General features: G+C 50.7%; 4 protein-coding genes, 1 long non-coding RNA gene and 1 other non-coding gene across 12 annotated transcripts; 2 read left to right on the top strand and 4 right to left on the bottom strand.

Moving 5' to 3' along the window:
* Nucleotides 1-19,623: 19,623 nt before the first annotated feature.
* On the bottom strand, nucleotides 19,624-58,956 carry LOC140256550 (uncharacterized). 3 transcript variants are annotated; one of them, XR_011904805.1, is made up of 5 exons: nucleotides 58,791-58,956; nucleotides 51,734-51,987; nucleotides 42,929-42,998; nucleotides 22,070-22,165; nucleotides 19,624-20,159 (listed from the first exon to the last, which is right to left on the bottom strand). It is a non-coding gene; the product is annotated as an uncharacterized lncRNA (long non-coding RNA). The 3 variants fall into 3 exon arrangements; XR_011904806.1 differs by lacking the exon at nucleotides 58,791-58,956 and adding an exon at nucleotides 56,212-56,500; XR_011904804.1 differs by lacking the exon at nucleotides 58,791-58,956 and having other exon boundaries at nucleotides 51,734-52,150.
* Nucleotides 58,957-60,528: 1,572 nt separating this feature from the next.
* Nucleotides 60,529-60,601, bottom strand: TRNAR-UCG (transfer RNA arginine (anticodon UCG)). The gene has a single exon. It is a non-coding gene; the product is annotated as a tRNA-Arg (tRNA).
* A 101-nt stretch (nucleotides 60,602-60,702) lies between these two features.
* On the top strand, nucleotides 60,703-69,384 carry POLG (DNA polymerase gamma, catalytic subunit). The gene is made up of 22 exons (XM_072345288.1): nucleotides 60,703-61,385; nucleotides 61,470-61,650; nucleotides 61,969-62,136; nucleotides 62,666-62,812; nucleotides 62,976-63,055; nucleotides 63,216-63,398; nucleotides 63,466-63,605; nucleotides 63,679-63,802; nucleotides 63,871-64,095; nucleotides 64,192-64,309; nucleotides 64,395-64,463; nucleotides 64,552-64,671; nucleotides 64,794-64,954; nucleotides 65,080-65,133; nucleotides 65,202-65,319; nucleotides 65,418-65,553; nucleotides 65,628-65,874; nucleotides 65,953-66,075; nucleotides 66,277-66,448; nucleotides 66,688-66,896; nucleotides 68,117-68,277; nucleotides 69,247-69,384. Exons 1-22 carry the CDS (start codon nucleotides 60,799-60,801, stop codon nucleotides 69,306-69,308), a joined length of 3,585 nt encoding a protein of 1,194 aa, XP_072201389.1. The 5' UTR covers nucleotides 60,703-60,798; the 3' UTR covers nucleotides 69,309-69,384.
* A 261-nt stretch (nucleotides 69,385-69,645) lies between these two features.
* FANCI (FA complementation group I) lies at nucleotides 69,646-92,105 on the bottom strand. Of its 2 annotated transcripts, none has more exons than XM_072345285.1 (37): nucleotides 91,961-92,105; nucleotides 91,773-91,845; nucleotides 91,227-91,357; nucleotides 90,702-90,858; nucleotides 90,564-90,621; nucleotides 89,978-90,019; nucleotides 89,224-89,347; nucleotides 88,240-88,325; nucleotides 87,880-88,012; nucleotides 87,554-87,646; nucleotides 86,929-87,065; nucleotides 85,946-86,126; nucleotides 85,508-85,595; nucleotides 84,861-84,991; nucleotides 84,129-84,199; nucleotides 83,098-83,212; nucleotides 82,615-82,737; nucleotides 81,532-81,600; nucleotides 80,209-80,310; nucleotides 79,210-79,392; nucleotides 78,992-79,113; nucleotides 78,576-78,740; nucleotides 77,804-77,983; nucleotides 76,882-77,045; nucleotides 76,452-76,528; nucleotides 75,872-75,988; nucleotides 75,027-75,078; nucleotides 74,343-74,470; nucleotides 74,139-74,207; nucleotides 73,937-74,024; nucleotides 73,450-73,634; nucleotides 72,806-72,862; nucleotides 72,670-72,729; nucleotides 72,239-72,325; nucleotides 71,487-71,582; nucleotides 70,463-70,588; nucleotides 69,646-69,770 (listed from the first exon to the last, which is right to left on the bottom strand). In XM_072345285.1, exons 1-37 carry the CDS (start codon nucleotides 92,042-92,044, stop codon nucleotides 69,705-69,707), a joined length of 4,020 nt encoding a protein of 1,339 aa, XP_072201386.1. In that variant the 5' UTR covers nucleotides 92,045-92,105; the 3' UTR covers nucleotides 69,646-69,704. The 2 variants fall into 2 exon arrangements, with proteins under 2 accessions (XP_072201386.1, XP_072201388.1); XM_072345287.1 differs by having other exon boundaries at nucleotides 73,450-73,631; nucleotides 91,961-92,095.
* A 49-nt stretch (nucleotides 92,106-92,154) lies between these two features.
* RLBP1 (retinaldehyde binding protein 1) lies at nucleotides 92,155-96,657 on the top strand. Of its 4 annotated transcripts, none has more exons than XM_072345292.1 (9): nucleotides 92,155-92,212; nucleotides 92,856-93,019; nucleotides 93,768-93,811; nucleotides 94,050-94,178; nucleotides 94,348-94,549; nucleotides 94,893-95,014; nucleotides 95,234-95,392; nucleotides 95,746-95,856; nucleotides 96,116-96,657. In XM_072345292.1, exons 3-9 carry the CDS (start codon nucleotides 93,800-93,802, stop codon nucleotides 96,272-96,274), a joined length of 894 nt encoding a protein of 297 aa, XP_072201393.1. In that variant the 5' UTR covers nucleotides 92,155-92,212; nucleotides 92,856-93,019; nucleotides 93,768-93,799; the 3' UTR covers nucleotides 96,275-96,657. The 4 variants fall into 4 exon arrangements, with proteins under 4 accessions (XP_072201393.1, XP_072201392.1, XP_072201391.1 ...); XM_072345291.1 differs by having other exon boundaries at nucleotides 94,893-95,071; XM_072345290.1 differs by lacking the exon at nucleotides 92,155-92,212 and having other exon boundaries at nucleotides 92,742-93,019; nucleotides 94,893-95,071.
* Nucleotides 96,658-97,882: 1,225 nt separating this feature from the next.
* Nucleotides 97,883-136,682, bottom strand: ABHD2 (abhydrolase domain containing 2, acylglycerol lipase). The gene is made up of 11 exons (XM_072345516.1): nucleotides 136,591-136,682; nucleotides 127,191-127,267; nucleotides 126,168-126,368; nucleotides 116,962-117,137; nucleotides 115,257-115,424; nucleotides 112,321-112,504; nucleotides 109,189-109,281; nucleotides 107,429-107,539; nucleotides 106,095-106,164; nucleotides 105,158-105,242; nucleotides 97,883-104,197 (listed from the first exon to the last, which is right to left on the bottom strand). Exons 3-11 carry the CDS (start codon nucleotides 126,359-126,361, stop codon nucleotides 104,001-104,003), a joined length of 1,278 nt encoding a protein of 425 aa, XP_072201617.1. The 5' UTR covers nucleotides 126,362-126,368; nucleotides 127,191-127,267; nucleotides 136,591-136,682; the 3' UTR covers nucleotides 97,883-104,000.
* Between the last annotated feature and the right edge of the window lie 3,381 nt (nucleotides 136,683-140,063).

Genomic DNA, 140,063 nt, shown 5'->3' with positions numbered 1-140,063 from the left:
AAACAACTGCCTGGTGCCCTGGGTTGAACCTGAAGCTGCTCCAGAAATGAGTTTTCTTTCCTATGTTGGCTTTTGCTTCAAAATTATAAGCTTCAGGCCTACATTCTGGGTGCTGGAACAATCCTGCATACTAAGAGCAGAAGGGGCCTATGGAGGTGGAGCATCCCTGCTCCAGGCTCTATCCCATAGCAGAAATTCCCAGTATCTCTTCTTCCACATCTCATCTTTGGGTGCATGGACCAAAAGCCTCGTGCTCAGCAGGTGCAGGGATCTTCTCACTCCATCTCACCTTCCCCAGCACTGGGGAAGCTGTGAGATGGTGGTTCAGGGGCCTTCAGCTCTCATGTGGGATTTGAGGTTCTTTTCCCTGTGGATGCCCCATACTCGTGCTCATTTCTCTCTCCAGCATGATGCCCAAAGTCCTGCAGATCCTCTCCTGGGATGCACGTGTCTGCTGCTGATATCTCCTACCCATCCTCTTCTGTCAACACCGCCTGAGAAAGGGAGAATTTCATTTTTAGCAGCGTGCCCTCTGTGTCAATAACCCTCCCCATCTCTGCTCAGCAGCACAGCCACATCCTTGCCCACCTCCCTCCCTACTTCTCCACTGTGGGGACTTTACCACGCTCTCCCCTTCGCAGAGGCGGCCCTTCCCCTGGAGCTGACCCTTCCCCAATCTCCTCTTTGTCACGGGGCTGCCGGGTGATGGATCTCTCCTGGCAGGGATGCCGGAGGCCGGGGCAGCCCCATTTAGATTCCACAGCAGCTCCTGCCCTGCGCGAGGTGGCTAGGAAGCGCCGGGAGCCGTGACAGGCAGACAAAGAGCCTCCCGTGGCCGCCCCCCCAGCTCCGAGAGGCAGTGCTGTCTCCCCCCCTCCTGGCTCCCGGTCCCAGCCGCTCCCGGTCCCGCTGCCCCGATGGTGGCACCGCGCGGGGTCATCTCCGTCCCCGTCCCCGCAGCCACTCCCCGACGGAGCGCTCCCCGGGTGGAACCGCACTCGCAGCGTCTCCCACCCCCGGCTCTGGCCCCCTGTCCCCTTGCCAAGGGCCCGGTGGCTGCAGTAATGCGTTTTGCCACAGGGTGCCACTATGGCAAAGCTGGAAGTGGCCCCGTTGTGTAAGCGGTACCTGGCGCTGGGCTTCGTGCCGCTGCCCCCGAATCCCACAGCCAGAGGGCACGCAGGACACCCCGGGGCTCGGCCCGAGGTAATGGCATAGGGAGGGTGATGCAGTCCCTCCGTGGTGTCCTGACATAGGGACAGTGAGACTCCATCTCATCCAGTCCCAGTGGATGCAGAAGTCCCAGCAGCTCTGGGCTGTGAATGAGGGGAGATGCTGCCTCAGCTACCTGGGTGCCCATCTGCATGGGTACAGTGTGCCCACTCTGCTCCCATCACTCCGATGAAGGGGCTCAGCTGAGGGATGGGGTGAGAGCGAAGGCCCGGCAGGGCTGTGCATGGAGCCTTGGGCTGGCACCAGCCCTTCCCTGAGCTTAAAGCCTTCCTGCTGGAAAGGGGATTCTGCAAACAGGGCTCCCCATCCCACTCCATCCTATTCCATCCCATCCCACCCCATCCCATCCTATACTTTCTCATCCCAAGACAATGACATTGCACCGTACTCAGAGCACTTCATCCCATACATCAGCCAAGCCACGGCCCTACAGAGCCCAACACCTCACCCATGTGTGTGCATGGCTGGGATGGTGAGAGGCCACAAAGATGGGATTTTCGAGGGTGAAAAGTGCTCTCTGCAAATGGCAGGAGGTGGGATCCTGCGCTGCATCCGCCGCAGGCAGAGAGAGAGAAGATTCTCTTCTTCCCTTGCTAATAAAGTCTGGCTGAAATGACACAGTATAATCAGTGTTTACCTGGGAGTTTACATACGGTTTGTTGTAATTATAGTTTCAATTCCTGCTTTTGCATTTTTTTTTTTTTTCAAACATCTATTTTTCAATCAGTAAAAGTAAATACTATTTTCAGCCCGATGTAATTCTTCCACTCCCGTGGCCACAAACACAGCGAGCGGAGCGATTCCATTTGCGCACTGTGCAATTGAGCAGAGAGAGGAGCCCGCCGGCAGCACGGCCCCACGAGCGGGGCTACAGGGCTGAGCCCTGCTGCCAGCCCCACTGCCAACACCAGTCAGACCAGCACCAGGCCCAGGCACTGCTTCTCATCATCTCTACATCTCATCCAGGCACTGGGGAAAGGCTGGGAGCCGTTAGACACAGCGTCATTTATTTCTGGCTGGCAAAGCTTTGTTCCAACCCAGGGACTGAGTTGGCACTAAAAGCATCACCATCTCCCCTTCCTTTATTTTTTTCCCCCTGTTTTTATGGGCATGATTTATACAAATAGGGGATGTCAGGTCCCTTCTTCACCCAACTATTGTGGCTGATGGGAACCGTGCGGCCCCATCTGGGTCCTCCTCACCCATCCATCAGCATCGGGAGCGAACGTGGACATCGCTGCACCTCCCCATAGCCAATACTGGGCACCTGTATAGAGGTGGATGTTTATAGGTGGCTTTGCCCCTTTGGTGCCCCTAAATCCTTTCAAAATATTAATAACAACAATAGTAATAGAATGATAGAATCACAGAGTTGCTGAGGTTGGAAAAGATGCTAAAGATCACCAAGTTCAACCGCAACCTGCCCATACTACCATACTAATAGCAGGGAGGTGAGGAGGGAGCAGGCATTGTTGGGATGAATGCCTGCAATGTCGCGTGGAGCATCTCTGCATTTGCCACTCTGCTTTAATATGAGCATTACAGCCCTGAATTAGGCACCATCTGGACACGCTGCCAAGCCACAGCGTGATGCAGGCAGGTAAGGGCAGCACAGTGCAGAAGGACACCCTCCCAGCCCAGGGCTGCCCAGGACCCCCTCCACAAACCTCATTTTGGGGTAAAAAAAGAGATGCAGACACCTCCTAGCAGCTGCATCCTTGGCCACTGCTCTTGGGGGAACGATCCTATCACTCCTCCAGCACCCAAAAGTGGTTGCGGGAAAACACATTATTCCTCCCACTATTTAAAAACTACCTTGCTTTCCTTTAGAAATAATTTCAGGGCCCGCACCCTTCGCCATCACGCTGCGTCCCCAGCCGTGTCCCTGGCAGCCACATCCCCATCCCCACACTGTGCTGCAGCAGCCGCACGGCAGCTGGCAGCCCTTTGAAGTTTGCAGTGCTGATAGACGTGGTTGATCCCGGGGTGTTCTGCCCCTCCGTGCCCGCGTTTGGCCACCACGTCCCCATGATTGTATTTGCCTGCTTGGCCGGCACGGAAGGACGCAGGGGAGTGTAATGAGTTGAGATCTTTCTCTCTCCCACCATTGCACTGCGATGAGCAGGAATTATTGAGAAATATTCATCTATTTTAATTAAAAAACATATATCCTTTTCCTTGCTGCTACAAAGCTAAAGCTTTTCTCCCCGCATCCCAAACCCGTGTGTATGCTGCCTATATTTTCTTAGTAAATCATTCTTAGTAAATTTCCTCCAAGCCTACCGCATTCAACCTTTCCCCCCCCCAAATTAAGAATTATCTGTTTTAAACCATCACCCAAAATATTTATCGCGCAGAACAAAGGGATCGGGATCTTCTCCGCGGTTTGATTTCAGTTCTCCCTTTCAGGCTTTTATCTTTTCAATCCAAATTTCAGTGACAATAATCAGGTTTTGATTGACGTAAAAATTATTTATTGTCACGTTGTGGCTGTTTAATAAATTGTGCCTGATTTTTTTCTTTTTCTTTTTCCTTTTTTTTTTTCCTGTCTACTAAATGCTGTATCTTTGCTACCTTGTTGCTTGATCCACGCGAAGGAGTCAGTGCTGAAGGCATCAATACGCCGAGCCCAGACAACTGCACAAACGCCTTCACACGCAATGGCCCCGAGAGCAGAGAAACAGCCCCACCTTGCCACTAATTCATACGTAATTTTAAATACCCCCATTCTACCAAATTTAGCTTGATTTTATAATGGCAAAATATGCTTCTGCTTGCAAAAGGGAAAGGGTTTTAATCTCCATTCAGACGCAGAACAATTCATTGGTCGGAAGCGTCTATTTTAAATCAATTCAGAACCGCTTCTGTGATCCAGATCCAGATCCGGGAGTGAGTTCATCCCAAACAGAAAGAAAGAAAGAAAATAAAACAAAGCCTCGAGACATTCATTTTGAGTGCTATTAAAATCTGGGTCGTGTAGCAAATTATATGTGTATATATTTATTAATTTCTATAAATTACTGAAAGTTAAAAGAAGCATCGGCCCATTTTACTGGGGGGAAAAAAAAAGGGAGGGGGGGGGGAAGAGATTTTTTTTAAGCCTTGAGAATTGTACCCTTTTTAGAATAAACCAAAAGCGGCAGAGCCGTGCTCTGCACCTTTGCAGGAATATTTTCCACAGCAGAAGTACGGCAGCAGAGCTTTGGGGCACGCAGGCTCCTTTTGTTGAAGAGTCCCCGTAGATTTGCCCCCATCTGAGATGGGGAGCCCCATCCTACCCCCCTCTCCCCCAGGACCATGGACAGGGGCTGCCCAGGGGGTGCCCATAGCAGGGATTTGGGGCACGGCCGTTCCCAGGGATCTGGAGCCGAGTGGGACAATGGAAATGGTGGTTCCCACTGCAGTCCCCTCCTCGAGCATCACCGCCGAGCATCAGGCGGCCGCAGCCGCGTTTGTTTACGGGCTGAATTTGTATTAAAACGGTTCATTATTTCCCTGACTGGCAGGTTTCCAGTGTCCGTGCTAGTTAATAATTGCAGCCAATTAAACGTTCACAAAATATGCATTGCGGGAGTGCAGGGGGTGGGGGGCACGAGGAGAATTTCTTGCCAGCCCACTCCTGGCGCAGTGACACCGTGGGGATGGGGTGGCTGCAGCACATGGCATGGGGATGGCACTGGGGTGGGATGGGGTAACATTTGCAGTGGGTGCTGCACCCAAAGCCCTACACCTTCTGGTTGGGATAGGGCAGGCATCGCCATGCTACGTGCACCCCAATCATTGCTTTGTTCCATTCCCCTTCATCCTCTCCCATCACTCTGATGCATTCAGGCCCTGCCTGGCAGCACATCCCCTCTGCATCCCATGCATCACCCACTGACAAAACATTTCTCACTGTACCCAGATGCCAAACCCCATCCAACCTGGGCTGAGGCTGCTCAGCTCATTCCATGTGTGACCTTGGGTCCCTTCAGCAAGCAGCGAGGCCGGGAGCCCCATTTATCTGTAAGGCAACTTGAAAAGCAGCCAGAGGGAAGGAAGAAAGGAGCGTTCTGGCATCCACATTTTGCACCGTTCTTTGAAGCTGCCGAAACGCAAGGTTTGGTGGGGGGTTCCAAAACCACCCCGAGAGCATGGGGAGGGCAGCCGGGGGGGGAAACACCGCCTTTCAGCAAGGCAAATAATCACAGCCTAGGTTAGGGCTTGTGTCGGGAGAATAATTGTGCTTCTAAAGGCCCTGATATGATGAGCAGCACCGCTTTGAAATAGAAATAAATACATAAATAAATCAGGGATCTTGGACTGATTAAGGCAATTGCTTCCCTTGCTTTTGCAACCCCTTTGGGTCCCGGTTCCCAGAGCCAATTACATATTTAAAAAGTTTCCCACTGAAAAAAAAATAAAAATAATTTTTAAAAATGGGCTGCAACTCTAAAATAAAGTTTCTTTGTGGTTGCCTAATGAATAGCGAGGGCTGGGGTGGTTTGAAGATTGTTAATTGGGTTTAAATGGCTCTGGCTCGGAGCACCTTTAGGATCTGGTTGCATTGTGCACATGGGCACCACGCTCCTCCTGCAGGGCCGTGGCACAGGGACAGAGCCAGCATGGACACGGTCTGCTTCCAGCACATGGATGATAAGGACGTGGATCTGTTCTGGTGTATGTTTGAAGTGTTGTAATTGGTCCAACAATTTGATAAAGAGTTTTAAGCAACCTGCCCCTGTGTTTCCCCATTACCTGTAATTCTGGTGTTTTTAACCCAGCAGTGCCAGCTGCAAATATCTGTGAGCAGGAGCATGGCAGCCTGATACCTTACTTAGCTAAAAATCCCTAAGTACGTGACCATGCACTTCTACACGTGGTATATAAGCATCCCATAAGTATCCCTGGCACATAAGCATTCCCTCAGAGGAATGGATGTAACTGGGGCAGAGGAGCTGCAGAAGCATGAGGATCATCAGCCACTGCTTTTGCAGAAACATTCCTCATTTCTCCAGCTACTTTTTCTCCTTATATCGCCAAGGGCTCCCTGGTAGGGAGATTTGCTTTGCCACCCTCTCTCCCTTCTGTCCCCTGCTATGGCACACTGCAAAAACAGACCCAAAACATACAGAAGTTGAGTTGGGAAACACATTGAGCATGGGGACCTTCCCCTGGAACCATCACAGATCAAACTGGGATCTCAGGAGTAGGCTATATGGAGAAACACATGTTTTCTCTTAGATTTGCTTCTTCCAGTGTCTTCTCTCCATAAATCGAGCTCAGGTGCACTGTGTGTGTTGTCAACAATGAGCATTTTGGAGCCTTAATTAAAAAAAAGAGAAGAATAGCATAGTGATGTACTACTATATAAGGTCTTACCCTGGATGTCCGTGCATGGTTGGATGTGTGCATGTGTGGGCCTGGTGTGTGCACAGTGATGAAATGAGATGAATGCCCAAATCTGGAGCTCCTGGGGAGAACAAGCTGCTTGCTTTGGGTTGTTCAGTTTTGTATTATGGGTGCATGGTCTGAACCGACACATCCCAGTTCCTAAAACTGTGTACAAGTCAACTGCAGCAGTGCTGTAGGTGCGGTGTGTGGCTGTACATGTCGGTCTGTGAGGGTGATGGATAAATCTGGGGTCTCTCTGATAGCACTTTGCTGGTGATTGCTGATGGTCTCTGCCCAGCTCTCCTGGTTTTATAAAAGGCTCTGGAATAACGCTGGGAATAGCAGTGTGTGGGAAGGAGGAGGAAGGTTCTAGCTGCATGGGGTCTTCCATCTCCAGCTCTGTTTCTATGGATATCTGAAGGGAGTTTATATTTATCCCTCCTGTTTGAGCCATTTGTGCAACTTTGGAGGAGGAGGAGGAGGAGGAGGAGGAGGCGGAGGAGGTAGAGAGGAGGCAGTGGCGGCCCCCCGCTGTCAGGTGCGGACAGAGCATCACCCCAGACACCACTCCTCCTCCCTGCTAAGGGCCGAATTTGTAGAGAAAAAGAGATCCCCCATCCGTCACCTCACGCTCTGCTGTCAGGAGAGGAGCTGGCACAGGCTTGCAGTGGGGCACCAGGGCAGTGGGAGCCTCAGCCCGGCCCTTATGCACCAGCTCCCAGAGCACTGCCGCCATGGCTCCATCATTAATTGATCAATCACGGGATGACAGTTAATTAAGTAGAAAATAAAGCTGCTCTGCCCAGCCTGGCATTAAGATTTCTGGATTACAAGGTGTGGGGGGGAGGTTGGGGAGGGGTGCATGGAAGAACAAACGCAGCTGGGAGAGCAGAGCCGTGGTGTTGGCTGGGGGTGGCACTGCCACCAGGAGCTGTCCCTGGTGCTATCCATGCCCACGGCGCGCAGGAAAGCTCTGCGAGGCGGTGGTGGTGGCTATGCCATGGGTGAGGAAAGACAGACAGACAGACAGAAAGCACGAGTCCCCGTCCCCATCGCTTCATGTGCCAGGGATTGTCTCGATATGAAAAATTATGGTTTTTGTTAAAAACTATTACTAATGAGGCGTCTTTCCTGCCCTTAATTGTTGCCAAGGCGATGACCCCAGCCAGCCATCTTTAATTAACTTAGACTAGATCTCCTGAAATGAGTTCCTCGGGTAAATTGCTCACCACAGCTTTCAGGCACGGAGCCGTGTTTGCCGAACCCACCACCCCAGCACACCCAACGTCCCTGACAGCACGGGACAACGTCCCTTGGCTGCTCCCTGCCACCCGGCCCCACACTGGGCAACCCAGAGCAATGGGAACTCAAAGCGATGGGGAAGGAGCGTCGAGTCCTATGACAGGGAATGGGATGGAGGAGGTTTTCTCTATCAGATGGGGACTTGCACTGGTTCTTGCTCCTCCCGGTGTGCTGGCACCTCTCCCAGCGAGCGGGGAGAAAATCACATTTCCTGCCTGACAGATAACGCCGGTCAAGAGAATGCCAGGACAATTCCTGAAAATGCCATAATTGTTTTAATCTGATCGCGGATAAAAGATAATGATGCTAACAATATTTAAACGTAATTATAGTTTCCTGCGGCTGTTGGTCTCTCTGAATACTCTCCACTCAAGTGGCTTTGTTTACGAGCGGTTTCAATACCACTGGGCCTATTGCTGTGGGTGCTATTTTCTCTTCTGACGCTTTTACACCTGCACCTCCATCCGGGGGGCGGGGGGGGAGGTGGATGCTGGCCAACAGCTCTGTGCACAGAGCTCAGCGTCTCCCCGTAGACTGAGATGCTGCCTTGAAATTGGGGCTGTGAACTCATGGCTTGTACCCTAGTGGGACCCACATCTGGGGGAGACATAGAGAGGGTAAATCCCCTCCAGATGCGTCCTTGGATGGGACATTGGGATGGGGGAGATGGCATCAAGGAAAGCAGTGGTAATTCCACTCAAATAGGCCCAAATATGTGGGGCACAGCTCTCACAAACCCCATCGACCCCCAAACCAGTCAGCACCTATCGGTACCCGTGGGGATGTGGATGAAAATCCAAAGGAGCATGAACAGATCACCTTCAACACGGGTGTAAACAAAGAGGTTTTTAAGAGCACTTTGCTAATGGCAAATGGAAGCCCCAGTGGTGGACGAGCAGGCAGAGCTGGGTGGCAGCAGAGGGAGGAAATCAGATGGATTCCCTATGCTGGCAATCATCACCAGTACCCCACTGAAATACCCCACCAAGGAGCTTTCTAATGGGAGCTGGGTGTGCTCACAGGCTGGATAGTGGTCAGAAAGGTTGTAAAACTGCTCACACCTAAATAAATAGTGACAAAAGATGAGATTTACACCAGAGTTTTAGAAGGGTTTAAATATGAAATGGGTATTTCAGGAGCTGGAGTGTACCTCCCGTGTGAATCGGTCTTTGTAACTGGGAATGGAGGATCGCCAACTGCCGAAAAAGGGCTCTATGGGGGGTCCGGAAAATCACAACGTCCCGAGTTTAATGGGGAAAACAGATAGAAATTGTAACAAAGAATGAGTCGAAACAGCAACAAACCTGATTGTTTGGTAAATAAGGCCAGTCCTGTCGCTGCAAACTGAGGTTTGAAAAGCAGCTCGGGAATGAATAACCGGGTAAAAGTTAGGAGACAAAGTGGTGTAACAAAACCTGGGGCTCCCGTGGCGGAGCTCTGCGGTGCTTGGGGGGCTCGGGAGGGGCTGGGAAAGGAACGAGCAGCCCAGTGACAGTATCCAGTGCTGGTACAATGTGGCACTGTGCAGAGGGGCGTAGGAAGGTCTTTCTGTGCCAGAAAAAGGATCTTTCTGTGCCAATGAACTCAGCCTTAAAATGAGAGGGGGATCCCATGTTGAGCATGGGCAGAGAAAACAGTCCCATTGCCTGTCCAGCAATGGAATAGCCAACAGTGATGCCATAAACTGGGACTTTTCAGCCTGCAAAAAAAAGAATGGCTGAGGAGGGTGAGAGTGTGGACGGTGCAAACATGAATGGAGAGAGAAGGTGAACGGGCACTTCTTATTCACTGCTTGGCTCAGCGGCAGAGGGCACTGGATGTGCCACTGCATGCCCAGCAAGGGAATCAGCATTCAGCCGGGGGTGTGGGGACAGAACGTTCAGGGAGGCCGGGAAAATATTCGAGAAATGAAGAGCAGAGAGGGGTCTGGCTGCTGGAAGGGAGATGGTGGGGGGCTCTACTCTGTGATGGCAGCAGGAGGGGACGTTACTCTCTGCTATCGTCCTGTGCCCTAGGATGCATGTGCGGAGAAAGTGGCTCATCCTTGAGCTGCCACGGGGTTGGGGTCCTCTGCTCATCCCCAAGCCGGGGCAGCACCTCGTGAAGGGATCTCATTCCTAAAGCACCAGGTGAGACCGACTCACTCCTCCCAAAATACGTATCCCAGAGGGATGCTTTGCAGAGGAACACACACACCTCTATTACAAAACCTGCAAAACGCAGCCTGTCCACCCTGCTCGCCCATGCAGGAGCGACCCGCGGGTGTGGGCTTTGCGAGGGAAGCCCTGTCCTGCCCAGCCCAGCAGTTCCCGGCCCCGACGATGGCCCCGCGGCCGCGGACACGCGTGGCAGGCACGGCGCGGCCCCGACGGGGCGTACTGACATCTGTAACCAACACATCGGCTTCGGCAAAGGCAAGGCTGCCCGGCCAGGCGGAAAATTAACACTGACATTGAGTTTAATTAAACAAAACAACCGGGCTGCGAGTTGGAAGAGAATTGGCAGCAGCTGGGGGAGCCGGGATGGGCGCGGTTCGGGAGCGACCCCCGCCGTAGCCCCATCGGACGGGCCCGGCCCCGGGCTGCCCCGATCACGCTGCCGCTGCCGGAGCGTCTCTTCAGGGACAGGGAAACGGCGTTCCTTCCCACGTTTTCTATGTATTTCTCACAAAAACACACGGAACGAGCCAAATAATGGCAGGCCGCGCGTGTCCGTGCCCCCGCATAGGGCTGCGCGGCGGGGCGGGATGCGGATGGGAGACGAGGGGTGCTGCGGGAAGCAGATTTCGTTGAAGGGTTCGAAAAGGCTCCGCGAACCTCAACGCCGAGAGAGACCGACGGCCATCGGCAGCCCCGAAAGGGACACGGGAAAAAGGCCGGGGCTGGGCAGAGAGAGCTCGGCAAGCGCCGCAGCCAGAGGGGAAGAGGCAGGGCATTTCCCGCAGAGCCTCACAGCCGCGCACCAGTGACACCAGTATCACCACTGGTGCTTGCGCTTCTCCTGCCTCGGAGGCGGGGAAGCGGGCAGTGGGAAACGACAGCCCGGCTGCTCCGCACGGGAAACGCTCGGCTCGGAAACTCTGAGAAGGAAAGTGAAGCAGAGCTGGAAATAGCGCGCACCGCGGGCTCAAGGCAAGGCGAGAGCAGCCCCATAGAGCCGGGCAGCTGCAGCGCAGGTGTCCCGTGTTTGGGTCCGGGAGGTTTTCCCTCTCCTTGTCGTTTCTGCCTCCCCCTCCTCCAAGCCCTCTGCTCTCTCAGCGGTTCCCTCCAGCCTCCAGCCCCCCGATTTTGCTCAGCGCGGGTCCTGTGCTCAGAATCCTCTTCCTCTCCTCTTCCGTGTACAGTCCGTATCTCGGGGGCTCTTCGTCTGGTCATTTTCTTTCCTTATTTCTCCCCCCCCCCCCCCCCCCTTTTTTTTTTTTCCTCCTTTTTTTTTTGGAGGGGGGCTGGGGGGGCGTGAAATGTCGGCTTTGAAGGATATTTGTAATAACATAACCAGCAAAATGAATGTCATATTTTTGCTCCAATGAATTGGATTTCCTGAAATATTGTCTCCGTAATGATGCCTTTAGGCTCCTCTGGATTAGATAACTCTCCAACCACATCAAGAAGGCTAATTATCCCAAAGCCACTTTCCCCGCATTTTCACATCTATTTTATATATGTATATATATATATATGCGATTTTTTTTTTTCCCCCTCGAAACCTCCAGAGCTGCGTGGGGACACAAAGCAGGTGGGGAAGGAAGGGCTGTGCCCATCATCGCGGCGTCCTCCCCGTCCCAGCAGGCAGAGCTGTGCGCGCCGTCGGGGCAGATATTCCCTCCCTTCCCCCACCGATTAGAGCCGGGACGGGGTAAATCGCTTTGGGAGCGAACCCCCCTCCACGTCCCGTCCCCCCCCCATCCCCCACCGCGGCGGGGAGCCCCGTCGAACAATCGTGATGCCACAGAGCAAAACCAATCGGGAGGGCCTGGGAGCGCGTCGTCAGTCCGAGGCGGCCAATGAGAGCCGAGCAGCGCTGGTGCGATCCCCTCGACGGCACGACGGGGCGGCCAGGGACCCGCGGGATGGGGAGGAGATGGCAACACGGAGCCGGGGGGAGATAGAGCTGGGGTGCCCGGTGTGTTTGGGCTGTGATGGCCGCGAGGTGCTGTAGGGAGAAAGCTCTGCGCCCGCTCCGAGGGTTCCACGGGAGCCCCGGAGGAGTGGACAATGGGACACGGGGACAGCACGGAGCAGGACGCGCCGGGCGCTGCTGCTTTCCCAGCTTCTCACTTGGGACGGGAGTTTGTCCTTCGGGATTATTCATCTCCTGCAAGTTTTTTGTTAGGCGGTCCTGAAAGGCCTCAAAGGCTGGGAATACCATTCTAATTACAGGGAAGCACAGCTTATTTAGAAGATAAAAAGAGACTTGTAGTCTCATAACAGCTTCTTATATCCGTCAAATAAGGATCTCTAATGACGGGGTGAGAGCCGGTGAATGCCTAAAACAAACTAAAAAAAGGAGCGAAAATAAAGCAGCCAGGGGCTTAAGATATATTAAATTACCCTGATTAGGAATTTAGGCCGTGGCTCGAGTCTGCTGGAGAGGCTGACGAGGGGGGGGGACGGAAAGTGCTGCTATTCATTTCTGGGGAGAGGGGTCAGTAGGTCGGAGGAGTTCACAGGGCCTGGCTCTATTCTTATGCTAACAGAGAATACAAGCGCTGGCCTGGAAAATAGAAATGAATTTGCAATAATCCGAGCCCCTCTGTTTGCAAGGCGAGCGGCTCTATAGCTAATTGCAGCCCGGCCTCCCCCGCCTCGCTGCGGACAGTTGTAACGATGCATGGGAGATTAGAGCCCGAGGGGGCTTATTTTTTTTTAAGCTGTCTCTCCCCCCTCCCGCTCCCCGACGGTGAAATATTCCGGGGCAGACACTGATGTTTGGGCTGGCTCACTCACAGGGAGTGGGGCCAACCAACTTCTTGAACTTCCCCGGAGCCGGCGGGGCTGCGGTGGTGCGCATGGAGCGAACCGCGGGGCAGCGCCTTGTGGCTGGGGGGGGGGAATGGGGGGGCGGTCGGGCCGGCTCCGCACGGCCCCGGGGCGGGGGGTGGCGGGGCAGGTCCCAAAGAGCGGGGAACGCATTGAGTCGCCGGTGACAAGCAGTAAATCGGGGAAGAATAGCTCATGGAAACGCGCCGTCGGGGCAGCGCTACAGCTGCAGCCCCGTCTTCCCTCCCGTAGAACCGGTGGTTCTCCCGGTGAACGCGGCGGAGAGGAGCCCGGCTCCGGCCCCGCGTCCCGAACGGGTACCGCCCGAGCCCGCCCCGTCGGAGCTGCTGTCCCGGTCGAGCGGCCGCTTTCAGGACCCTGGACAGGAGGGGGCGGGCGGGGCCGTCCGTCGGGGCGCGGCTCCGCGGGGCTCCGTGCTTCCCCGGGCGCGTCCCGCCGGATGCCCGCGGTGCTGCCGTGCTCCGCTCCTTTCCCTTTGCCCAACGGGATGCACCCGCCGAGCTGCGGGACGCGCCGCGGGCACAGGAGCCGAGCACAGAGCAGGATGAATTTGCCTGCGAGGGGGAAAGGTTTATAGGGGACGGAAAGGCAGCCGGGATCCCCCCCGCCCTCTCCGGCGCCGGGACGCGCGGCTGCCGGGAAGACAAGAGCATCCCCGGCCCTGCCCCGTGCCGAAGCCCCGCCGGGCCCCGATGGCGGAAGGGGACAGCAGAGCCTCGGGCTCGCCCTGCTCGGCCCCAGCCGTAGTGAACCGACACAGATACGGTCCCCGTTCGTTAACCGGCGCTGGCCACAAAGGCGGGGCAGGGGATGCGCTGCGTGCGGGCTGTGTCCAGCACCGCTGTGTGCGCGCCCAGAGCCAGCGCCGGACCCACACACGGGAACTGCTCCGTAGAGCCGGGACACATCCCGCACCCCCAGCCACGGCAGTAATAAACTTTGTTCTGCCCGAGCCCGGCACTGTCCGTGCGGCGCTTCTCCCGTCGTTCTCCCGGAAAAAAATCGGGCAAGAGAAGTAATTATTGGCGTAAAAATAAACAAAACCGGAGGGACGGAGAAGGGGTGACCGGGGCGGAGCAGCCCCGCACGTCCCCGGGAATCGCTCTTGTCGACCCCGCGTTGGTTACCGAATTTTCTCTCTCGGAACTGAAATGAAAAAGATGAATCCCGTTAAGTGGTGTCTGCCGGACACGTCCAGCCCCGCTCCGTATTGTCCTCCCACAGCGCTTCTCCCGCAGGCTTCACCTAATGTGTAGCTAACCAGAAATATATACACGTATATTTGTCGTTTTAAAAGAGAAATGCTGGCTGTTATTCGGGGTTATTCCGCAGGGCTGCCTAAGCTTAAGAAAATCACATTTCGGGTACATTAAATGTATATATATAGAGATAGAAAAATAATAATAAACCGACAAACAAAACGGTGTTTCTAAGTTCGGATCGTGCATCGAGTCGCTGAGAAAAGAGGCGGCATTATTTGTGACGATCATCTGTTAACTCTGTTTGGGAGGAATTTTCAGCAGGAACAATTCGCTCCGGCTCTGCTCCGTGCCCTCCCGAGGAAACACGGGGGGAAACGGGAGATGGATACACGTGAGACGTTACAAATTGGTTTGGAAAACCAATTGCTCGGCGCTTTCCACTGCCGTGCGGGCACGGAGGAGAGCACGGTGCGATCGTTCCACGCGAAGCGGTGTCAGCCCGGAGCCGCCCGGCGCCGCAGCTCCGCACCGCAGCGGAATCTGCGGGGTTCGTTCCCTCTCAGCGGCCGCAGCCGCGCTGTGACCACGGGGAGAGACTGCGGTGGGACGTACGAGGAGACTGAGGGAAAAGGGATCATCCCTATTGAAGTGAGCCCCGAATGGGGACGGTCCCGGGCTGCGGAGCGCTGCCCCGAGTCGGGCAAGGAACGGGTGCTGCCCGCTGCCCGCTGAGTTCCCCTATAGAGGCGCGGGATTTGGGGGAGAATTGCGGCGGGCACCTTTGGCATTCGCCCCTATCGGGCTGGATTCGCCCCCCGATGCTTTTTCCTCGCTCCGCGGCCCAACGCGGGCAGGAAGCTGCGAGCTGATCCCACCTCAACGAAAACCCGCGGGGCTGCGCACAGGGCACCGTGCAGCTGCTGGTCCCCGCACCGCAGCCGGCAGAGAATGGGGTGCGGGGCCGGGGGGGGCACTCCGAGCGTACGGCGAGCGGTACCCGCGGGGTGTGCGCTAACGGCCTCGTGTGCGGTGTTCCCGGTGCCCAAAGGGATGGATGCTCCGCACAGGGGGCACCGGAGGGCTGCGCCGCGGTGTGTGTAGCCCGGGGTGTGTGTACCCCGAGGTGGGTGTACCCCGAGGGCTGCACCCCGATGTCCCCCAGCCCCGGGGACTCCCAGAACCCTCTGCTTGACCCTGCGCACAGCCCGGGCCGCGCTCTGTCCGCATCACCGCGGGTTCTTATTTCCTTTCCCATCACGATTTGGGGCTGCAATGGGCGGCGGCCGAACGGAGCCCCCCCAGCTCCTCTTTTCCCGTGCACGATGGGGAAATAGGGAAATAGCCCCAGGATCGCGTTGCCTCAGCTCTGCCGTATCGCTGTTGCCTGTCCCTGCGCCACGCAGGGCCGCACCCGGCCGGGAAAGGGGTACCGAGCACAGGGTGCGGAGGGGCCCGGGGGGGCCCAGCTGTGCCCGCATCGGGGGCTAAGGGGGGATCACGGGGCGAATCGGGGCCCGCAGGTGCCGCTGCCAGGAGCCTTCGGCAATGGCTGTTTGGGTGTTGCATTGCCACACGCTGCAGTGCGCACATACAGGCAGCCCCTCCCCCCCCAATCTGCCTGTATGCTAATGACATGCAAATCGCTTCATTTGCATGTTTATCTCTGTCAATGGGCGAACGTGGCGGCCGAGGGAATACATTTCCCACCGTGGCACCGAACTACCCCCAACCCCGAGCCCCACCGAGGGCAAAGCGCTGCGCCGGGTCCCCCCCGGCCCTGGCACGACGGCAGAGCAATGCCACAAAATGGCTGCCGGGAGGGGGGGCCGGGGGGCGCCCACCTCTGCCCCCCGACATCCCCCGGGCCCCCTCCCCTCAAACCCAGCGCCGGATTTTGTGCTGAAGCAACCAATCAGGGGCGCGGCACCCTTCCCCCCTCCCGCCCTCCTCCATCCCTCCTTCCCCCTCCATCCCTCCATCCGTCCTTCCCCTCCTCCCCCCCGCCGGGGAAGGGCCGTTTCCATGAGCGGGGGATTTCTGATTTCCGACCGATCCTGTGGGGGGGGGGAAAAACCGCCTTCTATCCCCCCGAGGGGCCCCGACGCCGGTCCGGCCGCTGCCACCGGGGCACTGCGGGACAGCTGCGGGTGCCCCGAGGGCGCGGGTGGGGCCCCGGAGGTGGTTTTCCCCCCCCCCCCCCCGTTCGTCCGCTGAGACGGCAAAATAGCCGTGTGTGCGGACACGGTGGTGGGACCCTATTCCAGCAGCAAAGGGGGGAACGCAAGAATGGGATGAAATTTGGAGGCACCTTTGCTCTTTTTCTTCCTTTCTTTCATATTTTTAATAGCTACAGAAAGAAAAAAAAAATACTAATAAAGCCTCATCCCCCTCCCTTTCCTTCTCCCCCCCCCCTCCCTTCATAGCAGGCGTGTCCACACCCCGATGTGCCACAATGCTGCGATTTTCAAACGTGCGCCCTTTCGGAGTGCTGCGCTGTGATTTAGGGAGCGCCCAACGGGAAGCGATGAGGGTGGCTGCACCCCACGACCCCCCAGAGCCCCCCCCCTCCCCCTTCAACTCCCCCCGCAGCCCACCGGGCTACCGCGGCCGTGGGGAAAGGTGCGCGGGGTCCCCGCTGCCTGCGCGGAAACGCTGCGATCCCGATCCGGGCGTCAGCGGGGTGAAAATAGGGCACCCCGTCACGGGGCTGGGAGCAGCCCCCGGGGGGGCCGCGTTGGTGGGAGCTCAGCACAGAGCCGTGCGCCGAGAGCTACATCCCTATAACACGGCACACCGCTATTTACATGTTATGCTGTATTTTATGACACCGGATTGCTACGCGCTCTGATGCTGCGCTATGTGACATTCTACGGATGCGCGCAGGGCCGCCCCGCCCCGAAGCTCCGCAGAAAGGCACGGCGGTGCTGTGCCCGAAGTGGGGCAGTGTCCTGGCACCCGGGGACCCCTCTGCCTTCCCCACACCATAACCCGCAGCCTTTCAACACCCTTATTTTTTTCCTCCTCCCAAATCCCGTCCCCTCTCCCTAATTAAGGTATTTTCGTTCTTTCCTTCTCTTTTCTCTGTTTTAATCCCGGGAGGAAAGCTTCATTTCATCTCCTTCACCCAACTTTGCCTTCAAAAATAAAATTAAATTCAGCCGAAAACCAAATCTGGAAAAGGGCACAACCGCGGCCCCGTGCCCCCCAGCGGCGCACCCCGCATGGTGCCGTGCCCCCCACGGGCACCCCGACAGCACCGGACGGCCCGATGGGCTGCGCAGAGGGCTGTCAACCCCCCCCTCCCAGTCCCTCGGGCTGCAGGAACCCGGGGCTGGGGTTTGCCCCCGGAGCCCCGCCGGGAGCTCAGTACCCTCCCGCTCCGACAGCAACGGGCCCGGTGCCCCGACGGCTCCGGCTTGCAGGTGCGAGGCCGCCGGGGTTGCCTTCTCGCCGGGGTCCCCCTTGAGCCAAGCGGCCCGCTTCGAGGTGGGTGTTCCCCTCCCGAGGGGGCGGAGAGAGGCCGAGCACGGGAAGTTTGGGGAAGTCTCCGTGGCCTCCCGACCTTCCCCGCCAGGCAGCGCCAGGCAGCCCCGGGCCTGGGGGGGAGCACAACCTCCGTACCATGTTTTATTCTAGATGGTGGGGGGGGGGGGGAGGGTGGATGCAGAAAGCCCATAAACGTGCCCGTGCCAGCGCCCCAACACACCAGTGGGGTGGGGGTCCCTTACCTGAGCGCTGTCCCGGGGCAGCACAGCCTGGGGGCGGTTCCGGGGGGGCTGTGTGGATCCGGTTCGCTCCCGTGTGTCTGAGCAGGAAGTTCGCTCCGGCCGCGGCTGTACCCGACGGGCCGGGGCCGGTGCGTGGAGCCGGGGGGGCCGCACCCGGGGAGAGCTGCGTTTATACGGGGAAAGAGGGGGAATTGGAGTGTTTATACCAAGAACCGGGGTTGTTAAGTTTGCAGGCAGACAGCTAAACGGTGCCAAGTGCGGGAAGGCGGGGGGGTGGGGGGAGGCTGGGGGGTGTGTAAGAAATAAAGAGCAATTGTCAGAGGCGAACAAAAGGCGGAGGATGGGAAGGAGCCGGGAATCCCGGGGCAGAGCCCCTCGGCGTGGACTTGAACTTGGGCTTTGACACCGTCTGCGAAGCGGAGAGCGGCTCTGCCCCGGCCGGGCCCCGTCCGACAGCTTCGGGCGGGCATCGCCCCCTCCCAGACAACCCCCCGGAGGGGTCCCCCTCGATTCAGGCCGTGCCGGGGGCACTCGGAGGGCTGAGCGCTGCTCCCGGTGCGAGGGGGGCGGAGGGGGGGATCCCGTCGGGGCGCCGCGCCCGGGGAGGGGCTGCCAGACGGCCGTGGGGGGGGGGCCGCCCGGTTCTCACAGTCTGCGCCCGAGCCTGGATTCTCTGCACGTCCCGGCCGGTCCCCCCTTTGCCGCTATTCAGCACTTAATTGAACATTAATGGCAGCTGGGGATGAGGTCATTGGAGCCGGCTTTTCTCACACATTTTTCATGCAAATCCGCTAAACTCTAAACAAATTTGAATAAAACCCCCTTTGTGCGGGCCCTCCATGGTGTTTTTCCACGGGCCGCTCCGCCTGTCTCCACACACTTCATCCGGGCCGGGGGGAGCCGCGCCGCAACGGGGGAACCGGCGGGGAAAGGGGGGAGGATGCGGGGGGGTGGGAGGGGGCGGCTGCCGGGAGGGGCTGAGCCGTGCCCGCATCCTCCGCAGGCGGAGATGCCAAAAACAGCCCCATCCTGCAGGCACAGCGTGGGCAGTGGTGCACCGTGCCATCTCCTCCCCGTCTCTGTAGCACCGTTTTCCCCCCGCGGTATCCGTTCTCAACCCTCCAGTACCGGTATCCCCACCGATATCCACTACTCTAAGCGGCTCTCACCCACCCCAGCAAGCAACAGCACCCCCATTCATCCCAGCACCCCAAATCCCTCCCGGCAGCATCAGCACCCCTTGCTACAGCGGGCAATCAGGCAATCATCCCCACTGCTGCCCTGCAAGGTGCTTTTAGGATAATGGCACGCAGAGTCCCCGCTCCCCCCCGCTCAGCGCAGCCCCATTAGCATCCCCGCGCGCCCGGCCCCCTGCCCAGCCTTGAACTTGGCCATGCCGGGCTGCGCTCCTTCTGCCTGCCTGGGCGCGCACAATGCGGGCCTTGACCCATTGTTTGCTTTTTTCGGGTTTCAGCTGGGAAAGCAGCCACCTCGCGCGTTCTGCCGAGAGCACGCCGGGAGCCGGGCACAATGGGGAACCCCGCTCTGCAAGCAGAAGGAGCTCCAAATCATTGCGGAGACATATTCATTATGCCCTTTCACAGGGGCTGTTTGCATTGGGTTTAACGGCAACTTCCCAGACAGGGCTCAGACCAAATAGAGATCGTTCGCTGGGGCGCGGCGCAGCGCTCGGCTCTGGGCTGCTCCCATCCTCCCCGGGTCGTGTCTGCAGGCAGCTCCGTGCCCATCGCCTCCTCTGTCTCAGTACTGTACCACATCACACAGCTGGCTTTTGCAGAAAGGAGTGTTTATTTGTAACAGTGCATGGGGTGGGGTTGATTTCAACAGGGGAGAATTACAGTGCATTTTTCTTACAGTGCAATGGATCACTGCCTGCACCAGGCATGGTCAGCCCACGGTCAGTCCATCACGCACAGCACGGACAGCGTAGGCCAAGCCCTGCTCCATGAGCAGAGCCCCTAAGCGTGGCATCCATCCCGCTCAGACCTCCCTCCCGCTCCCAACAACATCCCCAGACCCAGCTGGGACAGTGCTCACACGTCTCTGCCCAGTGGTATTTGGGTCCTGGAGGTGATGAACAGGAGTTACATGGGATTTCTGCCAGGCTCCCCATCTCCTGGCTCCCTCCCCACAGGTGTGATGCAGAACTCCTCCACGTCCAGCAGCCGATGCTGCCTCTTGCTGGGGCCGTGGCAGGTTGGGTCCCTCCTGGAGAATCCCGGAGATATCAGGCAGAGCGTGGGCAGAGCACAGCCAGGAAGGAGCTGTTGGGCTGAGGACGTCCCTTCTCTCTCTGGGATCTGGGAAGGAAAGGAAAAGCACACGGGTTACTGTCTCTTCATCAGCACACAGAATCACAGAAGCTGAGAACAGAAATGGGAGCATGGATGGACCGACCCCATCCCCATTCACACCCCACCACCCGCTGCAGTCCCGCTGTGTGTCACCTCACCCCTTCCTGACCCACGCAGCGATGGCCCTGCGCTCCCCCTGCCCCACTGAGGGGCTGCAGCCTGTCCTTCCCTGTAGGCTTTGGGGCAAGGGATTACTCTGCATGTCAGAGCCACTAAAGGAGCAGCCCTCTGATGTTTTAATCTCCACGTTAACTTTCCCTGCCCTCAGCACCCTTGGCTGCCTGAGGAAAGTGATACCTATGAGGCACGGAGCTGCGGCCGAAGCTGTGACGCTGAGCCAAAGTGCCCTCATCCCCTCCAAGGCTCCCCATGCAGCATTCACCCCACACCCTATAGCAGGTTCTTCCCTCTTTTCCTAGAGTTTTCCTCCATTTTCTCCACATTAACCACAAGCACAGGCCTCTAGCATGGAGCCCAGCCCCATCCTTCACCATCCTCCCTTCGCTTTGCTTATAAACTGCTGTGCTGGGAAGAGCGAAGTCAAACACGCCTCTAATTCTACCACGCTCTCGGATCTAGGGCGCAGAAAGCACCGTCAGGCAGCTCGTTTATTCTTGTGAGTGCACCAAATCGTAATTTGATGAAATATTGCAAATTTTATAAAATATTTGCGAGCCCATTTTAAGAGATAAATCTTACGGCGTGGCTCTAATGAGGCGCCCTGGGAGCAACACCACGCGATCCGCTGTAGGTCGCAGCGCTGCGCTCGCGGGCTGCGGCTGCGTGAACCATCGGCACTCTTTGAACTGTGCAAATACTCCTCACTCTGGGGTCCAGGCTGCCATTTCCATGGGTGGTTTGTTATGTGTTATTTCTTTTCTTTTTTGCTCTTTCTTTCTCTCTTAAAAATAGTTATCTCCTATAACCTCTTTATTGCAATATTCATAGAGCGCTTGGTGGGAATCCAAGGAAAATCCCTTTTCTTTTGCACAACTTCGAAGCGAGCCTGCATGTTAGAAGGGCAGAAGGAAAAGGCAGCCCACGTGCATTGGTTTGGGATGGCTCACACTGATGTGTGTGTATGTGCAGGGAGCACAGAGCCAGGCTGCGAAGCAGGGGAGCAGACCGATGCCGCGTTGCCCTATATTACACAAAGTCACCCCAAATGTCCTCACATGATGGGACACAGAGGATAGTGAGCACATCTCCAAGCCCAGGAGAGGAGGCAGATGCTGAGCCATCGTGTTCATCAGGAAAAACCCACTCTGGTGCTCTGGGCAGCGCCACATGAACGTGCTTCATACTGAGAAACTCAACCACTGTGCCAATGAAGAGGATGCTCACTGCAATGGGACACCATCCACTTGCCCGCAGGTCTGCACCTCCCAGCACAGGGTAACTGAGGCAGGAGGGGCTGGAGGAGATGGCTGGGTGGAACCCACTGCCAACAAAGACACCCCCAATAGTGACATCCCCAACATCAGCACCCCCAGTGATGACACCCCCAATAACAGCACCCTCGATAGTGGAACCCCCAGTGCCAGCCCACCAACACAGGCAGCTCTGCCTGACGGGACCACCGCTGTGTGCCAAAGCCCTGTTGTTGGGGCTGGGCAGGAAGGAGGGGCTCTGCTCCTCCCCCAGCTCATTCCTGCTCCGTCGGTGCGGAGAAACTTTCTGGACAATTTAATTGTGCCGAGGTGTTACTTTGAAAACCTTTATTCACTGATGATTTTTTTTGTCCCTCCCTTCTTTCTCCCCCTTTTTTCCCTCCCTTCCATCCCTGACTGCATTTTGCAAGCGGTATCTGTTGTTTTGCACACACGCACACTTTGATGCAAATAGAGCCTTCATACCTCATCCCTGACTCAAGATCTCCAACTCCAAAGTGACCAAATCTGCGCTCTCCCCTGCAGCTCCTCAGCATTACACCTCCATTCTGCTCTAGGGACCTGGAGAGAGAAAAATCATTTGAAATTAAGAAGATGTGCTGTTTGCTTTGGGTAATTACAAACAAGCTTTGGATTCTTCAAGCAATGAAACGCTGTGTGCAACGGGAGTGGGTTCTATCTGGGCTCAGTGGTGATGGGTTGGTGGTTGGATTGAATCATCTTAGTGGTCTTTCCAACCTTTACGATCTCCAGCATTGCTCCCTCCATCCCACACCCACCCTGTGCACCCGGGCACGTGGTTGCATTTCCTATGGAGGAACTTCATGGTGCTTTGGGCTCAGTGAGAGGAGAATGCTGCTGACATTTTCTTATCTCAAGTTACAATTTCCTGTGAGCATCACAATGATAAAACATGGGTGATGTGCAGCTTGCATGGGGTGAGTGCATCGTGCACGGCGCCGGGGGGCAGAGGATGCCCGCGGGATGAGGCTCTCGGTGCCGTCATTGTTGTCCCCCTGCCTGTCTGCAGGGAATTTTATGGGGAGGGCTTTTGGCGGGGCAAGGAGGAGGAGGAGGAGGGGAGCTTTCCTCCAAAGCACCCAGGAATCTGTCAAAAGAGGGACAGAAAAGAGAAGAAGAAGAAGAAGGGAGACAGAGAGTGGGAACGTCAAGGACCCCTGACTAATGAATAGCAAGTTTGCCCTTGAACCTCCCTGGGCTTTGCCATTCCCAGGCTCCAAACAAGGGCTGATGCATGCTTGGGCCCAGCTGCAGGGGGACCGGGCTATGGTTCATCTCAGACACTTTGACAGCCCGGGCCTTTTCCCCGCATAGCTCAGACTCGCCTAACTACTCCCCTGGCAACAGCTCAGTGCAGGAACCTGCGCGGAGGCCCTGCCTGCTGCATACAGAAGCGCGAGGAGGAGGGGAGCGCTGGGAGAAATTAGCTGGAGACCGGCTTAACCCGTCAAATGCTGGGCTGGCACCCTCTGCCCGGCAGCACGGCACTGGTGGGACCCCCGCGGGTGGCAGTGGGATGGCAGTGGGGTCTGTATGTAGACACTGCCACGGGGCTGCTGGGGATGGAGCTCCAAAGGGTGGTGGGAAAGCCCAGGCTGGGATGGAGGAGATGATGAATAGTGAATGAATGTTGAATGCTGCTTGGTCACAGAGCTTGTGCCAGCCGTGTCACTTGTGCCACTTGTGCCACCGGTGTCACTTGTTTCACTTGTTCCACTTTTGTTACCTGTGTCTCAGGTGGGGCAGCGGCAGCAGCAAAGGTGCAGCCCAACCCCGACGCAGCAGGCACAGAGTATCCCTCAGCAGCTGAAAGCAAAGCCTGGGACATGCAGGAGAGGCACCAACTTTCCCCACCACTCTTTTTGCATTGCAGATGAAAGACGCGGGGAGCGCCAGCCGTAGGGGTCTGCGCTGAATGGAGCAAACAGGCACTGCAGACGGCTGCAAACACCCGACGGCTCCAAAGCACGACCCAGGAACGTTCCCACATCTCGGCCCCTTATAAATCAAGGGGGAGAGGGGGAGGGCTCCTTGCCGGCCTCTGTTTTTACAGAACATCTTTCATGTGCAGCCCCTGAGAGAGAGGGCTTTGCCGAGCTTGTTAAGGAGGGCTCCTGCACCAGGCAGAGAGGGGGACGCACCATATGGAGAGGAGAAAAAGAAAAGGGGACACTGAAAATGGAAAATTATGCAAATCAGGAGGAGAGAGGCTCCAGTGAAAGGGGGGAGGGAGGAGGAGGGGGATGGGAGGGAGCCCTGACTTGGGGACACCAACAGGAGGGACGGCAGTTTCCCACGATCAGTGTCCGGGTGTTGGATGGCTCTGGATGGATGGCACGTGGGTGATGTCACCCCTACCAGGGTACGGCCATAGGGTACCCCACTGCAGGGTACCTCTCCAGCCCAGCCATGCTCACGCCATTGGGGATGCCCAGCGCTTGCCATGAGCGGCAGCAAACCGGGGTCTGCGGTGACCTACTTCATGGAGGTGTCCTCAGGACCTCTGTTACTATGGCAATGAGGTGGAGAGCAAAAAAAAAAAAAAAAAAGAAAAAGAAAAAGAAAAAAAATAGAAAAAAAATTATTTTCTTTTTTGGTCAAATCTTTTGTTTTGGGGCTTTGTAGCAAATGGCTCTGAGTAACAGCAACAAAGCAAAGCCTGGAACTGCCCCACTGAGTGACAAGGGACACTCAGGTGATGCAGCTGCATGTCACTCCTGTGTCAGCACCACCTCCAGCCCTGCAGCAGCTCTCCCATTCCTCCATGGCATGACCACACTCCTCCTCAGCTCCCCTTGCTCTCTGCCAAACCCTGCCCTGGCTGTTGGGCTCAGCTCACCTTTGGGAACTCTCTGCAGCCCCAGCTTGGTCCTATCCATCCTGTTCACACCTCTCAAATCTCTCAGTCACTTCCATTGAGACCCACCTGCCCTTTTGCTCTGTGCAGCACCACACTACCTCACACCACTCCATCCACCCTCAGCCCATAGGAAGCTCTCCATACAGGGCTGGTGTACCTGGGCTCTGCTGTCTGCCTGTCCCTGGCCATCCCATCCCACTGCCAGGGCAAGACAGAAACGTGCTGCGGTTGTGCAAAAAGGAAGCAAAGTCATTGCTGGGGAAGAGCTGGCCCTGGTGGGTTGCAGGACTGAGATGTTTCACAGTGCCAGGCTGGGGCAAGCTGGGGACGTGGCCCCTAGTTCTTTATGTCCTTCTTTGACACACCAGTGCTTGTCAGTTCCTTTCCACCTTGGCAATTCTGAGCCTGTGCATGCCCGGAAAGCTGGCAGAAACATCCAGCAGATAAATCAACCCTTGCAATCAATTCAACTCTTTCTCTTAGAGATCCAATTCCATTTAAAAGTCTCTTAAAAGGGATGCCTCCATTCTCCCCCTGTAACCCACAGATTCAGGTAGGTGAGGGGCATGGGGATGGCCTGCCATGCAGGCACACGTGTGACCATGATGGTGCAGATGGGCACGGCTGTCCCAGCACACGTGTGTTCCTGCCTGCACCCGTCAACACCTCCACGCTCCTGCCTACGTTCCCTCTGCTGCTCCCATGCTGCCAGGAGTGGGGGGAGCTTTGCTTCTCCCCCACCCAGGGCACGTGTGGGATCTGTGCAATGTGAGATTTGAACTGCTCAGCCCTGTAGCCACTGGGAAAACATGCTGTGTCCAGCTTGGAGCTTCTCAAAGAGCCGTGCCCTGGAGGAAGGCTACATATGTTGGCCAGATCCTCGGTAAAGCCACGGAATAAGCTGTAGGCACTGAAGAGGATTCATGTAAGCGGCAAGCAGAGAAAAATAACAAAAATCAAGTTCATGGGGGTACAAGGAAAACAGAGCTCCCACCCACAGAGCAGCTGTGTGGGGCTCCAGGGACAGCAGACCATGCAGGAGACAGTGCAGAGCTCACACTCAAGATGATGTATTTGCAACCAATTCCCTCCTGCAACTGCTGGAGGTGCAGTGAGCCGCCAGTCCCACAGGCACACATCTCCACCCCATATGTATCCTGCCCCGCTGCTCATCTGGGCGGCTTTAGGGCTGGACACCACCATGGCCAGATTATGCAAAGAGAAGGTGTGCCTTCGTGGAAGACAGAGAAGGACATCTGATCACTTTCTATATCATGAGACACAAGCAAGAAACTGCTCCCCTCAAATAAACCCAGGAGAAGGGGCTGCAGATTCACACTAACTCTAGCAATGAGTGGCTGCGAGCAGGAGGGAATTGCTCAGGTGTCCTTTGGATCAGGCTGGCCTGAAGCTGAACCCCTTCCAAGGAGGATACAGCAAGAACAGTGAGTGCTGCCCGAGTGACGGGCCGGAGCGCTGCTGGCACTCAGTCCTCATTCAGCATCGACCCAGATTCCAGCCCCTGGCTTAGATCCAGGTTTCTTTCTCCTTGACCCATCTCCATCAAAAGAGACGCAGTGATGAGTCTCTGCTCAGAGTTTTTATTCTACAAATAGAAGCAGAGAAGCGCCTGCTCTACGGCGGAACATTTCCACTAAACCCTATTTTGATGCTTGTCCTGGTGCAAGAAGCCTTTGGGGACTGTGCCCTTGGTGTGAGATGGCAAGACAAGGCATTAAACCACATGATTGCCACATCCCCACATCTCACCAAGACGCACCTCCAGCAAGCTTTGTTGTGAATGGGGTTCTGGGAACAGCCAGGCACAGCATCCCCAGCTGCCACAAGCATTTCATTTCCAAACAGGGCTCTGGGGACCTCTTGTGCAACGGGGATGGGGACTCAGAGCAAAGAGACACAACATGCCCGTGCTGCATGGCACTGAAAGCAGCAGAACCTCCTGGCCATCAAACTGCTCCCCGGATGTGAGGCCAGCGGGACCCCACTGCCCTTCTGGAAGCAGAGAATCGCTGTAATTCCACCACCAATCGGGAAATGGTGAATTGGGAATTTTTTTCCCCTCATTTCCCTCCCCCGGTTCCTTTTCCGCATCATAAGCAAAGTCCTAATAAAGCTCCCATCCCTGCTGCCAGCCCCGCGCCATGCTCCCAGCAGCAAAGAGATGCAAAGCCACGCTTGGAATCTGATTCCCCGGCTTTAAACGCTGCTCTGCCAGCAAAGTGCGACTTGAAAGCTCCCCTGTCACAGTTACAAAGCTCCGAACAGCCCTTCTTCGGATAATCACGCTTATCTCCAGATTAAGAAAGAGAGACCTGCAGCTGAGGCTGGTCACATGGGCTGGGATGTGGGCAAATCTCTTTTAAACAATCCCCATATAGCTGTGACCTCCACCGCAGCCCAAACGCACGGCCCCTCGCTCCCACTCGGAGCGTGCGGGAGGGGAACGTGCTGGATGGAGAGAGCGGGGCACGGGAGGGACCGGGGGAGGAGTGACAGTGTGATGGAGATGGGAGAAATGAGTGAAGGGAGGAGGTGGGAGAGGAAGAGGTGGGCTGCGGTGAGGGGGAGGTGAGGAAGGACAGGTCTGTGCCACCCATCCTGCTGGGATTAGTTGTCCCCACGCTGTCCCCATGTTAACTCTTCCTGTTCTGTCCCCGCTGGCAGCTGAGCATGATTACGTGACTGTAGCCGTGCCAAGAAGCCTTGGCAGGGCGAGCGCCTCACCTACTTTGCTGCCACGGATTCATTAAGAGGCTTTGCTTGTGTGGGAATAGTCATCCCAACAGGGGGAAAAAAAAAGGCCTTTCTGCAGATCAGGCTGGCACAGAGCTCTGACAAAGCGGTTTCCATTGCCCTGCACGGGGTTGGGAGCAGAATGAGGGAGAGGTGGGATGCATGGAGTAGGGTGAAGGGGTGGGAGATGGATTGGAGGGGTCTGCAGTAGGTCTGTGGGTCACTTCCCAGTTCTTCCTCATGATTAAAGGCCACGTTGCACCAGGGTCAGCTGTGGATAACGCGTGCACCCCACCAGCCAACAACAGGTCCAAGCACCTGCATGGTGACCTCGTCCAATGGCACATTCCCCTTTGGTTTACAGGGTACATACTAGTGCCTGGAAAACCTGCCCATGGCAGTGGCTTGGAACTGGATGATCTTTAAAGTCCCCTCCAACCCAAGCCATTCTGTGATTCCATGATTCCACGATCCTACGATTCTACGATGTGGAGTTAACACAAAGGCTTTGCAACAGAGGAGCCCAGCAGCTCTGAAAGGGGCACAGATGCAGAAGATGGGGCTGGCCCTCTCTGAGGACCCCCACCATGTGCTGGCACTGACTCGGGCTCTCCAGACACTGGCTGCAGCCTGTCAGGAGGACAGCAGAGCTGCCTCCCCCACCGCTCATTATTCACCCTGCGCAATTAGGCACCACTGATAAGCCACATGAAATTGCCTTTGTTCTCCAACCTGCATTTCTTGGGGGTCCTTTTTTCCCGCACGCTCCCCACGAATGCTTTGAGTTGCCCACTGTGCCTATTGCTCCAACAGCAGGGAGGATTCGATGATCCTTATGGGCCCCTTCCTACTCGGGCTATTCTATGATTCTTTGATTTAAGACATTTGCCCTATGCTCTGCTGCTCCAACCAAGCCATCTCCCAACCAGAACCAGCCCCACTGCTCTCCACACCCCCGGTGCCCATGCAGGGAACCCAGCATAGAAGAGAAAGCAAAGCCACCGAACCCTGCATACAGCAAAACTTCCCCAAATGACCTTCGCTTCAGAGCAGCCCTGTGGCAGTCGCTGCTCAGCCATGTAATTCCCTGCTCTTTCAGCACAGCAGCTGCTCAGCAGCAGAGGGGGGAATGGGGAGGGAAGGCATCCCTGGCCATTCTAGAGCTTCTCGCTCAATAAATGTATGTTGGCTCTTGAGCCTTGCTGGTTTAAGTGGAAAGATGCAAAAAATAATTAACGAAGTGGTGTTAACATCCCTACATCCTATCGATTCTTGTGTGAATCTGAAGAACGCAGTTGGGTGGATGGATGGACAGATGGATGGATGGATGGATGGATGGATGGATGGATGGATGGATGGATGGATGGATGCACTCTAGGAATGACACTATGTGCTGGTCCATATGCTGGGGAAGTGGAAAGACTTTTATCTTTGTAATTAATAACTCTGTTCTGAACAAATGTTGATAAATCCTTGGTAGCACTGCTCCCTTTGTCTCTCCAGCTCTTGTTCCCACTGCTCCATGCCCTGCACACCCCAGCTCCGCTCCTTCCCATGCTTTGTAGCTGGCAGTGGATCCAGCTGCCTCACTGGAGAAGCAGGCTGAGGTTTTGTTGTTGGGGCTTTGTGTGAGTGATTGCATGTGTATGTGTACATACAAAGATGGATACAAACCCATTGGAAATAAACACCTTTTAAGGGACTTGAGAGAGAGACACAGGGCAAAGGAGAAGAAAGAGCCCACAGACCCTCAGCCAGACAATCAGTAAAGACGAACAGAAAGACCCAGTGAACCAAAAAAAAGCTTCAGTTCTCTTTTAAACTCTCTGCAATTTGCAAAGGAGGCAGCCGACCCATGGATGGGAAGCCCAGCCCCACTGATGCAGCGGGCACTCAGCCCTTCTCCTCCAGCCCCGCACAGCTCAATTACCCCGGGCTGCTCTGAGCACACCCCCAGCGCCCCGCATCTCCCCTGCCGCCGAGACAGCTTTCGCCAATGGAAGGACAAATATATTCATTGGCACCTTATCAGACATGCATGCAAAACTAATTAACATGGGGAGACATGCAAGCTGCCACCCAGCCACAAATACACACCCACGAGCATGCACACACACACGCACACACGCACAAGGCAACCCTTGTCTAGGGGGGACATTCAAAAGGCTTTGTCACTAATTTAGGCATCTGTCTCAGTCTGGTCCGGTCCTCCTGGCTGGGCTGGAGTTGTGGTTTTTTTCCCACTCTGTTTGACAATGCTGGGAACATGCCCGGAGACCCCTCATTCAAATCACCCCTTGACAATGGTCTCATTGTGTGAGCGTACAGAAAAGGGAAAGGATGGGGGAGAAGATGGGGAGGGGGGCAAGGAATTAAAATGTGAACCCAAGGAAGTGTTTACTAACACAAGCCCCGCAGCTGCCCCGGCTCTCCTCCACCCCCTTCTTCCGATGGCCCAGCCTGTCCCCATGGAGGCTGCAGAGCACAGAGATGAACCTCGGAGCGTTCGAGTTCCCGGAGCAGGTGTGGGTTTGGGAAGAGAAGAGCCTGCAGCACCTTAGAGAGGATTAGGGACTGAATGTGTCCTGTACAGGACGTCTTTGTGGGGGTGAATGGTGGCTGGTGGAGCGAGGGATTTGTCGGTGGGAGCGCTCCCAGGCTTTCTGGATAGGGACAAAAATGGTTTGAACTTGGATTAGACTGGCAGTGCCGTTTGGATGCTTTCCGCAGCGCCGCTGCCAGCGTGAGAATGGAAGGGGGGGAGCAGAGGGGGTCAGGGTTGGGGGCTGAGGGAACAACCCTTCGAGGACCTGACCATCTTCATACGGCGAGTCAGAGAATATTAAGAAAAAATGCCCCTGATGTCCTGACCGCCCCCCAACCGCCCCACTGCCCCCTGGGGAAGGAAGCAGCAGACAGGGCTTAGCCCCCAGCCCCACATGCTTGGCTGGGCTCGGCAGCACCGTTCAGCTGGAAATGCCCACGAGTCTGCAGAGCGGCATGTGCTGGGGAAGGGGGAGGAGATGATGACAACGTTTTCCATATATGCAAATGCATCTGCACAAGGTACTCAGAGGGAGACAAAACAAAGAGACCTCCGAGACCCGCACAAAGGCGAACACCTCCGTACACCTATGATGCTCTCGTGCAGTGCTGCTCACAGGTCCCCCCCATCCCAGCAGATAGCAGCCCAAAGAGAGCCTCACCGAGCAGCACAGCACAAGCTGCCAACACAAATGCCACAACCCACGTCCGCCTCCAGAAACAGATGCACCTTAGGAGTAAGAAGCTATTCCTGTCCGTCAGCTTAGTCAGAAAGGAGACAAGCTGTGATGCAAACCCAACATAGCCCTGCCTCGCTGCGGCAGAGGTCTGGGGGCTGGAGGAAGCCCAGCTCCCATCATGCAGCTCCTGAAGCCAAACCACCGCCTGGAGCTCTTTTGTTTGCCGCGGGAGATTTCTGGACATCGCTACCAACAAACCATGGCAAAACCTCACACAGAAACCCAAGGACCCGAGTGGCAGCGCAGCATCCTTCCCATGACCACTGTGACAAAATGAAAGTCTCTGTGCAAATATTTCTGCTAAAAAGGGGAAGCTACTGCCAAGTAAGCAAATCTGTGCTTTTTATCCAAACAAGTAGTCACGAACAGTTTTATTGCCACATCCCTCTGCTCCAATACACATGGATATGCACTTGACATGTACAGAATCTGGAACAGAGCTGTGGTTTTAATAGGGCAATGCAGACACCATATGAAATAAAACTCTACAGAGATTAGCTTGCCAGGACTCAAGGCTGAGAAAAGCTATTTGACGGCACTGAGAAACAAGGACACTTGCAATTCTGCTCTCATTTCCGTGCTGTAAATTTGGGCAGATTTTACTGAATGCAATTAAATCCTCACTTAGGATTGAACCCAGCATGGCTGAGAGCAGAGCTTGGTACAAGAGTCACCTCTGGGCCCTCCTCCCTGCCTTGCTCCGAAGAAGTTGGGAAGGAATTGAGCACAAAATGGGTTGGTAGATCCCAGCCAATGTGGCCATTTCAAAGAGTTCTCCATCTGTCTGGAGTTCCTTCTGGCTGTTCCTTCCTTACCCACAGATTTGCCACTTGGCTCATAAAGCCTTGGCTGCAGGGGAAGGTCGACACCAGCCTCTTAAGCATGGAGATGCAGTGAGATGTGGGCAACTCCTTCCCTTTACCTCTAATGGGGTCTGAAGACCTCAGGATCCTTCAGCACACATCTCTGTGGGCTGTTCTTGCCTTTCAAAGACCTCAAGGGTCACAGAGTGAATCCCACGCAATAACCTTGCAAGAAGCTACACAAGACCCTTCATTAACGTTTAATTGAACATGCTCTACATTTTACCTTTTCCTAAGACAGTGAAGTGCTGGCAGACCTCCTCCCCTGCCCGCATCACCCAGGTAGAGTCACCTCCACTGCGGGACAGGCTTGGCAGGCTCTGAGTGCTTCTGTGACCTTAAATCTATCTATCCCTGCCTTTAAATCCATCTACCCATGCTCCTTCTCCCAGCCATGGAGATGTGTAAATCTCAACATCTCATTAAATAGATCCGCCGATCGCTCTGAACGGATTGCCTCCCAACATAACTTTTCAGCTGGTCACTGTCCATGAGCAGATGGTTTTACATGACATTTATTCATGCAAATTGCAGAGGCTGTAGTCTGGTTCCCCAGTTAGAGCGTAAAAAATTACAGTTTAGATGCATAAATGCTGGCACCATCAGAGAAGGCGAGATGAGACTGGAAATACTTCCCTGGCTTTCAATGCAGCACATGAAAATTTAGAATGAGTCCTCATCAGATGGGAGCTCAGCAGAAACAACCCCCCCCATCCCCCAAAATACTCAGGGAGACAGAGAAGGCCACGTGCAAAGCTGCAGCGATACAGAGAGATGAACTTCTCCTGCTGCATGTGCAGGAACCTGCCACGGGGAGAGTGCACACGACATTTTACGTCACTCACAAAGCCTACCCCGTCCAATAAAGTGTGGAAGTAAAACAAAGCATGAAATCCAGGCATAAATTAGCATCCCTCCAGTCTAGCTTTATTTGTGCTGCTGCTGCTGTGGATTAGCATCTAGAGAGCTGACAGGCTGATAGGCAGACAGAAACGGGGAGAAATGAAAAAATCAGTGGGTGTCTTTTTTTCCCTACAGTTCCCAGGACGTCTGCCATCAAAGTGCAGACAGTGCTCATCCCTTCAGGACCAGAGTTTTCCTATCTTCCCTGGAGAGCAATAGGATCTGCAGGGAAGCAAATCCCCCTGAAACATTTGTGCCTGCACCCTGCAAAGATGGCACCCGTCATCTGACTGCAAGCCCAGCACATCCACGCCGGTATCCCTCCAGCAGCATTTGCAGAGAGCTGCAGAGAGCTTTAGGACAGCACCTTGCTGCAGGCATGCAGCAAACACCCTGAGATTGGCTCCGGATCATGTTCACCAGCACTCAGGGCAGCTGCTGGCGGCCACGGCCAGGCCTGGTACCTGATCCCAGCTGACACGACCAGGATCTCACGCCAGCATCTCCTCTCTGTTCATGTCAGCAATGTGTCACCGCTGGCTCCGCAGGCAGGAGACCTGCCGAGAGCATCCACTGTGCTGTCACACAGCTTCCCCCTCCCCGGGGCTGTATGGCAAAGCAAGCGGTGGTCAGCACAGACGCCCCTTCTCCCTGGAGCTTGAGGTCCCCTCTGCCACCAAACCTCTCTCCCTGGTGCACCTCTGTGAGACCCACATCAGGCAGCAGAGGGGAACTCAGGGCGGATGGTACCACTGTGCCCAAAATAGGGGAACGACAGCAGTGAATGTGATTGCGTTCAAAACGACCTGCAAAACCCATTTCCTCCCTTGCTGAGCTGTTCCCAACTTCATCAGGCTCTCAGGTCACAGGAGATCTCAAGTCCCTGCCCGTCACTTACAGAGCCAACGAGAGAGCTCAGTTTTTAGGCTAAGGAAAGCAAATTTTCAGCCATTTTCGAAAGTGGCCTAGAAAACGCAGAGTAATTCTGCATAGCCATAAAGCTGATCCCTCAGGGGTACAGTGTACGGTTTGAACAACCCAGTGTCCCCCTGCCTGCCAGTGTGACACTTACTGCATCTGATCAGAGGATGCAGGTCTGAAAATTCACCATTCTGTGATTCAGGATGATCAGAGGTGGCAGCAATCCCAGCAGCTGGGCTCTGCCATCGCAGTGGGCAGGATGTGAATCCCGCAAGCAGGCATCTGTCTCCAGCTCCGAATGGCCATGCCCAAACGGGGCGGGAGAATTAGCCCTTGCACAGATGAAGATAAGTAGCCCAAGCCTTTGTTTCCCTAAGTCATGTTGCAAGCTGTGGATTAGGGAGTGGAGTCACCACATCCTTAAGCTCTTGCGGCAATCACACGCACTCATTTAACCTCTGGCATTTGGGATGGGAGGAGGCAGAAGTCTGCAAGCCCACCAGACAGAGCATTCAGCAACACAGACAACTGCAGGTAACATCTTCCCTCTGCAGGGGAAGCCCTAATGGGCTCCCCAGCCAGCACTTATATACGTGAACCATTTACTTCCTCCCCAAGCTCCCAGCTTGCTCTGCCATGTCACCCATGAGCCTGATCACAAGCAACATGATGGGTCCCAGCTTAGCACCCGCTCATTAGCCCTGCAGTTCCACTCCTCAGTTCCACCCCATCGGGAAAAGCCCAGCCTGGGGACAGTGCAGGACCAGCACTGCTGTAACAGCTGCAGATGAACAGCGAGGGCTGGTAGCTGAAAGCAGACCTGAAAGAACCTCAGAAGCCACAGGACCAGCCCATACAAGTCCCAGCTTGCTGCTGCAGTTTTCCTTCATTTTGGTTAGCTCCAGTACGTTCCCACATTAAAAGACATTTAAAACCACACTGGTTACAGCGCATTCAGACGTGTCCATTGGGGTGAGGATGATGTCTAGGTAGCACATCACAAACGGGCTGAAGGAGCACATAACCCTGCAAGTCTGCTCTGAGTGATGAGTGATGAGCACCTGGATGGAATGTACCTGAAGCAACCCAGGTTGCTCCTGCACAGCCCCAGGAGGACAGCACAAGGACAGCATCTCCTCTGGCTCTTAAGCAGAGTCTTCCACGGTGCTGAGCACAGTGCTGAGTCCAAAGAAAGTTTTTAAAGGCAGTGTGCCTGTGCAGCCTTGCCTCCACCACCTCCATAGGCACGTACACACATGGACATCCCTTGCTTGGCCCCATACAGAACAGGGCAGCTGGGAACAGCATTACCAATTACTACATTTCAGAGACTGAAGCACAAGCTACAGAATTTTGCTTCCAAGTTTCCCTACAACCAGTGGCTTGGACCACTCCTAAGAGTCATTGGTACAAATAGCAGGATCCAAACCAGCCCCCATTCAACCCGATGTAAACCACAGTGCTTGGATTTGTCAGGCTCTCCTTCACACCCTGTTTGATATTATGAAGTATCCTACACTTCCATCCTCCAACTTTGAATACCAGCAATATGACTACCCAAAATTGCTAAGGCTGACTCAAAAAAAAAAACCCAAAAAACAAGGAGATAGAGAACCTCTCTTCAGATTGGCAATTCCAGGCCCAAACGTGCCTTTGTCTTGTTTCCAGAGTTTTCCCTGTAATAATGATGCCCATAAACCCGTTTCTCATTAGCACCATTTGATTCTTTTTAATCGAGACTGAAGCTTCCAAGCAGCCCTTGATTCCAGGTGCTGTGGTTTTGCAACAAACACCCCAAATCCCAAGCCTTGTGATAATGCCCCTGAGAGCCATTCTGGCCAAGCCTTGCCAGCTGCTGTTCTACCCAGAAGGCATCCACCCGAGAGAACAGAATGGCAAGAGAGGGGAGGAAGGATAGAAAACAGCTATTTCTGGGGCCCTGAAGCGACTGTGGCTTGCTAGGTGCTCAGCCAAGCTCATCCATAAGGCACACTCAGCCTGTGCAAACCTGCCCTGATGCCTTGCACCTTCTGTGGCTTCCTGGACATTCTCCTCTACCCCCCACAAAGCACAGAGCAACCGTGGCCACGCGGCAGCAGCCCGCACACTCCTAACCCAAGTCTTTCTGCCAAGCCAGCCCCGGCACAGGGCACGCAGGCAAAAGAGCTGCCTGAGGAATCCACGCCAAGCGGCGCTGAGCACGACCTTTCTTCTTTACAATGGCAACCTGAATCCTAAATACTGGATTTCTAGGCACGCATTAAAGCCATGAGACAATGGGGACCATGAGGCTGGGGCTGGCTGCAAGCCAGCTCCTGCCCTGCCAGCGTCCTACATTTCCCATTTCCTTCTTTTTCACCCTAGCAGATAAGCAAAGTCCCGCTAAGCATGCAGAAGCTCGCTCATGACCCAGGGACTCACCCCCACCGGACAGTGGATGCCTGAGAAAGATACAGAGAGGTCTTCCCCCCCTCTCCCTCATACAAGCATCGCTTCTCCTTTAATTGGTTTCATTCATGGCGGCCCTCCACTAAATGTAATTATGCCAGGCTCTCTCCATCTGTCTGTGTTCAGTGTTTTTATTTTCAATCTTTATTTCTGCATTAATTCCCACTCTGCAGCTCACATGCACAACAATGTCCAGGACCTCACGAGGACGTGCAGGCACCAAATGAAGAGCCGGATTTGACCCTAAGTTTCTCCTGGCTGGACCCACTGAGCATTTTTTCATGGGGTAAGCCCCATACCTCAGCTGCTCTCCACAATACCCACACAAGCGGGGTCTATTTGTGAACACTCAAGAGCTGTCTGGCAGCCCAAGAAAGAGGAGTTATCTTGATTTTGTCTGCACCCCACTGATATAGAGGTATCTCTGTGCTGTCTTCCCAAGCCTGGTGCCTACAGCTAGCAAGGGGAGATGTCTGCTCAAACGGGCATGAACTCCTTTTGTCTTTTTCTTTTTGCATGAGGACAGCATTTAGTCCTACAAAAGCAAACACGCTAATTTTCCTTCCCATGAATGCAGACAGGGTGAACACAGCTGAGCACGGGAATTAACAAATCTCAGCTCTGCAAGGGCAGCTCCTATCTGCAAAGAGCCGAATGCTCCCAGAAGTATCTCCTCTCTGGAGTACATCACCCAATGGTCCCTACATCATCTCTAACTAGAGTGGGTAGATCTTGGGGGGATACAACATTGCAAGGCTTGTTGGCTTACAGAGAGACCAAACCCAGTGACACATACCCTGGGCAACCAAGCACCATCTGGTGACCGCCGGCTCCCGACACAATAGCCCACGTTGGCATGTTTATGATAGAGACCAGAGGCGGATTCCCATTATCCCCATCGGATCCTGCGATGTGGTTTCAGGAGAAGGACCACGAGAAGCAGATGGGATAGCAGAAGAGAAAAGAACACGGCGAGACAGACAGACAGGAGAGATTTATACGAAGCTAAAGCGCATACCCATAAACATGGGATAAGCAAATAGCGTGTAAGTATGAAATTAAATGCGGGGAATCCACGGTATCCAATAATCAGTCAAATATCTCCTTCACCTCTTTTTTTTTTTTTTTTTTTTTCCTTTTAGTTTGTCATCAGCATTTTAAAATGAGATATTTATGCCAATAAGTAACCCAGTTGTATTCTGTAACCCCGCAAATATTGGCTAGGATCTGAGAGATTCATCCTGACAGACAATTCATTTTTACAGTTATTTTTGGACTCCCGGCTTTCGTGGAACACCGGCTCTCTGTGTTGGATTTTATGCCCCTGAAATGTATTTACAATGCATGGCATCTGTATTGTGCATTACACACTTAAATCGTCGCTTTTCATTCGTCGCTTATAAAAAAAAATAATAAAATAAATAAGTAAAAATTGCAATATCCTGAAGCCCCAAATACTCAAATTCAAAATATTATTGGTATGTTTTCAGAGTAATGCTATAAAATCACATTGTGTTTTTAGATAAAGGAGGGAAAAGCGATCACGAGGAACATGGATTCCCATGATCTGGGAAGAGGAGGAGCCTGGATTTCAAGCCAAGATAAATGCAAAATAAAAATAAAAGCTGGGGGGGGGAAATATTAATAATAATAATAATAAAATAAAATAAAAAAAACGACCCACCGAGGTTTATTTTCTAAACAAAAACATTGAAACATTTTGTCATTTAAACAAAGGGAGGAAGGCGGGGGAGGCTCCGCATCCTTCACTCGCGCTCCGCAATGGACAAATACTATCAGAAACAAAAAGCATGGCATAGTTAGCAGGAGCAGAGCTTAGTGCTTTAGATTTAATGATATGTATTTAAGTTCCTTTTAGGGGAAGCCTTCTGCAATCGTTGGGGGGGGGGCGAGGGGGGGGGTGAAAATCATGGTTTTAAAGGCTTCTGTCATTGTTGCCTACAAGCCGAGCAGAAAGGCGCTTTCTTTGTCATCCAGGGGTTTATGGAAACACCTTAATGTGTCCTTTTCATAGGTGAAGCAAGGCACACAAAGCAGCGGCGTGCCAACGCGTCCCCCCCGCCATCGGAAAAATAAATAAATGGAGGAACGCGGGGAAAACGGCCATCGTAATCCACCAACAAAACGACAGCAAGGATGGTCTATCTCGGTAAATATTGCACGTCTCCTGCCAAATCCCTCATGGGCTATTGTCCCGCCATCCCCACCCCCACGCCACCCCTTTTATATGTCATTAAGGATTTTTCGCATACAACCAAACGAGCAGAGGGGGAAGAATGCGCGCCCGCTCCTTCCCCACCAGTTGGATAAGCCATGACGAGGCGGCTGGGAGACGGCGCGCGGAAAACACAGGGCAAATTAGGAAGTATGTTAATTCAATTAATATCACAGAGGGGCTGGCGGGCGGGGGTGTGCGTATATGTGTGTGTGTGTGTGTGTGTGCAGATTTTCCGCCCGAGGAAGGAGGTGGCAGAGAAAGAACTGGGGCATGCCAGCTCCCGTTATTGTTCTGCCTTCATTGGTAATTAGCAAGATAAGGAGGGGACGGCGTGAGGGAGGCAGCGTGGTGAAGACGAGGCAGCGCTGCACCCCACCTCATGCCCATGCGGCCATCTTACAAGCAGCGCTCGCCTCCCTCAAAATGGCCGCCAGGGCCCACGCTACCTCAGGGCCTGCCCCGGTGGGCTGCCCTCTGCCCAGTAGCTGGCACATGGGGCCTGGAAGCATGGGCAGCCATGCTGCTGCCCTGAAGACAAAGGGAGACAAGGAGACGCCATCACAGGCCTGAGTGTGCCCACAGGCAGGGCAGGCGGCCATCTTAGCCAGGCCGTTCATCTGCCACGCCAACTGTGGAGCTTTACCCCAGCGCCATGGGGAGAATCCCTGCAGTACAGCTCTCCTTCACGAGGCAGCACGCATTGCCATGTGTGCCTGACCACTGCAGCGGCTGTGCTCTCGCTATGCCTGTCGCACTAGGCAGGTCCCATGTTTGGAGCCATGAGGGCAACCAAGGCCTGCCCAGACACCAGAGAGTGAACCATAGAACTGTTTGAGTTGGAAGGGACCCTCCAAGGCCATCTGGTCCAATTCCCCCACACTAAACAGAAACACCTACAGCTGATCAGGTGCTCAGAGCCCCGTCCAGCCTGACCTGCAGTGTCTGTAGGGATGGGGCACCCACCACCTCCCTGGGCAACCTGTGCCGGTGCTTCACTGTCTTCATGGTAAAAAATCTCCTCCTTATATCCATAAATCTTCTCTCTTGTACTTTGAAACCATTTCCCCTTGTCCTGTCACAAGAGATCCTGCTAAAAAGTCAGCCTCCTTTCTCACAGCCCCTTTAGAGGTACTGAAAGGATCCTGCCTTTCTCCTCTCTGAAACAGTATAAATCCTGAACTGAAACTGCAGAGGCACCACTAAAGGACACACAACCTTCCTAAACATCAATTTAAGACAAGCTTAAAACAAAATCTGTTATGAAAGGAAAAGGCAAAGTCATATAGACGGCGCAGACAAAGCTACACCTGGTGTTTCCCATTTAATGGGAACTTCACAATAGAAACATTGGTGTTGTTTGGTTGTCCAAGCGAGCAACACCAGACACGGAATGAGGAACTCTCATCCGTGGTCATGGGCTGTCCTCAGGATGGCTATAGCAATTACTGACATAAAAGCAGTGTTTGGGAAGCATTTCATGTGTCTTTAGCCAAGATGGGGCTATTTGCATGGCAAAATAGGCACATGACACACATTGAAAATTTGGCATCTGCTCCACGACTCCGCTGAGAACCAGAGCACGCATTACCCGGGCAAGAGGGCGATTACAGCCACACGCAGACAAGCTGTGTTGTACATCTCGGTTAGACAGTGTAACATAAGGGATGGCAGGCTGGCTGCTCCACTCTGGCGTTGTCTACATGGAAAGCCCCACCATTATCATGACAGCACTATAGGTCAACCGCTTCTGCTGCTCATTGCTCCTCTTGTATTCCAGGCCAAGACTGGCATTCTCGAGTTGAGCTTAAACTGCCTCCAGAATGACGTAGCCATACACAGGACAGTCCTGCTTCTGCTAAAGGAAATATCCATGGAGGTTGTACACATACAGCTCCTTGCTTTAAAATCCACCCCCCAACCATGCATCTGTAGCTAGACCTGCCCTTCGGCTAACCTTTCTGTACTCCGTGCACTTCTGGGCTGTTCACAGTGCCCGTGAAACACTATTACACCCTGCTTCCCTTGGGTGCTAATCCTGCTTGTCAACCCAAAGGCAGAAACAGACGGTGGCTTGGCATTTTGATTACATTGTGATCTGTTTGAACCTTCCAGACTCTTTTGATGTCTGTGCAAATTTGAAAGGGGGGAGTCACAATCCTCCACAATGAAACTCTGCTACCGCACGGCAAAACTTCTCGGGACTCCTGTGTCTGTAGGCAGCGCTGGATTTGGAGCAGGGAGGGGAGTTACAGCTCCTCCAGGAACAGCCTGAATTTCAGACCAACCAATTCTGGCCCTAAGCGGAGAACACTACGGGGACAGCGTGTTGCTCTTCAAACAAATGCATGCACAGGGGGGGTGTGCGCATGCACAGAGACACCATATTTATACAAATAGATGCATTCATAGGAAAATGCAAATAGCATCCTCTTCTGTCCCAGGCTCCCTTTGAGCTCCTGACATCCCAAGGTTTCAGAGGAGTACAGCCGAGCCTCAGATCAAACATTAGCCCTGCGGGGGTTCCCTCAGGGAAGCAGCCATGCATCGGGGTCTCTTCCCCGCTTCCATGCGAGGTTTCCCGACCTGGCCTTCCTTGGGTGCTCTGTTCTGACACACGTACAACGCGCGCGCGCGCATGCAGAGCCTTTCTAAAAGGCGCTCTGGGAATTGAGCTCCGCTTCTTCCTTCTTCCGAATCAGTTGTCATAAAACAGCTTTTGTTTTATTTTTAACAAAGCGACAGAAATAACCTCTGCTCGCAGCCCTTCCCCCTCACACAACCCCGTCCTTTGGCACAGCAAGCTGCCCAGTGCCCCCAAGGAAGTGGGCAGCAATGCTTTCTAGAGCATGGAAACAGCTCCTCTGCCCTTTCCCTAGGGACCATTCCTTGGATGGAGAGTGAGGCAGTTGAATGGGAAGGGGGCATTCCAAACATCCCCAACCCAACTCTAGTTGTCCCCTTCATCCCTACCCTCTGAGATGCCCACTTTTGACCTGCATTTTTCCTTGTGCTCTGCAAACCATGGTGTCTCTCAATCTTGGATGTCACTGAAAGGTGACCGTGCAGCAAGCTATAGGCTGGCATACAACCTGTGAGAGCTCAAGCTCTGCTGTCCATGGCACATCTCTTTCTTCATGCTGGCTAAGCCAATAGACTTGTCCCTCCTCCTGCATGGTCTTGCTCACCCAGGCCCAGGACTCAGACATGCAGAGACACTTCTTGATGAAACCCATCAGTGGGTGAGTGGCAGCTGAGCAGGTACTGAGCAAGACGTGGGGCCAGACAGCAGCCAGGGGGGAAGGCAGCGGGTGGAGGGAACGTGCCTCAGGAGGAATACTCACAAAGGGCTGCTTTCATTAATAAAACATTCCCCCCTCGGTCGCCTTTTGATTTGGGTGTAAGAATTAACCCCATCTGCCCAACAGCACGCTACCTACCAAGTCATCTCTGCTGAGGAAGACCGTCTGACATGTGTCCGCTCAATTGCTACGCCTCCCCCTGCCAGTGCTCCTCAGCTCTCCAGACCCCCTCCAAACAGCTCATGAGCCTCACTGGGTCTGCCCTATTGAAGAGATCCTCTTCCCACAAGATAGATTAGACCCAGTGAAAATAGGCTTAGTGAAAATACCATTTCACTATTAATGCCCCTTCCCCCCCTCCCCTCTTTCACACTCTCACACACCCAGAAAGATTATAACAAATCCCAGTCACCTTTTGCCCCTGCTAACTACTGCTCCAGTCTTTGCACTGCATGCCGTCTACTGCGAGCTGGAGAGCCGGATACAGGGTAGTGCTTACACACAGAGACACACATGTAGCTAGCCAGCATTGGACACACTCAGCCACAGTGCACAGCTCTCCCTGGCATGAGCTTGCTTTGCTACAATGCCCAACCTGTCCCTCTCCGCTGTAATTGCTGTGCCTGGTCCTTGGGCATCAGCAGAAAGTTGCAGCAAAACCTGCACTGGTTTAATCTCTCCGTTCCAAATTGGTGGGGGGTTGCTTTTACGTCACCAAGACATTTCTATTCTCTCCTCTTCTGTTTTAAATAAAGCCAAGATGAAGAGATGCTTTTGAACAGACAGCCCCTTCATTTTCCAGAGGTGTGTTTTAATGAGTGACTTGCCTTCCAAAAAGGGGCCGGCAGAGGGGAAGGGCAGCAGATCCTCCACACAAATTCAATAGCGGGTAGGTTGCCATGGGCTAAAGCATTTCTTTGCACACATGAAGGGAAGGGACTCCGGAGCACTAAGGGTTTTGCCTCCCATGAGTTATAGCTCTACCCTTCAAGAGCGGAATAAATGCTTTATCCCATTGCAGCCTGCGATGTATTCTACATAGATGGATTGATTTCCCCTATTGTTCTTAATAAATCCTGGCGCATGAAGAAACTCACTGCACAGCCATTTTTCCTGCCTTGTTCTACCTTGCAGAAGTAATAAGGGTCAGATGTGACTGCGGTGGGAAGCAAAGGCCGTACACAAGGAGGTGTATGCAGTGGCTGTGCTTGGTGGGTGCAGACAAGCAACACCCTTTTCTCTGCTTATTCTTCCTGCCTGCATCTAAACCGAGGAACAACAAACAAAAGCGAAATGCCAAACCAACTGCCCACCTGAATGACTCCCAGCTGCACCTCTCACACCACCTCCCAACTACACCACTCCAACCTGTTTTTGCTGTAAGGATTTCTTCCTCCCTACTGCTTTCCTTGCTTGCACAGGTTTGCACCCACCCTCTTTCCCAGTTCCAGGAGGGTGTTTGCTGGCCGCAGCCTTGGTGTGTGGCAAAGAGCACTGCTAGGCTCTGGAAAGCAGGTAGGCTTTGCACAGTCCACCTTGGCTGTTTGCCTCCAGCTCCATACAGGCTCACTGGGTAATCACCGCTGGCCATCTCTAGCAGCAGCTAACAACTGGCCCTGGTTCAATAGCCTCACTGGGAAATTTGGCTGTGGGAGGGAGGGATCAGGTCAAAGAGCTGCTCTCCCATTGCACAGAGGGACTCAGTCCTTCAGTATGACTCCCAGGGACTCACCTCTCCTCGCACAGATGGAGACGTCCCATCCCTTCCCAAGGCATCCCGCTCCATGAACTCGCAGTCAGCTCTGATTAAGGAAAAGAGAATTTGTCTCAATTAGAAAGTGGCTCCTACAGGTATGGATGGATGTCAAGTAATTACCAAACACCGCTCACGAAGAAAAGGGCTGGAAAAGAGACCTTAAATTTGGAACCCTGCAAACTCATGCACACAATTGCGTCGAGTGAGTTATGGACCTTGGCATGCTTCAGAGTATACCTTGTGCAGATGCTTTTGAGCCCGTCCCCTCAGCTGAAATACACACGGCCACATAAAATACAGCCAGACACGACCACGTCCTCTAATAAGGAAATAAAGCGGAGCGGACCTGCACTGCCAGAGCCCAGAGAGCAACACTGTCTCTTTAATTTTCTCCCTGGCTATCTCATCCTTTGCACAAACTCTTTCCTCCCCGTGGCTTCTTCCAGCCTGGTGGGCAAAGTGGGAAAACATCATTAGGGAGGAAAAATAATTTAGTTTGTTAATCAGTATCCAGTGGTGGGAAACAAGAAAGACAGAGAGCAGGGCTGGCGGTTAGGGCTTAGGAAGGGCCAGCACAAAGCCCACCATTCATGACATCTGGGGCTGGGATTCTCATTGAATTAAACAGACACAAAGAGCAGAGGCATTTCATGCTCTCTTCACAAGAATTATCATATCTCCCTGGCACTAGGAAACCTTCAGCATGGGAGAGGGGGAGAGAAAGAGAAAGGGAGAGAGAGGGGAAAGCGGGCAGGCTGGGTAGAAATATGGGGCAGGGTAGAGGAGGCTTTGTTCCAGGCTTGGATTTATGGATGGGATGTAGCGCGGTGCTTTGCTGGGAGAGACGGGGCCCTCACGCGCTGGGTCTAATAAGAATCAGCAAATGTGAAACAGGGGGCCCCTGTGTACCATGAAGCTGGGAAACCCGCGTTTGACAAGCCAACAGAATAACCACTCGCATCTCAAGGCTGCAGGAGGATGCTGACGTTCGGAGGAGATGTGTCGTCTCGTGTGTGTGTCAGCAAGGAGAGGGGAGCGGCAAGGAGCATAAACAGGAGACCAGGCAGCATCGTTTGGTCATGAAAATTAATTAGCTAATATGCAAACCAGAGATGCCCTGTGAGCGTTCCCCACAAAGCTACGGTGTGTGCTGAGCCTGTGACTGGGAATGACAGGGGCAGATTAGGCGGCTCTGTGGGATGTGCCTGGCAGCAGGAAAAGCACAGCCCGTGCAAAAACAGTGAGGAGGGGATGGTTGGGTCCTCAGGGAAGCCAGAGAGCCCAGGAGACAGGTGTGGGAGAGAGTGGGCACCAGGCTGAGGCCAGGCATCACACTGCTGCAGCAGCAGGGATTGAGGTGGAGATGGAAAAAAAAGAGCCCCTTCTGGGCCTGGTGGCAAGTGAGAGCACTTAGGATTTAGCAGAAGCTGTCATTTCACACAGGCTCACACAGCAGAGAGCCATCCTGTTCTGTCTCTGGGCATCACCACTGGATCTGCTTTAAATACTAATTGCTCTGTGACCAGGACCTCAGAGCTGCTGGGGGACTCCCCATAGTGTTACCTGTGAGAAGAGGGGACAGAACTCTGACCTCACATCCCCAGGGTACTGTGACCCCATGCACCAGTGCCATAAGCAGATATCACAGCCCGGTGATGAAGATGAGAAACTCACGACCAACTTTGCATGGCCCAGTCCCCAAGGTCTCAGACCCCACCACAGTATCATGCTCTTTTTTTTGGAGAAAGAAGGTACTGGCTGCAATTACCAAGGGGGAAAAAAAAATGGTACTAAAAGAGAATGAAGAGATGCAGCAAGCAATTGGTAGGAAAAAAAACAGAGAATCTCCTTTGAGATGGGATGTGTGTGGTGAACAAGGAACGTGCTGGAAACAAAGGGATGCAAGGAGAAAGGAGAGGCTGGGATGGGCATCGCGGAGACATGGAGGTAAAAGTTGAAAAGGAAGCACTAATTAGCACCCAGACCATCACTTTCCATTAATAGCTTGTCACCGTTTCCTTGATGTTGCTGAGAGCAGGAAAGTTGGTATGTGTGATGCTTACCTGTCTCTATCTCATTAACAGAAGTCAGAGTGAGAACAGACGTTTATTGCCTGCATCCAGATAGACAGGCCCTTTGCTGAACTGAGATGTGGGAGAGAGGGGGAAAGTTATGAAGAAGATGCTCATGAAACACCGGGCAGTACCCGCACAATGGAAACCCCAATGTGGATAGACACTGTGCCAGCACAGGAGCAGCCCCTGTAGGGTACCAGGCTGCAGGAACCCACAAGGCAAAAATGGCTGGAGGCCTCTGATGTAAAACAGAGAGATCTAAACGTGTCCTCACGGATACTGCAAGGCAGAATGGAGAGAATTCCCAGGAAACAAAGAAAAGGAAAAAGAAAGTCATCTCCAGCAAAGATAAACCTGCATTGCATACCATCAGCTCCCAAGGAAAGTGGAGAAAATTCTTCCATCAGTTAAAAAAAAAAAAAAAAGAAGGTACAAGAACTCCCATATAACGCACAAAGGCCTCTGTTTTCCCTCCAACATGTGCTCCATGGGAAGGAGGACCCAGGCAGAGCACGTCGGGAGGTGTGACGCCGGGAGCACACGCGTGTGCACCCTCCTAAGGCCACACCACCTTACCCAAGTGCAATTTCAGTGAACACAATGAAGATTCCTCAAGAGAAGGAGCCCAAACCTCCCTAGGAGCGAACAAGGCAAAACCAAAGGCAAAGAAAACATCGTGGCTGGTGCTGGCAGAACAAAGGCTTCCCCCTTTCAGCTTGGAGACATCTTCTTGGCCATTGAGCTCAGATCAAGTGTAGGCTCTGTTGACTCCCCCACCTATTCAAAGAGCACTTTCAATAGTCCGATTGGGCTCCGCTGTTCTATGGCTTCTCTACGCCTGCATTTTTCATCCCCTACCAACGCCGTTAATGCCACATGCAGAAACCCAGCCCTGAAAAGGCCTCGTTTGAACTCCGTGGTCAAGCACTTCACAAGTTAGGAAATGCTCAATTTACGGCTGTCCGTGCAACCTCAGTTCCACCTCGCCGTGCATCTACCCCGACCAGGGAAGGAGGGAGTGAGCTATAAATAGGCTGTGACCGAGTCACTGCAGCCCGAGATGGGCACGGGCAGCAGAGGCTGAATTACATGCCACGGCCAAAGCGCAGTCGCGCGCCCCGACCTGCGAGTGCTTGGTTCGGTGCCATAAACCCTGTACATTTTTAATCGGCAGAAATCACGTGCATTCTAAACATACAGAAAATGTATTATTTATGCCTAATAAATAATACATTGTTTATATAAGCAAAAAGAAAAAAAAAAAAAAAAAGCAAGAAAAAAAAAACCCAAACCCACCCAACCCAATTGTACGCAAGTGTAGCGAATTCCCCTCCCTCCTCCTCATGCTCATCGTGGGGAGAGGGATTTCGAGCCCGGAGCCTCGGCACAGATTTCTGCCACTATGAAATACAGAGCTAATGTTATCTGGCAGCGGCAGAAGGCTGCTCTCCCGGGGTCGGCGGTGCAGGAAGGCGAACCGCTGGGGCTGGCAGGACCCATGCACACAAATGCAATTTCTTTTCTTCCCAGCATCGAGTTTGGTGCCGGGAGATCGGGGCACGGATCGGTTGGATGCGGAGGGGGCTCCTAAAGGCGGTCGCGATGGTTCTTCCATCCAACCCAGCCGTGCCAGGGCACCGCGCTCTTGGTTTGTTGTGATTATTATTCCGGAGAAACAACACATTTATTTTTCTTCCCCCTGCCTCAAAGAGGCAACTGAAGGGAAATTGCGATTCTGAATGATTCATAATTCAGCTAAACCTGAAAGGAATTTAGGGGACAAAGAATAGGCATCGCTCTCCGCCGAACAGCTTCCCCCCGCCGAATTTCAAGGGCCCGCAGCAAACAATGGGAGTGTCAGAGGGTCTCAAAAAGAGAGAAAAAAAAAGTTCAACAATCTTTACAATAAAAAGTGTTAGGCAACACAGAGGTCAGAGCCGACCCCTCCTATAATAAATAGCAGCACGATCTTACATTAACTATAGGAGACATTTTAATGCAGTGCCGCAGCTTCGCGCTAATTATACTTTTTCACCATATTTTGAACCTTAGAAAAAATGTCATCAGTTAATTATAACAGATGAGGGAGTGTGAAGACTTCCTCAATAAATAATGCCTTGATATCTCATATCCAACACGCTGCGCACACGGCTCTGAAGGTGCCCAGAAATATGTCCTCGCAGGAAATACATCAAGAAATGATGGTCCCATAAGCTGGCTTTGTTTCCAAGCCTTGATTTTCGGCCCAATAATTAAGTGATTTTTATGGATCTGGGAGAGTAAAGGTCATGGGACTGCTGGGATGGTGCCAGAGAGATTCAGCGTAAGGGGGAATAAAATAAAATCCCAAACCAAAATGAGACATGAAAGACATGCACGCATGCAATTCGGTGCTGCCAGCTTTCCCCAAGTCCCATCCTTCTGCTCCTCCCAGCATCTCTGTGGCAGCCTTGAAGCCAAGGTTTAATGAAAGCAGGATGGTGCTATGGAGCAGGGACCCATCCCAATGGAGCAGGGACCCACATCCCTGTGCTACCACGGGGTGCCCATCCCTGCAGAGGCTGGTGGGTGTCGGGGTAGTGACGGAGCTCCGAGCACATCACCCTTCTTTCAGCTCCTTCCCCACCTGGCACCCCACACTTCCCCCTCTAAAGGGCTGGGATTTGGCGTGGGAAAGATGGCTTCGGGCTTTTCACAAATCCAGTATCCCCTTGAACCAAAACCAATTAGCCTGGCCCAAGGTCCTGCCATTGAGGGACTGTCCCTTCTTTTCAAACCCCCGCGGGCTCAATTGCTCTAAGGAGCCTGGATGTGAATGAGCAAAGCCCACTTAAAGTGGTACTTAAGGCCAGACCAGGGCGAAGGAAAAGAGAAAGCCTCTATAGGAACAGCAATCCGAGTTTCCAAGAGACAGCTAACTGACAGAGACTGTGTGCTTTCCTCCCCAGCCCGTTTTCTTTTTTCACCCCCCATTCCTGAGCTGTGCAGGCGAACGCCCCTAAACCCAACCTGAGCTGCTGAACAAACACAGATGTGGCACCCAGAGCTCTGTCCCCACCCTGCACACCCCTCTTCTGCCAATGTGTTCTGGGGCAAGAAATGCTACAAAGCAGCAAATCAACCTGGGCAGAGTGGCAGAGGGAAGCTGGCACAGGTGGCAATGTCCCCATCTCACACCACCAACCCCAACAGCTCGTGAGGATTTGGGGTGACAAAGCGCCCCGGTGACACGTGGAACCTACAACACGTGTGAGATGCAAACACCTTTGTGCTCACAGCTCTGAGGAGCTGCCGGTGCCAAATTAGCACCTGGCACCCAACAGAGAGCCCTGCCCTGAGGGGATGGGAGCTGTATGCTTCAGACATGGGCAGGGCCTCCAGCACAGCCCCATGGCACAGACAGAGCCAGGACACAGGGCCAGGTGGGTGCAGGCAGCACGCAATGAATCAGGGAGACAAAAGGAGCAACAGAGCCAGGCCTCCAGCTCCACACCAGCCATCGCCAGGCAATTCCACAAAAAATGCCCATTGATGGGATCTCATCCATAACTGAGCGGCCCTGCCTCCATTCAGAGTAGCTTGTTGGAGCAGCAGGCACCGGGCAGCCCCATCCCCACCCACTCCGTGCCACACAGGTTGGGCACCGGGTACAAATCTGTGAGTCCATCCCGCTGCATGGGGAGAAGTTTTGGAGAAGAGAAATAAATAAAACAGATAGAGCACGCGATGCCCTGCGGCACTGATCCCCTAATGGCATTTTCCAATTACCCCCGAGGATCCTTACATCCCCATCTCCCTCTGCCCACCCCCAGCACTGCTGAAGAACAAAGACATCACACCCGGCCTCGGAGACCTCACCCCACCCGCACTCCACCCTGTACCTCTGCAAAGGGACCGCCAGCAGCAGCAGGAGGGATGTGGGAGCCACCTCTGCTCCCTGCCTGCAGCGCCGCACCGCCCCACAAGTGATGGGGGCACCAGCCTTCTGGATTTGGGGGCAAGGATGGGGCTGACACTGACAGCAGCAGGGCACAGGGCCAAGCGGCAGCAGGCTGCTGGGATGCTTCAGGTGTGGCCCCACTCACCAAAACCCATCCCATGCCCAAAGGAGGTGGGCCAGCGGTCCATCAGAAGGCAGAAAGCCTTGCATTGGGCTGCAAGGTGGGCACTGCTGTGTGGATGGGTGCACCCTCAACTGCCATCTCCCAGTGTGAAAATGAAGAATGAAACCCCAGCAAAAATGTGACCACAGCTCCTATTGCCCGGAACATAAAGGGCAAAGTGCTCCATCCCTGCATCAAGCCTGCTTTGTGGGAATGGCTCTGGGATACACGGACCAGCCCTACAGCCTGCAAAACACCCCAACAGTCAGCTGAGAGCAGGGGGCTTCGGGGAGGGAAAACTGGGGAGCTGAGGGTGCTGCCTGAGCACCTGATCCAACAGCAAGGCAACAGAGCTCGCCTCGTCCTTTGTGGGAGTTCACGTGCACACCCCGATCACCACGCTTCCATTTTACTTCATAAATTATATATATGTGTATTTATATACACACACAAACACACTTATTATACGCATGTATAGATATACATATATACACACACATACTCTTTTTTTCCTTGGATTTCCTTTTTAAATGTCCACCTTTTGCCACTACAAAAGCCAGGGACGGAACTACCTCCTGGGCAATGCCATGCAGCAGCACTCCAGCACGCAGCTCTCCTCCACCACCGCTCCAACACTTCCCCCTGAATTACATTCATTAGGAATTTGAATGTTTCTTTCTTCCATCCCCCATCAAATCATTACTCCGGAATAAATGCATTCATCAAGCACCTTGCTCGCTTTGTTCGCTCCAGTTTTAAAGCATCTCCACCTCAACGCTTGCACCTGACTCGATGCCATCACGCGGGAGGGAAAAAGAAATAAAGAGAGGAACAGAGCCCCACATACACAATATTGCACGAAATCAGCCCCAAATTATTTCTTATTCAATAACCAACGGGATGGAGGAGCGAAAGGGCCGCGTTCCCTCCTCCCACCTCCCATCCCTTCCTCGATTTCTGGGGTTGCAGGGAGCCGTGCATATTCCAGACGGAGAGAAGGGAGGTCGGCTCCTAACGACACGTCTTTGGCTGCCTTTGGAATGAATGATTCATTCGGCGCTCGCCGAGCCGCGGAGCCGCCGTTGAGTTACATTTCTCACCAAATCCGTCTCTTTAATTCTGGCGCTGCGTGTGGGACCCAGCAAATCACGGAATTACCGCTGTAACTTCAGATTAGTAACGCTTTCTAAATGATAGTCTAATTCCAGGCCTTCATGCTTCCCAGCGCTCCCGCCTGCGCTGCCTTTCCCTGGGAGGTTTCCTGCGGAATTAGCGCTGCCACCGCCGTCTCTCTTTGCCCCTTTTTAATTTCTCCAATGACTCCTCATTAGAATCTCTATTAACAGCGCTCCTCGGAACTTTGCTTTCCCACGGTACAGCCGAATTCAGGCTGAGATCCTTTCTCCTGACGGGGTTACGGCGGTGCTTTGGCCCTGGAAAGGGTCTCTGCGGCGGCTGATGCCGGCCCTGCGCTGGGGATGGTGCAGAGCCCCCCGGCTGCGCGGAGCTTCCACTTTTCGCCCTCTTGCACCCAGATGGGTGCGGGCTCGGGCCCCGACGCTGCCCTCTCCCCTCTGCCAAAAGGACGGGGCCGAGCGCCCGCACCCATACGTGCGAGCAGAGGGAGGGCGGCAGCACCCTGCCCATCTCGCTCCTCTCCCGCACCGCGGGGGCAGCGAAGGGCCCCGGGAAAGCGGTGGGGACGGCTCCCTCTGCATCCCCCCCGCCCCGGAGCTGTCACGGCCCCCGAGGGCGCAGAGATCGTCCCCGCGGGCACCGGACGAGGGACTGCGGCCATACCCTGTGAGTGCCCCACGGAGCACCCGGGGACTCCAACCCCAAGCGGGGGTGCTCACCCCACACCGGCTGCAAAAACGTGCCGGGGCGGCTCGGCGGAGAGCGCGGTGCTTTGTGTCGCCATGGGAACGGAATGCAGATTTGCCAATTGCTTTTTTTTTTTTTCTTTCTTTCTTTCCTCGTTTTTTGTTTTTTTTTTTTTTTTTCCTTTTTTTTCTTTCTTTTTTTCTTTTTTCTTTCCCCTCCCTATTATTTGCCAGACATTGTCATACATATTACGGTCCAACTTCTGGGGCTCGCGGTGGAGGTGCGGGAGGTTCTGTGCCTGCGCTGCCGGAGGGGAGCACCGGGCTGCGGGACCCATCCTGGGGATCCCCTCCCTACAGACCTCCCCAGCAACAGCGAACTCACAGGGAAAGTGCAGGCATGATCGCCAAGTTGGCCTTCAAGGGGAGGCCGGGATCAAGCCCAAAGCCGGAAAAAAAGAAAGGAAAAAAAAAATAAAATAAAAAAAGAAAAAGAAAAAAAAAGAAAAATAGAGAGAGAGAGAAGAAATAGGGAGGAGGAAAGGATAAAATATCACTAAGCAGCTTTTTATCGAGGTCTGAGCGCAGCATGTGCCGGGGGGGGGCTTTGTTAGCAGAGCAGCCCGGGGGCTCCTCTCTTGCAGCCCGCGTCCATGTACCTGGAGCTGAGCGCGTGTGCGCGGGGCTCCCCATCCATCCATCCCTCCCTCCCGGTGCCGCGATGCCGCGGGTACCGCTGCCCGGAGCGCGGCGGAGCGGCCCGACGGGGCGGGCTCTTACCTGGAGCCCCGAGGTGGCGGGCGGAGGGCGGCGGGCGGGGCTGCTGCGGGCCGCGGGGCCGCCGGTGCTGCTGTAGCCGCTTCCCCCGGGCGTGCAGGTCTGGAAGTCATTTCTACTTTCGGTTATCTAGCTTTATGATGGCTCCACAACACTCATACAGCTAGATAACCAAAGACAGAAACATCCCTCCGTCGGGGGCTGCCGTCCGTCGGGCGCGGGGTGAAGGCGCACGGCCGGGGCAGAGCGGCCGGGATCTGCCACCGGGGAACCACGGAGACAAAAAAAAAGAGAAAAAAAAATAAAAAAAAAAGGATGAATATGCGGAGCGGAGACGGAGCAGCTGCGAGGAGGAGGAGGCAGGACGAGCCGAGCCGAGCCGAGCCGAGCCGAGCCGAGCCGAGCCGATCCCGGTACCGACCCGGCAGCAGCACTCGCGCTCCCGCCCCGCTGCCCAACTTCTACTCCCCTCGCATGGTAATCGCCCCCTTTGGGAAGTGACGTCACGCCACGCTCAGCCAATCCTCGGCACGCATTTAAATCAGCGCCCCCTTTCCCGCGCTTTCGCACCCCGGCCCGGCCGAGCCCCGCTGGACGGGGCGGGCAGGACGGGGCGGGCTCTCACGGCGCAGCGCGGCTCAGCTCAGCTCGGGACGCCCCTTTCCCCCCCCCCCCCCCTTCCCGCCCCCCTCGAGTCTCCCCCGGACCGGCCTCCCTCCGCCCGCCGTGCCGCCCCTCCGCTCTTGTTCTGGGGGCTGCGCCGCGCTCCCCCCTCCCCGCAGTGTCCCCCCCCCCCCGCACGGCCCTGCAGCCAACTTCTCCTTTCTCCTGGCCCTTCTCCTTCCCCTCTCCCTCCTTTCCTCGACCTTTTCCTCTTCCGATCCCCTTTCCCCACATTTTCCTTCCCCTTTCCCATCCCTTTTCCTTCTGTCCCTCTCAGCCTCGCAGCGCCCGCCCCGTCCGTGCTCTGCCTCAAAGGGCCCCGTCCCGATGAGCTCCGGGCTGGGGAAGCGCTGCGATCTCACACCGATCCCTTCGACACCCTTTTCTCCCCCCATTTTAATTATTTCCCCTCCTCTCTTGTCCTCCGTTTCCCTCGCGGGCTGTCAGCGCCGTACGCGTGTAGTGACAAATCCGGCACATACAAATAATAACAACGGTGAGAATAATAACCAGATGCCAGGAGGGAAATACGCTTATCTGAGACGCCGATCTGACCTACACGCCGAGAAATAAATAAATAATGGCATCTAAAGAAAGAAATACGAATTCATAGGATAATCCGTCTCCTTTCCTAAACCTCCCCTTTCCCTTCAAGCCGGGGCTCAACTAAAACGTGACCTCCCGCAAAACGGGAGAGATGGGGGACGGAGCGAATGCTACGAGAGCGGCCGCGGCTCCCAACGCCGCCCGCGTTCCCGGCGGCTCCGTTCGGGTTCTTTATTCCTTCCTCTCCCCGCTTCCCATCTCCTCCTTAAAAATAAAATAATGAAATCAAATCAAAAGGAATGGAATAAAACAGACGAGCTCAATTAAGCTAAAAGCTGGAGGAGCGGCGCTGCCAGCTCGGCGCACAACGCAGAGCTCCCGGGCTCCCCGGCCGCCTCTCCCTAACGAGAACCGGGCCCGGGGGTGCCCCGCCACCCCGACGGCCCAACGGCGGCCGGGGGGAAACCTCCGCTCCTTTCTCAGCCTCTCGGAGCCATCCCCGCGGCCCCGAGCCGCCCGGGAACGGTTTGGCTGGGGATGTTTTAATCAGAACTGGAGAAAGAGGGGGAGAAAAAAAAAAAGAAAAAAGAAAAAATGCTACAAATCGGATCTGTTTCATTTTCCGGCTCCGGATTTTCCCCTCATTTATTGCTGCCGCTGTGACCGGTGATCGCCGCCGGTGCGTTCCACGCGTGGGGCGAAGGAAGGCGCACCCCCCGGGGCGGAGGGGCCGAACGCTGCCGCCATCCTTGGGCCGCGGCCCGGCCTCAGTTTCCCCCCGGGGGCGGCCCCGTCCTCCCCGCGGGTCCCCTCCGGCCGCCTCCCCCCTTTCCCGGCCCCGTTGTCCCCGCGGCCCCGCTCCGCTCCCCGGCCCCGTTTGTCCCCGCCGTCCCCGCTCCGAGGCCGCGGCAGCGCTCGGCTGAAGGCACCGCACTCGAGGCCGGGAGCGCGGCCCCATCTCCGCCGGGTGAAGGACGCGATTTATCCTCGCACAAGCACGAATATCTCTATATATTTATTCCCGCTTCATTCGGCAACGCCTCGCTCGGCTGCGAGCGCCCGCCTCGGCCCGCTCCGCGCAAGCAGAGGCCCAGGAGAAAAATCGCTGTCTGCGTTTGCGAGGTTTCCGGCGTTGCTTAAACGTCGGCTTGGTATTTATTATTATTAATATTATTATCGTTATTATTATTATTCCTTATTGTTTTTATTTATTTATTTCGGGCGCAATTTAAGCGCACAAAATGGCTCCTTGGCACCCAGAGAGGCACAGCGGGCAGCGCCTGGAGACGGCCCGCAGCCCCGCACCTGAAGGCACGGCGGGACAGGGGGACGTGGGGACGGAGGGACGGGGGGACGGGGAGACTACGCTTCCCCTGCATGCACACACAGAACCGGGGCAAAAAAAAGCAAGAATAAAGAAAAGAAGCCATCACATTTCCTCGGCTCCAGCACGACAGCTCCGAGAAAAAGCGGGGAGATCTCCCCATCGCCAGGCGGAGGTTCGGAGGTTTCGCTCCCCTCCATCCCCCGGAGCTGCTCGGAGAGATCCGGCCCGACCTCAGCCCCGACGGGGCGGCCGCTGCTCTGACCATGGTGCTGCACTGCCGCCGCTCCGCGCCCGCGTTGCCTCCGCGCCCCGGGCCCTGCCTGCAGCACGGAGCTCCGCACGGTGCCTCGGCTTTGCCCCGCTCCCTTCCCCGAGGGAGCGATGCCGTCCGCCTCAGCCGTCCCGCATCCGGAGCCGGGCTCGGGGAGCCGCTCGCTGCCCGCACCTCGGAGCGGCCCTGGTGCGCGTTCCCCCGAATTACTGAACGTGATCGCCCCGCGCCGGGTCCGCTGCCTTCCCCTCTTCTACGTCCTGCACGTCTGACGTCACTTTTCTTTAATTAGGAGAAGTTATTTTTAGCCAACCTAGAGTAACCCCCGCTCCTCGCCGCCCCGAGCTGCATCGTGTCTTAATTGTTTTTCGCTTTTCCTCCCACAATCTGGGCTTCGCCAACTCACAGGAGTGAGCGGCGGCTCCCGACGGGCGTTCAGGAAACGCGTTGCTTTGTTTTGCAATTAAAAGCCGCGTCTAAGCGAGCCACGGAGCTGGAAAAGCTCAGCCGAAGCGTCCCACAGCCGCCCGGCTGTTCCCTTCTGCGGCCGTCGAGGGCCGGGACTGAGGGTGGAACGACCCCGGACCCTCCTCGCTCGGTGGGGCGGGCGCACGTCGAGGGGCTGGGGGGGAGGTCCGGGTGGTGAGCACTGCCAATGCACCTGCACTGCTACGGGTCGGGTTTCCGTAATGCTGAGGCCTAAAATGCGTTTTACTTCCAGGGAGTCACAGGAGGAGGAGGAGGAGGAGGTGGGGGGGGGGGGAGGAAACAGAAAGAAAGAAAGAAAAAAGCAGCAAGGAAATAAATGTCCGCGGGAAGGAGAGAGCAGAAAATGAATGGGAGAAAAATATCGGAGTGAATAAAAAAAGAAATAAAATAACTATATATATATACATATATATATATATAAATTAAAAAAAGGAAGAAAAGGCCGGGGGGGGGGGGGGTTGGGAGGGGGGGGGGTGAAGCAAAGCTACAGAGAGAAGCAAATGTGAAATAAAAAATCCTCCCCCAGCAGCGGCTGCCGGCAGTTCACAGTATGAGCAGCGGCGGCCCCGGCGCTGTCCTCGGAGCTGCACCCGAGGGGGGAGCGCGGAGAGCGACGTCCCGGTGTCTCCCACCCGTACGGAGCGATGCCCCGCAGCTGCCCTCGCTGCATCCTTAGGAAAAATCCCGGAGCTCTGGGTCTCACCCGGGGCCTAACGCCGGGATGCGCCGCGAGGCTCGGCCTCGGTCAGGCGTTCCGCCCGCTGCACGCCGCTTCTTTCGGCCAGCGGGGACATTCAGGAGCCATCTGGCTGCAGCGTGCGGCTGCGCTCAGCCCCGGCTCCTCGCCGCCCCGTCGGGGCACCGCTCGCCCCTTCGGGCTGTCCCGTCCAGGACAGGCGGGGAGCGCAGCCCGGAGCAGAGCGGCCCCGGCAGCCAAAGGAACTCGGAGGCACCCGCTGCCTCCTTCTCCCGCTGCTGTGGGCTCCGGAGCCGCCGTGGCCGCCCCGACGGGCGGTGGACCTGGGAGCGACGCGGGTCAGCGGGGTCCCGCAGCCGGAGGGACACAACTTCCCGGCGGGGAGATGCTCGACTTCTCCTCCCCTTCACTCCTTCCTCCTCCCCCACAGGGGCAGAGCCCCCGCGCCCCGCAGTCTCCCCAGGGACCCCCGGTGCCGCCACACTCACGCTTGCAGCCGAGGCGAGGGCAGCGACGGGGCCGTCCGTGGGCGAAGCGGGCGGCGGGGGCCGCCCTTCCCGGAGGGAGAGCGGCGGGGCGGGCAGGGCTCTGCCCCCGGCGCCCCCGGTACCCCCGGTGCTGGAGGCGGCGGTGCCCGGGCTCTTCGCGTCCTGCCGGCTGCTGCCGGTGCCGGTTCTGGTCGGTGTCCAGGAGCTGCCGCCGGCGGCAGGCTCTGCCCGCACTGACGTCAGCCCGGCAGCCTCCGATTCACTCCAACCATGGCGGAGAGGAGGAGGAGGGAGAGGGGGAGGGGAGAAGGCGGGGGGAGGGAAGGAGGGAGGGTGAGAGGAGGAGGACGGGAGGAAGGCGGCGGCGGCGGGGGTTGGTCGCCGGCAGCTCCACCGAGCAGAAACCGCAGCCCCTCCGTGTCACCCCTAATTACCCCCCGAGGATGAGGGAAACGGGTCTCTCCCCCCGCACCCCATCGAGCCGCCTGCTGCCGCCCCCTCGGGGCCCCGTGCCCTCTGCGGAGCTGCACCGCACCTCCGGGGCACGGCTCTGCCTACCGGAGCTCTCTTCTAGTTGAGGGGGGGGGAGGGAGGTCGAGGCGAAGTTCCCCGCCCGGGGTGCTGCCCGGAGCCCCCTCGGCCGTGTCCCCATCCCCGCCGTTCAGGCAGGGTTGCCGCCTCCCCATTGCCTCCGCCGCACGGAGCATCATCACCGCGCGGCTCCCCACGACCAGCCCGGCACGGCCCGGCACGGCCCGGCTCCAGCACCGCTGTCCAAGTGCTGAAAGTCCGCGAGGTTCCCCGGAGCGGCACAGCTCGGCACAGCTCGGCACGGCCCTGCCCCGAACAGCACAGCCCGGCACGGCACAGCCCAGCTCATCGCAACCCAGCACGGCACATCCCAGCTCAGCACATCCCAGCATGGTGCGGTGCGACACCGCAGCCGTCGGGCAGAGCAGGACCGCGAGCTTTCCTTGGGGGCAGCGGCAGAAAGGGAGAAAAAGAGGCAGAGGGTCCCTCCAGCCGGGCCGTGCTATACCGGGCCGTGCCGTGCTACACCGGGCCGTGCCGTGCCATACCGTCCACGCCGCCCCGACGGTCAGGCCGTGCCGTGCCGTGCCGTGCCCGCAGCATCCCGCCGGTGAGTTCCGGCCGATCTCAGGACACGAGCACGGCGATGCCGCGTGCCTTTCTTTCCTTCCCTCTCTTCCTTCCTCCGCTCCCCTCCATTTTTCTCATCCTTATATTCCCCTTCACACAATTATACATTTAGCGTTTCTCCTGCAGCTTTAGCAAAGCGAGGGAAGGAGAAAAAAATAAAAAGATGATATACATCAATATCTATTTCCTAACCCCCCCTCTGCTGTCACAGCCTCGCTTCGCTCCCGACCTTTTCTCGCCTCCCTTCATCTCATTTCTCCCCCGTTTTATTCCCGATTCACCCGAGCTGTGCCCGCGGCTCCTGGAGCTGAAGGCGCTGCGGTCACCGGGCGCGTTCCTATGGAGGAGAAACGCAGCGATCGCGGCCGGGAGCTCCGCACGCTGAGCGCACCGAGTCGCCTCCACAGCCTCTATTTTCAATGTCCCCGTTGTTTTTCCTTTGGAGTCTGCGAGTTGCCACGAAAGGAACCACGGCCCCAAACGCCGCTGGCAGCAGAAAGAGGAACCCGGTGCCAAATTCGGCAGTGTTTTATTTTTAAAAGCAATTAAGGAACGCCACATAAAAAAAAGAAAAAGAAAGAAAACCCACGTCTTTTCCTCATCCCGGGGAGTGGAAGAAATCCTTTCTCTCTCTCCCGGAGTCGAAACCCGATGGCATTGTCGTTAAACACGAAAAGGAGAATATGAAGAAATTGCAACACTCCCTCCCGAGCTCTTCCCCCTTCCCCCTCCTTTCCTCCCCCCCCCCCCCCCCCAGTTTATTTGCCCTAATAATTAATTCACAAGAGCTTAACTTCGGTGTAACCCTGGCGGTCTTTTCATTAAAAAATCCCCGCGTTTCCTATTGAATTAGCTCTGCTCCATTGTCGCTGAAATGAAGACGCCAAACCAACTTTTACCCCGAGCATTTTCTCACCAGCCCAAAGAAAAGTCTCTCTCCTTTTTCTTTTCTCCGATTTTTTTTTTTTTTTTCTCCCCCTCCCTTTTTCTTTAATTCAAGCACCCAGGCGATGGACGTGTCCTGCAATTTAACTACTTTCAAATTCTTTGTTCGGGTCCCACTGGGGCTCTATTGTCACCTTATTGAGAGAGCTTATTGCCAAGTCAAGCCTGAGTGAATTGAGACACGCACGGGAGGAGCCCGGGGCCGAGAGAGGGCTGCTCTGCTCGGGGGACCCCGGCCCACGTCCGAGGAACGGCGATGGGCGCGGGGCAGAGGCTGCCCGCACTGCCGGGACCGCCGCGTTCTCCCGGCTCACGCCGAACCCTCCTCGGCCCCGGTAGACGGAGCGCGAAGCCGCGCAGGGCCCGGCCCGGAGATGGGGATGAAAACGTGGAAGGAAATGTGGCAGCGCTCCCCAGGATGGCCCCGCAAAGCCCCGCAGCGCCGGCACCGCCCGTGCCCGCCGCTCTCTTACCTGCACTGCCCGCCTCCCCCGCCGCTTCGCCCAGCTCTCAGAGCGCTGGGACGGGTCCCGGCCCGCTCCCCGCCGCCCGCATTCGCCCTCCGCTCACTTTCGGAGCTCCGGGGCTCGTCTCCCGAGCGGGATAAGAAAGGGCCGCTTTTCTTTTCCCTTTTGCTGTCCCCTCCCGCTCCCCCCCACACCCTCCCCCAGTCTGGAAAAGGGGGGTGCGCGCTACGGGAAGGTGTCGTGTCAGTAGAAACGGCGCTGGCAGAGCGGTGCCGGGCACGAGCTCCCACGTAAGCCCGTACGTCACCTATAAAATGCCCATTTCTCCGATGCCTCGGCTCCCGGGGAGGCAGCAGGAATGCCTCTGCCCCGCTCCGCAGCTCCCTCCTCCCGCAGCCCTCCCCGAGCCGACAGGCGAAGGCAGAGCCACGGGGTACCGCTTCTCCGCCCCCGTAGCCCCGCCGCCGCCCTCCAAAACCATCCCCGGCCCTCGCCACGTCCTCGGTTCCGCGGCTCCGAAGGGCTCCGCGACGTGGTGCCCCGGCGGACGGCGAAGCCCTTGACCCCTGCCCCCAGCCGGCTGCGGGGCACCGGGGTTAAGCAAAGTCCCGCCGCCGCCCCATTGTCCGCCCGCAGCGCTCGGCCCCGAGGTCTCCTTCGGCCGCTCCGTGCCCGGCCCCGACGGGGCGCGCCGGGCTGCGGCACACGGACAAAGGGCCCGAGGTGGGGGGGGGGGTAGAACGGAGAAGTGCCCCCACCGGCCCTGCCCCGAGTCGCGCATTAATGCCCTGAGCCCCGTCCCAGCCCCGCTACAATTCCAGCGGGCTGTTCGCTTTGGTTGCTGTTGGGTTTATTCTTTTCCCGTTGCTTGGGGACAGCAGGTGCTGCCATCGGCCCGAGCGGTGCTGACTGACAACGCTGCGTCGGGATTTATTTCTATTCTTTCCCTTCAGTGGGGATTTGTGAGAGGAGAGCTTGAAAAAAGAACAATAAAATAGTACAAATAAACAAATCAACGAGAACACAGAAGGGGAAATGGGCGATAACAGCACGCAGAGGCGGGAGGGCAGCCCCGACCCGGAATCCTTCCCCGGAGCCGCTCGCGGTGGAGACCCCCGACCCATCCCGGCCCTCACCCCCCCCCCAGGCCCGTCCCTGTTCTCTCCAGCCACGAACTCGCTGAGGGCCGGATTCCAGGCACCCAGCGGCGCCGTCCGGCACACAAAGAGGGGAGCTGACGGCCTCGCCCCGCTCCCGTGGCACCGCGTCCCCGCGCACCCCCACCATCCGATGCCTCCCGTGCGGCATCGTCGCCCCCGCGCCGCCGTCGGGTTTGCGCTCGGGGCTTTGTTGTCCTCGCTCCGCCCGGCTCACGGAGCGCTCCGCGGGCTCCCGAGGGTGCGTACGGCCGCACGGCGCCCCCCATCATCCCCCCGCACCCTGCGGGAGCGCGCCGGGAACGGAGCCACCCGCGCCCCGACGGCCGCGGCCCGGCCCGGCCCTGCCCCGGCTGAGCGGCCCCGAGCGGGCGGCAGCGGCGGGTCCGCAGCGACACCTGGCGGCGCGGAGCGGCACCGCAACACGCGGCTCAGCGCGGCGGCCCGCGAGCCGTCCGGTGTCCCGCAGAGCCCCGCAGCGCCGTTAACAGCGCCGGAACCGCAGCGCTGGGTGCGACACCCGCTGCCGGCCAAAACGAACGGCGGGACGAACAAAAAGAAGCGCCGCGTCTGGGCGCTGTCACACTCGACCGCGGCAGGACTCGAACCTGCAATCTTCTGATCCGAAGTCAGACGCCTTATCCATTAGGCCACGCGGCCGCCTGTGGCAGCCCTGCTTTCCCGCGCCCTACAGGCTGCAGTGCCGGCAGCAGCGCGCCTGCGCGGGGCGGGGCGTGCGGCCGGAAGTCGCGGTGCTGTACCGTGTTGTACCGCGCTGTACCGCGTTGTCCCGCGCTGTACCGCGTTGTACCGCGCTGTCCCGCGGTCCGTCCTGCGGCCCGCCCGGCAGCGCCGCGATGCTCCGCGCTGTCCGCGTTCTCCGCCGAGGCCCCGCTCCGCGCCGCGCCGCCTCCCGGTCATGTTCCGGCCCCGCCGCCCGCTCCCCGCAGCCACTCGGTGACGAGCCCGAGCCGTCGGAGCGCAGCGAGCGCCGCGTGAACCCGCTGCGCATCCAGATGCTGTCCCGTAACCTGCACCGGCAGATCTTCCGCGGGGCGCCCGCCCGGCACTCGGAGGCGGCGGTGCGGCGCAGCATCGAGCACCTGCGGCGGCACGGCCTGTGGGGCCGGCCCGGCTCGGCTCTGCCCGACGTGAGGCTGCGTTTGCCCCGCATGTACGGCGACGACATCGACGAGCATTTCCGCCGCCTGGCGCAGAAGCAGAGCCTGCCCTACCTGCAGGCCGCCGAACAGCTGCTGCGCTGCCGGCTGCCCCCCGCCCCCCACAGCTGGGCCCGGCAGCCGGGCTGGACGCGCTACGGCCCCGACGGGCGGACCGAGAACGTGGAGTGTCCGCGGGAGCGCGCGCTGGTGCTGGACGTGGAGGTGTGCGTGTCCGCCGGGCAGTGCCCCACTATGGCCGTGGCCGTGTCGCCGCACGCGTGGTGAGCGAGACGCGCCTTCACGCCTCCCTCCCTCCCGCCGCCCCGCGTCGCGTTGCGGGTCTGACCGCGTGCCCCGCGCCGCAGGTACTCGTGGTGCAGCCGGCGCCTGTTGGAGCAGCGCTACTCGTGGGGACCCCGCCTGGAGCTGCACGACCTCGTGCCCCTGGAGGGGACCGGCAGGCAGCAGGAGGGCGGCGAGAGGGTGGTGGTGGGACACAACGTGGCTTTCGACCGGGCCTTCATCAGGGAGCAGTACCTCGTCCAGGTGAGTGCGTGTGGCTGCGCTGCTAAGGCTGCTTTGCTGCCGTGCCTCGTTCGGGGCTGTGCAGAAACGGGCGCTGGGTGAGGTGCAGGGCAGTGCCTCGTGCTGCAGCTCACTGCCTGCATCATGGGGCCATGAAATGGTTTGGGTTGGAAGGGACCTTCAAGCTCACCCTCCTGCCATGGGATGGGTGCCCCCACCAGCTCGGGCCGCTCAGGGCCCCATCCAACCTGGCCTGGGGCACCCACAGCACAGGGCAGCCTGTGCCCAGCGTGTTTCTTTCCCAGCACATCCTGGGTTATGACCGCTGTCTCCCTGCAGGGCTCCCAGGTGCGATTCCTGGACACCATGAGCATGCACATGGCCATCTCGGGGCTGACGGGCTTCCAGCGCAGCCTCTGGATGGCTGCGAAACATGGGAAGAGGAAGGGGCTGCAGCAGGTCAGGCAGCACATAAAGAAGACACGCAGCAAAGCTGAGGGGCCGGCGGTGAGTGTGAAGCTGAGCCCCAGCTGCTCACTGCAGCTTAGGGGTGGCTCTGCTGCATCAGGCTCCGGTGGAATGGAAGGGGGTGGGGATGAAAAGGATCCAAATGGAATAGGTTAGAATGGAACTGAATGGGTCGGAATGAGGTGGAATGGAATGGGGTAGGATGGAATGGGATGGAACGTAACAGAATGGGATGGAATAGAATGGAATGGAGTGGGATGGGAAAGGATAGAATGGAAAAGAGTAGGATGGGATGCAATGGAATGGAAGGGGATGGAATAGAAAGAAGCATGTTGGAATGGGGTGGAATAGGATGGTGTGGAATTGAAATGGGATGCAGTAGAAAGGAATGAGGTGGAATGGGAATTGAGCTGGATGGGATGGGATGGAATATAGTAGAACAGAGTAGGGTGGAATGGATGGACATAGGATTGAATGGGATGGAATGGAATGGCCATCCTTTAATGCTTTACCCCCTGCTCCCTTCTCTGTGGGGCTGGGCTCTCCTTCCATTGTCTGCCCGCTACAGGTCTCTTCGTGGGACTGGGTGCACGTCAGCAGCATCAACAACCTGGCGGACGTGCACGCACTGTACGTGGGAGGGGAACCGCTGCAGAAGGAGGCACGAGAGCTGTTTGTTAAGGGGACCATGGCTGATGTCAGGAATAACTTCCAGGTATGGGCAGTGGTGCTTGGGATGAGGCAGGAAACAGCTCTGGTTTGGTTGTTTTTTTTTCCCTTTGGCCGGTATTCATTGCAAAGGATTTGTGTGTATGGAGGGAGCTGTGCTGGGCTCTCTGGCTTCTCCCAGTTGTGGTGCCATCACTGTGTGTCCCCAGGAGCTGATGTCATACTGTGCCAGCGATGTCCGCGCCACCCACGAGGTGTTCCAGGAGCAGCTGCCGCTCTTCATGGAGAGGTGAGAGGGGCTGGAGGGTGCTGGGTGGAGTCATGAATGCAAGGCATGCAATGCAAGGCATGCAATGCAAGGCATGCTCACACTGGGTGCAGGCTGCTGCTCGAAGGGCAGCTCCCCTCCAGGAGGTTCCCAATTCCCAACCCCTGGCTTTGGGCTCCAGGTGCCCCCACCCTGTGACGTTTGCTGGGATGCTGGAGATGGGGGTGTCCTACCTGCCGGTCAACAGCAACTGGAGGAGGTACCTGGATGATGCTCAGGGCACCTACGAGGAGCTGCAGAAAGAGATGAAGAAGTCCTTGATGAACTTGGCCAACGATGCCTGCCAGCTGCTGCATGAGGACAGGTACGGGGGGAGGCACGGGACCAGGCTGAGTGCTGGTTGCAGGGGGAAAGCCACGCTGTGCCCACAGGTACAAGGAGGACCCCTGGCTCTGGGATCTGGAGTGGGACACGCAGGAGTTTAAGCAGAAGAAACCCCTGAAGAGGAAGAAGGATCAGAAAATAAACAGCGAAGCCTCCGAGACGGGCTCTGCTCAGGAGTGGCAGGAAGGTGAGCGTGGGGGGATGCTGCGGTGTCTGCAGGGCGCTGGGCTGGAGGGATGTACAGCCCTGTGTGCTGTCAGATCCCGGTCCCCCCACCGAGGAGGAGGAGCTGAGAGCCCCCGAGAGCCACACCTGCCTGGAGCGCCTGAAGGAGACGGTCACACTGCAGCCCAAGAGGCTGCAGCACCTCCCGGGCCACCCGGGGTGAGTTGAGAACCATGAGGTACCCAGTGCCTGCTCCCTGATCCCTGACCTGTGGCCGTGCCCCACAGCTGGTACCGCAAGCTGTGCCCACGTCTGGAGGAGGAGGGCTGGGTGCCGGGGCCCAGCCTTATCAGCCTGCAGATGCGGGTGACCCCAAAGCTGATGCGCCTGGCCTGGGATGGCTTCCCCCTGCACTACTCGGAGAAGCACGGCTGGGGCTACTTGGTGCCAGGGAGGCAGGACAACCTGCCTGCAGCCTCTGAGGAGCCGGAGGGGCCTGTCTGCCCACACAGGTGGGGGAGTGAGGGGCATGGAGAGTCCATGGCTGGGACGTAGAGCTCTGTAAGGGGCTCAGCTGCAGCCTTTGGTCACGCTCTGTGCCCTGGCAGGGCGATTGAGCGGCTGTATCGGCAGCACTGCCTGCAGAGGGGCCAGGAGCAGCCCCCAGAGGAGGCCTGTGTGGAGGATGAGCTGATGGTGCTGGAAGGCAGCAGCATGTGGCAGAAGGTGCGTGGCTGCGGGGTCTGGGATGAGGAAACACCCCGTAATCAAGGCTGGGGATGGTTATTTGAGCTGCCCTGCTCTGTCACAGGTGGAGGAGCTGAGCCAGCTGGAGCTGGACATGGAGCGGCCAGGCAGGGCAGAGCAGAGCCAGATGCAGGTAAGCAAAGTTCCCTGCAGGATGCAGTGGTGCCCAGCAGAGCAGAGGGAGCACCGTGCCCAGCATCACCTCACGCTGCCACTTGCAGGATGAGGATGGGCTGCCAGAGCTGATGGAGGAGAGCAGCCAGCCCTCGTTCCACCACGGCAACGGCCCCTACAACGATGTCAATGTTCCCGGGTGCTGGTTTTTCAAGCTGCCCCACAAGGTGAGTCAGAACCATCCCTGCTCCCTCATCCCACGGGCTGGTGGCAGAGGTGTCCCCAGCTGAGGCCAGAGGGTGCACGGGGCTGTGCTGTGTTGAGCCCTGGCATCTCCTTGCTGCTGAAGGATGGCAACGAGAACAACGTGGGGAGCCCCTTCGCCAAGGACTTCCTGCCCCGCATGGAGGATGGCACATTGCGGGCTGCTGTGGGTCGCACCCATGGGACCAGAGCCCTGGAGATCAACAAGATGGTGTCCTTCTGGAGGAATGCTCACAAGAGGGTCAGGTCAGTCTGGCGCCTTGAATCCCTGCGGCTGGGGCTGCGTTGTGCCCTGGGGGCTGCGCAGATGGGGTGTTGTTGTGTTGTTGTGTTGTTGTGTTGTTGTGTATTCCTCATGTTGTGTCCCTCAGTTCCCAGGTGGTTGTGTGGCTGAAGAAGGGGGAGCTGCCTCGCGTGGTGACCAGGTGCGGAGTGGGATGGCTGGGCTGGGGGAGCCCATAGGGTCTGAGCTCACCCTGCATCCGTGCAACAGGCACCCAGCCTACAGTGAGGAGGAGGACTATGGGGCCATCCTGCCACAGGTGGTGACCGCAGGCACCATCACCCGTCGGGCCGTGGAGCCCACGTGGCTGACAGCCAGCAATGCCCGGGTAGGGCTACATGCAGGCCATTGGGGGCCAGGCAGCAGGGATTGGGATGTAGGTGTGGTGTAGCTTGTGTTTGCTGATCAGGGTGCCATGTCCTGCAGGCTGACCGTGTGGGCAGTGAGCTGAAGGCCATGGTCCAGGTGCCACCCGGCTACTCTCTGGTGGGTGCAGATGTGGACTCCCAGGAGCTGTGGATAGCGGCGGTCCTGGGCGAGGCTCACTTTGCCGGCATGCACGGTGAGCAGGGCTGTGTGTTTGGGCACCACGACCCCATCCCTGTGCGGTGTTTGATCCCTTTCTCCCCGCCGCAGGGTGCACGGCTTTCGGCTGGATGACCCTGCAAGGGAAGAAGAGCGACGGGACCGACCTGCATAGCAAAACGGCCGCCACGGTGGGCATCAGCAGGGAGCACGCCAAGGTCTTCAACTACGGGCGCATCTACGGGGCCGGGCAGCCCTTTGCTGAGCGGCTGCTGATGCAGTTCAACCACCGTCTGACTCAGCAGCAGGCACGTGAGAAGGCACAGCAGATGTACGCTGTCACGAAGGGCATCCGGAGGTGGGTGCTGCCTGTGGGGTGAGTCCTGGCTGCCTCCTGGGCACGCGTTACCCTGAGCTGGGTGGTGTTTTCCCTTAGGTTTCGTCTCAGCGAGGAGGGCGAGTGGCTGGTGAAGGAGCTGGAGCTGGCTGTGGACAGAGCAGAAGATGGTACGGTGTCGGCCCAGGATGTGCAGAAGATCCAGAGAGAAGCCATGAGAAAGTGAGATGCTCTGACCCCAGTGGGTGCTTGTGGTACAGCTTCCCCTGCAGCCCCATTCCCAGATGCACCCCAGTTTGGTCTGGGGGCTCTTCCAGTCTCCCCCAGCAGAATGCTGCAGAGATAATCTGACTGCCCCAGCCCCAAAGAGAGTGTTAAGGACGTGTCCCAAGCTTCCAACAAACCTGCCCTCTGCTCCCATAGGTCCCGAAGGAAGAAGAAGTGGGACGTGGTGTCTCACCGAATGTGGGCTGGAGGCACCGAGTCCGAAATGTTCAACAAGTTGGAGAGCATCGCCCTGTCCACCTCACCGCAGACCCCGGTGCTGGGCTGTCATATCAGCAGGGCTCTGGAGCCTGCAGTGGCCAAAGGGGAGGTGAGATTGTGGCTCTGTGATGCTGAGCTTCTCGTGCTGCTTGTCTGAAATGGCAACCCCAAATCCAGCCCTTCTTGGGGCTGGAGAACCACACGGACACATGGAGCTGCAGAAGAAACCCCCCTTTTCTTTGTGTACCATCAAGGAAACCCAACAATACCGCTTCCCCAGCCCCCTCCCTTGTAACACGAATGCTCCTTGGACGCTCTCCTAGCATTTCCCTGTGTCTCCTTCCCCAGTTCCTAACCAGCAGGGTGAACTGGGTGGTGCAGAGCTCGGCTGTCGACTACCTGCACCTCATGCTGGTCTCCATGAAGTGGCTCTTTGAGGAGTACAACATAAACGGGCGTTTCTGCATCAGCATCCACGACGAGGTGCGTTACCTGGTGCAGGAGCAGGACCGCTACCGGGCAGCGCTGGCCCTGCAGATCACCAACCTGCTCACACGGTGAGATGTGGGGAGAGGCAGCGAAGGGAGGGTGGGCAGGCTGACACGGGGCAGGTTTGCTCTCTGCAGCTCTCAAATGCAGCTCCTTTATTTGCAGCTCTGGTGGCTGTGCATGGAGCCAGCTTTGGCTTTCAGGGATAATCTGTTGGCAAGAGGGGTGCGACACTGGCTCTGTCCTTATTGTGGAGGAGCTGTGAGTGCCTCTCCTCCTGTGTACGTGGCAGCAGCCCTTGGTTTAAGTGAGCCGTTGGGAGTCAGGCTGGCTGCCCCTCTTCTCTCCCTGCTTTTGGGGCCCAGCAGTGAGAGGCACAGCTCTGCTGCCTTCCTGGCCCGTACCTGCTGGGTTAAGCTCAGCCTGGAGCCCTCCTGCCCTCACACCCCCTGGGCTCCTTTTGCTCTGGCTCCAGCTCAGGCAGCTTTGTGAAATCCCCTTCCCAGTGCTTTCTGGTATTTGGTTTATACAAGAGTTGGCCAAAGCAGAGCTATTTTCTCGCGGGCTGAGGTAAGGATACAGCAAACAGCCTTTCTGTGCCCAGGCAGCGTGCGCAGCAGGAGGAGACGCCCTGATGTTTGTGCCTTTATAGCAGCTATTGCAGGCACAGGGCTTCCTGCTGGGAAAATCCAACATCTGCTCTGCGTGGGAGGATTAGCCAGAAGTGAAGGGCCGGGTTGGTCCTTTCTTCCTCGGAGGCTGAACGTACTGTTACTCTGTTCCTCCCACATCCACTTTGGCAATCCTTGACCCTCCCGCTACCCAGTAGTTACAAAGCACTTTGTCTTCCAGCCGCTGATTGACATGGGTGCAAAGTAATCTGCAACAGCGGCTGCCCAATGTTTTGTGAAGCTGCCTTTGTTCCAGCCCAACCTGCGGCTGATCAAAGCCTCTGCGTGCAGGAATGGGAGGGTTGGCTGAGCGTGAGAGAAGGTAGCGGGTTTGCTGTAACTTTTAAGCAGTAGCTGGTTTCTTCCTTTCAAAAGAAGGGCACGAGGTTCTTTCCCCACCAGAGAACAACTGGTGCTCTGCTTAAGAAGGGTCATGGCGAGGAGGTTTGGGCCTAAGGCACACACTCTGGGTTTCTTTCTAATGGGGTTCTGCTCTTTGGGCCGTGACGTTTTGCTTGTTCCCTGCGGGCAGGTAACGTGTTGCGTGCTGCAGGGCAGGTGTGACAGAGCTGAGTGCGACGTGTAGCACTGCTCTGCTGGGGCTCTTGTGCTTCCAGGTGTATGTTTGCCTACAAGCTGGGCCTCCAGGATCTGCCGCAGTCCGTGGCTTTCTTCAGCGCTGTGGACATTGACCGGTGCTTAAGGAAGGAGGTGACCATGAACTGTGCGACTCCATCCAATCCAACCGGCATGGAGAAGAAATACGGCATTCCTCAAGGTGAGCAGCGGCTGTTGGAGCTGCATCCCCTGTAACAGCTAAAGCTCCTCTGCTGGTGGGAGCCGAGCTGCTCCCCAAGGGCTCATCCACCACCAGAGGTACAGCGACAGGCCTGCCCTGCTTCAGCAGCCTCTCAGGTTGGCTTTGTGCCCCTCAGACAAGATGAGACTTCCTGGAGTCTTTTAAATACAGCTCAAGAGCAAACTGTTTGTTTTCTCTGAAATGAGGCACCTCTACAGGCTCCTATGTTTTGCCCTCCATTCCCAGCCATTCCCAGCCTTCAGTGCTTTCCCTCCTCCCCCCCTCAGCTCAGCTCAGCTGTGTTCAGGGAGCTGCCCACGCTGCAGGTTTGAGCCTTAGCACTGCTAAGTGTTACCGTGTTCTCCCCCCCACTCCCAAGGCTTACACTTGTTCCTATTTGCACTCAGCGTAACCTTCTAGCTGCTGCAAACGAACGTTTAATTGTTGGCTGGGAGCTGCTTTAAATAGCGCCTTGTCAATACACAGCAATGTTTTGGCAGTTAAGAACCTCGCTGAACAACATCAGACACTTCACCCTTAGGCAACCTTTATTAAGAGTTTTACAGGCAAAGCGTGCCCGTGGAAAAAATACCTGTTAGGCTGATAACAAAGCAAATTAAACCAGTGCAATGCATCGGGGTCAGCAGAAGCAAAACACAGCCCGTGCTGCTGGCTCTCCAGAGGAAGCTGTCACCTGTCTCCTCAGGAGCAATGCACAGCAGCAAGCTTCGAGGGAGAACAGCCCTTGTTTCCTGGTGCTGTTTTCTGCCCTCCCAGCACTGCACAAAACAGAAGTTCGAATCAATTGAAGGCTTTTTGCCCCATTCTTGCTACATGCTCTGTACCAAAAGCAAAGAGTGGCTGGTACTTCTCTTACTCTGATGCTGTACAGTCTCTGTAAGTATATGCTGCAGAACACAAGGAACTGATTGTCCCATTGCCTTCCAGGAGAAGCACTGGATATATATCAGATAATTGAAATAACCAAAGGGTCGCTGGAGAAGAAGTGATAATGTGAGAGGGCCAGAATGTGCAGGTTGTCCAGAGAGCACACAGGAGAACCTGGCTGCCCTTTGAGAAGCACACACATGGCAGGGACCGATGATCCTGGCTGCATCACTTCCTTCTCTTGGTAAGAAAAAGATGTTCCTGAGGAAGATTTCCATAGCAGCACGATTGAGTGGCAGAACTTCCATATCTGAATGGGCAGCAGCCAGCTTTAAAACCTGACACACCTGACAGTCACTGCTTGCAAACCCGTGGGGATGAAGAAAGAAGTCTTGAGTATTTGGCAGGAGACAGAAAGAATGGATCAGCTCTGTACATTGCAGTTCTCCAAGACCGAGGTGGGGCTGCCACAGCAAAGGTGCAGTATGAGGAGGTGGCAGCAGTTACAACCACACACTTCATTTTTTTCGCCTTCTTTTCTTTTGGGGTTCCTGGTTTTTGTCTGGCTGCTCTGCTGTGCTGGACTGGAGAGAGAAATAGAGAGTTAAAAGTACTGAGTGTGAATGTGTGTGTGTGAGTAGTCCAATGAACTCTTACTTCAAGAAACTGAATGTACAGAACAGGATTTAGCACTCTCTTCTCCTAAGCAAAAATGACCTGAAATCTGGGTCTCACCCCCTGAAGCTTTCCCCAAGGACCCCATTAATTCATGCTGCAACTCAGAGCCCAGGTTACGAATGGCACAAGACAGGGAGTGTTTGTGCAGTGCTGGATTTCAGCTTGGTGTTTACACTCAGGGAAATACAGACAGAAGCACCAATAAACACTTGGACAATCAGCAAAGAGAATCGGTCTGTTTTTTGTCCAGCACAGCTTGTGCTGCCTTCTCCAGCACTGTCTGCTAAAGGATGCCAGCCAGCTGGTCTTCAGAGGTAACGGTGGTAGACCTCTGCTTGCTGACACTAACACCAAAGCCTTAAACAGTCTCGGTCCTCTAAGACCAGAGAGAGGCAACTGGTACACAGACATAAAGATCACTAAAGGTGAAGGGCTGGACCATAGGGGACTTCAGTCCTGTTCACTCCCTCCTAGCAGCTTAGCATTAAAGTGAGGATTAACCCAAGCGAGAAGAACTCTTTTAAAAGCACATTTACCTAAATAGCAGACAACTGACAGCACAAGGGGGGAACCCTTCAGTAGGTAAATGAGTTCTCACCTGGTTGTTGTCTGGTTCATTTTCAGCATCCTCTGTGTTCTGCTCTTGCAGCACACTGTCTAGCATGGATGCGTTGATGCGGAAGTCCCGAGAGGTGCTTAGCTTCATATATTGCATCAAGTTCACCTGCAGCAACCAAAGTGAAACCAGGGGAGAGAGGGCAGAGCATCACAGCATAAGAGAAGAGCTTGGAGAAGAGACCTTATTGCAGCCTTCCAGTACTTGAAAGGGAGCTTACAGGCAGTGGGAGGAATGACTTTTTACACAGTCCAATAGTGATACAACAAGGGGAAATGGCTTTAAAAGGGGAGACTGAGGTTAGAAGAAATGTTAGGAAGAAATTTTGTACACAGAGGGTGGTGAGGCACTGGGAACAGGTTGCTCAGAAAGGCTGTGGAGACCCCATCCTTAGAGACATTCAAAGCCAGGTTGGATGGGGCCCTGATCAGCCTGATGGGTGGTGGCAATCCTGCCCATGGCAGGGGGTTGGAACTAGATGATCTTCAAAAGTCCCCTCCAACCTAAGCCATTCTATAACCTTAATGTGCTATTCTGTCTAGTCCTCTGCACTGCACTAGGGTGAAGTCATCACAATAACGATGTAAGACTGAAGCAAGAAGTAGGTGAAAAAGCACCTGCCCCTATGAAATCCAGTAGCCCAATCTCTTTACAAGAGCCAAGTGCTTGCCAGCTAGATTCTGACTCACACAAAACCTCATCTTGGTACATCTATGAATGTACATCTCTCTCCCATTTAAGAACTGTGCTGGGGGAGGAAAGCTGGAATTAGGAGCTTAAATTTTCTGCTTGCTCAGTACTACCAGTGCCACCTGCTGTCACCCTGATATCAGCAAGCTGGTAGTGGTGGGTGAGGAGCAAAGGCTGAGAGAGGGGTAAGGCTCCTACGTGTTCCTAATCTGAGCAGCAATCTGATCTTGTTTTTTCAGGGTGGAATGGCAGTAGCTCTCCACCACGCCATGTTAATACCATCCACCGAGTTCAGCTCACCTCTGCTTTACATTACCTTTGATTTCTTGGAAAGATGGATAAGGAACTTCTCATATTGCTCTATAGCAAAAATCAGGTTTGGGATGGGCTTGGTCTCCCGAAGCACCTTAGCCTGAAATGTGGAACACAGGACAAGAACCAGATTTGAAGTGAACAGCCTTGAGATTCCCTTGTACAGTCATCAGCAACAAGTATCCCAGCTATGGCACAATGCAGCACCTGTATTTGTATCAGCAGCTTAGATACACAATCATTCCCTGTTTTAGAAACCTATCTTCAGTGGCCTGCCCCACCGAGCCTTGCCAGCCTAGTTTGTTACTGGGTTTAAATGGCCACCCAGAACGGTTCTGCAGCGAGGCTCTTCCAAATTGTGTAGTTTTACAGTCCACAGCCATGATACACCTGACAGCCTGAGAAAAACTTGTCTCTGCAAAGGCTCTCCAAGCCTACGTTTGACAAGCAACGAGCTATCATTCCTGAACTTACACCAAATAGAAAACAACCAGGTGATACAAACAAATCAGACTTCACCTTTGTTTCATCCCTGCGAGCTTTTAGCTTGTGTTTAGTAAAGCTTTTTATTTGTTCCATTGTTCTGAAACTTTTCTGTGAAGTTCAGATTGGAGGAATTAGATTTTTATTTAGAGGCCCGAATGCCAGCGTGTCACTGGTGATGTCTAAGAAACCACCAGATCAAATGAGCCTTAAGGTATGGAGCTTAAGACTTCAAGCATAGTCCATGTTCTGATAGACTTTAGTCAATCTCACCATGACTGTGGAGACTGCAGCAGTTTCATCTTCTTTCTTCTTCTTTTTCTTCTCTTCTGCGAAGCTTAAGCTCTCACTATGGATGTTCTGAAGAAGGAAACCAAGAGATAGGGCAAGCAGGGAACAAAGACCAGCCAAATAAAGCCATGGAAGTCTTTGCTCTGGCCAGCTAACACATGAACTTCATCCAAAAAACACGAACAGAAGGGGGTGGGATTTAAATGGAAAAAAGAATTGTTCCCCAAACATTCTTCATCCCCTGCTCAAACAGAAACCAACATGCTTGGTCCCAGTGGTACTGAAATATCTTAAGCTATAGTCATGTCAAGAAGATTAGTAATCTCAAAAGGTGCCTATGCGCTGCACCTGATTCACCACTCAGCATCAGATAGACTTAAGTGTGATTTTGCCACGTTTAATTTATGTCTTACCTGTACATAAGTAATGAATGAGTAACACTGTGGGGTCAAATGGGAACCGGAGAGCTTCACCTGCAAAGAAGCAGAGCCTAGGGATTACTCTGAGCTCAAGGCAATGAGCCATATCCTGCAGTTTGCTCACACTCACCAGCTTTTCCAGCCTCCCTGGAACTGTATTTGAGGTGCAGCGGCAAGCTTGGATATACTGCAAAAAAAAAAACAGGAGTAATTCTCATCTAGATGCCCTGTTCCCATCCTGTAACTTGTGTTTCCAGGCAGGGGCTCAGAGCAGCTCACCCAGTTAACCACTGACCAATCAAGAAAGGAGTGCTGAGAAAGCATGAGGAGATCCCCATGTTCAGAGGGACTAGCTGCCATGTCCTTATCTCCCATCCCCACTGCCCCAGGACCAATGCTCCAAGCCTTGGGTGGGAATGAGTGGAAAGGGCAGGACTGCTGAGCACCATGAGAACACTGCTGGCACTGTTCACTGTGGCACAAAGTTGCACACTGAAGAATCTAAAAGAGGCACTGGAACCACTCAAAGCCAAGAACAGCCAAAGTCAGCTTGAGAAAAGCTTTTTATCAACTCTGCTATAGCTGCTGCTACTGTAGAAAGGTCACGAAAACGAGCACGTGAAGGGCAACAGAAAAAAGACTCATCTTCTACAAGAGATCAACAGCCCAGTCCTAAGTGTAGCTGCTGCCAGGGGTCACTGTGAGCTTGCTGTAGCAGATGTGGAAAAAGTTTTTAGATGGCAGGCATTCCACTGCCAGCAGAGCTTCACTCACATGCTTGATGAGGGAGGTGAGGATTGCGTATGTCTTGCTGAGGCTTCTCAGCAGTGAGTCCACACAGCTCCCTGCAGGAAGTGCTGTCTGCACCAGCTCATGAAAAACTGTCAGCAGAGTTCCCAGCTGCAGAATCACACCTTTCTCCAGAGCCTGGGTTTGGTTTGATGCCTGAGTCGAGTCTTCTAGAAGAAAGAGATGAATACCACATGAATGTACGTCTAATGAGCTCAGATACGCAGGTGGGAGACACAAAAGACCATCTTTTGTCAGGTGTGCATAGCAACAGCATGGCACAGGGAAAATAGTCACTGGAGGAGTTCTGTGACAACTCACTGCCTTACACTGTTGACGTGGAACCAGTTCAAGAGAGAGCTTAACCTACCCTCAAATGACACCACTTCAGAATCCCAAAATAACGTTTTACTTGTTATCTTCACCTGTCTTTGACAAAGGTGTAACAGTAAGAGTGAGCCACTTCTGTTACCTGATGTGTCTGATCCCAGAATGGTAAGCCTCTTGATAAGCCAGTCTACCTCTTCAAGGACCTTATCTGCCTGCCCCAGAACCAGCAGCTAAAATAGAAACAGCAGTAAGAAGACAAGTTGTTGGGGAAGTTTGGCACAACAGGGATCTATAAGCCACTTGTACAAGAGCAGCTGCTTGTTTCGTGCACAGTTTTGACTCACACAAACAGTAGGGGCTGCAGTCTTCATATTCACTATGGCAAAATGGGAACGACTCTCTATTTCTATGTCCTGGTGGAGGGAGAGAAGAATTATGGTGAGCAAAACTTCAGGTGCTCTCACACATTTTGCTCCAGAGATGAAATCCATTCTGCTGTGACAGCACTAAGTGATGCGAGTTAAGCTGCTGTGGACTCTTCATCTTACCTGATCTATGTCTCCCAGGCAGGCATGAATATCTTGTGCAAGTTCACGCAGCAGACTGACAGGACTCTTGTACAGAACATGGAGACTAAAAAGCAAAGTCAGCAAACCCTTACAGCAAGAGAGATCCTCTGTGGGGAAGAGAAAACAAAACAGGTGTTACTAGATGCAGAATTCCCTTAGCTATTCAGGAACATTGGACACCCAGTGAGGGAAAGCCTCAGGTTCAGTATGGGTTTAACAGTTTATGCTCTCAGAAGTGATACACGGTAGATGAAAATTTTAATCAAAATCTTTTAGTTACAACAATGGGCATTGATATAATATTACAAGGGGGAATACAGTGCACTAGAGCCCCCAGCTCATAGAAGAATGGTGACCAGAAGGAATAGCAGTATGAACAAGATATGTCAAGAGAAATGTTTTTGCAGTGTATAAATACAAAATTGAGCAAGAGATCTGAATAACAAGAATAAAAAGCCAAGTGGCCTCTTTTGTTAATATTTATGGAGATGGAGTTTCTTTCCTAATAGCCATGTTAATAACCAGTCATGGCAATCTGCCACCAAATGGGACCTGAATGTATCTGAGACAAAGAGGTGAAAACAGGACAGACACAGAGCATTCAAGAGCCTAATGTCAGTTGTCAGACATCACATCTGAACATACCCCTCAAAGCTTACATACCTAAAGCATTTTCTTTGCAAATTTTGACTGTCCAAGTAAGGAACTGAAGGAACTGTACAAAGGGAGAAAAGAGATGGCTTTGAAACTGAATTGAAAGCACAGAATTAATAAAAACCAAAATAAAACAAACCCGCATCATTCAAGATAATGAATCACACACAGCAAAAAAGAGACCTGCAGAGTCCCCTTCTGGCAGAAGGGCATTCAGCCATACTTACGTTCAGCAAAGAACACTTAACCTACAAGCAAGTGAAAAGCTGAGATCCAGTACACGGCAATGCTACGTGTTCCCTTGGATGGAGTAACAGCTCCATTTAATCTAAGTTAAGTGATGACACCAGACTTCTGGCACACTTTTAGTGCAGCCTTTAGTCTGTAAAATTGGGGCACCTTTAGTCTTTACTTTCACAAATGCCACCTGCATGGAATGAGCTAGGCACCGAGCCAGTCCTTTCTGAAGAGCTGTAATTGCACTGGTCACAGATCTGCTGGCCTATTTTGGCTTCATTCCCACGGGGAAACAACACCACATCCAGGCTCTACTAGGAGTCCCTACTCAGGAGAACAAGTGGTTCAGACCCCAGATGCCCAAAGGTAAAATCAGAATATGCAGGAGGGGTGTGGGAAGGCAACTTGTTCTTTACTGTTCTCGCAGGCATTTGACAAGATAATGCTTGACAGCTTATCAAAACTGTAATTTTAACATGGTCTAGTCTGGAAGAGAAAGCAGAACACACACACACACACACGTCAAAGCTTTCAGATATCAATCTCATCTGCTGATGTTCTTTCCACACCTCTGGCTACTACACACATCCCTACACCCTGAGAAGGCTGTGAATTACCTGTTGGGAGCCTGGGTCCAGGAGTTTGGACAAAGTGGAGAGAATTGTGATGAGTAACTGTGTTTCCTTGGAGTTGAAGTCATCTTCAGTGCTACTGAGCTGGTTCACCAGAGACCTCTGATCATGAAAAGGAAGGACGGAGCCCATAAGTATGCGTGCTCCTTGCAGGGCCGTGTTAAGATGCAAACAGGCAGAAGCTTGAGCAAATAAAGGAATTGGAAACATTCAAGAATGACAGAGAATATTTAAAAAAAAAAGAAGACTCTCCTAAAGAGCACGTGCTGTTCTTTGTTATGAGCGCTTACACACAGGACCACATTCAATTCAGCCAAGTATGCTTTATGCAGCATTACGGGACCTTACAGCTCTCTAACTACACGTACATTTCAATCCTGCTCTGCACGCTGCCCCAAATAAGCTTTCCTTAAGGATCAGAAACTTTTCTGAACAGCCAGTGAGTCAGAGCACCAGAGTTGCTACTGCGCACTAGATTCTGTGGTCAAGAAACAGAGAACTAAACAGCATCTGCTGCCAGAATTACCATTGCTTTGGAACATTTGCAGCACACAGTGGTACTTACCTGAAACTGTCGGATCTGGAAGGCAGCTTTCTCTGTGACATTAATATCCGCTTCTTCTGCGTCACCATCAGTAATATCTGGCAGAGACAGAGAGGTGCAGAAAAGAGCTAAATGCCAAGAGCAGAACACAGGATTTATTTCCAAAACTGGGAAGAACTGCAACTGCTCACAGCTAGGGGAGGAACACAAAACCTCAGTGAGCACAAAAACGTTAGAGGCAAGTCTTGAATAGAAGAGGGCTATAGTAGGGCTATATCTCACTCCAACTATTCTCTGCTGACAGACTAAGAACAGGTAAACATATCTCTGGAACTAGCTTCTGGAATGAAAATCCATGGCCACCAAGGGACAAGGACTGGACCCCTCTAGCTATTTATGGTTAAAGAGCATACAGGCTAGAGACCAGAGCAGAATTGTACCACATGCCTACCTAGGGCCTGTAGAAACTGGGGGATCCTAGCAGCATACAGCTGCTGCATGGTGTTGAAGATCCGCAGCAAACCTTCCAAGCATAGCAGGGAAATGCTTTTACCCTTCTTCTTCCCTGACTCTTCAACAGCAGTGGGAATTGAAGTGTACCTCCAAAGCAGAACCCTGTGGGATGGGAAGAGTCAAAATTTCATGAGGTCCACTAAAGCTAAATGCACAGTGCAAGAGCTAGAGCAGGGCTAATCACACACTGTACTCTTAGGTTCATATTTTTAATATAAATAAATGGTAGTTCTTTTTCCTGTAAGAAAGAAGAGGGAAAAGAAATTCACTTGAAAGGAGAATATGGTTTGATGTGATTAAAATATCCATATGCTTTCTTCCTGCACAGCTAAATAACTTAATCCTTTCTACATGCCAAAGGGACCTTCCAATCTCATTTCAAGTCCATCTTTATGGACTCATTTTGTTCACGGTTTTCTATCTATCTCAGATACTATCCAGACACTGACCACTGGCATCGAATCTGTCAACGACAACAAGAGCTCATCACTTGGCAGCTTGAATTTGTGAAATGTCAGCTGTTTCTATAGGGCTCCACATAAATAAAATCAGAAAGGTAAAGTCAGGCAAAGCAAAGTGAACAGCTTTGAAGAAAGTAAAATTAGCTGGCTCAAAGATGTCACTTCTATTTGCAGGTAAACATCTTTTTCCTGCTCCCCTAAGTATGCTTCTTCCCTTTTTAGTTCCCACTCCTTTCTTCCCATTAGCTCTCTGCGGTGTAGGTGATCTATTTCGATGTCCAATCATGCAAACATGTACCTTGCATGTAGTCCCAATGGCTGCAACAAAAATAATTTCTGATCCCCCAAATGCATTGCTACTTTTTAGAGCTGCTACCTTCATGTTCCACAGTGACTCACCGTGTGATTTTGCAGAGGTTCTGAAACATCTTCTCAGGGTTTTGTCCATCTGGGCCATCAGTTTGTCCCGTCTCCTCCAGCTGCTGCACCTTCTGTAGTGCCACGCTGACAGCATAGCGCAAGAACTCCGTGCTGGAGCGCAGAACTGCCAGGCTCTCCTCGTGGCTTTGGGCATTGTCCCTGAATGATCAAGAGCACTGTCAGGGAATCGAGGATGCACTGAAAAAGCACTCGGATGACTTATCAGCACTTCCATCTCTTCACGCCAGAGTTCAAACCACTTGCAACACGCTACACAGAACAACTCTCTCTACATCTAGTAATTGCTTTCAATTTGCCAATTCAAAATCTGAATATGCATCTACATAAGAAATCACCATCTGAATCCAGGGTGGAAAAGACCCCTTGAGGACAGAGTTCACCAGCACTTCCAGATACACTAACAGGTATGGTTAAAAGTTGATATCTGGCACTGTTTTGTAGAAGACTGGAGCTCAAACACTGGTATTTGCTGACTAAGAATGGCCCGTAACTGGAAGAACAGAAGCTTTTATTGCAAGGTCTGAGAAAGCTTTGTCAGTACCATGATTTTCACAGCCTGGACTATGATGCTGCTCACACAGTATATGATGTTACCAGGCACGTATCGTACAGAAATTAAAACATCTGTACCGTGTATACAGTGCAGAAGACCAGCCAGCACACAGACACCACGAAAGCAGCTCGTAGGAGTAGGCCTTAAAGCTACTCCAGCTGTGACAGCTCGTCTCACCTGAACAGAGCTGTGAGCAGCGTAGACACAAAACCCATAGAAAGGAAGCTCCGTGCAATTTTGTTGCCCATGGTAGATTTGTTCTTTCCAGCTTTCTCCTTCAAGATCTCTGAGAGTTTGTTGTAACATGTAAACAGGCCAAGGACATCTTCAAATCTGTTCTTACTGCAGTAAAGTAGTAGAAAGCATTAGTAGAGAATGTTATATCACACCTCCCACAACGCATGGCATTCAAAAGAAAGATGCTCCCAGGGCTCTGTTCATGTCTGTGTCACAAGGCATGTACATTCAGAAAGCATCATTCTAAGTCTGTGTTGGGACTGTTATCCTGAACTTGCAAGGAAGCTGCATCCTGCACTCCGAAGGCACAGCACAGAAGCACTGCTAGTACTAGAGGGTAAGATTTGATGTTCTACCTGAAATTCCCTGTGCTGAAGTTGTACTCAATCAAGACCTCGCAAATTCCCATCACCTGGATGGCATAGATGTTATTCTTTACACCAACACCAGAAGATGGAGAAAAATCTGCTGATTTATCCTAAGAGGCAAAGGAAATAAGTGAAAGAAATCTTTTCAAAATCTGATGAGAACTCAGTGTCTTCTTCCACTGAGTCAAACTGAAAATCTGATTTACCAGTTCAAAGTCTTCCAGCTCACTCTTGATCATCCGTCGTGTGACAGATTCTAGCATCTCTTCAAAGTTTTGCTCAAATCCCACCTCTTCCTCCTCCTCCTCCTCATCTTCAGCTCCTTTGCATAGATGCACAGTGCTCTTATACCAGGCTAAACAGTGCTGGATGCAGCACAGCAGATGGGCCTGAAGGGTGCAACCAAATCACATTCAGCATTCTAGACAGAGGTCACTGGCAGATAAGGACAGGCTGTTCAACATCACAGGACAGACTGCCACAGAGATGTAAAGAGCCATAGATGTCTTCAAAGGTTCATGTCAGTTTCAAGGATATGCTTAATTCCCAAAAGAAGCTTTCTGTAATCCTACACAGTTACCCATTTCTAGCTTCAGACAACACTGTCTGCAGGAGCCTGCCTATACAGGATGCACAGGTTTATCTTCCACTGCTCCTGCAACCCAGCTACTCTAACAGCTGAAGGAGACAGAGGGAATTGCCTAAAGAGCCCTCACTCAAGATGAAGTGTGTGCTCCCTTCTCTAGATGTGCTACTGGAGCACTGCATGGGAGCTTCCTTAGGGGAAAGCAAAAGAGTGAATTTGATTTTGTTCCCTTGGAAATCCTGTGAATTGAGATCTCATCTGCAACGTTATCAAAAGAGCAAGATCAAGGTCAGACTCTTCCCTTCACTACACACACTGCACAATTATTTCATGTGGAATTATGTTCAAAGAGGAAAAGTAACAGGGTGAACTCAACAGAGGATAACAAAACTATGGTGTCAGTGCATTTTTCACACAGGTACCCCAAGCTACTTTGATAGTGGAGTTCTACTATATAGCCTCAGACAAGAGTAACATGCCCAGCTCTATGTCATTAAAAGAATTGCTCCAAGCTAGAAAAGGTTGAAGAAGCACAAGTTATTCAGCTCGTGTAGTAGCACCACTAAATTCCTATGAAACAGAAGATCTTGAGGTTGTGGCCTCCCAATACAGCTCTTACCAGTGGTTCTTGCAAAAAGATTTGATCTCCTTGAGCCATTATACATCCCTCAAGTTTCAGTGGAGGCAGGAGATCTGGCTGGGGCAAGTAGTATTGCTTTATCTGACACAAAAAACAAGGAATAAAAATAACCAGTTCCTTAGTAACTGAGCCTCTTGAGTTGTTTGAATACAGAACACAATCATCTTTGTGCTCAATCCTTCAAGGGGAAAACGAGCACTGTGATAATGGGACCATATATGTAACTCAGCCACATAATCTGCTCTATTAGTAATTAAAATTCTTCCTTCAGGTGCTCATGCACCTCTCAGCCACAAGGCCAGGTCACTGCACTGAAATAAACCTATGTGATCACTTGTACTGTTTCAATGTGCAACATCACTTGTTTCTCCTGCAGTGTTATCCATCCTTTATACAGTGAAGAAAATTAACTGTTCCTGTTGCCCAGGCTCCACACCAAATGCTTGGCCCTGGTATGATGCAGCCTCCTGGCCTAAGGATGCAGGCCTGTATGGAGGCTAGGCTTGGAGCTAAAATCTCTGAAGGATCATGCTGGCCATCTGACACAGCACGTGAAGGAGATATGCTCCAAGTATACTGATATAGGATTAGAATCAAATAGGGGAAGTTTTATATAACGATGACATAATATGTTTGCACCAAATTCCCATTAATTGCCCTCTGCTACCCCAAAGCTGCCTTGGCTCTGTTCTTGTTTCCTTCCCAGACCCTATACTGACATGGGAAAGTTGGAATTAGTCAGCATGAACTCGGGATGATTAAAGTGAAGAAAATTATTTGTTGCAAAGAAAGCACAGCCTGTCCAATGGATTGAGGAAATGTGATTGCGTCGTTGCCATGAGCAACGCTGTTGGTGGATGAGTTAATCCTCCCAGATCCTACAAAGACTTGGGTACTCTCCCTATGGGAATACAGCAATAATAATTAAGCATCCTTGGGGATGTATGGGAGGCAAACTGTTGCGGACTGCTAAGGAACAAGGAACACATAAAGCACTTCTCTGGGCACCAGTTCTGAGATGCTGCAAGAAGTACTGAGGATTGGAAAAGGTCCCAAGCCTTCTTTTTCTCTTCCATCTTGTGTCCTGAGACAGGCTATATACCAGTTTCTAGACATTTACCTAGTCTGCACTCCAAATATAACAGGGATTCAAACACCTCCCTGTATAAGTGCCACAGCATTTATTCATCTTTCAAATGTGTGGGAGAACTATTTTCCTAATATTTAACCCAAATGGCTTGCTATGCTGGTCTCTGTGTGGAATTAGCATTTCTGCAGCCATGTCATAGGGTAGTACTTTACCTGGGACAAAAGTGTTTCCATTATAGAACTGGCCAGCTGGGAGTTTCTGCGGAGGACATCATAAAAACCCTGAAGAAAGGAAGGAAGGACAACTTGGCTTGCAAGAGAAAGAAAACAAACCATATGCATAACAAGTTTGCATCACAAGACGGTAACGACCCTTTGGCACTGCAAGTAGCTATGAGCAAGAAACAATGTGCTCAGTGTAAAACCCCATACCTGGCAAAGCAAAGGCTTAACAGAAAGAAGGTATGAATCAGAATGAGCATGAATTTCCTTGCAGGGGCTCTCTCACAAGCTGTATCTCCCTAGCAGCAGTGGCATCGAGCCCAGAGTGACTTTCACTGCTATTTAACACCAGCACTAGATCCAACTTCAAACTGTGAAATCCTGCTTCAAAAGGCCAAACAAGTCAGTGGGGAAACTGCAGGAGGCAAAAATCCTTCTGAACGAAAAATCTCAGTGGATGGATAAGGCAAGTACAAGCTCTGTGCCATACCCAGAACTTGCAGCTCAAAGGTCAGTCCAACCAAGTTAAGAAGGAAACAAAGTTTCTCTGGTCTAAACAGTGTTCCTTTTCTCAGGATAGTACCCCACAGTTAGCTGTGGAGCTAAGATATGCAAACGGAGGGGAGAAAGGACAGATTCCCCATGAAACTTCAAACAAGTTTTCCCATGCTCTCCAGTCGGGACTTTATTTGGAGACCCCATTCACAGTCAACAACACTGTTTCTATCCAGCACCTCTTATAACACTGCTCCCCACTGAGTATCAAATATGTTTCCCATTTCCTAGGCCACACCACATGAAGAGAGATATTGACACATCTTAACTCTTAAGCAATGCATCAGACAAGGAAAATACATTAACCCGTCAGGGCCCATAATGGTCCAAAGCAAAACTAAGCAGAACAACTGCAAGAAACATAGTTCCTGGAATAAGCATGTATCCTGCAAAGAACATCAATGAGATAATGAATGGCTTTCCACAACAACGTGATCGTTGTTTACCTGGGTCTACAGTAGAACCAGACTACAAAACTGATGCTAGCTGTTTAAAAGGAGGCCGAAAAAACATGTTTACCTCATACAGCATGAGTCGGACATCCGCTTGCTGGCTAAGACATCGCCTCAGGCTGCCCAGGATTTCAAGGCAGAAGGCCTCATTAGCTGCAGAATTATAGCAGGCATGAACATCTGCCTGGACCTGAGAGGGAACATTAGCCACGTTATACTGGTTGCAGTTCACAAGTATCACAGAACAGAAGCAAGGTGATAAGGGGTCTGACCTCTAAACAACCACTGAAATAGTCCTTAGCATGCTGCCAGGCTCTGTATCACCACCGCAGAGCAGTGTGAATGCTCCACAGAGCACTGGTGCTATAAGATACAATGACTATCTTCTCTAGGCATATTGCATTTCCAAAAGCTCTGCTTCCAGGATTAACCCTTTCTCAAGATATATCTAAATTCCAGGGAAACGCACCACTCTGAGTTGTTTCAAACTGTATACAAGAAAGGAGACTGTCTCACATGCCCGCACCGGAGGCTGTAGAATAGCACTTACCTGAGTGGCACCAATGGCCTGGCTGCACTGGGAAGAAGTCAAGCTGCCCAGAATCTTAAAATTTCTTAAGAGAAGCAAAAAGCCAGCGACTGCAGCTTTACGAGCATCGAGCTGCCTGTGAGCCAGTGAGAGGAAAGAGAAGCGTAAGGAAAAAAAAAAAGAAGCATGAAGTTCAAAAGGAAATACAAGAGCAAGTCAGTAATGAAAAACCGTTCACAAAACCAGTGTGATTGGGCCCAGTGGCACCCCCCAGGGGAGCAACACAGCCCCAAGCAGTTAAAAGAGTTCGGTAGTTTGCTGGGAACTCCTTTCCTCTACAATCACAACATTCCACTTCTTTTTCTGCCCTCGCAATGCTCAAAGTGAAGGAGAGACCCAGATCAAGACTCAAGCAATAAACAGCCCTTGAAAACCTAAACGGGAGCGTTTCCCAGAGCTGCAAGGTTCCTTACAAAAAGCGCTTTGCTCACTGAAATCCCAGATCTTTCCCAAAGACCAAGTTCCTTGCCTTAAATAACAGCGCTCAATTATGAATTCTGTTTTCATAATCAGACAGCCATCGCCCCACAAAACTCAGTCTGTGATCACAGCATTATGAAGACAGCAGGATGTATTGCTCAAAGCATTACCAAGACAACAAGCCTGTTTCTCTGCCGTTTTGTAAGAGATCAGAATGCTGAGATGCCACCTTCCCTCTGAGTCAGCGGCTCCGTCTAAACTCTCTGTGGCATCTGGAGGCACTCAGTTGTGCAGAGTATTAGAATTGGTTTTAATTCTGCATTCTTATTTGGAGTTCCCAACAGCTTTCTGAATTTCCAAACACTGCTCATCCGGGGGTTGGGATTTGTGTCTCAGTGGGTACAGCTGTGACTGCATTACAGTCCCAGGCTGAAGGGATAGATGTCACTATCTAGTTATGGGAAGAATATAGTAAGAAGACACTTAGCCAAAGCACACAGAAAGTATTTCTGCTCCAAAAAAATGCAAATGAGTTGTAGAAATCTCTTCAAAGAATCCCTTCTCCAGCTTACCTGGAAAAGATAGCTTTCTGGAGAACAAGTATCAGGGAGTCCCTCACCGACATGCTGACTTTGAGTAGGGGCTGGAAAGGAACACATACTTTGGAGAGAAAAACACTATGGCATGCCAAGCCCTTGGGGCCTATGAGCTCATCTTCCTCAGGTCCATCTGGCCCTTCATTTTTAATACTGTCGTCAGTACAGCAGGGAAACCAAAATATTTTAAAATAACATAAAATTAAACCCGGAGAGATGTAGCAGCAGGACACCTTGGCAGGCTAGCGAGGACAAAGGGCAAGGGTTTGGGAAAGAACTGTCATCCCCAGAGTGGACTAAGCAGGTAGAAGTTGAACTCCAGGGCAATACTCAGCTCAGGCAAAGAAAAATACTGACATGGAGCTTAGACAGAGAAAAATCAACACTGACAACTAAAGCTGTTCAGCTGAACACCATAGACTGAGTTTTCCACAGTGTAGCATCTGGGCATCTTCCAGATGAAAGGTCAGCACAGAGCAGTTCCGGCACCATTCCAGACCTCACCATATGGTTGTTTTTTTTTTTTGCTAGAGGGCATATGCAAACCCAAGCTTGAAGAAGAGTTCTATGCCACACTGAACAACATACAGCAGAGTATTAAGGCTTATTTTACAAGGAGGATTATTAGATCATGCATATAATTGTGGCCTAGAGCTATCACTGGAACTAAACTAACAAGTATACTTATGAAGAAATGCAAAGCCTTACCTGTACTGCCCGGAGGAGCCCTTGCACTGTGTCAATGGGCAGAAAGGACAAATTGTCAAAGGTCTCTGTGACTCTGGAGGATGAGTTCTGAAGCACGAGAGGAGCAGACACAACAATATTGGACAGCAAGTCTGAAAAAAAATAAAATAAAACAAAAGGAGCAGCTGCTGTCAAACGGCTAGAAAAGTCTTTATTAGGGAAGAGAGCAAAATATTTCTACAGCGTTATAACAGGATGAGCTTCGACAAGCTGAGTTCTACTGCAGGCATGAAGCACAGCGTACTCACAACCCAGCTGCAGGGCCTCACCCCACCAGAGGGCACTGAGGTATAAGAGAAGAGGATTCAGCACAGGCATCCCTGCAGCCCCAGGGACTCCCAAGCACCTACCCAAGGATGACGAGGAAGGTAAGGCTAGGAACTGACGGCTACCGATTTTCTGTGCGTCAGTTATTCCATGGCAACTGCCTGGAAACATACTTTTCTCTTGCGACAAATGCAAGGTGATTTGAGGCAGCTGACAACTCAAGAAAAAGAAGGAACAACTGATTGTCTTGGCTTCAAGTCACTTCTGTAGGAGCTGAGGCTCTGAAAAGTCACATCCAGAAGTGTCAACAGAGCTGTACACATTTCTTTCTTTACTTTTACCTATGAAGTGGCTGACAGGAGATGCTGCTTTTGTGAGGACTCTGTTCAGGACTTGCTCAAGAATATCACTTCTGATGGGCTCATGAACCTGAAATGAGATAGAACAATGAGGTCAAAACCTACATAAGTTTAAGATACTCCTGTATATCAGAGCACAGGTCCTGTCCAGTACAAAGCAAATCCAAATCCAAATTTACACCTTCAGTGAAGATTCTATTTTCAATCCCACCTTTACCACATTTTCTTTGTACCTCTGAATTTCTCTGCTTCCTACACAATTCTATCTCTTCATGCTGGACAAAGGCAAAACAGAGACTAAATCTAGTATTGCTTGTAAAGTATTCATGTGGATGCTGCTGGCAAGGTTTTGATGCCATTTACAAAGAGAAAATGAGAATAGCCTTTCCCAGAAAAAAAGCTCTCCAAACCATACACTACCTTAAAGGTTTCCAGCAGGATACTTGCTCCCAGTTTGCAAGCCTGCTGTGCTGGCATTTTTGAAAGGCCCAAATTGGTCTCAGCAGCTTTCCCTCCAAAGGGCTTTTTTGGTTCATATGATTCCATAAGGCTGAAGCCGAGATCTACCAGCCCCTGAGTAACATGGTCCCAGCCAAATGCACTGAGGAAAACATTAAACAGACCAGGAAAGAAACAGCTTAGTGATAGGAAACATTTAGATTAGACCAGTCTATAGTTAAATCTTCCACAGTCATTCCAGATCCCAAACAGCACTGAGAGATGCTTGTTCACACCAAGGAAAACACCATCCCTCTCAAACTCATGGCAGTCTTTAAGCTGAGGGGCAGGCACACAGCCTTCGTGTTTTGCATTCCTGGTTCTCCAACCATCAGACTTCTGATCCTGCCCCCACGTTTGCTTCTTATGGGGAATGGTTTGCACTCAGATCTCACCCAAAGTGACCCTGAGCTGCAGTCTGAAGGTATAGATTCTACAGATCCTGGATCATCAAGTCAGAACAGCAATACCTTACATCAATCTAAAGGACAACTGATGATAGATCACAGAGCTATCCCGCAGGATGTTTAAAGGACTAACCACATGGGGAAAGCAAACAGTGAGAGAACCTATCACTCATGTCTTGATCAGAACACAAACTACAGCAAGCAGAATGACTCACACCTTCATCTTCCTTCCTACTAGGAAACAGACACGGTTCTGATCAGTTCAGTCCTCCATAACATCACGTGCCAAGATTTGGGGTAGAGAGGCAGATTTATGTATCTGTCTTTTTGTTTAAATTTGCCAGTATAAATCTGTGATAGAAACTTTGGATTTTAACACTGTTCACTGCTGGCAAAAGGTCAGCAGCGATTTTGCGATCCCAGAGAACAGTAGCAAGGCTGAAACACTCCCACTTCCAAAGTCCACTGAGCACTCTGCAGCACGTGGCAACAACTCACCTATTTTTCACCACTTCCAGAATTACAGCTGTTACATCATATTGCTGAGGACACAAATCCTGCAGAAACTTGGAGGCCTGTAGGAACTGCAGGTCCTTGCAGCTTCTGGTGATTGATGTTTTCAAGAAATCAAATATCTGGAACATAAAATCATAGAGTACGAGGAAATGATCTTTGAAATGGGATCTGTGTAGTCTTGGGTATGTTCCAGTAAGAACTAATCTGCCAAAAGTCTTAACTCACTTCTTGCACAGAACAAATACACCAACCTCATTAAGTGCCTCAAGGAGGGTAAGTTGCTGCCAGATGCACTTTAAGGTAGCTACTACAGAGCCAAAACATTAAGGAGGCATTGCTTCCCTTCCCACACTACAGCACTAGCCCACAGGAATCATGATTCTGGAAAATTCTGATATTGCACCAGGGTCTTTCATAGTGTTAAGTAAACCATAGTGTACCTCTAATCCAACTGCCTCCCTGTGAGCATCCTGAAGCCACTTTTACCCCGACTCTCTGACTATGATTCTCATACCCTGACTATGACCTAATCATTCTTCCTTTCTGTTACAAGAAACTGCAGTGTACAATCCCACTGAAGTTCTCTGCATATTTATCTCATACCTACCTGTTCTTGCAGTCTGTGTTTCACTGCAATCGAAAGCAAAAGGGCCACGCTGAAGGGACACAGGGCTTTACCAGGGTCCTTCTGTTGCTCAGTCTAGAAAACAGTAAGCAACTTCAACTGTAAGACCTCTCAAGCCAAAGAAAGCTATCAGGCTTATATCACACTGCTGTTGTGGTACAGAAAATACAGCTATTCACACTTAACACTTCATAATACCATAAAATGATCATAAAACGATTCAATCCCTTCTAAAGACAACCAGTGCTGATTGTAAACGCCCTGCTTCAACACCTGCAAAAACAGTGCCCGTTCAATTCTTAGCATACCTTTAGATGTTTGATTAGCTCCTCACCAATGTCCTGATCCAGGTTGATTGCAGAAACAATGTGGAGGATAACGGTACCTTCCACATGGCGGAGCTGGTCTAGGGGCACCGTGGCTACCTCAAGGTCTGTTGACCTGTAAGGTTTATCAGGAAAAAAAACCAATCAAACCCACAAACAAACAAACAAAAAAAACTTAAGAAAACCACCAAGCCATCCAATGCCATAAATTATTTCTTAGGTGTCAAGAAGTATGTACTTGTTTAAGATATGACAGCTCACATTCAAGGAATACTGAGCAGGACAAAGGTTAGTACCTGGGTATTTGCAGCCAAGAAAGGGGATGGCAGAGAAAGAACTTACTGAGGAACCCTCTGTTCTTCCTTTTGTCTCTTGTCCAGCTGATTGAAAAAACTGATGATTCCTTCTAAAACAGTTTTCTTACTGCCCTGTAAGGTAGAACAAAGGTAGAACATTACATTAAGCAACTGCACGGTCCGCAGGATCCCAGAGAAGTACACTCTATTCCCATACCAATTACAAACGTCCTGGTATTCTTTATCACCCTTGATAAATTGCTGAGGCAGGGAATGCTCTTGAATAGCTCACTTCTAGGTGAAGATACTTGGTTCAATCTGTCTCCTTCTTTTGACTGCAATTATTGAAGAGTCGCAAGAAATTGAATATCTCAAGTGTTTTTGTTCATTGTTTGGTGAAAGATCTTTTTCCAATTAATAAATTAGGAAGGTTTTCAAACCCCTACCCTTATTTCTGTCATTACATTTTGGCTAACGGATACAAATGATGTCCTGTAACAGATAGATAATTTGTCTTTGTCTTGATCGTGTACATTGTCACGTACTTGGTCACAAATAAAGCAAAAGAGCCAGAATGTTGATGAAGGGCAGGTATGTACCTGGCAGCCTCTGTCTGCTGGACAAACACAGGAGGTGAGACAGTCCTAGTACAAATCAGACTACAACCCAGAAGAGAGTCACACTGCACAAGCTGTTGTTTTAATAGAAGCAATCTGATCACGGAGAGTGAGCAAAGTCACACTTGAAAATACTGAAGACAATCTATTCTGCTCCCTCCTGGCTCTGAGGTCATCCCTTATTTCCCAAAGGTTTGCTGTTACAGTTTCCCCACAAGCAAGAACAAAATTGTGTCTTCCTCTGAGCTCCCCCAGGCTAAAGACAGGAAAAAACAACAAAACCAAAAAAAACCTCTCCACAGCACAATGTGGGAGTAATCAGAATGCCCTGAAATTCAGCCCATGTCTCAGCCTGTGTGTACTTTTCCTTATGATATATGCTCAGGGATAGAGCAGCTCCCATAAGCTCTTACCTTTGCAGAAAGCAGCAGCAGCTGATAGACAAGAGGGGGTATTTCCTGCAGATCTAATTTGGAGAACATCCTAAGGACCTTTTCCACCACAAACTGCAGCTCCTCTCCTGAGAGTGGAATATCCCTGTTGAATCAAAGATGCAGCCTAGTCATTTTTTATTCATTTCTTTCAGAATCCTGCAGCAGATTCAATCCATAAGTGCTCACAAAAGTCCTCATCAGAAGTACTTGCCACAGAACGCTCAGGACACTATTCAACCTTCAGTGCTTGTGTCGCCTTCACATCATGCTTGTTCATTAACATACTGATAGTTTGTCAAGGCTCACACATGGAAAACCACAGTCCCACTCAAAAGGCAACTACAAGCAAGTAAAATGAATACAACCATATACCCATGCAGACACTGGTTGTTCTGTAACCCAGAGCACTAACAACTAACAACGTTCCCTATAGCACTGGGCATACAAAGGAAAATACAACAAAAGTCTGCTCTTCAGCTGCCAACAGCTACTAAACAAGTGGCTGTGAGAAGCTCAGAAGCACGCTAAGCCCAGAGCAGTCTTTGCAGCATGTTTACCCAGATGTGTTTTGTATCCACACAGACCTAATGTGGATGTTCACTGACCAAAGCATTCATGGAGCTGTGCCCCGTATGCTCAGCTTGTACTTTCCCCAAACGACACATGAAACGGGACACAGACATAACTGCAGCACAAGAAAGCACTGATGCTTGCTAAAGGGAAACAGAATTACCTGAACATGTTGGCAAGATGTATTACACACTGAGGATCCCACCTGGTAAAATAAACATTTATTAGAAAAATAAAAGAGACAGTAGAATTATTTTTTTGCCCCTTTATCCACTTTCCCTGTCTCCCATATCAAGATTAGAAGCCAAATTTCCATCCACAATCACCACTGCCACCCTAATGATCCAGATTTAGAGTGGTTCCAAACTGTCCTGGCCCCCACAACAATAAATATCAAGAAAGGAATAAAACCTAGCGCTTCCTGCAATCTGTTCATGAGACACCATTATGAAGCCTGGAAATAGGGCATTCCCTTCCCGCTAGAAAAGGCACTGTCATGGTGGGCACAGATTCAGTGATGTTAGAACAGGCAGTGCCACTGAACTCCTTCTCAAAGTGTAACATGAAACACAGAACATAGCATGTCACACAACTAAGAGGAGGCGATCGGAATGAGGGGACTGCAGATTCAACTGGCTCCATAACTGTACGGCGTCAAAGGAAATTCTGTAAAAAGCCCAGACAGAAACAGGCACCGATTGATTTTGAAACAAACTAAAGCATAGCGGAGCTGGCAGAGATGCACATACTTGCTGGAGCAGAGGGTATTTATCAGCTGTTTCTTAAATTCTTCCCCATTCAGTTCACCTGAAAAAACATAAGTCTTTTAGGAACCTGCTCCAAAGGGAGTGAGGACAGACTGGGGGGAAGGAGATGAGAAGGGTTACCTTTCCCATAGGCCAGACTCTCCTTAGAGTTGGACAATGCGGTAAGAACAGTGGAAAACAACTCCAAGGATTTCCCATTAGACAGGCTGCCTCCCTTAATAACTTCAACAAACAAGGTGGCAAGTTCAGCCAACGCATGGCCTGGCAGCTGGCGAGCCTGGGAAGAGGTGGGATAACAAAGAAGAGGAACACAGGAGAATTCCTCACACATGTCCACATGCTCACAAATAGCAGAAAAGGACATTTCCTACAGTGCAACATTTCTAAAGAATGAGTTAATCCCCAAGTTCTCTATTTTATACTGGCCTTCACAGAGCGGTTAATCAAATAAATACAATCGTGATTTTGGAGTGTAGGTCTAAATATCCAGAGATCATATTATTACACACAAGGCAAATTCCAAGACCAAAGCAGATCTGTGGATAGGACATAACTCATTCGCCTCGGCGGTCTGGTGAAGTACTTCAGTTTGCTCACTAAAGGAGAAGAAGAGCACAGGAAATCCAGCCCAAATAAGCTGCTAACCTCCAGCATCAGCAGCCCGATGATTTCGGACACTTTGCCCACATGCAGATCTCCTGATTCCACCAGTGGGACGCAGTGCTTGTAAACCTGCAGCCTCCTGAGAACGCCGCTTTGCTGGGAACACGGGGAGCCTTATCATGAGGAAATAAAGAGCAGGAAAAGAGTTACAACGTGTCATTAAGCAGGAAATTTGCAGGGCTAAAGCGCCATCCAACTGCAGCTCCTCTTCTTATGTATTTCACAAAACAGATATAAACAGAGTCCAGGAAATGAGGATCTCCAGGATAAAAGAGCTGAAACACTTAGTGCTGTTATCGCATCCCTCGGATCTTTCAACCTGCTGTTCACACTCAGGAAGCACCAACGCTTCGAGAATGACTTGCTCGGCAATTCAGTTCCATCTGGCCAGTTCTGTTCTATTGAAAGACACCGAAAAGCTCCCAGAAGAAAATCCCACATAGAATCACAGGATGGTTTGGGAAGGGACACTAAGCCATTCCCTCTTGTCTCCCCTCTGCCTGGCCCGTCCCCAGGCGCATCACCCACCTCTGAAGATGCCCCTGAGCAGCGCTGCCGTCTCCCTGCCCCTCAGGGCCTGCCTTGTCACCATGTCACCCAGCTGAAAGAGAAGGCCGCGCTGTGAGCCGCCCCGCTTCAGCCCAAGCCTTGAAAGCAGCAGCAGCCGCTCCCCGCCCGCCTGGCAGAGCCGTGGAAGCACCGCCTCCCGCACGCACCTCGCGCTCCGTCAGGCCCTGCACAGCCTCCCGGAGCCCCTCGGTGCTCTCCTCGGCCGCCAGCTGCAGGATGCGCTGCGCCATGATGCGGCCGCTGTCATCCGCCACGGCGCCGAAATTCCCGCCCGGAAGCGCCGCTCGTCGCCATAGCAACAAGTCCCGCCCCCCTCCATCCGTCACTTCCGTTCTGCCCCATCGCGGCGCGCCCCGCTCCCCGCCCGGCAGCGGGTTCGAATCCCGCGTGCGGCGCAGGTGCGTGAGGGGCGGGGGGCGGGACGATGGCCGGGCACAAAGCGCCCATTGAGGTCCCCCTGGCGGAGCTGTGCTGGTCGCTGCGAAGGGTTTCACGTGGGCACGATCCGCTGGCGCCAGGCCGGGCACGGGGCACGAGGAGCCCAACGCAGCGTTAGCAATCCCTAAATCCGCGTGTTACAAAACATGCCTTGTGTAAGACCCCGCTCCCCCAAATCCCCGGAGCGCGGCCAAGGCCCGGCCTCAATGTGCTCCTGTTCTCACTTCCCATCACAGCTTCACCCACAGGGCTGGGGGAGCACGTGGTGTGGCACCGACCCCACCAGGACACCCCCAAAGGTTGGGCCGCCATCCCCGTGGCTCTCCCCCCACGTTGTGCCCACATCCCAAGGGCTGACCATCCCTGCACCTCACCCGGCTCCTGGGGCCGAGGCAGGGGGTGGCACGCTGCCCACCCTTGGCCCCACACTAATGAGCACAGTTACACAATGGGAAGCTTTTATACACCCTTAATCGGGCCCAGCATCCCGCCCCTCTGCGCGCCCTGCCGGCCCTCCTGCTCCCTCCTTCCCCTCTCCCCATCGGCCTTTTGGAAGGTTTTAGTGGGGTTTCCTGCTTGGTTTACGTGGACTTAATTATAAAGCTGCGGTGAGTTGATGCCTTGTGACGGCCTAATCCCAACCCGGTGACTCTACAAAGCTTTCGCTGGGATTTCGTGCTGCTCCACTCCAGTCCTGCTGCCCAGCCCTGCTCCAGCCGCCCCCAGGCCATCAACCTTCACGGACGGTTTGGCATTCCCTGACCCTGGTGAGTATGGGGACAGTGCACACCCCAAACATTGGCGTTGGATGCTGTAACCTGGACTTCTCCTGACCTCCAGAGATGGGTTTGATTTTGAGGTCTCAAATAATGGGGTGCTTGTGGGGGAAACCTGGGAGGCATTGGGACACATGGCAAAGACATCTCTGACGCGGGCTGAGCAGCGGGATGGGTGCTGGGCTGGTGATGAGGAGGGTGGCCTTCCTCCTCATTTGCCTGCATGAAGGGGAAGAAGACGAAGGCAATTGCCTGAAGGTTTTCTGCACTGCCCTCAAGCGAAGGTGCAGACAGCAAGCCTTGGAGTGGTGAGGGAAGAGCCCAAGGACCAAGGGTAGCACTTGAGACCCCATTTGCTCAGTAGGACTGTGGCAGTGCCAGCGTTTCCTGAGCCAGCATAAGGTCCATTGGCAACCATGGGACAGCCCAACAAGACAGGTCTTTGATATCTGTCCTATGCTGCTCTGGATGCAGGCAGAGGTGAGCTCACGAGGCTGTGGGTCTGCAGAAACCACAGAAATCCAGGGATGCCTCTGCCCACAGTTTCCCATCAAAAGGGAAGAAGACATCAGATGATCAATACTCATTTATGCTGCAAACAGTTCTGGTGTTTCTCAAGCACTCTCACTGTCCATCAGGCTTCTAGCACATCCTCTGTGGGGACAGGGTGAGAGGGATGGGGCACCAAGATTGCCAAGTCTTCAAATACCCACAGGTAATCCCTCCTTCTCTCTTCCAGTGTCCTGCAGCTGATCAAGGCTAAAAGAAGACATGTCTGCAGTTGTGAGTACTGTCCCGTCCCTATCCCATTGCACCCCTATCCCACTGCACCCCTATCCCATTGCACCCCTATCCCATTGCACCCCTATCCCACTGCACCACTCGGGTGCTACTCTGTCCTTCCCTAGAGTGATGTGCAAAGCACTGGGGCTGTTCCCAGCCTTGTGAGGCAGGTGGGCAGGGAGATGGGGGGGTTGTCAGCAGAGGATGCCTGATGCCCCTCATCCTCTCCTTGCCCCAGACGGGCACCTTCCGCATTGTCTCGGAAGAGGAGCAGGCGCTGCGTACGAAACTGGAGCGTCTCACCACCAAGGACCACGGCCCAGTTTTTGGGAGGTGCCAGCAGATCCCCCCTCACACCCTGCAGAAGGTGAGGCACGGTCCTACTGCGAGTAGGTCATGGGGGTTATGTGCTCTGACCACTCTGCTTTTTAGTGCCAAAATGAACCCTAGGCTGCTGGGTCTGGTGGGCTTGTGGGGTGCTCAGGTCCTCAGGGCATTGTGTGGGCGCTGAAGGTCCCATCCCCACTCTCCCCCAGGCGAAAGATGAGCTGAATGAGACGGAGGAGCAGAGGGAGGCAGCAGTCAGAGCGCTGCGGGAGCTGGTGCAGGAGCGGGCCGGCAGTGAAGATGTCTGCAAGGCAGTGGCTGAGAAGATGCAGGGGAAGGACGATTCCTTCTTCCTCCGCTTCATCCGTGCCCGCAAGTTTGACGTGCACAGGGCCTACGACCTGCTGAAAGGTGGGGGTCCTCTGTCAGCCCCTTGCCTCTTACCAGTACCTCCCAGCACCCTCAGTCCCTGGGCTGGGCTGGCAGGGACAGGGAGCAAGGAGACCATTGGCTGGGTCCCACTCTGCTCCTGTTTGCTTCTGCCAGGCGGATAATGAGTTGCAATTATCAGTGCTGGCTCCCAGATGAGCTGTTTTGTTCACCCAGATTTTCCCAGGATGTTTCCATATTTCGTGCCCACACGGTGCCAAGTGGGGGCGGGGGGAGGTGGCAGAGCAGGGAGCTCCCCCAGCACTCTCCTGGCTCCCTGATGTGCAGGCAGCTGCTGTCCTGCCCAGCTCCTGTCTCTCCCCAGGCTACGTGAACTTCCGCCAGCAATACCCTGAACTCTTTGACAACCTGACCCCCGAGGCCGTGCGCAGCACCATCGAGGCGGGCTACCCCGGCATCCTGTCCAGCAGGGACAAATACGGCCGGGTAGTGATGCTCTTCAACATCGAGAACTGGGACTATGAGGAGATCACCTTTGATGAGGTCAACTCAGCCATTGCTCCCTGAACAGTTCTGCTCCTGGGGTTGTCCCGCTGAGCAGAGCATCCCTTATACACACGTTTGTATGGGCGCACATAACCCCCATCCATCCAGGTTTATGCAGTCACACTAATAGCAGACCCTGCTGTCTCTCCTCTCCACCAGATCCTTCGTGCCTACTGTGTTATCTTGGAGAAACTGCTGGAAAATGAAGAGACCCAGATCAACGGGTTCTGCATCATCGAGAACTTCAAGGGCTTCACCATGCAGCAGGCATCAGGGATCAAACCCTCTGAGCTCAAGAAGATGGTGGACATGCTACAGGTGAGGTGGAGAAGACTGTGCCCAGGGCTAGCAGGGGTTTTGGATTGCCACTACACTGCTACCATAAGAAAACATCACGGAGAGTCCATTTTCCATGTGATCTTGTGAAATGGGACTGATGAGCCATCTGGGAGGCTCTGAAGCTTCCCCTGGTGCTCTGAGGAGTGAGACAGCTGCTCCTCTGGGATCCTGTTGTTCATCAGAATAAGAAAGGGATGATGGAAGGGAAAATGAGAGGCTGGGGAAGGGGAATGGCAACAGTGCCAAGGTTTCTTTTGCTGTCCTGCCTCCTCTCCTGTCTTCTTGTGGCCAGCACAATCTGTAACCAGCCATGTCTGGGTTTGGCATCGTAGGACTCCTTCCCCGCGCGGTTCAAGGCTGTTCACTTCATCCACCAGCCCTGGTACTTCACCACTACCTACAACGTGGTCAAACCGTTCCTGAAGAGCAAACTGCTGGAGAGGGTGAGTGTGGAAAGGGGCCTAGCAGCAGAGGCCGGGTAAAGCAGTGCGACTGGGGGGAAATCTCACAGCTTTCAGAGACACAGGGACAAGCTTGGGTTGAGAGAAATGCTGGGTGAGCTGGGCACCTCCCCTGGGAAGGGGAGTCTGCTGCTGGGCAATGAGAAAGGCAGGCAGCCCATCAGATCAGCACTAGGGACCCTTGGCCACTTCTTTGTTGTGAACAGTCACCTGTCTCTGCTGAGGGTTCCTCTCGTGCCAGGTGTTTGTGCACGGCGAGGAGCTGGAGTCCTTCTACCAGGAGATCGACGCTGACATACTGCCAGCAGACTTCGGTGGCAACCTGCCCAAGTACGATGGCAAAGCAACTGCAGAGCAGCTCTTTGGGCCCCGCATTGAGGCTGAAGACACGGCGCTTTAAGATGGAGTTACTCCCCTCCTCCTGTAAAGTAAGATCAGAGGTGGTCCCGTAACCCCAATCAGCTCCATACTGTAGCAATGGATGAGTGACTACACGCAATGAGCTGCTCTGGGTGTGTTGCTCCACATCAGTTCTGGTCCCCAAACTTGGCAGCGGGCTGCCTGGCAGTGGTTGGGATGCAGCACATGCCTGACTCCTCTCCAGCCATAGCCTTTACTTCTGTGGGGCAATGAAGCCAGAGAACACTGTCTCCACAGCCAGTTCTAACGTGCCCGCAGCTGGTCACTGGGGAGCAACACAGCCAGAAGCTGCCATGGCAGAAGCCCCTGCCAGGGGCTGACTGAAATGTGTATGCAGAGAAATAAAGAAGCATTTAACAGCAGAACTCCTGTGTGTCTCAGGCCTCGGTTCTGATACAGTGCTACCAAGAGCAAGCAGTAGCACAGGCAGAGCTGAGAGCCCAATACTTACTCTGCAGGGCAGACAGGGAGGAAGAACAGCAATCACTGAGGGCAGGAGATGAATGCTAGCCACACAACAGTGGAAGACACACAGAACGTACCCTCCTAAATCCTCTAAAAGCCTTAACAAAGCCGCCTCTCCTAGCACTGCGCCTGGCAGGGAGCTCAGATCTGAGTAGTGCAGGTCAGAAAAGCTCCATGAAAAGTAACCAAGGAGGGCAGGGAAGGGCACAGTGGATCAATGAGGAGAGGAAGCACCTGTAGCTCGGAGTCAGCAAGAGGCAGATAACAGTATAAGCAAGAGGTGGAAGTATATCCCTGCCAGGGAAAGCAAAGTGTTCTGGGTTATGAACCAGAAGCTTTGAGGTGATGAAGCAAAAAAGAGGCTCATGCAGGAGCCGATCAGATGCTGGACTTCTCACTTGGCCATCAGCCATGAGAGCAGCAGGGCTTAGAGAAGAGCAAAGGGCTGCTGCCTGCCCAGGACTTGGTGGTTGCCTCCCCCATAACCCTGTCAGTGCAGCACGCCTCTTTTTCCCTCCCCCAGCTCTGCAGTTGCACACAAATGCCTTTCATTAGCAGAGCAAGGACCAGAGCTCATCCGCAGCCAGCCGAGGTGCAGGGTGCTGACAAGAGCTGCATTCATCAGGGCACTGGGCTCAGGCTCAAACCAAACAGGATGTCTGTTCTGAAGCTGCCGGGAGGATGGGGCCTGTCTGGGCAGACGACTAGGGTTAAATCCATCTTCTCCAGCCCCAGCCGATTCACAGAGCAGCACGGGACACACAGCGGTTCCCAGCCTGGGGCTGTGCCAGGTTTGTGCTGCGAGGGCCAGGAAAAGGATTGCAAGGCACCTCTGGCCGTGCTGGGCTCTCTACAGGGCCAGCAGCTCCAGGGGAACAAGGTGTGACAACCATCCAAGCTTGTGCAAACATAACAGCTTGCTTGGGTGGCAAAGCAATCTCACCTCATTTGCAAGATAAACAACCCAAGACAGTGTCACAGCAACACCGCTCTTCGTGCTGCAGTCCTTGTTCTGCTTCCTAGGACAAAAAGCAGAGGAAGGCTCCAACTGGGGTAGTGAGGGCTGGCACTTTATCTGTTGAGACATTCCCACCACCAAAAACACCGTATGCAGCCACTCGACTGGCTTCAATAAGTCCTTTATTTTTAAATAAAGAAATCCCACTGAATCAAAGATAACAAAAATTACATTTTTGTTTTGCGACGACCTCCATTTTTACATCACACAGAAGAACAAAAATTAAAGAAAAAAAATAATAATAATCAAGGACACTGTTTTATATATATTTATATATATATATATATATCATTTTTAAAGGTAAACATCAGCAGATATAGAAAAATTGCATTGCTAGTTGCAAATCATCTCCCCTGCAGCTGTCAGCTTCAGAGAATGTGACTCAGAACATGGCAGCAGGAGGGTATCTCGGTACACAAGCTTTATCAGGGCAGCATTTAGAGATTGTTCCGGAGCATCACTTTGCCAAATTGAGAACATTTTCACAGTAAACCGCTCACCGAGAACGTCAGAAGTCACTCGGTCTGTTCTAACACGGCTGCATGGGCAACACGAGAAGAGCACAGGCCTGCCTTTCTGAGGGCTCCACGCACCCCCTCCAGTTTGGCATTGCAGAGACAGGGCTCCTCTTGCAAAGAGGTTAAAGCTTCCTCGAGAATTTCTAGCTATCTGTCATTGGGAAACAGGGACGAGCTGTCAGAAAACACGTTCCTTTGGAAAGCGGCTGGCTCGGGCTGAGCAGTGTTTGGTTCTATCAAACACGGGTCGTGTTTTTTGTTTTAAAGGACTTGCCATCAGAAGGGTCAGCATCCAAGCAAAGCTGTCATGGAGATCCTAGAAGGAAATTCTGCATCTAATCAAAGCTCTTGCATGTCTGGTGACAGATGATGCAAGCTTGTCATTCAGACAACAGCAGAAAGGCTTTGCGTAGAGCCACCTAGTGGGACTGCTCCTCAACGGCATTAAAATCACCTAGGTTAGACAAGGCCATAGGGTGAGGAAAATCAGTCTTATCCACGAGGTACACAGGGCTGGAGCTTTTTGAGAGTGTTATCAGACAGACATGGAAAAGGTTGAAACCAACAGATCCAACCTGATAAATGCTGCCCTGGATTGCAGTGTTTTTGTCTGTTGATTAACCGGCAAAATCAAGAGTGTTCAAAAACAAGGTGTTCAAAACGGAATCGTTCAGGATAATCCCACAAACCTTTTTGCTACAGTGTGGAGAGCTGGCAACTGCTTGGACTCATCGACAGCACTTACATCTGAGCTTCCTTAAGAGCTTAGAGAAGTCCAGGCCACTGTAAGAGATACTCCCAGCAATTAAAAAGGAGTTACAAGGCGGCCCTTCCTTGGGTCTGTGCTGCTTAGTGCCACTCTCAGCTTGGATAAAGCTCAGGAAGCCCTGACACCAAGATGAACTGTTTGATTTTTGCCTGGGATTAGAAACCTTGAAGGAAACACTGCACGAGTCACTGTGGCTCTGGGACCTGCCCAACCAACAGACCTGCCAGAATAAGGACACAGAGCAGGACTTGACATGACACTCTTCACAACGAATGACTTACACAGGCAGCACAAGACTAGGGCCTTTTCTGATCTCCTTGGAAAAGGCTGTGAAGAATTTCAATGAACTGCAGACAGATATTATATTACTTTAAAAAAACATCACCCAAATCAACTTGGAAGCAACCCAGGTGACTGAACTGTTTGGCAATGAATTCCTGAAGGTACTGCTCTGATCTTTTGAGCTGTAGCCATCTTCAGCTACGCTGCTGAAGAGTTGATAGACACTAGAACTTTGGGGCTGTATGGTAGAAAATCACATATTAAGCTAACCCTCCCTCTATGACTTAATCCCTATGGCCAGAGGCAAACTTGAGGAGCAGAGCTAAAAGATGATCCACTGCTTATATACACTGCTATTTTAAGCATTAGAATAGACTGTAGCGAGTCGTAGGCTGCCCACAAAGTCCTTTAAGTCAGCACACACTGGTACAGTGTGCATCGCCAGAGGTGTCTCACTGCTTGGTGTCTGAGAAATCCTTACTAGAAAGCAAAGCCCCAGAGCTCTGACAGAGCTGTTACTGAAAGTCTCTAGATATGCTGATGTCAAAGGAGAAGAAAAAGGGCAAGGCACCACGTGTCAAAAGGGCTGTGGTCCAGGAACTTGTGACAGACCCGGGACAGATGACACACAAGTAGCTTGGCTAAATTCAATATTGGAGATAATAGTTCCTAATGTCCTTGCTTAACGCCCTGCCTTTGTAACCTGCATCTTCATAAACAAAGACCTGCAGAAAAGCAAACAGGAAGGTTCAAGTGTGTCTTTACAGCACTACCACAACACTGCTGATCCATCTGAAAACACCTTCCATTTAGACTCCAACAAAAGGATCATTAAACATGCTGGCAGACCTCATGTAACAGAAGCTGCAAGTTCCTTGGTTTCAGCACAAGCAGGTCCCAGCTGCTCACCTACAAGCTTCAGATCTCTCCAGACACTGAGATGGTGGTTGGACCAGCCTAACCACTAACAAAATAACAGTTCTGCACCTTGCTATCTGATCGAGAGAGTCCTTATTCAAGTGCTGCTTACAGTGATGGGAAGAGAGGTCTATGCTACATGAAAACAAATGAAGAGCTCTGCTAATGCATTTTCTAATCTCACCCTGGAACTAAACAGAGCACAAGACGGATTCATCACGCTGGAGGCTTCAACTGCACTACAAGGCTACACTGTAATGATCTAGAAGAACACGCTTTGACAACCTCATTTGTTTTGACATGAGATGAAAAAGACGGCTTCCCCTCGAAGATGAAAAATTCATATTGCATTTAGGGTTCACTGGGCAAGTGAAGACCTTTTGCTGACATCACAGAAGTAGTATTGCCTTATTTTGGGAGAGAAAAGTATTTCAGGTTAGGATCGGACAAAGTCCCATCCCATCTGTTCTACTGGCATTAGATGTCATTGCCAGGCATTGTCAGAAGCAAAATTGAGCACTGGATTTCCTTTTTTTGAAGGCCTTTAGATAACATGCACTGCGGATTACCTTTCTCCTCTCCTACTGCTTCCTTGAGATCTACAAATTACTACTGGAAGTCTGACGAGTATTGCTTTGAAAAAGTAGCATCAAATTGGGTGGGATGGGGAGAATAGATTTTTACTGTATCCACTTACATCCAGGCTAGTAAGGCCCAGGACCCTTTGCAAGCTACGTCAAAGCTCCTCCTTCCCAAACAGGCTACTTTATAGTTGGTCAAACCATAAGCGGTATGAATAGCTGTGGATGCAAGTGGGAAGTACAAAAACACAGCTGAACTGAGCAGGACAGACCCTGTATCACTTCTCTAGTTGAAAGATTCAAAAATTCCACAGCACTTCTGAAATAGGAAGGTATGGGCTGCAGGGCAGAAAGAAAGATTAGTCCTTAAAAAAAGTCCTGAAGCAAAAATATCTCAATTCACCAAAGCTACAGCTCTCGCTGCATGAAGAACTGCCCAGATGTTTACCTTACTTGGGGAAATAGGTGCTTAAAAAGGTCTATGATTGACTGGCCATCTGCAATAGCAGCCAGATTAAAATAAAGGTGCATCTGAGGAAGTAATTTCTTCCTATCTCAGAAACAAGAAGACACTGATTCAAAACCTGGTTTGTCGAGGATGATCTCCACTACAAAAAAAGGAAGGAGGAAAAGCTCTTCAGGAAAACCTTTGCACAACAAAGCTCTGCTTTCAGATGAACTGGCATGACTTGGTGGCAAAGCGCTGTGTTCCCTCACCTCAACTCAGAAGCAAGCGAGCAATTCTTTCTCACTTGGACCTTTCGTGTTCTGGGTCAGTCAACAGCTGAACGGTTCCTTCAAGTTTGGGGTCCTGTGAAGGAAGGCAGAATTTTGATCCTCTAAAGCTGTCTGGAGCTGATAGTCATCTCACAGCACAGTAAAGCTGCACTGAGGCAGGACACAAAGCATTTCAAAGATGGTACCTCTTGCCATGGGAAGAGCAGCTTTGCTCCCTCAGGACAGACTGCTGTGACCCGTGTAAGCTACAGATGTAGTATGTTATGAAAGCTGAAACATTTCTGAAGTTGTGACCCACTGGAGAGAAAAAATATATATACCTTACACACCTAAATGTATGCTGTATCTATTTGATGTGTACAAATGCTATTTATACTCTACTTCTGTTGAAGTGAGAATATATTCACGTCACACCCTGTGAGAATTACAGGAACAGTTACTTGAGCAAAAATTTGCATTCTTTATGTGACAGATTTTACTGATATACACAGATGCAGTATGAATAAGAGGATAACACACACAAGATATCCATCAGCTAAGAATACCCTTGCTAACTCATGCCCTAAAATAGCCCTGAAGGAGCAGCCACGAGCATGATCAAGTATTGCAGTAGCTTTACTTGGCCACATCTTTCCTTTGAGGAAAAGAAAGGAAACCTGTATTTACTAACAAGGAGAGAGCCACAGTTCATTGGAACAGGCCAAGGTGTCCGGCCTAAGGCAAACTGAAAGGAATTTCCTGATATGATAATGCACCTTTGCTACAAAAGTTAGTTATTGCTTTATTAAAATAAAAACCCTACCTCTGCAACCTACTGAATGAAGTTCAGGGACAAGGCAGTCCAGAAGGCTTGTTCCCCCATATTACCACACTGAAGTCTTGCAGCTTGTTTCACTCAAACTATACGCTAAAGTGCCTGAAACACAAACCAAGGCTAAAGCAATAAAGTGCTAATTGATGCAAGAAGCGTGACGGGAAAAGAGCTTCCCTGACACTGTGATAAAGAAGTCCCGAGCATGGATTAATGAGACAAGAATATTGACAGAACAAACAATATAAAAAGATTTTCACCACAAATTTTCAGTCTCCAGATTGTCACAGAGCAACTTTCCTACCAAGGGATAAACTAGAGTCCTCAGTCTTGGCACAGACCATAACAGCCACTTGAGGGAAAAGCACGAGTGAGTATCTATCTTTCCTGCAAACAGCCAGCTATCACACTTCACATGTGGAAACTAGAAGAGGATGTCTGGGTGTGTGAGAGGAATTCGAGTGAGGAGCCAGTAAAATCCTGCAGCATTTACATAGATATGGAAGCAGTTAGACAAAGATATCATTTTAGTCACACAGGGCTAGACCCATCAGGTTCCCATCAACTGTAAGGCAAGTCATGTGTCTGAAAATCATTAAATGCTTTGAAAGTTAAGGACATGAATTTTGGTATGATCTACCCTGATACAAAGGGAGTACATCTAAATAGATACATTCTCCCCCCACAGTTTAATCCCTAACAGAGTACCTACTACAAAATATTCTTAAAACATACTGAGCTCACAAAAAGGTCCTGCAGATTCTTAGTCACTGCCTTCCATTCGGAAGCCAGAGCCAGCTTTAAAAAGCCCTGTACCAAACAAGAAATCCATTACTAAAAAATATGACTACATTTAAAAAGAAGCAAATGTGACAAGGTGACTGGTCTGGTCTTGGTGTGAAAGCATGTTTACATTGAAACATTAACTGGCATTACCAGTCTGCAGCTTTCCTCTTCCTGGAATCCCAGTATAAAGATACCCCAGCCCACAGATATCTGAAGCACGGAGAAGTTAAACATGTTTCACCTGACAACTTGTGTATCTGCACTCCTAGGAAGTAAAACATTCCCTTGAGATGGTGCAAGGCTGGTACTCCACTTGCAGTCAAGCATCTGTTTTTTCAAGCCACAATTTAGTGGCACATAGTCTGAACCACTGACTGGCCTGTGGCTTGATACAGGGTTTTTCTAGTACTGGGACAGAGAAGAATCATAGGTACCCTGCCACACCTACATAGGTACCCACCCTACACATAACTAAATGCTGCAGATCAAGTCCTTGCTCAGCTGGTGAAGTGATTTTGACATCTGAAACTTCTGCTATATCAAAGCAAGTTGTCTTCAACTCAGTAACCCTGTAACAAGTCACAGTAAGCAATCTAATTCTTCAAGCAGAGCAGTAAATTACAAACCCAAGTGACAACATAAGCAAAGACTTCCTGACCAGATATTAACCTCTGTTTTAACTCCAATTCAGAAGGAAACTTTGTGATCAAACCCCAGCCATAGGATATCAAAAGGAATGGAAACCTGAAGCAGCAGGTGAGGGAACAAAGAGTTCCCAAAGGGGGAGATATACTGAAGTGATCCAGTGTCTTTGGGTCGACTACTCCTGGCCAGATACTGCCTGCTCTGTGTCCGAGCAGTGTGACTTTGTCTTCTCCCACTGGCAGATGGCATTGGCATACTGCACCACAAGCTTATCCATCCAGGTAAGAGGCTCTGGGAATAGTACAGACCCCTCGAAAAAGCCCAGATGGCCTCCATGAAGGGGCAACACGTGCATGACATTTTCTTTTTTCTCTGTAAAAAAACAAACAAACAAATAAAGCACATAGGTTCTGAATGTTAGTATCTTGAAGCTGAGAACCAATCCATTTTAAGCTGTGATAATGAACTTGATTCTTGCTATAGATCTGAAGCAATATTATGAAGTAAGCAGAAACAAAGACCGAGGCCATGGATAATGCGAAGTCAAAAGCACATAAGCTCACAGACACAGGAACCAATTCCACCTGCCCAAGAAATGCTACTGGCAAGGCCCATGCAGCAATACACACTGCAGAAAGGTCACATCCTTCCATCTTTAATTCATACACTGGAACTAGGACCATTAGCATCACGCCAAGCTATACTAAAGCTCTGGCACATCAGCCATCCTGGTCCATGTATAGTGAGAAAATCCCTGTGCTTGGATTCACCTGGAAGCAGCTGAAGATTAATTCACCCATCATAGCTTTCAAAAAGAAAAGAATGAATCCTGTTTTTTTCCCCAAGCATATGTGTACAAAAAAACCCAACAACCAGCTCCTTCTCCTGATGATCTTCTAAAGATTATTTGCCTTTTTCTTGGCTGAAGAAAGCTGACAAAACTTCTTTTCAAAAGAGATACCTTAGCTGATTATCAAATATTGCAACTATGAATGAACTCCATCAGCAACCTCCCTTCTACTAAATCTCAGTGAGCAATGACATGAGGAAGCAATTTTTTCCACTCAGGAATGTAACCTGAATATAAACTGCTGGCAATCGACATAAACTGAAACAGCAGAAGATGCCAGAAAGAAGGATTCAAGTTCTTTTTGCTCGTGGTTGGCCTCATTAGTTCTAGCAGCTGATGTTTTAAAGGGGCTTAGTACACCTCCCACATGATTACAAGCATAAGAAGGCAAGTGGAGTTGCTTTGTAATCATGGATCATGAAGAGAGAAGGGAGATGCAGGTACACAAATATGCACTCCTGGAGCAGACTGCTTCAACATACCTGAAAGAGCTCTTGGAATTGATAGAAGGCTCTCATGCACAAGAGGGTCATCAGCAGCATTAACCAGCAGAAGAGGAACATAGATCTATATCCAGAAACACAGCAGAAGAGAAAAAAAACCTGTAAGGGGGTGCTATTTGAATTTCCATTAATTGTTAAAGCATCTTATCTTGGCTCATTTCAGACATCTTATTTCAGAGTTATCCTGTACCTGGAAAACCATCAGGAAAACAAAGACAAAAATAAAGAGTGGTGGCTTTTTACTTGTAGAGTATCCAGCAGCCCTTGAGTATTTATTTTCCAATTCAATTGTATGAAAAAAAAGAGAGAGGAGTGCAACAGAGCGAATGCAGATTGAGTCACAGATCTTCCCCATTCTAAGAAATTCAAACAGTCACACCCTTTCTGCTCTGCACTGCTTTGCACACAAGGCAACTATAGTGCCAGCTCTGTTATGGACACCTTGGTTAAAGTCCAGGAAACTCCCTTGGAGGATTTCCATCCAGTGGTTCAGCAGACTAAGAAGGAATTATCCCAGTTTTATTTCTGCAGCACTTGCTGAGCATCTGCCTTTCCAGATAGTGTCCTGTTCCTCTTTCAGAGTATCTAGTACCTTAAAGCTGCCTGCTGTATGCCACCACGTGCTTCCCACCTTATGCACCTAAACACAGAGGAGATCAGGTGATTGTGTGGTTTTATCTCGACCACTTGGACGCTACTACCTAGAGTTATATGCACTTAAGATCTTAAAGCATTTAGCACCAGCACTAGGGGTAGTAAGAACTGAAATCTTACTCCAGGATGCTATATCTGATGACTTCTAAAAGTCACTGCAAAGACAGCTGTGTCTATGTATCAGCAACAGAAACCAGCAAGCATTTTCATCTCCTGTAGAAAAAAAGAAGGTACAAAAGCAGCCTCAATTGCAAGATCTTACCCTGTGCAAGTAATGCAGGCAGCTTTCCTCTTCATAGTATTCCTTCAGGGAACTGTAGCCATGGAACTTCCTGAAAAGGACAGTGTCATTGCCATCATGTTTCTAGAACATGTGACTCCCATTTGCAAGTAAGGACATAAACACAGAGACAGGAAAGATGCCTGGATTTTTATGGATGATGCCTTTTTCCTACCCACTGCTTCTGCAAAATTCACCTTCAGCAACACCTACTGTTATGCTTTCCGTGCTTACTCAAACACTGTTACCAGGATGTGTATTTTTCTCTTATACACAGCAAGTTAATCACACAAGTTGAAATACAGCAGACTGCGAGGTGTTCTAAAACTTAAACTTGCTTTCTTCTGCACGTATGAATTACTTAATGATCTTCTTCACCCGAAAGCCTTTTCAAATGTAAAACTATTACAGCTTACAAACCTCAAACTTACTAGACCCAAAAGGGTCTGCCTACAAGATCCACAGAATTCACTGCAGATGCAATTCTTTGCTGTATCTTTAGCTCTTCATCCTAAACCAATGAGTTTCTGTTCAAGTACCCCCTTTTTTTTTTTCTCTTGGAGAGCAGGAGACAATGATGCAGCTGTAGTCAGAAACTACACAGGTCTCAGGGATGAGGGACAAGTAGGTAGATTTCCCCTAGGAATCACTTTCAGAAAGACAACAGACAACAATGCTCCTAGTCCTCCAAAAGCCCTTAAAGCTGTATAGCTGACAGTGTACAGCTTCAGCATTTTGTAAAGGTGTCAGTGCTTGATACAGAACATGCTGTGGCATGAATTCAGGCACTGAACAAAGTGCTGTGTTGTTTTCAAGGATACAAGCAGCAACCAGCTACAGCTTAATAAAGCAGAGAGCTTAATTTAGCTGTTAGCGTGACAAGGTAAAAGTTCATGTCATCTCAGCCAGCCCTTAATGTTTATGGAGATGATGGTAGTTTTTTTGCAGAAGGAGGGTTTGTTTCAAAATGCAAGCTGGACTAAGAACACTTGTGAGCAGCTCTGAGCTGCCTTCCACATTCTGCACTATTTTTTTTCTAGACCTCTTGGCAGGGCTGGCTTCTTCCTAGTGTATTCTAGGCCACAGATTCAGACGTTACTTATAAATAAATGCCTCCTGGATGACTTTACAGAAGCCCTGACTGTCAAGAATAAAGATTGTGGGGTGTTTTTGTGGTATGTTTTATTCAATGTATGATGGCAAGAAAGGATTTCTGAGGGTGTCAGCACTGCACTTTAGCAGATTCCTACAGGCATACCAAGAGGTGTGCAAGAGCAACACTTGAAACAGGAGAAACAGAGAGTCCCCTTTCATACCTCATAACATTGTCATCAATCTGCATAAGGGATGTTGCTGTATAGAGTTTGCTCAGATCAGCATCTGAGAGGCTTTGTGGCTTCTTCACGTTATCTCCAAAAAGAACTTGCCTGAAAGAGGAATAGCAAGAAAAAAAAAAATCATTCAAACATCACGACAATGGCAGCAAAGCCATGACCTGCTCAAGGACCAATCTGACAAGAATAGAAGTGAGCTACATACGCATGAGGCTTTCTTGAGAATAAGCACAGCTTATCCATCCACCTCCCATCACAATACGGCATAACAAACTAACAGCCACTTCAGAGAAAAATGCTCTCCTTTTATACTGAAAACCTGCATTAAGGAGCCTCTATAAAGAATGTTCCCAGAACAGGCAGCACTAAGGGCATTTAGAACAGAGGCTTCATATGTTGTTAGCAGTAGGGTCCTTTGGTTTCAGCCCAAACCCACGGCTGACTCAGGCAAGAGCATAGCAGTCCTGGGCATAGCACCTCCTTCATCTGGTCCTGAAGTCTCCCCGAGCACAGACGTCAGGTTAGCTCATCCAGCAGAAATTACTTGGGGGCATTACCTTAGCAGAAAGCTATTTACTATGGACACTTGTCATAATTAGTTATTGCCCTCAGGAGAGGATGTGTTTCTTCACCAGAACAAACCGCTCCCTTAACAAACAGAACAAAGGCCACAAGTTGGAACGGTTTGCTTTTGGGTGTTTTGTTTTTTCCCCACTTTTAGAGGCAGCTGCAGGGCAGAGCAGGAGGGAGACTAGGTTTGTCTTGGAAGGGCTGCCTCAGAGCACAAATGATTATGGAAAAAAAGATTACTTAGCTGACTCTCCCCCAAGCCAGCGGTGCCTTCATCTGGCTTATGAATCTACGCACATTTGGCAGGGGTTTATTATATACCTTAACATGTTAAACTCGATCAAGTTGTATAAATATTTGTCAATCTGGATTGAATTACGTGGATCGTCCTGCGTGCCAGTTGACCTAACTCCTTCTGCAAGTATTTCATACTCTTTTTCCTTCAACTCAGGGATCTTCAAACACAACAGATGAGGTACTTACACATTCATTGTCTTAGATGCACTCAGATAATTTTTCATAGAGGCAACACCAATAATGAGCATGTCACCTGTTTAACAAACACAGTCCTTTCATACGTGAGAGCCACAGATCACAGCAGTAGCACAGGGATACTACAACTACATCTGCACTCCAGGAAGGGCGACACTAAGTATTCTGCTGGCTACATGCTCTTTGCTGAAGGACAACTAGAAGCCAGATCTACAGACTGACTGTTTGCTTATCAAATAAGCAGCAGCCCCATGCAGCAGATCTTACAGATTAATCCTACCTCTGGTAGGTGGCAGAAAGAACAAGAGGCTCCTTGAATAGGGGATTCTTTGGCTAGAAGTGAAACAGATGCTGAATACTCCACTTTGAAGTTTAATAACAATGCTTTCCTGTGCTCATCTTGTTTATTCATTAAGCAAATCTCCTCAGAAGAAAAAGGAGAAATCCCCAAACAGCCCATGACAAAGCTTGCTTTCTTCCATCAGGATCACCAGAGTTTGTGTATTTTACAGTGCATGAGACTGACACAGGTTCCCCTTCTCTTCCTTGCTTCATTTACAAACCACCGAGCAAGGAATTTGCAATCTTTCAGAAGTATGGATTTAAAGGGCTGAGAAGACAAATCCAATATAGCAACTGACCCAATCAGCACCATCAGTGTAAGTGACGTGCTACACTACCTGTGAGAAAGGATGATCTTCTTCATGTTATCTGCCATGAGGAAGTTATAAAATCTTCTACACTGATCCCATTGCATGAAGGTTTCCTGTGCCCTAGAAATAAACACAGTGCATAACAATCAAAGCTGTTCAAGGAGATCTTTAAACATCAGAGTAATATACTGTAACATCTTATGGCAGCCTACAGGCTATGTAAACACATCTCTGGGCTTTACCTGCCACAGCTTAACCTTTCCCAGGAAATGAGTTTCACTTTGATGAAGTTTGATGGTATCAGAAAACAGATCTGCAGTCTCATTTTGCACAATGCAATTAGACGTTCTGATCAGAGCATTTAAGAGCCATCAGTCAAGATCTGCAACACTGACAAGAGGATTTTGGTATCCCTTTTCATACACTGAGTGCAATTTACCTAATGGAACTAACAAGGAAAAAACTAAAACCTGCTGCTGAAAAGAAAAACATTGTTTATTTTGTGTAATAGCTTTGCAGAGAAAAATCATTTGTGCAGATGTTTCCAACATTCACATACACTGTCAGTGTTTCAGCATCATTGGCAATAACTGTAGGAGTAAATACTAGTTGCAGCTGCAAGAAGCACAGTTGAGGTCTCTACCTTCACTCAGAGCAGAACAGCACTTCACAGCTTATCTGTTGTTAAAACAGAACTAAAGTTGTCCAGACTTCAGTGAGCTCTGCCAGATACAGGGCACTCCTTTGCTATGCAGGGTCATGGGCAGGTTATAGCTTTACTCTTAAAAGGGTTTGCTGTTACTGAGGAAACACGCTATCATTTACTGAGCAACCTAAGAATGCTGGGAGCCAGTAGTTTCAGCTACTGAAATACTCCCATTTAAACATTAACATACCATGAGAACTGCAGTAGATTTATCAGGAATTCTCAACCCACAAGTTCCCCAGCAGAGCATAAGCAAGCTGTTAGCCTGTAGTAAGCCATGCTGAAGCCCAGATCTGGCTATAGCCAGCCCTTACGTACCATGTTTATGCCCAGCCACAGGAACAAGGTCAGGAAAAGATTTTCCAAACAAACCTTTAAAGCCATTTCAAGACAACTAGAGTTAAAACTACATTCCCCCACAGTTACTGTGGCAGACAGTGTGACTGTTAATACGTTGCAAGCACTGACAAAAATGCAGTTTCCAACATTTTGAGGACTGCACAGGTCTCAAAGGCAGGGACTCTCCCCACAGCCCGTAACTATGGTGAAGGTGCATTCCACAAGATCAAATAGTAGAATCAAGTCTCTGCAGGCAGAGATTAAGGAATAAGAAGACATGTCCCTGCTTGGCCTCAGGGAACAAATTCCCCAAACTTTGTGTTAATTCATTAAACCAAGAGACCCATTTTCTGCTTGCAGAACATTTTGTTGCTGCTACTTTACCAGGTCCACCTATGGGACATCTACTTAATACCCTGGAAAGGCTTTCGTATTTCAGATGTCTGCTTCATCTTGCTCATCATCACTTCTTCCCAGTTGTTCTCCCTTTGCTTCACCTCCTCTTTCTTCTAATGGAGGGGTAGAAGGCCCACACTATCCTGTCTTTCTTAGTGGATACTTACTGACCTTGCTTTCCACTAGCTCTCTCTAATTAGCATTTAAAAGCAGCACTAGATATTAGGTAGGCAGACAGAAGATCTGAACAGCTTTCCTGCCGAGTGCACTGTAACACACAGCAGATGTTTTGTGACTGGAGATTTCCTAGTAGATGTTTACCCAGCAGGTGGAGTCAAGAGCTCAATAATCCACAAAAACCCACAGAGGGCTTACATTAAACTCAGGCAAGCAGCTGTTATTTTTCCATATGGATATCCAAGTGCAGAAGTGTTAAACAAGTTGCCCCTACGCTGCCCTTCCACACAAGCACATTGTGACACAGTACTATGAAACCAGCTTAGAGAATAGCATTACTCACAGCATTTTGGAGACCAGAAATACAATGTTGCATAACTTCAGAAAATAAATCAAACAGGCCAAGGCCAGATGTGATCCTTGCAAACCCTGTTTGATGGCTGCAAAAACAGTTCCAGGAGCTGCCTTCAAAAGAATGTATCAAGAGAATTCTTGCTACTTTCACCATTCTGGAAGGCCAGATTCCACAGCAAGTCCCTCACAGTGCTGTCACAGTTTCATCTTTATCTGCCCAAAGGACCCTGACACAAATAGCCTGGGGGTATCAATAGACTCCTTTGCTTTTCAAACATTCTCATGGCTCAGTGATGCAGTTAAATTATTGTACATTCAGCTACACATCAGTAGCTGTTTGTGTGTGCAGACAGTAAAAAGTGGAAGCATTAGTTTAGCCAGTTGCACTGTTTAAATCATCAGTAGCTGAGAAAACACATACAGTTACTTCACATCAGTTGAGCTACCAGCTTCCAAGCAGCAGTGCTGTACACTCGTCCTCCATCAGTGAATACACGTGTTAACACTAGATGGAGCCCTTACAGCTCTAGTGAAGGCTACAGCCTTGGCTTCCAAGCAGGAAAGGACAGGTTAACCTGTAGGCAAGCCATCTAAGCTTCAGCCTCTCCACTTTGCAAATTTCAGGCCAACAGCATGATTGCAAGTGCCCCTCCATGCCCTCAGAATCCTACTGCACTATTTTGGTGACACACAAAAAGAGGGGAGCATGAACAGACCAGTTTGAGCTTCATGTTTTTTCAGTGTCTGCAGATAAGAGCTTAACAGCTCTTATGAAACTCCACAGTGAAGCCAGAAGAGCTATTATGAACCAAGTGATACTTTCCAGAGTGATGAGAAAACATAAACTATTGCTTTAATCCTGGCATCAGCTCAGAAGTTTGTCATGCTGCCCAGCCAACACAGGATGAGGAATGCCTCCTCTTACCACACTGCAGCATTTCTGCCACAACAAAGTTAGGCAACTCACACATGTAGAATGGAAGCTGCCAGTATTTGTACCTGGTGAGGTACAGAAAGCTTGTCAGCACTGTTGACAAATTCTGTGTTTGTGCTGCCGAATCAACAAAACTGGGGCTACTCCTTTGGCCTTTGCACTCTGCATTCATGAAGACTAAATAAGCGCAAGAGAAGCAGTGCCCTCTTCCCCCAGCACTGCAGAAGAAACAAGGACAGAACTCCAGGCTCACCTGAGCGCGCTGTACCCCTGGCACACGCTGACACAGCACAGAACCCTCTCCTGGTTGGCCTGGTTCTCTCCCAAGTACTTGCACACGATGTTTCCACCCAGGCTGAAGCCTACTACAACCAACTGGGTTTGAGGGTAGGTCTTCTTGATGTAATTGACCATGGCTCCGAATTCCCAGGTGCAACCTGAAAATAAGGACAGTGTCAAGAGGCACCTTCCAACAGTCCTAGACTTCTACTTCAAGCTCAACTTGTATGCTTTCAGTTCAGCTTCCTACTCCTCCTGATTTTTCAATAACCTCGGGGTTTAAGGTCTCTGATTCACATGCTCAGGCATCTGTTTTATGAGTCCTGTGGAGGCTCATGCCTCATTTTGGACCAACTGCCAAATTGAGTTGAATTAAAAAAAAACATCATGGGAACAGTTGATGCGACAATCCACACATTTCCTTTCCAAAGCAGCTTAAAAATAACAGCATATCATTGTCTTCCTGAGGCAATCTGCCACTATTGAACAGAAGTGAGGTACCTGGAAAGCAGCCCTGCTCATTGCTTTCAGCAAGACAGCCACAGATTCTTAAATCCATGTTGAAAACACAGAGCTGGCTTGTCAGGACAGAGAACTCAATGGACTGCAGAGCCTAAGCAGGTGCTGTCTGGAACTAGAGGGAATGGTTTAAGCAGAAGCAGCCAGACCATTTCCAGCCACCTGAGGTAAAAATACTGCAGTTTCTTACAAGAGGAATGGGCTGCCCCACACCAAGGGAAGAGGTAGGTACCTCTACACTGATGCATGCTGCTCTCAGCTCATGTTCACTCGCATTCCACAGGCTGCAACACTGAGGGATCAAACTTCTGGCAGCACTGTGGTCCTCAGATTATCTGAGAAGTGCAGACAGTGGTATCAACTGACTATGCACTTCGTTAATCTTCCAGATGGACTCAATGCTGCAAACTGAGCAAGCCACACAAAGTAAAATTTCAGCTTTCATCCATGTTTATCCCACATCTGTCCTGTGGGGCTGCTACAGGAAGGTAAATCCTAAGAGTATGGATTCTACACTGTGCCATCCAAACACTGCTCTAGTCTGCCTTCACCTCAAACACCCTTGGCTAGACATCAGCCTCAGATTTCAGCTAACTCTGGAGCAGATGCTGAGCGAAATTTATGTTTACTTCAGTGAATGAAAAAGCTTCTGGATGAGCATCTCATCAGGGCCTGGGCACTTCTTTGTGAACGTTCTTAATGAGCAATTTTCCACAAGATGACAAATGCTGCATTGCTTTAACTTCCTCTGGAAGAATCTAGCAGTCAAAACACTACAACATTTGACTGTCACAATTCAAAAGCAGCTGGCAACCATTTCAGAAACTTAAAGCTAAAATAGCAACAAGTCAAGCCTGATGTAAAGGCTCAGGCAAATCAAATTTATGCTACTTGTTTCCCAAAAAACATATCAGGAATCCAGCAAAAGCTGAAAGGACAAGGGGTATTTGGATTACAGACAGAGTAAAGTTTGCTCAGGGTCTTGCTGGCACTATTCTTGGCAAAGTCACTTCTTAGTGATTTATTGACTAGCTCAAAGGAAGTGCTAGGCATTCCTTGCCCTCCCCAAGGCTTTAGAAGATTTAGAAAAGCATGTCTCCAGAGCTACGTACAGAACAGCTCCTTAAGGCCTAAAGGAAAACTACACAAAGTGAAGAAAGTCCACCATCAGCTCCAGCACTCTGAGAAACAGAGACTAGTGTTCAGACATCGAGACCAGCATTGGACATCATCACCTTACTCCAGGCAGAGCTGTTACAGATCTAGACCCCAGTGGTGGTGCTAACCTCCCCTGACCCTTACTAACCATTTCAGCTAATTATTCAAGAATTCAGGCTATAGCATAATAATGAGGTATCAGCTGGCATGTTACTGCCAAAGGCCTCAGAGAACAGCCAGTAAATTTTGGAAGTGTACCCTGTCCTACGTAGGTACTATTTTTGGAAGGAAGCCCTCAACTGTTATCAAAAAAGCAAATGCTTTAATGAGGTGAGGCTTGACTCCCAAGATATGGTAGACTCAAAGCAACTACTAGCCTAGAACTTCATAACTATCATAGCAACAAGGCATTAATGCCTACCTACCTGCTACATTCAGAGTTCCAAAGCACAAGATATCTTTAATAAATAAATAAAGGAACCTAATGCCAGTCTATTTATCTCACAGTTGAGTCCTGCCACAGGGTACCTGTGGATGTTTGCAACACAGAGGGCATGAAGGCTCAGCAGAACTCAGGAACAAGCAGATCAGATCTCAGGCAAGAAGACCACATTCTACCAAGATCACGTTACATGCTGCAGGGCAGTTAAGAATAGCTCTTAGGCCATCTCATAATATTTCATTCCTTAACATTTCTTGGCTAAGAAGTGAAATCCAAAATCATAGTAGTTAAGCACTACCACTTATGTAGCTTCACTGTCACGCTGCAGAACTGCTGCATTCCTTGCTATCTGTGTTACATTCAGGAACTAGTATGACCTTGTCTTTCCCGGGATGGAAATGTACTTTCTGGATAGGCTGGTACACAGTCCTCTCATTATTTTTCAAAACCTCAGAAATAACTTTTATCCTTCAAGCCAAGTTTGTTCATATTCCACTAAACTGATGTTTAAACATCTCTCAAATAATTTGGGCAGGCTCTCGGTAGCCACATTTTTAAAAAGCTTTTCTTCCAAAAAATTGCTTCCTTGATTAGGAGTACGTGTTTAAGAACTTGGATGAGAAAGAAGGAAAAAGTGAATCCCAGTACTAGTCTCCTTCCTTCCTCATAAGATACATTTACTTCCTAAGAAACAATACAAAACAATTAGTCTAATTCAGCTATGGCAGTCGTGTTACAAGACCTAGAAACTCCTCAAGCTTGAAAGTCACCAGCTGCCATAAAGTACTCACCATACGTGAACATTCGTGGAGAAGTAAGCTCAATATTTGGTAAGGCCCCCAAGTGATTCAGGACAGCACATCTGTACCCATTCTTTTGCGCATAGTCAACAAAAGTGCGGATATACTGCTTTTCACTGTGGTTAGCAATCCCAGGGCAGATTACCATCGTAACATCCTCTGTGCAGAGAAAGAGAGAAAAAGAGAAAAGTTAAGTAAATGTCACTGCATGCAAATTAAGAGGTTCAGAAGCTTTCCATTTCACAGCCATGGGAAACCATGCGCTAGAAGAAAGCCAAAAATCCTACTATTCTGCCAAAAAGCCTGATATGGGACAGAACAGCAGCAGCCCTAATGCTAAAGATGTGGAAAGAGTAGTTCATGTTATAAGAGATGAACGTTTTTTCTGACTCTGGGGAAGGCTGGACAAACAGTTCTACAGAAACTTCCTGGAGACCAAGTGAAAATCCTTCCCTTTGAATAAAGGTGTCTGGCATCATGCGTGTTCTGATGTCTGGCAGCCCACAGCAACTGTTAAGTACATGGAAGCTCTAGAGCCTGCTGCTTGTCCACACTTCCAGAGTTCAGCACAACTCCGATGCTCAAAATGAAGCTCTGCTAGACACAGAAATTCTGACTGACTGACACTAGCCATCCTCTGCCTCATGGCTGAATGATAACGATAACTGATCTGCCAACACTGTTCATCGGTTTAACAAGATATCATTTTATCAGCTAAGAAAATCATTGCTGTAATTCAAGTGAGCACAGTAAATTACGGGATTAGCATATGCACTTCCAATTAGCTATCATACTCCACACTGCTGTACAAAGCTCTGACTTGTAGTTCTATCCACTGTGAATTTCTGCCTCATTAGGAATGTACTGTTCAGATTCTCTTCAATGATAACAGCAATCGTTACTGTAATATTATATCACAAAGAACTCAGCTCTGACCATGTTGAAAACTTGACCTGAAGGCAAAATGGGAATCGTGGACTTACCATAAAATCAGCTACTGCAGAAGTTACGTTTGTACTACTGAAGCTAAGTCACAGCAATTCAATTTTAAGTGTAGCTCTTACCACTACTGAGTTTCAACTCTGACATTCACTCTGAATACACATACATAATGCAGAGATGAAACACCAGGATTCTCTTCTTTTTCCATAATTCTCTCAAGGCTTCTTCATACTGTATGCAGTTTGCTTTCATACAGATCCTGAAACACCTATTGTCAACAAAAACTACCCAGAATCTGTTTGTGAGGGGGAAATAAAAACCCAATTTCTTTTCCATATACACCAAGCTACAAGAAATGCTATGCTGCCATTCTCTGTTCTAAGATCCTATGGTCTTTGTAGGCAAAGGGCACTCTGAACACAAAAATTACCATCAGATCATTGCCAGCGTCATGCTTGAGAGAGAGGTTGTGGAGCATTTCTTCTGCCCCTTAACCCCCAGCCCTTGTCACACAAAGTCAATTTAGTCTAGTGGGTTCTCCCCTGCTGTGTGAGATATGGGTACACAGCAAGACAGTCTCAGTCTCCACACATGGGCTAGTACTGCGCAGCAGCCCTTTCCCATCACCAAAATTAACTCCTAACCTTTTCGAGAATCAAGTGGTAGTGCTCTCATCTGCTCCCCCCCGCCCCCAGCTCCCAGAGCACAGAATCGAGGTTAGCAGCTAAATGCAACCAGCAGCTGTGTGACTGACCTCCAATGCAGTGCTCAGACTGCGGCTCAAAGAGATCAAAGGTTGCTGTTGCTCCATCTGGCATTGTGAGGTACTTGCGATGTCCGTACGGATGCGGTGATCTCACTCTCCCCATTTTTCCATAAAGGGCAGTCTGGATATGCCCACTCTTTCCCCAGATCAAGGGTGGAATGTACCTGAAAGAGGCAGTAATTTAATTGTGTTTCCTGCTGTGCTAACAAGCCTTTCAGAACAGATAAACAATCCCATAACAAAACTCCCCCTCAGTACCAAATATAGTAACAAATTGGTTTTCTGCTATGGCTGAACTGGCAGCACTGACCTTTGTAGCCTCACCAGAGTGATGAGACTGATAGGCTTCTAACGCTGAGCAATCAGCACTGGAAGAAGAGGCCAAAAACCCAGACATTCCTCCACATGGAAACATCACATGCACGAACACTCCTTGCAGACTACACAGCGGCACTGCGTCCTTGTGAGGCTGGAACAGCATGTTGCCAGCCAACCAAAATGACCTTCAAAACTTGTCAAGTGTTGTAAATCTGCTTTAATTGTAATACTGAGGCCTGCTGGGTTGAGCCACACTGACTTGTGTAAGCACTTCAACACACTAAGCCCAGAAATGTAGGATTCATAGCAAGGTCTAGAAGACTAAAACCGCAAGACTAGTGCTGGTTGCAACAATTTTGCATTGAAATGCTTTTCTTGGTTAGGTAAGGAGCAAGGTACAAGGAAATTCAGCCTCAAGTAGGGTTTGGTAATAAAGCAGGAACAGTTTCAAAAGGTCCTGTAAGAGAATTTGCTAACCCAGTTCCCCTGGATGATAAATGTCTTTCAACATAAGAGGGGCATTCTATCAACTGTGTTTATCAAGGACACATTAAAGCTCTGTGATGAAGCAGAATGCCTTTTTCCTTCTGGCTTAGTAGCCTTCAAAAAGACACGGTGCTACACCACTATTATCTGGAAGGGGCTAAAGGGGTAGAATATGTTTAACCATAAGCAGAGCTGCCAGTGGCTTAACCAGAGGTACTGCTAACCAAGTGGTGGCGGTGCAGTCACCAGGCCACTCTGCAAGACTGAGTGAACACCTTGAAAAAGGGAGTTACATCAGCTCTTGAGAAGAAAGCATGAATGATTCATTATTTAGGAGAACAGCAGCCCCAGAGAGCTCGCTCTCAATTAAGGAGATGCAGTCTCTGCTGCACAGAGCAGGGGATCCAGAACAAGTTTCAGAGCTGCCTGCACCAGTGTGGATACCAAGACACCAGTAACTCCCTTCCCCTTTTAAGCGCAGGCTTCCTGCATGTACTCCCTCCTACTGCTTGAGATCATATGAAGCAATGATCCTGTTCTTTCGTGCTTTTCCCTGCTCTCATAAAACTAGGCAGCTTTTAGGCTCATCCGATTTACTGCTTAAGCCCATAACCCATTAGAGTGTGACTGGACAGAAGCCCTGCTTTATGCTCTGACGTTGCTCACAGTTGGACCTGCCTTCTCATGGCACTTCTTACATGTCATATCTGCAATCTTCTGTCCCTCCTTAGAAAAGAAAACAACATACTGTATAAAAGCTCTCACAGCTTGTTTAGCAAGACAAGAGTTGAGTTCTAGCAGAAGGATACTCATTCTACCCCATCATCCATGAAGGAAATTTTTTTAATAGACAAAGTAACACAGTATGACTCGTTGCAGTTTCACTTTTTGCTACTGCAGTTCCCAAACAGACCCAAAGCAGATCTCCATAGAAGGAAATATTAATTCAAAAAGTAAAAAAAGCTACAAGAGTCTACAGCCTTGTAAATTGCTCCCCCCTCCACTGCATTCTATCGCTCACCTATAAAGCTTTGCAAATAATCTACACGAGAGCAGCAGTATTATCCATCTTTATCAGCTCAGCATATCCATACTGGGAGTACACACTGCAGCTGGGTGCTTGCCAGGAACAGCCTGTAGTGCAGATTCCCAGCAACAACGGGGACTGTACAAGCTCATTCTCCTTAACTGCTGATAGACATGGAGAGAAATCAGTGGATTGTCTCACGATGTGCAGGGTTATGACAGACAAGCATAGAGTCGGTGTGATGGGACAGTCAATGTAAACAAGGCTGAACAAGAAGGGCTACAGATGGCTCTGCCCAAGGCACATGCTGCTCATTGCAGAGGTTTAGAACAGATTCTGCAGCCATTATGAAAGATAGAGAAGATTGCTCTTCCAGTGCAACAGACATTAGCTACCCTCAGTCATCCGCTTCACAAGCAGCTCAGGAGCCATATTCCAAACAATGGCTGACTTCTTAAAGAAGTTCTTCATGGACAGATTTTGCTGACAGCACTTTTTTTTTTTGTGGATGAGAGAGGAGAGTTATCAAATAGAGCCCATAATAAGATACTGCGGCTCTTTCAGAAGAGACTCAGACATCAACGTTGTTTCATGGATCATATCCTGGGATGTGCACATGCACTGGAAAGCCCTGGTGACTTTCTGTACAGCTGCTAGAAAGGAAATTAGAAGTATTCAAGACATCACCACCATTGCTGGAATTTAAGTCTAGACAAATGACTTCAAAAGCATTGCTTTCCAACAGCGTGCTACCTACCACAGCCTGCTTCCTCAGGTCACATCTGGTTGCTTTGGGGGAAGAAACCAATAAGGCTGACTTCAAATAACTTGACTATAAGATTTCTGAAGCACTGATCTTAATAAGTCAATCCTTTATGCCCTTTTTACGCAAGCAAACAGCACATGCTGTTTCACCATTGTCCACTCTTAAGGGAAGGACTGAAACAAGGCAGGAATATCACTGGCTCCGCCTATAATGATGAGCAGAGGCTGCCTGCGGGTTGCACATCTCCATCTGTGTGCTAAAGCAGCACGCAGCCCTATAGAAAGGGTTCATTCACTGCTTGGTGCCTTCAGAGCAAACATTAGTGTTTCTAAGCATCCTATGGACAAGGAAGAAAAACACTCAGTTTATCTTTTAAGTTAACTCCTGTTAGTTGTTTCAGTGCCACTCTGCAAAGATGCACAAGTATTAGTCACTGCACATGTAACTACACTCTTCTAGATGAATATTCAAAGGCAAAATCCAGCATGAGTAATGTGCATAGGACAGTGTTCTGATGCAGAGATTTGTTACTCCCACTTAGTCTTACTAAAGAACATCATGTTTATGCTGATTGCAGTTAAGAAAAAGCAGTTAAAACAGAAATACGTGCAAGCGGTAGGGTAACAGCCTGTTATTTCACCTGCCCTTTCTTTTGCTCACTGACCCTTACGCTATAGACTTACAGCAAGAGAAATAATCCAAAAATCCCTTCAGAAGGACTCCAGGAGACTGAACACCTCAAGACTTCAATGGGGAGGGGGAAAGAATTTGCCCAGATTGCCTAAATCCTGCATAGCCAGTGAAAACTAAACCAGGTTAAAGCTCACATTTAACAGACTGTTGCAAAAGCCTGACAGCTAGTAACCATGACTAAAAATATTAGACTTATTAACAAGACAAGCTGCTAATTTAACCTACTACAGAACCTGTGAAGTCCAGATAGTGGCAGAGGGATGTCTGTATCAGTGTGTTCCAGTAAAAGCTGTTCTCAGCTGATGGACAAGTTGGAGCTGGCAAGGCACCCTTAAAATCTGTAGCAGCATCAGACATATGATCTGCCTGAGACTATTTCTGTAGACCATCTCTTTTGGCAGTACGTAAATCTACTTCTTCAAGTCTCTGTGTGACTGGCTTTTTTTCTGCAGTTTTCAATGAAAGCAAGTCTACAAGAACTTCTAAAACCAAGTACGGAGCCCTACATTGTAAGACTGCACAGGACCAAAGGACATCTTTTATCCAGGGTTTACACAGACTCTTAGCTTGCTTTGCTACATCCATTCACAGGAAAGAACATAGAAAAAAAACTCTTAAATCACAGAAGCTCATGATACTGAAAGAAAACACTAGTCAGGAATTATACAAGCAACTCTACCCTTCGAAAGTACAGGTTAGATAAGCTATAAGTCATATTATATGAAAACCAGTTCCATGCTCAGTCCAGCTGAAACCACTTACTACCTACTGCTGATAGCTACAGCTAGCACGGATTGTTTTGCAACAAGGCCAACATTCCTCATAGCAAACAGCTGAAAAATAGATGCTCCTCTGTAATAATCACCCTGCAGGCAGAAGAACATGTGTTCAGTTTTTTTCCTACAGCTTACCTTAAGCAAACAAGCTCAACAGCATGTGACACATGGAAACCTGAGCTAGATACCATCCTGACTGAACTCTTAAAGGCAAGTGACTCAAGGAGCATCCAAGCTACATCTTTAGACTTTAATGCGAATGCTATCATGACTGCTAAGTTTAACCATGTATTTCAAACAAGGGCCTCTCACTCAAAAGCAGGTGGCTCCCCTCAATCATCGACAACTAGCAGGAAAAGTGTTTAAGGACATGACAGACTTCCCGAGCTTCTCCTTAATGCCTCCTACAAACCAAAGTGGCTTTGGTAAAACACTGTGCTTGTAGGGATTATCCCAGGATAGCAAGTTTCACTGTATGATTCACTATGTATTCCCCAACGTGCTGTGTTCCAGCAAACCTGTTCACAGACACGAGAATCCAGGCACAGGCTCTGTGTCCACAGGCAGCTGATCTGAGTGATCTTTCTATTTTGATTTGGTGAGTTGCCACAGGTATCAGGTACCAGACCCAGTTACATAAATGTGCTTCACAAACGCAAGCCTTTTAGCTCCAAGTGCTTCATTTTAGCTGTAAAACCCATCCCCACATCCCCATGGTAGTCTCTGAGAGCAAGAGTAGACCCTAGGTGTTCCAAAAATCTCTTCCTAGTATTTTAAGATTAAAACCAATCCCAATATGTGCATGTAGATTAAGTTTTAGTGACCATCAGAGCAGATTATGATCTTAGAGCATGTACATTTCCCAGTATACAGAATTTAGGAAAGCAGCAGCTGCATAAGCAGCTCAAACAAAGCACAAAAACGGTGCTATTTTTATTAGCAAGCATCAGCATTCAGATGCTCAAAGAACTGAAGCAGAAGTTCAGCAACAAGCTTATTTCTGGAGTATTACTTCATTTCAATTGAGGAGATTAACACTTTAAACACCAACTCTTGCATCAGTTTTGATGTACTACAGTACACTGGATACCAATGGCAAGAAAGTGCAATTTGTGCACATCGGGGGACAGCCTAAGAACTGCCTCCTGCATTACAGCAGGGGTTGGGTTGGGTTCTTTTTTGTGCCCTTTGCAGACCTGTCTGGAAGAATTTAAAGGATGCTTTACAAACCAAGCCTTGCTTGAACCTTGTGTCTCCAATGCTAGGGAAAACAATTACATTACAATCAAGAAATCTCATTGAGAAGTCTGCAGGGTTCAGTCTTCCCCCTCAATATGCAAAAAGCAGCTTCTTTTGCACCAGCTCAGCTAGACAGTTCAGTGTGATGGAATACACAGCAAATACCTACAAAAGCCTGATTTTAAAACAATTTTGGGAGCTTCCATATCCCCATAGCCTCTAAAGAAGAAATTAACATAAGTGGAGTAGAACTGTTTGCATTCTACAGAAACTGTATAAAGCCAGAACTACCTAAAGGAACAGCTGTCCTCCTCGATTAAACTACCTCCTTCCCCTGCTTAGAGAGCTTTTGTTTAAGAAAGCACACAACATGCTCTTCCTCGGCCTTTGGTGACTGCAAGAAGTGCTTTAGACAAAACAGTGAGCGGGTATTACAGCACACCGTCCTTGCTGATGAGAGCTGCAGAATGCCAGATTGTTTCCACAGCAGAACACTCAGCACAGACTCCGTCCCCACAAGGCTACTTTTCTCCCTAAGGTCAATGCTTCAATTAACCTACAGGGAGCTGCTGCCCTTCTCTGCCTCTCAGCATGTTCACCTGCAAGAGCTCCAGGAGGAATGCTGTTCTCTGTTTATTATTCTCCTGGAAGAGCTTCACCCAGGGTAAAGCATTAACGGGCTGACAGGAATCAAGCACAGTTGGCTACAGGATGGAGGAGCAGAATATAAAGCCCAAAGCCAGCTTTTCTAACTGCTTCTCTCCTTGCATCTACAGAAGAAAAAGGACAGTCCAAAAGAACATTCTGGTATCAAGTTGCCTGTTAATCTAGTACAGATTACTGTGCAAACAATGGACAAGAAAAGCCTCCTCTGGATCTTTAACAGCATTTAACTAACAGGCCTGACAGTCCTTTGCTCCAGTCTCTGAGGAGCTTGCCTGCATTAAGGATGTATGCAGGAAGCAATTCTCTTCCATAGGGATGATACCTACTCCATGACTCTACAGGAATGAAGATACACAAGTACACTTGACAGAAGAATTGGGAGCAGCAATAAAAACCTCTATCCCAGCATAGAAGACACAGGCCAAATTTGTCTTTGTGAGTCAAAGGAGCCCATGCTACATTTCTACAGTACTAAGAGATGACAGACTTTCTGTAGTGATATGAAAGGCTGGAACAGGAGACAGCCAGTGGACAGGCCTGAATGCTTCAGGGTACTAATAACCAAGCCAATATCGAACAGGTTTCAAGCAAGAAGCAGAACAAAAAGGTCTGATCATGCTACTTCACTTGGTCAAAGTACAGAGCTGGGCAGGGGTTGAGAAAGGAAAATAAAGAGATGAAGCTTCCTTCTGAATTGGGAAGAAAGAGTCTTTTGTTTACGAGATATGTAGAAAGCTCCTAGCAGTTCAGAGAATTGTCAGAAGCAGTATTAGCATCTGCAAGTACAAGGTACCTGGCTCACAGCCATCCCAGGCAGTTTTACTATCCAAAGCTCTTAAATTATTCACCCTCCACCACTTGGCTTACTGAATGACGCTGCTTACAATTTATTCAGCAAGTCCAGAGGTAAGAATGGTGCTGCAAAGGGAAAATAAAATCCAAGAGAATGCCTTTTTCAATCATCTTTCAATAGCTGCACATATAGAACAGCCTTGCCTGTTTCTGCTTTCTCCCTGCCACACAGTTTTTTTAATACCCTTCCTCTTTTGAGCATAAGGGCACTGAACAGACCACATCTCAAAGTCAGTTTCCAGCTGTACAGAAGAATCAGTGGGGGATCTTACAACAAACCAAGCACTGATATAACAGGAGGAATTGCTGGGCTACTTATTTTGCTTTCATGGTAGAATTTGAAAAGAGCTGCTTAATCAGCTTTCCTCACACTCTGAATAATTAGCAAGTAATCAAAGTCTTACAAGATTTTTCAGTGGAGTATAGAACAAGCTGTTTCCACATAGTTTTCCTAATTAGTCCTACAAACTATTTCATGCATAATTGCAGGAATTTAAATACATTTGTTCCCCATTAGTCTCCAGGTGATTTCCGTGCATAAAAACAGGCCTTCTTTGATATTTGTAATCTCTGCATTTAAGGAAAAGGTGATAACCTCAACAGAACAGCATAGTCACAAACAGCTGAGCTGTCCCCCCAGAAAGCCCCTTCAAACACCAACATCATTGTATTCCCCTCTTCCTGAGCACAGCTATGCAGATAAGTCCGAACAACTACTTTATTGACACTTTTTTCCTCTTCAAATCTGTTTCAGTTGCATTTTCCTGGGGTGGTACAAATCTTCCTGGCAACATTCAGCCCAAGAATGAGCTGCTGGAAATCACGGCTGCAGCTTTCAGAGAAGTCAGCAAGTGTGAGCTCTGAGTTTATCCACTGAAAACAAACAGCCTGAGATTGCACACAATTAACACAACGCTGGGGTTCTGCAAGAAGCTTTTCATGCCTGTAAGTAATACACAGCAGATGTACCACAATTTCTAGACACGTTCTGCATTTTCACTCCTTTGGGAGCACTTTCTTCTCCAACTGTGTGGAAATCCAAAACACGTTTTTAATATGATATTGCTTAGGAGCTTGTGCAATGAGAACGGTGCTGAAACCGAGGTGATAAAAACTCTGAATTACTTTAAAATAAGCACATTCATCTAAGTTTCCAAGATAACCCCGATATTAATATACCTTCAAGACTGGTGACCAGCACAGCTTCATGCCCGTTCTTTCAGTGACTAAAGACATGCCAGCTTGGAGTGCCAACATTTAGATGACAGGTGTCTAAAATATACTCAAGAAGGTTCTGGTAATTTGATATTTTCTAGGGAAGTAATTACTTTACAGTTAGGGCACTAGAAATAATCAATATTCAATGTCAATGCTCAGCTTCAACAGACATGTTACTCCCAAATTCAGAGTGCATTAGGGAACCCCCCTTGGGCTCATATTAAAGAGATAATGCTTTGTATTCTCTAAGAGTTTACAAACCCCATGGCCTAAAATCTTACACCTTATGCGATCAAGGCACCTAACAGCACTGCTAAAAGCCTCTCAGCTCCCCTACAATGACTATCATTAAGTCAGCTTGACTTTGGAGATCTAAAAGGAAAGGCCATCAGGCAGCACTCAGCGCTTATTGTGTACTTAGTGCTTTTAAATAGGACTGGAAAGAGTGATTGTAGAAAAGATACTGTAACCGAAGTCCTTGACCCTCCCCTCCAAAGCCTCACCAAGTTGTAGCAAATGCTTGATATTTCTGGTGAAGTAGGGGCAGCTGCGCTGATTCTGGGAGGTCAAGGATCAGTCTGCTCAAATACACAGTTGATACAAGCTCACATTAACAGTGATTTTCTTAGGGCTGCCCATTATGTCATTATTAAACAAGTTATGATGATGAGCTTTACTTCAATCAACTTAAGACACTTCATATAAAAGTAGGCACTTTAAAACTAAGAGCCACCCCTACGTTCATTATATTTGCATGGACACACTATGAAAATGCTTCCTTCCCATGAACTCTGACAGATATCCTTTCTATTAGAATGGAGAGAGTGCATGAACAGGAACAAGAGATGACTGCAACCATCTCTCACCTGCTTCCACAGGCAGTGTGCTGCACAGCGCAGTACCTGCATGCAGATCCTATACAGAAGGGCACAGATGTTTTTCCACACATCCACAGAAAGCCCTTGCGCAGCAAGGCTTGGTCTTACCCCAGCTACCTGGTACACTAACAACAATGAAGTGTTTGACTTAAAACATGCATTTCCTCACGAGAATACCCTGCCATTCATTAGCACTCAGGTTTACGAAATACAGCAGGCAAAAGGGTGGTTAAGTGCAGCTCTTCACAGCACAAGGGAAGAAGGATCCTACTTACTCTTTGGTCAACAGTGGGCAGGATTTGAGCAGAAAGCGGGACAAAGCAGAGTCCTGGTAGATGAGTTCAGGAGGGGCAGTCGGGCTTTTTAAATTCAAGCAGCGAACAATAACATAGAGAACAGCAGCAACTGCAGCAAGCTTCACCCCATCAAACACTGCCGGCAGCTCAGGGGTTTCCAACATCACACTCATGTTGAACCTGGAGATAAAATGCCATATTAAAGCCTTCTACAATCGATATGAATTATCAATTGCCACATTTGCATACAAAACTGAATTAGATACCTTCATTAGTCAGTTAACAGTACTGCTGAAATCCTACTTTATCAACTCGGAGTAGCAAGTTTTAAGATGAAAGGGAGATTGTTTTGTACTGCTCAAAACACCCTGACCACAAGGAACAGAAACAGGATGACCAGTTGGGAAGGAGATTTGTTCCTATCAGTGCTGCACTAGAACTGTAACAGCATCTCAGGTGTCAAACCCTGCAGCCAGCCCATGCTTTTGGGATCTCGGCCAAGGCTACCTAACTCAAACAGAAGCTGAATGAAAAGTCAGGTTATAAAGGAATATCAGCAGCATGGACATTTCTTCCAAGATGTTCAATTCTTGATAAAGAGAACTTGAGAGAACTACCATGGTTAGTTCCTCAGCCTGAACTCTGCAGCTCTATGCAAACACTGCTACTAACTCCTGTCTGTGTTTAGGGCGATTACTTCATGTGCCACTGAGTTTAGAGTTTCTTTTAATTCACAGGTAAAGGAGGACTAAGTTAACAGCTATCCCTTTGAGAGCTTCAGAGTAAAGGAAGTAAGGGAAAGAGTGGGAGGGAGAATTAGAGGAAATAAAAGCAATATAACAATATCCTTCCAGTTTGAAAACAAGTTCTTGAACTGACCCAGCTGCTTTTGAACACCTGGTTCAAATAACTGGATGTAGTTATTAGAGATTTCATGCATACTCTTCCATTATCTTCCCTCAACCACACAGGGAACCCCAGAAGGATACTGATAAGTCTTACTAATGTCCCTTTTCTTCAAGCCAGGAGCAATAGTTGGTTCTCAGCAGAATCTTCACTGTCTGGACCCACGTGCAACCCTACAAAAGGAGGGAAAAACAAACTGATTAGTAGCAGTAAGGCTTCATATATCTATTACAAGGGAAAACCACAAATGTTTCAAGCAGTCCCCTCACAGACATATCAGTTGATTTCTGCATTCACTCTGAGTGACTTCAACCCTGATCCGCTCCCACTGCAAACCTCTCTTACCTTTGGAGCCGCCACTCTAGATTAGCTGCCTATGGCACAAACTATCTTCATAAGAAGGGATAGACAAAACAGTAATAAAAACTTACCCAGCTTCAGAAGAAAGCTGAACTATGACCTTCCAGACAGAGCTGACATTCCTCCCAGTTATAACAGCTACCCAAACCTCTCCACACTGCGTAGAACTAGCAAGGTTACGAAGTGCAAAGCTAGACTGAAAAGTTTCCTGCTGCTTTTACACAGCCTCTTACAGACTGAAGTTTATAAACATCTCCTGCCTGTTCACACACTTGCATTCTGAGAAGTTCTACATACAACACTTCAAAAAGAAGGTGAGAAGCACCAGCAGGCTGAGATACAGCCACCTAATTAACACTGCTGCACACACACCAAGGTTCATTACAGAAATTTGATAGTACTAATAAAAGAGAAAGCTTTCAGCCTGTAACTGCAAAGCACAAGCAGTATGTACAATTAGAGCTGGATTCCTTACAGGCACAATAAGCTGAAATGGAAATGGAGCTTCCAGGAAACAGCTTTAGCACTGTCTGCTCCTTCTGACTTGGAAGATATGCCAACAAGACAGGCTGTACTGAAGCCTCGCTCTTCTTCCTCTCAGGAGGACAAAGCCTCAGAAGTACTTTCTGTCCTCTGTGCAGCTACACCAAAATCCCTTGGAGGAAAACAAGTCTGATATCAGCTATTGATCACCAGCAGGCTGAAGAGCCACAAGTGTCTGGTATCTGTGCTGCAAGAGGACAGAGGGTGAAGAAAATAGAGACATTTAATATTGGACAAGTCTGAAGCTTCAGTCTCCCAGTCCCAAGCTCTGTAGGAGAAGAGAGTAGGCTATTAAAAAACCACATTTCTGGTAATTGGAATATTACATTGGCATCATTTATTGCAATGAAGAGTTCAAGTGAAATGCTCAGCTGCAGCACATTACCTGGTTTCCACACTCAAGCCTTCACCAACACTACTGCCAAGTGAGCATGAAACTACAACAAACTGCAGCAATGATGATGGTTTCATGGCCAACAGCAGACTAGAACTTTGCTCCTGAGCTGTCCCTGCCAGCTGATGATCACAACTTCCTCAGCTAAAACTGAGGGAAGTTCTACTGGCATCTTCTCTTCACTGCTTCACTTAGAGAAGTAATAGAGGAATGTTACCTATGACCTTCCTGCCACCTGGACCTTAAGCCAGTTTGCTGTTTACAGCTCTTACATCACTAATGAATTTGTTAAAAATAAAACTGGGCACGATTAGTCATCAGCATTTTGTACCAGTGACTCAATGTAACTCACCCAACTAGCCTGCACCGTTCTGAGAGCCCTCTCTCCCACATCTTGCACAGTACTGCTATAACCAGTTTGTGCCTCTTGCTACCTTAAGTATACTGGAGTTGCCTAGAAGAAAATAAGCAAGTTGTTTGTAAGAGGATAGTGCTGCCTACCCAGTATTTTTCCCTGTAGAGTCCACAAACAAAAAAATCACTGATTATTGTAGATGCAGACACCTCAAATATGGGCCAAAGGTTTGTGTGTTTGGGACCTTAACCTGCAGGCTCAAACCTGAGTGTTTGTGCAAGCAACTGAGCTGGCATTGCTGCTGCAGTTGCACAGCCGTCTGCAGCAATCTACCTACGCAACAAATCTACTCTAAAAAGACAACACTGTTAAGTCCAGTGCCCAGGGCCAGGCTTAAGCACTTTCAGCATCTCTTTGGGTCTGAAGCCCTGGGCAGATCCATCTCTGCCAGGGCAGATGTGCAGCAGCTGAGCCGGAGCACTCAGCTCTAAAGTCGTAAGGGTTTAGCTTACCAAAATGGATTTGAGAGCTCTCTACCTCTAATCACACACATCAAATGTCTCTGTTTATGAGCAGAGATGAGGTCACCTTGCTTCTCTTTCATTAAACCCTTTTTGCATTCACCCAACAAATTTGTCAGTTTACAAAAAAGTATGGATAAGAAGAGCATCGAGCCAGGCAAATTTTGATCTTGAATCTCCTCAAAACAGGCCAGCACTAATATGAACAAAGAGACATTTGGCCTTTCTATATACAGAACACGGGACTCACTTTTAGCAAGCAAAATTACCAAAGCACAATGAGTGCATCACTGGAAGCAATCAAGCCTGCCTCTTCATCCATCACAGAGCTTGAGATCAACATGGAGAAGTACCAGGAAGCTGAAGCTCTTGGAGCCAAAGATGGCATTTTTTTCCTGTTTTTATAAATCAATTACAGGCACGACAGCCCTCATGAGCTACAGTTTCTCCAATCAATATTGTGAAGTCCTGTTTGTGACTGAAGACTAACTTTAAAGATCAATCACTGCAAAGCAAGAGCTGGATTGGTGAAGCTTTGTCATTTGCCCTTTCAGCGTGGAATGAAAAGCTGAAAATCCATCAGGAAATAATTAGTTTGGCACTACTGTTAACAGAATGCATCTCTTGTGTATATATAATGAGGAAAAATATATATATATATAACCATGTATTTATTCCCAGGTAGGGATGAAAGAACCTCAAAAGGCAGTAGGGATGCAGCAAATTCCTTACGTGTGAATGGTGCCAGGTACTGGAAAAGCCATCAGCAGCATATTTCATTGTACAGTAAGTGATGACTGATAACAAATCAGACTTTGTGTTCCTGGTGAGAGCAGACTTCTAGGCACAGAGGTCGCTTCCTCCCCATGACTCAAGGAGACGCAGGCAGGATTTGGGAGCTACCAAACATTACAGCTCCTCCACCCATGTCAAAGCTGAACTCAGCCCTGCATTCTACAAAGCCAACAAGGGCATTGATGGAAGCCACTCCCATAGGGACCCTCCCTCAAGCCTTCCTATGAGTAACTGAAAACCTGGAGGACTCATTTCAACAAAGCACTGGTAATACTTGGGGCTAAAGTGAAGGCACAGCTGTAATGGAAGCATTTGCAGACCAAAGAACGGGCAACCTCTGCAAAAGGCCTATAGTAGGAAGCTATTTTATGCTCAGTTACATTTACAGAAAAATCTTGAAGGAATTCAGTTTCCAGGAAGGAAGTCTAATACAAAACCCTCCCAAATGCCCTCTTAACCATTTGTGCTCAAGCTTGCTAGTGCTTTCAGAGCTCAAGAATACCCAGAGAAGATTAAAGGAATTGAAAAGCTCCATCTCCTACCCCTTCAAACCTCCTACAAAGAACGGCAGTGCCCTCTCTTTTTCACTACAGTTCAGAAGTTTCACACTAGTTTAATTTGGTTTCAGCACTTGCACACAGAAGAAGATTCTGAAAGCAAGTCTACGAAACAAGAGAAATGAAACCCAGTTGTGTTTCGGTCAGATGAGAACTAAGAGCCGTTTTTTCTTCCTTTTTTGAAGAGAGAAGGGGAAGGCTGCGTTGTTGGAGTTTTTTAGGGAACATGTCCAGGAAATTCTTTTATTACAGTCAAAGTCGATGCCTCTCCCAAAAGGATCGCCATAAAACCAAATGTTATGGCCCTCTTGCTACCACACAGGGTATTTAGACTTGTAATATGGGGAATATTAATAAGGAAAGGGTGGGAACTTGAAGCACTACAGTATTCTGGAACGATGCTAAGCTTTATGTCAGTGTTTTATTTAAAACTCATTCCAAAAAGCATAGAGGAGTACATCACAGCGTGCCTTCCTTTCAGCCAATGGTTTAAATGCATAGAAAGATGGTTAGAAACCAACCTGATGAAAATCTGTGGATGGAATATATGCCCCTATACATCTGGGGAAGGCCCCGAAGCAGCATCTCTTGATAGGAAAGGGTGCCAGAGTAAGGTTTGGCAAAGTGCTGGCAGACAGCTGAGGGCACAGCAGCTACCTGAGCACACAGTTATTGAAGAGGGACAACAAAAAAGCTTCAAGCTTTATTGACAACCCAATATGCTGCCTTCAAACAAGCACTTTTGATATAAAATATATATATTTTTCCTAGTAAGTGTTAAGCCTAGACTGCTACTTTCTGATCTCCAAAGCAATATATAGGTACAAATATGTCAGATGAAGTGAGTTCTTTAAGGAACATTCCCTCACATTGGGCCTCACCAGTACCAACCTCATCATTTCAGGTACGCACCACAGAAGTAGCTTTAATGAGAACACAGCAGGAACACACTGAGATTACCTGGATGTGCTCCTCAGCACATCTGGCTATTTAAAAGAGACAACTGAGTTTCAGACCTCCAAGTGCAGAGGGATTAATTAAGAGTCAGCTGAGCACTTCAAGCACTTACACTTTCAGGAGATGTGACTAAGAGAGGCAAAGTGCAGCCTTCACCAGAGACATCACGCACCTATCAAAGGCCAATGCAGTTTTGTCATCAGACATGTGACAGATTTGTTATCTCCAAACAAACAGGGCACGCTGACATGTACTTTTGCAACGATGCTTACTGGAACAGTATTTGGACAGCACACAAGTGCTCAGAGTAAATCCCTCTGCCTTGTGCCAAAGCCAGCACCCAGGCCAGGATCTGGCTGGCTGGTGAGCATACAAAGCAGCAGGTAGTGTTTACACCACCATCTGACAAGAATTTGTTGGCTGGTGTCTTCCCTGGAATTTGACCTTTTCACCAGATACAATACTTGGCTCATGCACAATATCTGGAGGTACTGTGAGGCTACAGGGACAAAGTTCATTACAAGAGGCAGCATCGGTGCAGCCAGAAAGGCAGGTGTCTTTAACTACAGCCTTTTTTCCCTTTGACTTGTAGAAGTCCAACACATTCAGAGCAGAAGCCAAGCACCCCAGAAGGCAGGGAATACAAGCCAAGGCAGCTAGCTTGAGAAAACACCTGAGAATAATTCTATAGCCCACAGGGCTAAAGACTCCTCATGTCTTTCACTTCCCCACAAAGGCTAATTTACTGTCAGATGAGCCTCAAATTTCACTTCCTTCCAAGTGACAGAACTGCTTTCGTTTCTTCACAACATCATTTCAATGTATCAGAGTAGTTCTGCTGTACAGCAGGCAGCTTTTGAATCTTATGTAAGGAGAAAGATGGCATATATCGGAGTCTACATAGCAAACTAGCTGGATCTTGTTTGTCAAGCATTGAAAAACACCGTATTAGCTTTTATTACACACACCTGGCATACAAGGTTCCACTATGACAAGACCATTAAAGCTCTGATGACTCCATAGAAATCAATTAATTACATCTTATCTTATCAGAAAGGCTTACATTCTTTAAGCAAACATAATTCATCAGTTATTGAAGAGACTTAGGACTCTAACACACCCTAACTGCTGTATTATAAAACTACAAAGCAGGGCTTCAGCTCTTTGTAGAGCAGGAAAAATACTGGCTAACATCTTCCTGCAGTCTTACAGCATAAGCAAATGCCAACAACCTGCCTCATAGCCTTGTGTCAGTGGGCAGCATCAAGCTTGGGGAAACGTCAAGCAGCAGAGAACCTCAAAATCCCCACTCAGAGTGCAATGCTATGAGTATCAAACCACAAACAGTTAACTGAGCTAATATGAACTGCATTACAGATTGAAAAGCACCAGAAGAATCTGCTTTATTCCTTCCCTGCATTTTGAAAGACAGCATCATACTGTCAAAGCCTCATTTGTCCTCAGGCTTGATCCTTCCACCCCCATGCTGTCAAAGCTCAGAAGAGCAGCCTGAAATCCAAGCAGATCCCAGCTGCTGTGTGCACAGCAGGGAAGCATCATCCATTGAGCGAACAGGAATTGGACCAATCCTGAATTAAGCGGCCAGAAAACACCAATACCTGACTATTAACAGAAGCTGAGGTGCCGCTTCACTCTGAAGTCTCCAAAAACTTGCTTACTTTCACCCAGGTGAGCAGCTCTGCTCCATCACTGTACAGGAGATGAGCAGAGCCATTCACGCTGAAGCTGCCTATGGCAGAAGGAAGGCTGGTGCTCGAAAAGTTTGATTCACATAATTGTATTCAAAAACAAAACAACATGTCAGGATAGCACAGAACATAGGGAGACAGGACCCAACCAACACATACCTACCTCACTGAAGAAAACTCTTTATTTATTTGAATGCTGAATACAACAAGCAGAGGTTTAGAACTGTTAGAGCAGGCATTAACAACTCAAAGCTGGGAGAGCTCAACTGCCCTCCATCCTGCTGAGTGTGAATAGGAGTCAGGGATATTACAACCACAGGTCTTTGGAATTTCTCTTTACCACTTACAAGGCTGTTCACTTTGCGCATCTGCTTTCCTTGATATAAGCTTCTTGCATTCCCATATGTCCAACCAACACACACCACAGAACAGGATGTTCCAGTTTAGGATGAATGCTCTGGGTGCAATTTTTCTGCAAACTGCATTGTGCTGAAAAGGCAGATCTGGAAGATGTAAATAAGTTTAGAAGCTAGGATAGAAGTAGGGCAAGTTGTGAACAGTGAAGCCCCCACCAGCATCCAGCCACTCGTTATTGCTGATCTTTTCTGCAGGGAGCCAGGATGACACGACATACTCAGCACTCAATTTTAATACCAAATATCCCAAGGATAAGTACAGCAGAAGTTTCACAAGGGTTTGGTTGTTAGCAGAGGAGCTCAGTCCATACTGACAGAGGAAGCTGTCATTACTATCCTAGACAGACCGAAGCTATCAGAATGAGCAACTCAAGTATTTCTCAGCAGTAAAGCAAGTTTCCAGTGCTAGGTGCTTCCTGGTGAACCTGGAGAGCAATGTTCCACTGCTGTTACTGCAACAGAGCACAGGCACAAAGATGCTTCAAGTACTTGGGTCGTACAAAACTGCTTTGTAAAGCATTTTGCTGCCCAATGCTGGCTGAGCAAGGCTGCTACAGAGGTTTATTTGTTTTTAATGATCAAGTCAATTGATACAGACAGAAAAAAGACAAGCCTCTGGGCAAACAAGCCTTCCTAGAGATGAAAGAGCCTATGATCACTGCCTGACTAGGTTAGCGTCATTGCCACCCACGTATTTTGGACAAGCAAGACTTTGTCTTCTCTGGAAGGACAGACTGCCCTTGCACGCTGAAATGAACTGCTTGATACTGAAGTCAATCAGTTGAGTTTGATTGGTTTGTTATTTAAACTGCTTATAAGCGTAATCTTCAAGAACCAGCTAGGCTGAAGAAGTGCAAATATTTGTTCAGAAGTTCATTTTCCATATATAGAAACAGCTGATCTACAGCACACATTACTAATAGCTGCTCGGAGCTGTACTCCAATACATCATGAAACAAGACCTTCCAGAGAAGCTCAACAAAAGTGGATGGCTCCTACAATGCAGCCGAACTTGAAGGATTTCAGCTTCTGCTGGGAAGATCACAAAAGCAGTTGCAGAGCACCAGGAGCCACCAGCCATTTCCAACACCACTGGGAAAAGCTTGTTTGCCTTTCCCATGGTATCAGGCTTCTCAGCACCTGGCCATTTCTAATATTCTGAGGACAACATCAGCCTAAATTTGTTGCAAACAAGTGCATCAGGAAGGTGAAGCATATCATTAAATGCTAAACCTCTAACTTATGATGCAATCATAGGAAGGTAGAAGTAGTCTGAACTTTCAATAATGCCAGCTAAGCTATGAGTCTGTTTTGTACCTGCTAATTTTATCAAGCTTTCATGCAGCTCTCTTGTACACTCAGCTAACACACACCACATGACAGCGCTTCTCTGATGTTTGATGTGCCTGCCAAAGCCTGAACAAATACAATCCGCAGGCCCTACGTCAACTGAGGCTGATGTTTGCACCATTCAACTGGAACTACAAGCACTAAAGACCCCAGTGTGCATACCCCTACTATAGACTTCACTAAATCCTGTTGTTTGTTAACGTAATCCAAGTTCTGGCATTGCCAGAGCTGGCAGCATGAAGGACAAAGAGGCAGGAAGAGGAAGGCAAGAAAGATGAGCAACAGCACAACAGCAGCACCCAGAATGTGTTCATTATCCAGTGAGGTTAAACTACAGAGGGGTAGAATCATTGCTGTAAAGCCACCGTTTCCTACAGAACTGTATATCTCTAAGTAGAGCTGTACCTTGGAAGATTTGGATAAGCTCTCCATTTGCCTGTCACGGACAAATGATGTCATTTGGTCACCTTGCCTTATCTACACCACAGAACAGCATCCATTTCAGCGTGTTTCCACGTGACATTTAATAACGCAGCTTTATGAAACACTAAAAACTTCACCTGCCGTGAAGTGAAAGACAAGTAGAACAAACCCATTTTTAGCTTCACTTCTTCAAAAAAGCGTTATGCAAGATAGAAAGCGTTACACTCAACCTCTGTGGTGCTCTGCAGGTCAGAAAGGGAAGAGACTTCACCCCTAAAAAAGGGCAGAACGTGGCACAATCCTCCATCAGCCTCATCCCCTACCTGGGTAACTCACTGAGGAACGCTGAGACCTGACAGAGAAAAATGACTGTTCTTAAGAATGAGACAGGAGAACAGAAGGAACCAAACATTACCTTTTAGCTCCTTCATACCCTTCCCGTTCCCACTGCTGACTTTGGGACTAAAATACACGATGGATGGGTGAGGAAAGGCTGCGTTTGCTGCTACAAGAAGAGCGCTGATCACTTATCCAGGCTGTCCTCATGAGAACTGAACGCTCACCTTAGAAGCTGAAGGAGGTGAACCCAGGAGGGAGAACAACAACAACACGAGGTGAAGCACAGCACTGCCTACCTGGGCACGGGATATAAACACTGCAGGAGGAAATGATGCCTCCCAAAGTCAGATATGAAGAACGCTAAATGGCCCAAGGCTGCGTCCGATGGACACCACATCAGCAATGATTACCACATGCCAACGCAGCGTGATAACCACTGATAAACAGGGCACGGCAGCAACGAGCTGATTAACAAGGCACATACGCTGATGCCAGCAGGAGGCAGAGACGATGTGGGCACACACACCTGTAAGAAGCAGGCAGGAATCTCTGGAACTTACCACCCGAGCGACGACCGCGCACCAACAATACGAGGAAGCAGTTCGACGTCCCCCGAGGAGGGGAACTCAACTACAGAACGAAACCCATCCCCCACAGCCTCTCCGAACGCGAACCGGCGGGGCGAATAAAGCACCGACCCTCGAAGGGCGCCTCGGGGAGCCAGCCGGCCCGGCCGCCTTCACACCAGGCTGGGACTCCGCCACCGCCGCCTCTCACCTGCAGGCCCGGCCGCCACCGCCGCTCCCGCCCGTCTGCTGCGGCCCGCTACCCGCTGCCCCTTAGCAACCTCCCTCGCCCTCCGATTGGCCCCGCCGCCACGCCGCTCTCGCTCCACCCCGCGCGCTGATTGGTTTGGTGGGAGGGTTGAGGGTAGCGCTGCTCCCGTGTCATTGGGTGGTGGAGGCGCGGCGGGGTGGAGATGTGCGATTTCATTGGCTCAACGGCCTGTTAGTCGGGCGGAGAGCGGTGATTGGCGTGTGCGGGAGGGGTGGGGCGGGGCTGTCGTTGGCTGTGGGGAGTCGGGGCTGCGGGCGCCATTACGGAGCGGGGCGGAGCTGAGGCAGGGTGGGATGGAGGTGGGGTTGGATAAGGTGGTGCGGGTGGGGTGCGGGTTTCGTCTCTATCCGCTTCCTGCCGTTGAGGTACAGCCGTACCACAGGGAGTGCGGCCCCAGGCTGGGCTCTCCTGAGGGAGCTAAACGGGGTGTCGACCGCTGGCGTCGCATCGAAACGTGTTCAGTGGAGGGCTACAGTGTGACCGACCAACAGTGATCCCTTAGCAACGACGTGTCCCGTTTAGGACTGCTGAGATGGATACCACATCCTCACCAGGCCATGGGAGCACCTCAGCACACAGACCTGGCCTGAGCAGAGCCAGAGGGAAAGCACTAATAACAAAAGAAATGTCTGCGATGTGATGTTGACACGCTTAGTTCTCTCGGCAGTGTCCTCAAAGAGCCGCGTGTTCTGGTTCCAGTAACATCAACATCCGAGCCATGTTTTCATTCGCTTTATATAACCGGATGGAAAAATCCCCGCTCTCAGTCATTTCATTACCTCTGTTTACCAGGAATTGGAGCTCCCTGCGCCCAGAGAGCTCTCACTCACATTTTCCAGAGCTGTGTATCTAGAGAGATGAGTAACTGCTGCACACTGAGTCACAGGGAGGGAGGGAGCGGTGGGAAAGGCAGGAGGGCACTGCTGGGTGACTGCCGTGCTGCCCTGCTCATCCCCCTTTTTACCTTGCAGTAAAGCTCAGCTCCTCGTTGACAGCTTTTAATTAACCTTATGGCAATGTCTGGGGCGTACGGTTCAACCTGATGATGACCCAGCTGGGCTGAAGTCTATTGTGACTGAATACAACTGAGTTATGCTTATGATTAAGCTGCAAGATAGGCTTGTTAGATAAACTTCCGGTATCAGCCTGTTACCCGAGTATGTGAGGCACATACCCGAGTAGGTGAGGCATGTTTGAGTTTGATTACACGCAATTGCAGTCCAGCTGATTCCAGCTGTACCTTTCTGCTCACTGTAGGACTGCGGGGAAACACAGAGCGAAGCAGCGCTGAGCCTCCAGGCAGGGCTTTTCCTTTGAACCCCTGAGGCTGTTGGGCATTTCTCAGACCAGTCTGGCTATTAGAAGAGTCCTTTCAGCAAAGCAAAACAAAACAAACTCTTATCTGCCCGCTTCATGCTGAGGAAGAGATGTAAAACGTAAAGCAGCCTTTTATATCAGAGGTGCTCAGGCAGGGTGAGGAGTGAGATCTGAGAACCAGGGGAGAAAAACACTGAATAGATGGCAGCAGAAATTCACGCGTGGAGGCGACGGTGGGCCCAACTGCTGAGCTGTCTGGTTATTGCAAGAAGAGGGATGCAGTGAAAAGCTGCTGATTCTCCAGATGGGGAAGGAGGAACCTAAGAGAAAATCAGGCTGTTTCAGCCACGCTTTCTAGTGTGGGAGCTGAGATGGATGGGAGGAAGTAAGCGTGTTAGTGAATGCAAACCCTGCTACGTGCTGTTTAAACAGCCTCCGAGTCATGTCTTGCAGAGGAAGCTGCCCTCCCTCTGAGTGCGTGGGGAGCTGATGTTGCTGCCACCAAACCCATGTGATGATTAGCATGGCATGGCACGGCATGCTGGTGTGGGAGCAGTGCTGTGTGCAGGAGGTGTCTCGCAGCCAGGAAGGAGCTGTGTCACTCACAGCACACAGCTCGTGCTTGGGAAAAGCCATCCAAGCAGCTGCTTAAAACAACCTGGAAATATGGGGTGCTGGGAAGAGCCAGCTCCATTTCCAGCCTGCCCGCATCATAGGGAGTGATTTGGCAGGTCCAAGCCAGCAGGTCTTTGTCTGATGTTCCTGCACCACAGTAGGGTGGGGATGGCCAGCAGCACCGTGATGCTTAAGGTGCAGGAGAATCCCTTTCTGATTAGCCTGGGTACTGCAAAGGAGGCTCATTATATTGCTTTCCCAAGTAACACTGTGTACTTACCCTCTATATAATGAGGGCAAGAAAAGGTTGACTGTAATTTTGCCTTTAAAAACCCAGCAACTGGGGAGGTACCAGGCAGAGAGAACTTGGTGCAGTGCTGGGCCAAGCTGGCACTCACCTGTGCAGTGACCTTTTATTCTTCACATCCCTCTCTCTTTTGGCTGCTGCCACCACAAGGACTTCAGACTTTTCTACTTCATTTCACTGGCCCGGCTTTTCTCCTGCCCAGCCAACTCACGATGCCCCGACGAACTTAAGGACACGCAGGGAGTTTGAACCTCTCAGGAAACCTTTTTGCTGGAGGAAACTTTGGGGTGTTGATCTCTGCCAATGCAACAGCAGCAAAGAGGGAATGCGTCTCTTATGACAGGGTTCGATTGCCAGCTGAAAGGAAGTGAAGTGCCTGTCAGGGACACGTGAGCAGAGAAAAGCTTTATAGATGGAAACAAAGGCAATGATTTTTCCTCTCTGCCTTCCCTGCCATTCCAATGAGGTACTCACTTGCCGGCTGCAGCACTCTGCTGTTTGAGAGCCCGTTGGATCTGGATGCGCGGTGCTCTTTGGACTCTTACGTGTTTTCTGAAAATGGTATCTAAAAGCGTAATGAGCACTTTGCAGATCTCTAAATAGACCAGCCTTCTGTCCTGGGGAGCTGACAACGTAAAGAGTCAAGTGCCAGGGATGGGGGAATGGCTGCATCATACAAACCATCCGTGGAGGTGGCACGTGGCCCACCTGCTCAGTATTTTTCCATCACATTCTCATTCGGTTGCTCACTGCCAACTTCCAGCTCTGTCGCTCTCTTCAGAAGTTTCTGCTCTGGGTTTATTTAGCACGCTATTTATTTCCTAATTATAGAACTCACTGACTAACTTCAGCCTCACCGGGTTACAGCTGTGCACCCCTTCATCCCATTATAAACCAGAGCTTCTTGATCTCTTCTTGAATGTCTTCTACCCCATTGCTAGAGTTTTTCTGTTGTCTTTTTTTTTCCTGCCAAACCAAGAGGGCTCTGCCTGCTGGCACAGGGACCTTCACTAATTGTTTCAGAGCAGATTGGCTGTTGCATTCCCAAATTCTTTAGGCCAAAAGAGAAATACCACCCAGCTGAGCTTTTAACCAGGCTGCGCTCAGCTGGTTCTGTCCACAGATTCCTGACTACCAGCTCAGTCCTCTTACCCCACATCCAGCCACAGCTGCT

The sequence above is a fragment of the Excalfactoria chinensis genome, chromosome 10, assembly GCF_039878825.1.
Source record: "Excalfactoria chinensis isolate bCotChi1 chromosome 10, bCotChi1.hap2, whole genome shotgun sequence".
Lineage (NCBI taxonomy): Eukaryota > Metazoa > Chordata > Aves > Galliformes > Phasianidae > Excalfactoria > Excalfactoria chinensis.
Note: the sequence above shows the minus strand (reverse complement) of the source record. Positions and strands in the feature narration are given on the sequence as shown.

Bases quoted from the DNA above. Each gene is read 5' to 3' on its own strand.
- POLG (XM_072345288.1), top strand. From the start codon at position 60,799: ATGCTCCGCGCTGTCCGCGTTCTCCGCCGAGGCCCCGCTCCGCGCCGC. The intron at 65,134-65,201 runs GTGCGGAGTGGG...TCCGTGCAACAG, and splicing joins CTGCCTCGCGTGGTGACCAG to GCACCCAGCCTACAGTGAGG. The intron at 66,076-66,276 runs GTGAGATGCTCT...CTGCTCCCATAG, and splicing joins CAGAGAGAAGCCATGAGAAA to GTCCCGAAGGAAGAAGAAGT.
- ABHD2 (XM_072345516.1), bottom strand. From the start codon at position 126,361: ATGAGTGTGATGTTGGAAACCCCTGAGCTGCCGGCAGTGTTTGATGGG. The intron at 105,243-106,094 runs GTAAGATCTTGC...TTCTGGATATAG, and splicing joins GCCTGCATTACTTGCACAGG to ATCTATGTTCCTCTTCTGCT. The intron at 104,198-105,157 runs GTATGTTGAAGC...GTTTTTTTACAG, and splicing joins AATTCCAAGAGCTCTTTCAG to AGAAAAAAGAAAATGTCATG.
- FANCI (XM_072345285.1), bottom strand. From the start codon at position 92,044: ATGGCGCAGCGCATCCTGCAGCTGGCGGCCGAGGAGAGCACCGAGGGG. The intron at 88,326-89,223 runs GTAAGAGCTTAT...TCTACCTTACAG, and splicing joins TGCTGCTGCTTTCTGCAAAG to GGCAGTAAGAAAACTGTTTT. The intron at 82,738-83,097 runs GTAAGTGCTATT...GTTCCCTCTCAG, and splicing joins AGGCCATTGGTGCCACTCAG to GTCCAGGCAGATGTTCATGC.
- RLBP1 (XM_072345289.1), top strand. From the start codon at position 94,023: ATGCCCCTCATCCTCTCCTTGCCCCAGACGGGCACCTTCCGCATTGTC. The intron at 94,550-94,892 runs GTGGGGGTCCTC...GTCTCTCCCCAG, and splicing joins GGCCTACGACCTGCTGAAAG to GCTACGTGAACTTCCGCCAG. The intron at 95,857-96,115 runs GTGAGTGTGGAA...CTCTCGTGCCAG, and splicing joins AGAGCAAACTGCTGGAGAGG to GTGTTTGTGCACGGCGAGGA.